The following is a 134,407-nucleotide window of genomic DNA, read 5'->3' on the forward strand; positions in this document are numbered from 1 at the left end:
TGATCTTCAGGAAGGCCCTGAGTCTCACCTTCTTCATCTATAACATGAAGTAGTTGGGCAAGATAGTCTCAGTCTCTTCTCAACCCTAATATTGTACTATATATTCCTCTCCCCTCTTCCTCCTCCTAAAAGCCTCCTCAGTTCTAATATCACCTCTTGTAAGGTCTTTCTCAGAGCCAAAATACAATGTCTTAAAATTTTTTCCTTTCCTATAGGTGCTGTGGTCTTTACTATCCCATTCATAGATTATGAAGATAATTATTTTGGTAGAAAACAACCATGAAATGCCTTGTATGGATGGCTTTTTTCTTGGTCTTTGCATCCTTCATACCTGGCATACAGAAAAAAAGGAAGGAAAAAAAAAACCTAGCAAGTCCTATATCAACTGATGGAAAGAAAAATGAGAAGAACTGGAGATCATTGTATACAGTGACAGTAACATTGTAATATGTTGTAATTATGATCAAATTATGATCAACTGTTAAAGACTTGGCTTCTCTGCTTCTCTGAGCAATACAGTAATCTAAGATAATTCCAAAGGACTCATGATAAAACTAAAGCTATCCACAGAACTGATGAACTCTGAGTGCAAATTGAAGTATAATTTTCTTACTTTCTTTGTTTTCTTGCTTTTTTTGAAATATGGTTAATATGGAAATAAGTTTTGCACAATTTTACATGTATAACTTATTTTATATTATTTTCATTCTCAATGGGTGGAGGTGGGGTAAAAGAGAAAGAGAATCTGGAACTCAAAATATAAAAAGAAAAGAATATTAAAAATACATAATAAAATTCTTTAAAATTGTGAAAATATAATTGGAAAATGTTAACAAAATAAATAAAAATGCAACAAAACAAATGAATGTAACTCAAAAGAAAGAAGTAGTTATTCTCAAAAGGACCTTCAGAAATCACCTGCCTGAAAGCTGAGGAAGGGGGGCTGCTTTGATTTAGTCATCTCTATATTACCCATAAGAACTAGCACAGAGGTCTGCAAAGCAGGTGATCCACGTTAAGATCTGTGAGAACTGAAGTTGTTTCATTCTTGACAAGTGGCCTGACATATAGAAAACCCTTGATAAATGCTTGTTGAATGAATGATTTATCAATGTTTGTTGGAATCCTTTTATTGAGGCTGTTTTCTTCTAAATAATCAATTTTCCTCGGGATGAAAATGCATTGTTGCCAAATAATAGAACAGGTAGAACTGAAAAATCATGTCAAGATGGTGAGCAATTACAGGAGGATAATATAAGTGAAACACTAATCCCTATGAATATTGCAATTATTATTATTATTTATAGAGAAAGGTCTCCAGTGCTTTAGGTGAATATTCCAGGAAGAATTTATCAAAAGACCTATATAAGAATCTAGAAAAATGAAGCAAAGTGATTAGAGTATGCTTGGCAATGATAGAAAGAGCAGAACCACCCCCAAACTCCAGCTTCTGGAATAAGAACTTACTATTTGACAAAAATTGCTGAGAAATTGGGAAAATAATATGTCAGAAGCTTGACATAGATCTACATCTCACATCCCAAACCAAAATAAAGTCAAAATGGGTGCATGATTTAGGGATAAAAGATATCAAACAAATTGGGAGAGCAAGAGATAATTTACTATCAGAGCTTTGGAGAAGGGAGGAATTTATGACCAAAAAGAACTAGAGAACCTTATGAAAAGCAAAATGGCCAACTTTGATTACATTAAATTTAAAAATTTTTGCACAAGCAAAGCCAACAGAAACAAGATTAAAAGGGAAGTATAAAACTGGAGGAAAATCATTACAGCCAGTGTTTCTGATAAAAGTCTCATTTCTAAAATATATAAAGAACTTTGTCAAATTTATAAGAATACAAGTAATTCTCCAGTTGGTAAATGTTCAAAAGATATGAAGACAGTTTTCAGATGATGAAATTAAAACCATCTATAGTCAAATGAAAAAAAGTTCTAAATCACTGTCTATAAGATTAATGCAAATTAAAACAACTCGGTGGTACCACTCTATTCCTCTCAGATTGGCTAAGATGACAGGAAAAGATATTGATGAATTTTGGAGAGAATGTGGGAAAATTGGGACAATAATGCATTGTTGATGGAGCTCCAACCATTCTGGAGAGCAAATTGGAACTACGCCCAAAGGGCTATAACATTGTATGTACCCTTTAGCTCAGGAGTGTCACTACTGACTCTGCATCCCAAAGAAATCATAAAGAAGGTAAAAGGACTCACATGTGAGAAAGTGTTTGAAGTGGCTCTTTTTGTGTTAGTGCAGAATTTAAAAATGAGTAGATACCCATCAGTTGAGGAATGGTTTAATAAGGTATGGTATATGAATATAATGGGATATTATTGTTCCATAAAAAATGATGACCAAGCTGATTTTAGAAAGGCCTGGAAAGAGTTACAAGAATGATGCTGAGTGAAACAAACAGAATCAGGTATCACTGTTCACAATAACAGCAAGAATGTGCAATGATCGACTGTGAAAGGCTTGGCTCTTCTCAGTGGTTCAGTGATCCAAGGCAGTCCCAATAGACTTTGGACAGAAAATGTCATCTGCAATCAGAAAAAGAACTATGGAGATTGAATATAAATCAACACATATAATATAACATATTAATTTATAATAATAATAATATATAATATATATAATAATATATAATATATTATATTATATTCTTTTTCTGTTTTTTTTTCTCTCCCATGGTTTTTCCCTTTTGCTCTGATTTTTCCCTCCCAATATAATTCATAAAGAAATTTTAAAATAAATTTTTAAAAAGAACAAACCACAGAGATGGAGTCAAAACTACATGGAAACAGAATTTAGCCAATGAACTTCAGAATTGGAAGGGATAGACATCATTAAATCCAGTCCCTCCTATTTCATAGCTCAGAGAGAGACAAGGAAGCTCATAAGTAGCTGAGTTGAAGCTAGAAGCTGCTTTTCTGATTTTATAGCCAAGTTCTTTCTACTTTGACCATTTTGAGGAATTACTGGAATGGAAATACCAGTAGGATCTGAAAGCTTCTCTACTTGTCACTTTCATGTGAAATAATTTGCATGTTCTTTTCCCCAATGGAAGGTGAGCTTCTTGAGTCAGACAGATAGTTGCTTGAATTTTTTGCATCATCAGAAAGTAACAGAGTGCTTGGTGCACAGAACTTAAGTGTTTTTTTTCATTAATTCATTGCTTGGAACATTTTGTAATACTGGTTGATTGACTGATTGAAGATAGGCCCACCACACTTCCCTTCCCCTAGGTTGTTGATCTCTAAGTCACTCACAATTGTGAATCTCCAAGATTTGGTAACAGACTGAAACATGTTGTTGCTTTTCAATAAACTCTAATTCTAGGCAAATTCCTGGGATTCACCAGAAATCTAATTTGCTTTAAGCTGAACCAGATGTTAGGAATGATATTCTTATCTGATTTCTGTCAGCCTTCTTTAAGACACATTATTTGATTTGTGGATCACACACTTCTCAGGAAAACTGGCTATCAAATGAACCGTTGTTTTTTTTTTTTTTTTTTTTTTTTTTTTTTTTTTTTTTATCAGCTCTTCTTATAATAGTGGAGATGGTCTTCCACTGGACAGGGTAGTAGAGGAGAGAATTTCCCAATGTGATTTGGAATCCATCACAAAGAAAGTCTTAAGAGGAAATCTGAGGGCTGGGAATACAGTTTTGAGATCATTCTGATATAGTAGAGTGCATTGGAAAGTGAGCATCAGGAACAAGTCACTCTTTCTAAGGGAAAAAGCATGGAGAAGGGAAATAAGAGTATAATGGACAGAGCATTAATGTGTACCAAAGTAAATGGAGGATGACATCCTTATCTATTTGCATCCAGTTAGAAATTCTTATCTCCCCCATAGTAAGTCCCAGGAGGACAGAGACAAAGGCTCTGGGTATTGGTATCTCCTCACTCTCTAATCTCGTTATCCAAGATGACTGCTGTCAATGAAGTGCACACAGTAGGTTTTTAATTAATGAAGGGGAAAAGAAAACATTGATAAAGCACTGCTGTGTGCTGGGAACTCTACTAAGTGTTTTATAAATATTATTTCATTCTACATAGGCTGAAAGTGGAATTTCATAGATAAGCTTTTACCTCTTAAAAATCCTATAATATTGACAAGATATTTGAGGTTTTCAGATATACTCACACACCTCAGAATCATAGAAGTATTATTTCTTACCTCTGTGATCTTTTGCCCTTTCTGGACCTTACTTAGTTCCTATTAGAAAAATTCAAGGGTGGAAGCCAATGGTCCTTCCGGTCCCACTGAAATGTATGATCAAGGGTCCAAAGAACCCCAGTCATTTAGGAGACTTATTTCCCTCTCACTCAGTTTCAGGTCTTGTCTTCCCCCACAATGAGTTTTAATTGCCAAAGAAACGTATAGAAAAAAGGATTTCCATGGGAAGAATGGGTTTGAAAGAAGTCTGGAAAAAATCTTTCAGGGCTTGTCTTTGACAATAAACTCCTCGACTTCAACAACAAGAATAATAGTTCATGGTACTTCTCATCATGTTCATCTCTCAAAATATATGCCTCCCTTCAGCCTTAGTTTTGTTTCTTCCACCAAGTCTTCCCTCATATTTCTCCCCTTCCTGGCAAAAGGGATCACCCCTTCCTGAAATCCCTTCAGAACACTTCTGTCTCTTCCTTCTTTACCCCATTGCTTACTGTTCTGCATAAAGATCCCAACCTCCTTGTTAACCTCTTTAAGTGTCTGGAGAGCAGGGACCTGGATTTTTTCCAATTCTCGATCCTGGGCACTTAATAATAGGTTACTGAACATATTTGGCTCTTAATAATTGATTGTTGACTGAGTGATTGGATGAGGGGAGATGAAAAGAGTAATGCTAAAACAGGAAAAAAGTAGATGTGGAAAGTTCCTAAGAATAATTTTGTTTTTCATTATTGACTTTTCTCCAGTCATCTCTGGACAACCAAAATTTCAACACTCCCCACTGGTATCACTCAAAGAAAGAGAAGTCTTAGCGAAGGCAAAAAAAAATGCAAATATATGACAAGTCTTCATCATGTGTTCAATCCAACCAATGTTTCTCAAGCACCTACCCCATGCAAGGTCCTAGGCCATAACGTTGGGAATCAATAGATCTTTTGCACTTGGGAGATGAAGTATGACCTCATGGAGGAGGAAACCCTTCCCCTGTGCTAGAGAGATAATCAGGGATCCCAGGAGGCAGAGGAGAAGAGATGGGGCATTTTATAATGGGATACCACTCATAACCAAGGCACAGAGCGAGGGAATAGAAAATCATGGAGTAAAACCTAGAAAGGGGGAAAGAGAAGGGAACAAACATATATTAAATACCTACTATGTTCCCAAAACTGTGCTAAGCAATTTGAAAACACTTCATTTGATCTCATTTGAAAGGAAATAATATTGAATAAGACTACACTAGAAAAGAGGTGGAAGTAAACAGTGGAGTGTTAGGCTAAGGATTTTAATCTAGAGGTGATAGGGAGCCACTGCAGATTTTTGAGAAGAAGTATAACATGGTTTAATATCTGTGCAGTCTGCATAGGGCAGAAACATTGAAAAGGAGTCACAGGAAGGCAGTCAGCCAAATGTAAGGAATAAATCCTTAACAAACAGAGCTGCTGGTGTGGACATGGACTGTCCCATGAAGAAGTGAGTTCCTTTTCATTGAAAGTGTTCAGTTGGTGGTTGGTTGGCCACTGACCATGTATACTACAATGCAGACACCTCCTCAGGGAAGAAGTTGAACTAGATAGTCTGAAGGTTTTTCTCTATAACTCTGAGCTCTATCTAGGTTTTTATATTCTAAATAGTGAAGCCATCTTATAATAGAGACCTTCCAAATAAAAAAGAGTTGACCCCTGCCTAATTTGCTTAAATGTTTAATAATTTGGCAGGCATATGTACATCTGTATATTACCTTCATCTGTATATGATTATCTTCAATTACTAGTGAGTATTTAACATAATGTCATTTTATTAGCCCTTCCCCAAATTCTGATCCTCAGCTTCTGTATTAAGTAGCTGTCTTTTCAAGCAAGAAGTTGGATGACTTAAGGTGAAAATCAGTCACCCTGATAATGACTAAAAGGATAAGAATAAACCACTCTGCATAGTGACTTCTCCTATTCTAGGCTTATGGTCCCATTTTAGCCATAATGAATGCAGAGTAAATGTACCACGGTAATTTCCAAGTCATAAACTCCTTGAAAATGCCAGGCGGAGATCCGTTAATATGCCAGGTGATGGATCTACTATTTACCATCGATTGAGGAATTCAGAACCAATTCATTCTCAAGTAGCTCACATTTTTCATCAGCGACAGAATTGTTTTGTACATTTTGACTCAAAAGAGATGAACAATGTCCCAGGGCTCTTCAAGGGAGAATGATGCTTCCAATGTGGAGTGTTCTTTCCTGGAATGATGGTACATCTGGGCTGGCGGAAATCTTGGTTTCTATCGAGGCTGACCCCCTCCCTTTACACAGGTGGATATCAAGGGAGGGGGACTTGTTCAAGGTCATCCATAAAATAAGCAGTCAAAGTGAGATGAAAAACATGATGTAAGAGACAGAGCCCTGGGTCTGCTGGTGGGGATCTAGCATGAAACCCACAGTTTTCTCCTTTACTGCCTAAATGATCTTTGACATGTTCTTTCTCCACTCTGGGCTCCTGATTCCTCAGCTATAAATAGAGATCTCTTCCAGAGTTGTAAATTGTGAATCATTTTTTAAAGTTTATTTTATTATTAATTTATGGAATAAAACAAGCATTTCTATAACTTGATATAATACAAAATGATTGTACATGAAACTATACATCTATTATGTATAACTTGTCATTCTTTTGAAATATATAATAAAATTAACATGTATATTTCTTTTTTTTTTCTTTTTTTCCCTTCCCTAGCCCCCTGACCTAGAGATTATGTGTATATGTGTGTGTATAAATAAGCATTCTGTACATAGATTTATTTCTGCATTATGAATAGCCCTATGAATATGTTAGTTCCATTATAAAACACCTTAATACTCATCTACTTTCCAGTATTATGTTTATTATGATAAGTGAATGCTTTTTTTATAAAAAGAAGAAAAATGGATGCTAGTAAGCAAAATTGACTCAACTTGGGTTTAGATTTAGAAGATTAATTTATAAAGGTAACACAAGTGACTGACTTTTTTTCAAAAACATAATCCAAAGTAAAATCTTAAGAATGGATCAATTCAAACCATTTAGGAAAAAAGACATTCATTGTATGAACACTGCAGAGCACCTTCAGCTCAGGTCAAAATTGTAATGGAAAGCATAAGCCCTGAGGTTAATGATGTGGCGATAAAAGGATCAATGAGTCACAGAATAGTATTCAGATTTTATGACCTATGTTCAGGAAGCCCTCAGACTACAGCCTTTCCCATCAGATATCTCAAGATCCGCTGAAATGATACACTGCCACAATAAGGGAATGTGACTAATGTTTATTTTTATCAAAAGGTGACATAGTATGATGGAAAAGACATGAGGCTTAATGTCAGAAAGACCTGTGTTCAAATTCTGCTCTGACACTAGCTGTGTGACATGAGTAAATCCCTTAACTTCTCTGGGGCTCAATATTTCCATATGTGAAATGGGACTTTTGAATGTGGGTTCTTGAAAGTCCTTTTCAAATCTAAATATATGATATCATAGCTGACCCCCCAAGTTAGACTGTGAATTTCATAAGAAGAGACCCCATTTTATTTAAACGATCTCAACTCAACTAGACCCTACATGTGGAAGATGGTTAGTAAATTTTGGTTCATTTAGAGAACCATCAGCTCAGAATTGGATTTTGTTTCTACTGGATTGTTTAGGTGCTCAAATCTAGAAATACCCACTGGAATCTGAAAAAGGCAGCAAAGGGCAGCGAATCACAGAAGAAAAATAGTAGGCATTAATCACTCAATCAACAAACACTTATCAGATACCTTCTATTTTGCCTTTAGTCTATGCTAGACAATGGAAACAGAAATACAAAGAACGATTTGAACAGTAGTTTTGTAACCTTGAGCAATTTAAGTCTTTAAATTTTAGTTTCCTTATTTGCAAATATGATAACAATAGTGCTTCCTCAGAATGTAATTGTGAGGTAACATGAAATTATGGAAAAGAAGGGAAAAAAGAGGGGAAGAAAAGATAGAATGTGTGTGTGTGTGTGTGTGTGTGTATGTGTGTATGTGTGAGAGAGACAGAGAGACAGAGAGAGACAGAGACAGGGACAGAGACAGAGAAATCAAGAGAGAAATTAAGAACGAAAAGGGAAAGACAGAGGGACCGAAAGAAAAGAGATAGACAGACAGAGACAGAGAAAGACAGAGACAGGCAGACAGATAGACAGAGACAAAGAGAGAGACAGAGAGAACAAACATTAAGTATTTACTATGTGCCAGGAATTGTCTAAACATTGGGGATATTATTGCTGCTGCTACTAATATTTGCATAGTATCCTAAGGTTTGCAAACTGCTTTCAAAACATTTTCGTGAGTATTTTCACAATCTCGGGAGGTATGTATTGTTATTATCTCTATTTGCAGGTGAGGAAACTGAGGCAGGAAGGTGATGTGATTTTATGTGACTTACCAGGATTATACATCTAATAAGTATCTGAGATTAGACTTGAACTTATCTTCCTGAATCCATGTACTATCAAGAGCTATTTCTGCTTTACTACTTCACTACAGGAAAACATGACAGCTTCCTCCCCTCCTACTCTAACCAGTGAAGGCCATGCATAAAGGGGAGCCAGAAAGTGAAAAGGGAGAAGAAGCAATGATGATGAGACTTCCAGAAAGGGGGAGAGAACCCAAAGCTCAGCAAGATAAGGGAAAACTTCATCTCCTAGAGCTGGGCACTGGCCCTGGAACATGAATTCTTGTATCTTCTGTTCCTCAGTGTTTAAGACTCAGGGACTTATTGCAGAATGTTGCTCTCTGGGCACAAGATGATAAATGGGCTTTGGGGAGATCCTTGTAATCCTCTTCCACCTTAGCCATGAGGTGGGAAAATCTTCATCGGCACTCATGGAGGTAGCACTTAAAATAAAAGGGGAGAAAAATGTCCTACTGCTGGGGTGACTATTCCAAAATTGAAAATCTGTGGGTCCTGATAAAAAGTTGCCTAATGAACCCATCTCTCCCCTGCCTGAGGCACACTGATCTCACAATCAATTTCACTGAGCCTAAGTTTTACCCTTTCTGCTTTTCATAATACAATTTAATTTTTATGTACAGACTTTCCTGAAGGGCATAAATGTATTTTCACTTTAAGCCCGGGTAATTCAGTTTTAAATCAAGCATAAAGACTCAATAAACAGTGCCGAGCTAACGGGTTTGGCCCGGCCAGTGACCTTTCACTGTTATTTTTGAATAAATAAGAAAATGGTTAAAAATCCCAGATGAAGTGGGCCAAAGATTCTCCATTGTCTGTTCAGAGAGCAGCCTGAATTGACAATAATTTGATAGTTCATGCTTGAGAAAACTCCCAATTGGGAATGTGAGGGCCTGGAAATTGTCTCGCTGGGTAATCATGTGGAGATTGGGCAGTGGTGACTCTCTTTGACCTTGAAACACTTTCCCAAATCCAACAAAGATGAAGAGAAAAAGAACACCTTCTGTCTCGGTCTCTCGCTCCTTTGTTGAGTGACAAATACCTGACAAAGCAGCAGTTTCAGAGACAGACTGTGAAGGAGACCTTTCCTTCTCCAGTAAGAGGATTTGGGACCTGGAGGGTCAGAAGGGCAGAAAAATCATACATTGATTTTCTTGGAGAGAGCTCATAAGTCATTATACCCATCATTTAACAAATGAGGAAATTGAGATACAGATAAATTAATTGATTTGCTTCAGGTCACACAGCTGATAAATGCCTGATATGGATTTGAAACCATATCTTCTTGATTCCAATGCTTTATCAATTCCTAATTCTACACTAGAAACCGTCTAGTGCAAAATTCCCTTTTACAGGAGAGAATGCCAAGACCTAAAAAGGGTTATTGTTGAGAAGGGTTAGAGCTGGAATGAACTTTCAAGGGAAAAATGAGGCTCTCTGACAGAACATAACTAAACCAGTGGGCTGAGCAAAGCCCTTCTTGGGAGATTCTACTTTTCTAAGAAAGAATGGAATTGATAAGCAATGATAGTCAGAGGATATGAACAGATGATTTTCAGATGAAGAAATTGACCATTTCCAGTCATATGAAAAGATACTCTAAATCACTATTGATCAGAGAAATGGAAATTAAGACAACTCTTAGATACCAATACAAACCTCTCAGATTGGCTAAGATGACAGGAAAAGATAATGATGAATGTTGGAGGGGTTGTGGGAAAACTGGGACACTGATACATTGTTGGTGGAACTGTGAATGGATCCAACCATTCTGGAGAACAATTTGGGAACTATGGTCAAAAGGTTATAAAACTGTATTCCCTTGCATCCAGCAGTGTTTCTATTGGGCCTATATCTCAAAGAGATCTGAAAGGAGGGAAAGAGACCCACATGTACAAAAATGTTAATGGCAAGAAACTGGAAACTGAGTAGATGCCCAACAATTGGAGAATGGCTGAACAAGTTATGGTATATGAATATTATGGAATATTATTGTTCTATAAGAAACAAAACAGTATGATTTCAGAAAGGCCTGGAAAGACTTACATGAACTGATGCTGAGTGAACTGAGGAGAACTAGGAGATCATTATACATGGCAAAAGACTATATGATGATCACTTCTGATGGACATGGCTCTCCTCAATGAGATGATTCAAACCAGTTCCAATGATCTTGTGATGATGAGAGCCATCTGCACTCAGACAGAAGTCTGTGGGAACTGAGGGTGAAGCACAACATAGCATTTTCACTCTTCTTGTGGTTCTCTTGAATTTTATTTTCTTTCTAATTTTTGTTCCTTTGCAAGATAATTGTATAAATGTGTATACCTATATTGGAGCGAACATATATATTTTACCACATTTAACATACTTGCCCTCTAGGGAAGGGGGTAGGAGCAAGGGGCGGGGTGGGAATTGTAACACAATTCCCAAGATTTTGCAAGGGTCAATGTGAAAAATTATCCTTGCATTCATTCTGAAAATTAAAAAAAACAAAAACAAAAACAAAAAAAAAATAATAGACTTGATAATGGATGATCAGGAGAAGGAAAAAAATCATACACCTTTAAAATGTGTGCATTGTTCATTGGGGGCTTAGTCTGGAACTGCATTATTCTTGTTTGGCTTTTTAAATAGGTTTTATATACATATATGTGTGTATACACTTATACACATTTGCTTGTGTGTATGCTGTACATATACAATTTACATAGATATATGTTTATGTGTAGACATAACATCCACATATATGAATTGTAATCTAATTTTTCATCATGCTTCACCCCCTTTCCTTTGCAAAGGGTCTTCAAAAAGATGGATGATTTAAAATTGAATTTCCTTAAGGAAATGCCTAGATGTGACATTACTGATGACCATACATAACTTTCCACACAATGCTAGAATTAATTATCCAACTTCCTAGATCTGACATAAACCCGTTGTGTAACCATTTGGAAATCAATTAACTTAAGACTCAGTTTCCGTGTATTTAAAGTGAAGTTTAATCATTCTTTCCATAACAAACAATTATTTGTGGCACATATTTAATTGCCATTAAATTATTTGCTTCCTCATATTTAAAGTGAAATTTATTCATTCCTGCCACATTAAATATTTATTTATCCAAAAACAAAACAAAAGCAAAAAAAAATCTTCTAAACATTTAAATGCCATTAAACTTATTATTATACAGCTGGAAGAGACCTCAGATGTCATGTGGTCTAATTTTTTCATTTTGTAAGTAAGGAAACTGATGCTCAGAGACTGGAAATGATTTTCTCAGGGCCATGATCAGTAGGTAGTAGACCCAAAATTCAAATTCATCTCATGGCAAGGTTTTTGTTTTTCCCTTTATTCCCTGATACTTTACAATGTCATCAAAAATCATCATCACTACAAGGTTACCAACCTGGATAGAACAGTTCTAATGGTGGCAAGTTCACTCATTAGTGAGAATCTTACCCCATTTTTGGACAACTCGGATTATATGATTTTTCTTAGTTTAAATCTACCTTCCTGTAAGTGTTTGCCTATTCTCTGCTCTTCCCTATGGGAAATAACAGGAAATAAATCCACTCCTTCCAATAGCTTTCCAAATATCAGAAAACATCCATCCTCTTTCAGTCACTCTATCCAGTCTTTACTTTTTCAGTCTAACCACAGCCATGCTTTCTTCAATTAATCCCTATTTGGCAAAATACAGTCTACCATTTTGGTTCAGCTACTTTGGATATGCACAAACTTACTCAAATGTGATATATTGAACTGAAGACAACAATTTTTTTTTCTTTTTCTTTCTTTTTTTTTGAGAAAATTAGCTGTTAAATATTTTTTTATTTTATATTTTTTCTTTTTAAATTAATTTTATAATTATAACATTTTTTGACAGTACATATGTATAGGTAATTTTTTTACAACATTATCCCTTGTACTTCTTCTGTTCGGAATTTTTCCCCTCCTTCCCTCCATCCCCTCCCTTAGACGGCACACATTCCCATACATATTAAATATGTTATAGTATATCCTAAGTACAATATATATGTGCAGAACCAAATTTTGTTGTTGTTGTTGTTGTTGTTGTTGTTGTTGTTGTTGTTGCAAAGGAAGAATTGGATTCGGAAGGTAAAAAATAATCTGGGGAAAAAAGCAAAAAAAAAAAAAAATGTTAACAGTTTACACTCATTTCCCAGTGTTCCTTCTCTGGGTGTAGCTGATTCTATTCATCATTGATCAATTGGAATTGGATTAGCTCTTCTCTATGTTGAAGATATCCACTTCTATGAGAATATATTCTCATAAAGTATTGTTGTTGAAGTGTATAATAATCTCCTAGTTCTGCTCATTTCACTCAGCATCAGTTCATGTAAGTCCAAGCCTCTCTGTATTCCTCCTGTTGGTCATTTCTTACTGAATAATAATATTCCACAACATTCATATTCAATAATTTACCCAACCATTCTCCCAATTGATGGACATCCATTCATTTTCCAGTTTCTAGCCACTACAAAAAAGGCTGCCACAAAACATTTTGGCACATACAGGTCCCTTTCCCTTCTTTAGTATTTCCTTGGGATATAAGCCCAGTAGTAGCACTGCTGGATCAAAGGGTATACACATTTTGATAACTTTTTGGGCATAATTCCAGATTGCTCTCCAGAATGGTTGGATTCTTTCACAACTCCACCAACAATGCATCAGTGTCCCAGTTTTCCCACATCCCCTCCAACATTCATCATTATTTGTTCCTGTCAATCTGACAGGTGTGTAGGGGTATCTCAGAGTTGTCTTAATTTGTATTTCTCTGATCAATAGTAATTTGGAACACTCTTTCATATGAATGGAAATAATTTCAATTTCATCATCTGAAAATTGTCTGTTCATATCCTTTGATAACTTATCAATTGGAGAATGACTTGATTTCTTATAATTTAAAGTCAATTCTCTGCATATTTTGGAGATGAGGCCTTTATCAGAACCTTTAACTGTAAAAATGTTTTCCCAATTTGTTACTTCCCTTCTAATCTTGTTTGCATTAGTTTTGTTTGTGCAGAAACTTTTTAATTTGGTGTAATCAAAATTTTCTATTTTGTGATCAATAATGGTCTCTAGTTCTCCTTTGGACACAAATTCGTTCCTCCTCCACAAGTCTGAGAGGTAAACTATCCTATGTTCCTCTAATTTATTTATGATCTTGTTCTTTATGCCTAAATCATGGACCCATTTTGATCTTATCTAAGTATGTGGTATTAAGTGTGGGTCCATGCCTAGTTTCTGCCATACTAACTCCCAGTTTTCCCAGCAGTTTTTGTCAAATAATGAATTCTTATCCCAAAAGTTGTGATCTTTGGGTTTGTCAAACACTAGATTGCTATTTTTATTCACTATCTTATCCTGTGAACCTAACCTATTCCTCTGATCAACTAGTCTATTTCTTAGCCTATACCAAATGGTTTTGGTGACTGATGCTTTATAATATAGTTCTAGATCAGGTACAGCTAGGCCACCTTCATTTAATTTTTTTTTCATTACTTCCCTTGAAATTCTCGACCTTTTGTTCTTCCATATGAATTTTGTTGTTATTTTTACTAGGTCATTAAAATAGTTTCTTCAGAGTCTGATTGGTATAGCACTAAATAAATAGATTAGTTTAGGGAGTATTGTCATCTTGATTATATTCACTGGGCCTATCCAAGAGCACTTAATGTTTTTCCAATTATTTAAATCTGACTTTATTTTTGTGACAAGTGTTTTGTAATTTTGCTCAAATAATTCCTGATTTTCCTTTGGTAGATATGTTCCCAAATATTTTATACTATCGACAGTTATTTTCAATGGAATTTCTCTTTGTATCTCTTGCTGTTGGATTGTGTTGGTAATGTATAAAAATGCTGAGGATTTATGTGGATTTATTTTGTATCCTGCAACTTTGCTAAAGTTCTGAATTATTTCTAATAGCTTTTTAGCAGAGTCTTTGGGGTTCTCTAAGTATACCATCATGTCATCTGCAAAGAGTGATAGTTTAATTTCCTCATTACCTACTCTAATTCTTTGAATCTCTTTCTCAGCTCTTATTGCCAAGGCTAGTGTTTCTAGTATAATATTGAATAGTAATGGTGATAGTGGGCAACCTTGTTTCACTTCTGATCTTACTGGGAAAGGTTCCAGTTTATCACCATTATATATGCTGTTTACTGAAGGTTTTAAATATATGCTCCTTATTATTTTAAGGAATAGGCCATTTATTCCTATACTCTCAAGCGTTTTTAGTAGGAATGGATGTTGGATTTTATCAAATGCCTTTTCTGCATCTATTGAGATGATCATATGGTTTTTGTTAATTTGGTTATTGATATGGTCAATTATGCATTAATAATTTTCCTAATATTGAACCAGCCCTGCATTCCTGGTATAAATCCCACTTGGTCATTGTATATTATCCTGGAGATTATTTTCTGTAGTCTTTTAGCTAATATTTTATTTAAGTTTTTAGCATCAATATTCATTGGGGAGATTGGTCTATAGTTTTCTTTCTCTGTTTTCAGCCTACCTGGTTTAGGTATCAGTACCAAAGGTCTATCATATCAAACTTTTCTAGTATTCTATTTATCTCTTTGACTTCTTTCTTATTTATTTTGTGGTTTGATTTATCTAATTCTGAGAATGCAAGGTTGAGATCTCTAATAGTTTTGTTGTCTATTTCTTCTTGTAGCTCTCTTAATTTCTCTTTTAAGAATTTAGATGCTATACCACTTGATGCATATATGTTTTAATATTGATACTGCTTCATTATCTATGCCACCCTTTAGCAGGATATAATGCCCTTCCTTATCTCTTTTAAATAGATCAATTTTTGTTTTTGCTTGATCTGAGATGAGGATGGCTACCCCTGCTTTTTTGGCTTTGCCTGAAGCATAGTAGATTCTGCTCCACCCTTTTACTTTTAGTTTGAATGTATCATGCTGTTTTAGGTGTGTTTCCTGTAAACAACATATAGTAGGATTCTGACTTTTAATCCAGTCTGCTAACTGCTTCCTCTTTATGAGGGAGTTTACCCCATTCACATTTATGGTTAGAATGACTAATTCTATATTGTTGCCATCCTGTTAACCCCAGCTTATGCTTTTCTCCTTTCCTTCCCTCTTACCCCCCTCCCCAGTATTAAACTTGTGAGCACCACTTGCTTTTCACAGCCCTCCCTTTTTAGTATCCTTCCCCTACCTTAAAGTTCCTCCCCCTATTTTACCCCTTTTCCTCACAATTTCTGTATTCTCTTCCCCTTAGATTACTCCTTCCCACCTACTTTTCAATGAAGTGGAAGAAGTTTCACCATAAATCGAATGTGTCAATTGATATAATTATGTTCATCCCCCTCCTTTCTTTCTCTCTATAATAGGTTACCTTTGCCTCTTCATGAGATGTAGTACTACCACTTTACCCCTTTTTATGATATAATTTCCTTTCCACCTCTGGTTTCTAGGACAAATTACACATGTGTTCTCTACATATCTTTATGGCAGAAATATAGTTCTCAAAAATTTTTTTTACCTTTTTTGAAATCTCTTGAGTTCTGTATTTGAAAATCAAACATTTTGTGTAGATCTGGTTTTTTTTATCAAGAATAGATGGAATTAATTTATTTCATTAAATGCCCATCTTCTTCCCTGGAAAAGGATGGTCATTTTTGCTGGGTAAGTTATTTTTGGCTGCATACCAAGTTCCTTAGCCTTTTGGAATATCATATTCAAGGCCCTTCGTTCCTTTAATGTGGACACTGCTAGATCCTGGGTTATCCTTATTGTGGCTCCTCCATATCTGAATTGCTTTTTTCTAGCAGGTTCCAACATTTTTTTCCTTCGTCTGATGGCACTTGAACTTGGCCACTATATTTCTTGGCGTTTTGATTTTAGGGTCCCTTTCAGTAGGTGATGGATGAATTTTTTCAATGTGTATTTTACCCTCTGTTTCTAAAACATCTGGGCAGTTCTCTTTGATAATTTCCTGGAAAATAGTGTCCAGGCTCTTTTTTTCCTCACATTTTTCAGGGAGTCCGATTATTCTCAAATTGTCTCTCCTGGATCTGTTTTCCAGGTCTGTTGTCTTTCTAATAAGATACTTGACATTCTTTTCAATTGTTTTGTTTTTCTGGTTTTGCCTGACTACTACTTGGTTTCTCCTTGAGATTCTCCTTGAGTCATTCGTTTCTACTTGTTCGAGTCTAATTTTCAATGATGTATTTTCTTCATTCATTTTTTTATATCTTTTTGTAATTGTCCAATTGAGTTTTTAAGTGAGTTTTTTTTCTTTTATGGATTTTTTTTCCATTTCATCCATTTTATTTTTTAGAGAGCTGTTTTCTTTTTCCAACTTACCAATTTTATTTCTCAATGATTTGATCTCTTTATCCACTCTGGATGACTTCTCCAGACTCTCTTGCCAAACTTCCCTTTCCTTTTCCAATTTCTCTTCTAGCTCTCTTGTGAGAGCCTTTTTGATTTCCTCTATGAGAGTCTTATATATTGAGGAACAGATCATATCCCCATTAGGGGATTCCTCTGGAGACAGTCTGCTTTTAGTCTCCTCAGGGTTTGAAGTCTGCTCTCTCTCCATATAGAAGCTATCAATGGTAAGAGCCCTTTTAAATTTTTTTTTTCATTTTGTCAGAGCAGGAATCAAAGAAAACAAATTGACAAGAGAAACAATTGGTCTGTTTCTGGGCGGGGGGGGGGGGGAGGAGCAGGATGGGGCTGGATGGTGTTACCGGGCTTCCTCTACAATTTCAATGTGTCTAACCAACACAAAGGAGAGCCAAATAAGCACTTCTTTTCATTTAGACATTTTATTGTTCAGTCAGCATTTCTCAGTTTGAGTGAGAGATTCTAGTGGTCATGCCATACTCATACATCAAGGAAATTCATAATGCTTTTTTTCACATGAATTGTTTTCACATCAACTGCTCCCCACCCTCAATCTCTGCAACTGATTTGTTTGAAATAATATGCAGGACTTTATAATAACTCTTATTGATGTCATTGTGTTATTGCCTGTCTATCATTCAAGCCAATTTTGAATTCTGATTCAATCATATAACATAATAACAAACCTTCCTAGCTTTGCATCACATACACGTTTGATAAACTTGTTTTCATCTGAATCACTGATAAGAATGTTGAATGGAACAGGTACAAGGAAAGAGTCCTATGGCCATAGCTAGAGAATTCCCTTTTGCTTGACAAGAGTCCATTAACCTTTGGTTACAGCTTTTCATCCCATAAATTATCTGATTGTATCTTATGTAGCCCATATTTATATATCACAGATAATATCCACAAGGATATTTTGAGGGGGATTGTGGTTAGAATTCCCCTTATCAACCAGCTCAGTAACCTTGTCACAAAAGAAAGCCAACTCATTTGACCATGTTTTGAGCAGATCCACGTTTATAGCTAGGGATTCCTAAATTTTTAGATCCTTGGGAGCCATCAATATGTAATCTGTGATATGCTTTTATAGAAAGTGAATGTCAAGCTAGCTAGTATAAAATGAAATGATCTACTCCCTTCCTTACTTTAAGAACAGTAATTATGCGTAGATTTGATTCTGACATTATTTGAGCATCAGCACCTCCCTTAATAATCAAAAGTGCTATTTAGAGAGTTTTTGCAAATTATAATTCTCTCTAATCTTTACAAGAATCCTGTGAGGTGAGTGTCACTAATGTAAGAGAGCTATAGGTCCAAGAGATTAAAGGCTGGACCACACACATAATACATATCAGAAGAGGATCTTTTTAGAGTCTTGTGTACCATCTACAAAGATATAGGTCTGGATCTGGTGAAGGAACTGGCCAACTTCATTAAATAATGTCTAAATTGATTATTCATACTAAAAAGGTTTACAAAATCCTTTACTCAAGGTACCCCAGGGATATTATTTCATCCATTTTACAGATGAGAAAACTAAAAATCAAATCTAGTAATTAGCTTGTTCAAGTACACACAACTATGAAGTATTACAATTATGATGTATTATCTAACATGCATAAGACTGCCTGCCATCTAGGGGAGGGGGTGGAGAGAAGGAAGGGAAAAATCAGAACAGAAGTAAGTGCAAGGGATAATGTTGTAAAAAAAAAATTACCCATGCATATGTAATGTCAAAAAAGTTATAAAATAAAAAATATTTTTAAAAATTATGATGTATAGCTAGGGCTGCTGAGCTCATCCCACATTTTTTGAATTAGAAAACTCATCCAAGTTTGTCTGACTCCTCCTATCTGTCTATGGGCTCATGTGAAGAACTTGTATTCTGACCTTAGAGATTCATTTCATCAAAGTTTAAAACCCACCCAATCACTAAGACACTTTAAAAAAGACATAATTTGTAATGACAGCCCCAGACCAAAATCCCTGGCTTCTGTCAAGCAAATTAAACAGAACAATGAGCTCATTAAAAGTTACTCTGAGATATTTACTCTGCCAAATGTTATGAGGGAGATAAAACAACACAGTCATCCAGCATTGGAGAAGGATTTTGTTATTTATTCTCCTTAGATGCAGCCAGATTGAATAGTTCTACTATCTGTCAACATCTGTGTCCCTTCTTCTGTACTTGGGAAGGACACATAGGCCTATTTGGAGATATGCCATCTATTTTGGGGCTTCTGAAGAAATTGAAGTGACCAGAGGGAGAAGGGAGAGAAAAAAAAAGGAGAGAGAGAGAGAGACAGAGACAGAGACAGAGACACAGAGAGACAGATTATCAAACAGACGGAAAAAGACAGAGATAAAGAGACAAAGAGAGACAGAGACAGAAACAGCAAGAGACAGGGAGAGATAGAATAATAGAGACAGAGACACAGAGACAAAGACATCAGATAGAGACTGAGACAAAGAGAGATAGACACAGACAGACAGAGACAGACAGACAGACAGAGAGAGGCAGAAAGAGATAAGGAGAGATAAATAGTCAGACAGAGACAGAGAAGCAGAGAGACAAGAGGAGGAGAGAGAAAGAAGGGATGGAGGGCTCTATAAATAAAGATACAGCTACAGAGTAAGATAGTTATTACCAGTACTTATGGTTTTGCCAAAAGTTGTGCATATGGTAGAATCTGATCTGGTACTTTTCTCCTTGGGATGAAGATATATTACTTGATACTGAAAAGCATAAATAATCCTCCAAATGTTTCTCTCAACTATTAGAGTTTGGTGGTCATTTCATTTGTCTTTTGGATTGCAGTGCCATGATTTTTTTCCCCAACAACCTGTTCTATTTGCTCACTCATAGAGGGGCTGTTTCTCTATCATATCAAGAAGATATATCAATATTACTTTTCTATAAGTAAATCTTGATCTATTTTTTTCTGATATTCAGAAAAAAAAATCTCTCCTGGAAGAGTCATAGTTAATCCATGCTACTTTGTTCCTGGAGAATTTCAATTTTAGTTAGTCATTGGGCAGGCTCTGGATTCTACCATCACCAAAGTCCATTGATCTGCTAGCATTTTCCTGATATGGAGCCATGGTCCAGAGCCTTCTCAGGAGCATTGCTATTCAAGAGAGAATTACTTCCCTTGAAAAGCCCCATGTGATTTCCCAACCTATTATGACCCAGACTTGGCTGTCAGCATTTCTAATGAATCCTTTCTACTAGTCCTGCCATTTTCTCTGATTCTTGAAGAATGCAGTGACTCAATCAATAAGCGTTTATTACACACCCATTATATGCCAGGTACTGTGCCAAGCACTGGGCTCACCATCATATCTGTCACCATAACTGTGGCCTTGGCTTTTTACAACTACAAGTTTCAAGAGAAAGTGGCTTAGAGGCTGAATCAATCTCGTTTTTGAAACAGATGCTGTTTGAGTAGATTTTCTTTTTTTTCCCCATTCTTTGTCAGAGTTGTAAGTCTTCCACGCTGGTTCCTGTTTCTATGTAGTTTTATAGTTTCTAAAGCACAGTCCTCACTCCATCCCTGGCGATGTTAGTGATTCAGTGCAGCAGTGTCAGACACAAATAGAAATTGGGGCCATTAAACCATATAGAAAAGCCATTGATTGACTTAGAAAACCACATAATGATATTTCTATGACCTGTTGTATTTTCATTTATTTTGTGAAATATTTCTCAAATTCATTTTAATTTGGTTCCTGTTTCCCTCAGGAGTACTTTGTGTGCTTGACTCCTCTGATGGAGAAGATTATTGTCTCCATTTTACAGTTCATATGGAGCCAAGACAGAACTTCAAGGATGAGAAAAGAACCCAGATTTAAGGCTCAGAAGCCCCTTACTCCAACCTTCTCAATTTGCAGGAGAGGAAACAACCAAGACACAAAATTCATGCCATTTGTGCACATTTAAACCATGACCTCCAGGCTCCAGAGCCTGGGTTCATTCCATTGCATTGAACTGCCTCCCTAAATAACTCAGTCCATTTCACAGAGAAGGAAACAGAGGCATGGGGAGTTCAGAATGTTCTACCTCCTCATTTTCTTGACTTTCAATCCCCAGCTACGTAATCCCCAGTAAGTAAGCATTACTGTTGACTTTTGTGTCCCCGGCATCTATCTAGCACAGAGTGTAGCACTTTGAGTGGAGCTTTGACTCAATCGATCAAGTATATGTTAACCACGATTCCCTTCCTCCTCTCCCCTAACAGAATGTAAACTCCTTAGGGAAAGACTTTCATTGTTTTATATTGTTAGTGATTAACACAGTGCCTGGCACTCAGATGGGGCAGGATGAACTGGGCTGGTGATGTTGGAGAGAGATAATAATGAGGAAAGTCCCTCCACTGAAGCACTTCTTGGCCCTTTCTAGTTTGGAGGAGTTGTTGTCTGTCCTTTGTTCTCAAAGACCACTATGACATCAGGGAGGTGATGCTGGGACATGCAAGTGAATTGGATTTAAATGAGAGAGGGCTGTGCAAAGTCACCTGCCTCATAGTCCCCTCCAGAACCATCTGGGTCAGTGACCAGATACAGATCAGGATGACTGGACACGGCTCTGGGGGCAATGGGAGACCTTTTAAGCTCAGGTCTTCACCAGGCCTCAGGTTCACTAAGCCCACACTAGTGGGGCTTATGGCTAGAGAATTTCCTGTTGAATAGAGAGATTAAGGAACTTATCAGTGTTAGCAGCAGAATCTGAATCCAAGTTTTCCTGACTGCAATCAGCTACCTATACACAGCTTGCACAGCAGGCACTTGTAAACATTTGTTGAATTAAATTGACTTTTTCCCCTTATATTGGAGGTAAAAAGGAGAGTTAAGGTCTCCTGTGGCCAAATTGAAAGCCCTTTCCCCTGCATCACACGCTTCTGCCCTAAAGTTGCTCCTTACTAGTACCAAAGGAAAATCTTTCAGGAATGTTTTCTTCCCCAAATGGAGGAGCTTCTATTCAGTTAAACTAACTGAAAACATTCTTCCTCTGAATTTGGAAATGAAGAAGAGAGCCTTGGTCTCTCTTCTGAGGCTGGGGAAGATGCCCAGCTAATGGAATCATCATCCTCAATGGATCAGAAATCTGTTCTCCTTGAGCTCATTTCAGAACATCCCATTTTAATATAAACAATTCTCCAGACTGGGTAATTCATGAAGTCATTTCAATTTTGGAAGCAACACGCGCAGAACTGCACCCCCAGAGTTCATGACATAAGAGAATGGAGCTAGTGAATTGAATTTTGAAGGCAGACCCAGCCCTTCAAAATGTGTGGGGTCATTTTTCATTCGACTTGCTGTTTTGCCACTTCAATGACAGACAGCAGGATAAGCATGAGTTGCAGGTTTAGACTGCAGATGCTTCCCCAGAGGCGATCCCCCTGTCTCATTTGTCCCTAAAGGAAAATTATCCCCTGTTCTGGCAGAGAGGCAGTGTTGAAAATGGACCAAACAATGGGGATTTCACTATGGAGGTGACAGACATTTAACTGGGTACAGCTGAATCTGGCCAGTGAGAGTAACAGGAACTAAAGTTTCAACTCAACATAAAGAATCATTTTCTAATAATCGAAAGAATCCAATGTTGCAGCAAGCTTCCTGCATGGATAATGAGTCTTGTAGTTATCGAGCCTGGACCTCAAAGTCAAGAAGACCCAAAGTCAAATGCTAGTTTATGTAGCACCTGGGATATCATTTCAGCTTTGTTTGCCTCAATTTCCTCATCTTAAAAGCGTGGATTATGGGAGGTTCTGTTGAACATAAGTTGCTGTGGGGATCAAATTACATAGCATATGTAAAGTGCTTTCTTAATCACAGAGTTCTGTGTAAATATTCACTATTATTTTTATGAAAAACATTTGCAAAATAGTTTAATAGAGGAAGAAAATATCCACAAATAAATATAAACAAATAAGTAAGAAAAGGAATGCAGAACATTTTTTTGGTAGAGGAAATGGGGCAATAACGAGTGAGAGGCCACAAAAAGGCTTGAGTAAAATGTGGAAGAAAAAGAGGAATTGTAAAAGACAGAGATGAAGGAGAGATGTTCCAAACCTACCAGACAGCCAGGGATGTAAATGCAAATGGACACTGTGTATGAGGAATGGTAAGTTGCAATAGAATGGTAAATGTTGCAATAGAAAAAGAGGGAAAGTGAATGATAGATGAGACTGAAAGGGAAGGACTTTACATGCCCAATAGGTGTGAATGGAGTTGAGTCTGAAGTGAAAGAAGCATTAAGATTCTCTAATTAGTCCCCTTCATGAAGCCCTCAAGGAGACCCTTAGGCAGACTCCCATTGGCGTTCTACCACTCAGTCTTGGTGTTGAAGGGACTCAGTCAGCCTAGCCTCTTTGTTTGGTCAACGGAGCTTCCAACATCCCCAACAAGAGTTTAAAGGAAAGAAACTTGTTCCAACATTGAAATCTTTCAGTTATTAGAAAATAATGATTTATATTGAATTGAAACTAGCCTTCTTGTAATTCTCACTGGCCAGATCCAGCTGGATCCTGTACCATGAATAGTTGGGAATAACCAGGGACTACTGCAAGGGAGACTAAAATGAGATGTGGAATTAGGACTAGTATTAGAACCCAGTTCTTCCAATGAAAATGTTAAAATGTGATATTGGGGAAGTCTTCCCTCACCCAGTCTGAATCCTGAGTTTCCGTTTCCCATTGACAAAACAGACAGAATTATCCCTGCTTTCCTCTCCCAGCTCTCATGGAAAGCAATTCCTTTTCTGTCTCTGGATCTCAGTTTCCTCATCTGTAAAGTGAAAAGTTTAGATGACATGCCCTGCAAGATTGCTTCCAGCACTAAATCTGTAAGCTTGTGAGCAAAGTGAGATAATTGACACTGTCACTTTTTGGTCACAAATCCCAATGGAAAAATCAGTCACTATGTTCATATATCCACTGTGCATTACCCAAGTTCTTCCCCCTCCTTCTTCCTGCACAAAGCTCTCTGAGCTTAGCATTGAGGGCAGAGATACATTTATAGAACTGTGCAAAAACACAGTCCTTGTCTGTGAGAGGGAGAAGAGACAATCCTAGATAACTATAGTATGCAATATTGCACGAATGGAAATAACTCTAAGCATGTAAGGCACTGTGATGATGGGGAACATTGAGCAAGAGGAGGAGGAGAGGAAATAAACCTTAGCTTTGGGTGTTCGGATATATCACTGCCTCCAGGTAGGAGGGAAAATTAATTCTGATGCTTTGTCCCTCTGACACTATCTGTATTCCCTACCTAACTATCCTGAAGATGGTTGGGGGTGGAAATACAGGAACTGTCTATTTTGCATTTGTTTAAAGGGGTGGGAAGGGATGCACTCATCCCATTAATCAAGGTTATGACAGGAGGCATGGAGGTATTGGGCAAGACTCTCCTGATATCGACAGAAAACTGGGGGTGTTGGGAAGAAAAATGCCTAATGATACTAGCATGAGGAAAATAGGATTTTCCCATGATGATGAATCCACAAATAGTACAATATTGTTTTCTACAACACTGCCTTGTCCATCAAGACAGGCCATCCCCTCCCTTTCTCATGACCATTTCATTAAAGCTGTCTTTCTGCTTCAGCTCAGATTATTTTCTTTCCCTGTTCACTTCTTCATATCCTACCCATCCTCCCAAACACAGCTCACCTGTTGCCTTATCCAGGGAGTTTCCAAGGCCACTCTAAGGGTTCTTGGACTCTCCAGCCTCGGAAGTCTTCCAGTTGGTACTTCATGGCTTGGGGGTGAATGTGGGTTTGGCTCATATGGCTCATTCTTGTTTCATGTGTAGTACTCTGCACAAATCTTGACAATTCTACGGATGCACTCTCTTACAATATCTTTGGAATTAATAGCTCTACTTTCCAATCAGAGGGGCAGAGACTGGTGATAAGGGGGAGCCTCCAGGCTGATGGGATCTCGCAGGCTGACAATGTACATAGTTTGGACTCTGTGGATAATGTAGGGTTTGTGGGGATATTCTCATTCATGCAACATCACCCTCAGCTTTCTGTAATAGTCTCCCAGCTTTCAGACTTACCTTTCTATTCTTGTTTTCTTTGCAGCTGGACAGTTTCTGAATGGTAAGGAAATCACAGACCATGTTATTCAGCCTGTACCTTAGGAAGAATTCTAGCTACCCTATCTCAAAGTTGGACTAATTCATGAGGTCTCTGCCACAGAGAATAGTGAAGAAACTGAAGCCAATAAATCAGTACTCTTTAATTAAATAAGAACAATGGCTTATTCTCTTTGAAAGAGAGGATGATTCAATGGTATTAGCATCCTGGATGCCAGAAATCTCGGCTGGCATCCTGGTACACAACACACTTGATGCTGTGTAACCATTCATTCCCCTCAGCCTCAGCTTTCCAAGCTCTACAATTTACCTGACTTACTGAAGGTGTAAACACTTCCTCTCTTCTTTCTCTCTGTCTCTCTCTCTGTATCTCTGTCTCTATCTGTCTCTGTCTCTATCTGTCTCTGTGTCTCTCTCTGTCTCACTATCTTTGTCTCTGTCTCTGCTTCTCTCTCTGTCTCTGTTTCTGTCTCTTTTTTTCTCTTTCTCTTTTGGCTTTTAAAAAAATATATTATTATTACTTTACATATGTAAAGCTTTCCCTTCCTCCTGCTTTTATTTGCTGTTCTCTTGTTTTAGCTGTCTTTTTTTTTGCATTACTTCCTATAAGTCAGTCCAGATTTCTTTATATCCCTAAGATGCATCCTTTTTAATGGTACAGTCATTTCATTACACTGATATACCACAAGTTTTTCAGTGCTGGGCACACAATTTGTTTCTAGGTTTTCATTATTATAAATATTTGGTCACATGTAAGCTGGAGATGGTAGAGCTATGAATTTGGGCTTCACTTTGGGGGGATTTGGAATGCTGGCTTCTCTGCCTACAAGGTATGGAATGCTTGAAATAGACTTCACCTCTCTGAGCCTCAGTTTCCACATTTGTAAAATTTGGATCAATCAAAATAAACCAACAAGTAATTATTAAGTGCACACTTTTGGGCCAAGTAATATCTGAACACAACATAAAACAATCCCTGCTCTCAAGAAGTTTTTGTTTGGTGGGGGTAAAGAAGTACAACATAGACACACATGTATAAATAGAAAATACAAAGTAAATACCAGCTAATAGGGTGGTGGGAGAGATAAAAGACCCTGGTGGGGAAAAAGGAGAAGCAAAAGGGACCTCATATTTGTGTCCCTCTTCTTCCTTCTCCCCCTTGTACCATTCCCACAAACCTAGATCTCTTTCAGCTCCACAGTACTTCTGAAATTTTTCCCGTACAGAAGTACTTTTAAAAATTCTTTTAAAAATTTCCCATCATAAAATTAAAATTAAATAAAAATTTAAAAATTACCCCATTTGCTATAGCTACTTTCCCAATAATGAGCAAAAGTAAAACTATAAGTTCAATGATATTGACTCTTAGACATTAAAGATCTAAGAAGTCATATGGACCAACCCTCTCTTTTTACAGAGTAGGAAACTGGGGCATCAAGAGGGGAGTAATTTGATGAAAATCCCACATTAAGATATAGGAAATCACAGGCTAAAATTAGGGTATTTCCTAGGGCAGGGATCTGGTCTCTACCAGCCTGCCTTTATATATAAATAGAGGAAAAATTTCAGTATTTGTTCTTCCTGTTTTCAAAACTTGCTTTATAACAAGAAGTGACAAAGACTAGTTGACTATGGGGAAAGATGCTAGATGGAGAAATTAATCTGAGTTCAAATTTCTGGGTCACTAATGTCTTTGCTGTTTCATCTCAGAGAAGTCCCTTCATCTCTCTGACTCTATTTTGCTATATGTAAAATGGGTATAGACCTTACTTTCCCTGCCAAAGACAAGACAAAGTATTGAGCTTTGTGTTGTTGTTGATCTTTAGTTCTTGAAGAAAACCAAAGAAACCAGGAGGGATGTCTCAACTAACAGGCGATTTGGATTTATGTGAGGCAGAGCTGTGCAAAGTCATCAGCCCCACTTTCTCCTCTAGAGTCATTAGAATCCTGACATAGGTCAGAACAACTGTTAATGGCAGTGAGAGATTTTGACATTTTAAAACTGAGGTCTTTCCCAGGTCTCAATTTGTTTGAGGCAATCCCATTCAGCAGTCAAAGGCTTCAACAGTAGAGGCAAAAAAAAAAAGGCCTAATTTGCCTTCACTGAAGAATTACTTTGGAGGAGATCTTTAAGGTTTCTCAATGAACGGCAAATGAGGCTTGGGCTGAGATCTGTTATTGTCCAGTCAATGAAAAGCAGAGTGATTTGAGTGTAAAGACATAGTCAAGTAGCTCCATTTGAATCCCAATTGGTTTAATCAAAGTCAGTTTTGTTGGAGCTATTTTTTAAGACATCATATATGAAAACTGCATGAGATATAACAGTTAATTGTTCCATTTAAAAAAGAGAAAGATTAATAAATAGGGAAGAAAAAATCTAGCCCTAAACCCAAAAGAAAAAGAAAAAAAGAAGGAAGAAGAGATCCCCAAAAAGGCAAATTAGACTATTGAGGATTTTTATAGTACTTTATTTTTTTATTATTTTATTATTTTATTTTTCCCCAATTACATGTCAAGAAAAAATTTAGTATTCATTTTACAAGATTTTGAAGTCTAATTTTTCCTTCCTTGCCTCCTCTCCTCTCTTCTGAAGATAGTAGGAAGTTTGATATAGTTTATACATATGCTATCATATAAAACATATTTCCATATTAGTCATAATTATAAAAGATAAACAGATCAAAAGAGGAAAAAACCCCACAAGAACAAAGCAAGTGAAGAAAAATATGTTTTGATTTGCTATCAGATTCCATCAGTTCTCTCCTTGGCTATAGATAGCATTTTTCTTCATGAATCCTTTTTACTTATCTTGGATCAATGTGTTGTATTGAAGAGTTGAATCAATCATAGCTGATCATTATACAGTATCACTGATATCGTGTACAATGTTTTACTGGTTCTGTTCATTTTATTTTGCATCAGTTCATATAAGTCATTCACCATTTTTTTCTGAAATATGCTGGTTCATCACTTCTTATTGCACAAATATATTCCATTACTGCATTGTTGGTGGAGTTGTCAATGGATCCAACCATGCTGGAGAGCAATTTGGAACCATGCTCAAAAAGTTATCAAACTGTGCATACCCTTTGATCCAGCAGTGTTACTACTGGGCTTATATCCCAAAGAGATCTTAAAGAAGGGAAAGGGATCTGTGTATGCAAGAATGTTTGTTGCCAGAAACTGGAAATTGAATGGATGTCCATCAATGGGAAAATGGATGAATAAATTGTAGTATATGAATGTTATGGAATTTTATTGTTCTGTAAGAAATGACCAACAGGATGACTACAAGAAGGCCTGGAGAAACTTACCAGAACTGATGCTAAGTGAAATGAGCAACCAGGAGATCATTATACACTTCAATAACAATAGTAGAGGAGGATCAATTCTGATTAAAGTGGCTGTCTTTGGCAATGAAAAGATCCAATGCAGTTCCAATTAATCAGTGATGAACAGAACTAGCTATACCAAAATAAAGAACACTGGGAATTGAATGTGGACTGCTTGCATTTTTGTTTTTCTTCCCAAGTTATTTTTACTTTTCTAAATCTGATTTTTCTTGTGCAACAAGAGAACTGTATAAATATGTACACATATATTGTATTTAAAACATACTTTAACATGTTTAACATATACGAAACTGCCTGCCATCTAGGGGAGGGGATGGAGAGAAGGAAGGAAAAGTTGGAACAGAAGTGATTGCAAGGGACAGTGTTGAAAAATTACCCATGCATGTGTTCTGGCAATAAAAAGCTATAATTTTAAAATAAAGAGAAAAAATGCTCCATTACATGCATATATTATAGCTTATATAGTCATTCTCTAATTAATGGACATCTTACCAATTTGTAATTCTTTGCCACCATGAAAAGGATTACTATGAATATTTTTTTATTATTTGTATGATACAAACCTAGTAGTAGCATTGGTAGATTAAAGGGTATGCAAACTTTGGTTGCACTGGGCATAGAGTTCCAAATTGTTTTCCAGAATGATTGATCAGTTTACATCTTACAACAAAACATTAGTGTCCCAATTTTTCCACATCCTTTTCAACATTTATCACTTTTCTTTTCTGTTGTATTAGATGTAAAGTAGCATATCAAAGTTGTTTTAATTTACATTTTTCTAATCAAAAGTGATTTAGAGAACCTCTTCATATGCCTATAAATAGCTTTAATTTCTTCTTCTGAAAACTGTTCATTTTCCTTGACTGTTTATCAATTGGAGAATGTCTTGTATTTTTATAAATTTAATTTAATTCTGTATATATTTAAGAAATGAGATTTTTATAAGATACTTGCTGTAAAGATTGTTTCTAAGCTTCCTGCTTTCCTTCTAATCTTGGTTTTATACAAATCTTTCAATTTTATATGATCAAAATTATTCATTTTGCATTTCATCATGTTCTCTATCTCTTGTTTGCTAGTGAATTCTTCTCCTTCTTATATATCTGACAGATAGACTATCTCTTGCTCTTCTAATTTGATGATGGTTTCACCTTTTATGTTTAAATCATGAACTCACTTAACTTCTGTATTAAGAATTTGGATGCTCCAGAGAGAGAAAGATGGAGACTGTAGAAATGTTTAAAAGGATTGTACATGTTTAATCTATATCAGCTCTCATAGGGAAGAGGGAGGTTAGGGAAGAAGGGAGAAAAATTTGGAATACAAAGGCTTTCAAAAATGACTGTTAAAAACCATCTTTACATGTATCTGTAAAAAATAAATTTACTATTGAAAGTTGAAAAAATAAAATAAAAAAATTTGGACTTGGTGTATATATATATATATACATATATTTATATATATATATATATATATATATGTTTTGCATTGATATTGCTTCATTGTCTATGATACCTTTAAGCAAGATATAGTTTCCTTTCTTATCTCTTTTAATTTATTCAATTTTTGCTTTTACTTTGTCTGAGATCAGGATAGCTATCACTTCTTTTTTTCTTCTTTTTCTGCAACTGAACCATAATAGATTCTGCTCTAACTTCTTATCCAAAGGTAAGAAGACTTGGGGTGTGCCTTTTTGCTTCAAAGGTGTAAACAACATATCACAGGATTCTGGTTTTTGATCCACTCTACTACCCACTTCCATTTTATGGGAGAGCTCATTCCATTCACATTCAATTATGATTACTACCTGTGTATTTCCTTTCATCCTATTCTTTCTCCTGTTTGTCCTCTCTATCCCTTCATCCTTTTTCTCCTCACCGGTGTTTTGCTTCCGAATACCACTTCCCCTGGTTTGTACTCCCTTCTGTTAATCCCTACCCTATCCCTTTTACTTTATCTCTTTCCATCCTACTTCCTTGTTGGGCATGGTATATTTCTATATTCAATTAACTGTGTGTATTATTCTCTTTTTGAGTCAATACTGATGGATGGGTGGTACAATTCTGTCCATAGCAATCTAAGAGTACAAAATGACTACTTTTATTAAGTTCCTAATAAGTAATAATTAGGAAGTGATAATAGTAAATATGTCAAATCAACACACCTTTATTAAGTGCATATTATGTGTCAGACAGTATCTTAAACTGTGGGCATACAAAGAAAGGTAAAAATACTCATTGTCTTTAGCTCATAGACTAGTAGGAAGGACAACATGGAAATAACTAGCTGCACACAGGATATTAAAAAAAAAAAGACAGCTACAGGAAAATGGAATCATTAAAGATTATTGAGTTTCATATTCTCTTCACTGTTCAGTTCAACCCATGATTTTTTTTGTTTGTTTTTTTCCAGTCTCCTCTTAGAGAACTTGAATGAATCCTGCTACATCAAATCTATCTCTTCCCCTCCCTCTATGGCTAAGAGCTGGTGCTTTCATTTTTTCCAATTCTCCAGGCTTTGTTTTTGTTATTGGTTGCTTTGTTTTGTTTAATTTTTAGTTTATGTTACTTTTCTCAGTCTCTCTTTTTCTTCTTATTCCTCTTCCTTGGTTTTAACTGCCCTATTGAATTCTATTGTATTAATAAGGAATGATTTATGTAAGCATTTCTTTTCTTGAGATATTAGGCTATGTCCAGACTAATCTCATTTCGTTTCCAATTATAAACAAGACTAAAGTGAAAATATTTGAAATTTTCACTGGCTTTTGTTTATTTGGGGTAAACCTCCTAAAGCGTTCTCCCAACAATGGACTTACTGAATCAGAGAATATGATTGCTTTCTTAATTTTTATTGTAGAATAAAATGACTGACAGATTTTTCTACAAAAAGATTATACAATCTTGCAATTTCACTAACATGGAATCAGTGTCCCTGTTTTCCCACCACCCTGCCAACAATGACTTTTGTTGCTTTTAATCATTTTTCCCAGTTTGATTGCTGTGATGTGGTACATCAAAGCTGTTTAAAGTCCTATCTCTTTGATTAAGAGAGCACTGAACATTTCTTTAATTATTAGCATTTTGTGTTTCCTCTTTCAAATTTTTTTCTGTTCGAATCCTTTGACTATTATGAGCTGAGAATAGCCTTTTTGAATTTGTTGATGGTTCTTTATGTATGTTACCAACAGAATATAAAATACATGAGCAGTTTATTTTTGTCTTTGTAACTTCAGTTTCTGTTACCTAGTAGATAATTTGTGACTGGTTTTTGAATAAATGGATAGTTGAATGAGTGAATGAATAAATAGATGAAAAGATATTGAATAAATTTTACTATATACCAGCCACTATTAAATGATGAATACATCAATATCAAAATGAGATAGTCTTACCTTCAAAAAGATTACTTTCTCATAAGAGAGACAATACAACAATACATTGCTTACAGGAAATCCATTGTAGAGCATACCATTTTCTCAGTAATAGAAGCCTTACATTCTAGTCAAATCAGATGAAATATTATAATACCCATCTCAATGACAAAATCAAACTTAAAGAAAGTTATTTTATATTATCTTTGACAAAGGATGCCCAGATCCTTAACAATATTGTTTTTCCACTTTTTCTTCTTTATTTGTTTCCCCATCCTAAATTTTAATCATGAAGTGGTCCTGCCCTTGGTAAACAGAGAGGCTTTTGCAAATGCTAACTACAATGCATGTAACATCTGGAAGGCCACACTATTCATTCTCTTTCTGGGAAACATCTCACTGATCAGCTGTCCTAGGAGGATTTGCAGGGCACCATATATTAATGATGAAATGCTCCTATTCACTGATGCTAAAGGATCTTGGCAGAGGAAATGCATCAACTATTCTTTGGATAACTCTCTACAGACTCTTTTAAAAACAACAGATACTTTAAAGACCCTATTATTGACAAACCTTACTTGTGAGGAAAGAGTGTTTTTCACTAGCTGAGCTTGTTTGGACAGTCAACATCAAGATATTTTTAAAAAGACAAGGAAGGTGATTAGAAACTTATCACAGAAAAACAAAGTTAGCTCCAAAAACCAAATATCTGTCCTAAAATCTTCCATTTTCAAGATGGAGTACGGTGTGTGTTTAACATTAGTTCTAACTCAGGCCTTTAATTTCCTTGGTGTAGGGAGTTCCCATTAAAGAATCTTTCTCTATTAATGAAAATTCACAACTGCTATGGGTCTTCTAGTTTTAGGGAGATTCCTTGGGCACTTAGTGGTTAATTGCTCAGATGCACCCAGCCAGTGCAGCAGTTGTTCTGACTTTTTAACTACCTTAGAAGTTGGCTCTCTATGTCATCTAGGACATACTATGTCATCAAATACCTGCCTCTCTCTTTCCTGGTCCCTGTTCTTTTCCCTCAAATGCATTTCTCCATTTCTCCATCTCTCTCTTTTCTCCTTATCTGTCTTTTATCTAGGAACTAGCTAATTTCAGAGAAGCTCATGAGTTGGGTTAGCTGATAAGTTATTAATTTCATGGCTTAGAAAATCATTCAAGAGTATGGGAAATCATCCAAGTGTGTCAAGTGAGTGATGTATTTTTATGATTTGTAAGAATGAAGTGTCTACAATGAGGCAATGTGATATCATGAAAAGCCCTTAGTGGTCCATTTGTGTTCCAAGTATAAGTTGATTTCTCTTCTCATGGAAGAGATAAAAGATGCAATGAATCTCTCATCCTTCAGATTGTTAAGGAGAAGGAAATGGTCCTAAAGAAACTAGAAGTAAAGCTACAAGGGAAAAAAAAACAGAACAGTGGAACTGAGGTGGAAGAGAGGCTAGTGCCATGTGAAGAAAGGAAAGAAAAGGAAAGCTGCTGAATTAGAACTTAAACAAAATTGCACCTTTCTTTGTCATCAGTCATCATGAACTCTTTGCTCACAACCAACTATTGTAATGCTTCAGTTTCTCTGAATTATTATGCCCTGAGTGGAATTGTTGTGGCTACCCCACTTCCTTGTACCACTGGGATTGAGAGAATTGGGCCTCAAAACTCTGGCCACTCTCATACTCTAGGGAGTCATAAAACTCCAGGTGGCTTATCTCAAGTGCCTACTGGAATTTGACCCTCAGACTCTTGTCTCTTATCCTCCACCTCCTTTTTAAATTTTATTTGAAGTTCTGAAATAATTAAGAAATGAGCAAAACTGAAGACCCTGGGAGCAGAAATTGTGTTTCCCTCTTCTTTCCAAAATTGCATTTTTAATTCTAATATTAAACAGACTTAAACTACAACTTCCAAATATACTATAGAACTGAAAAAAGAAGATTCCACAATAAATTATGAATATCTGTTATATATAAATTGCTTTTCTTTTTAACTATATGATAATTTCAACATCTAACTTTTAAAGCATTTTTGATTTTCTGGGTTTCGAATGACTTTCTAAAAAATTGTATTTTCCTCACTACGGGCCATCAAGGGCAAAGGATGCAGAAGAGAAGAATTAATTTGTAAAATTAACAACTGGATATAAAGTACTATCTGAGAATAGGTTTGGACATTCAAATCATCCTTTAAACTGTCAGGATGAGAGATGCTTAGCTACAGATGGCATTCACTTAACAATAGAGGTAAAAAAAATAATAATTTGCATGGTTTCTTATGACTAATCACACCAATACCAATAATAAGAGAAAGAGAAATGTATACCTACCTAAATTTGCATGTTATTTTTCTCTTTTTCTTTTTTCTTCCTTCCTTTGTTTTCTGTCTTTTTTCTTTCTTTTTCTTCCTTCCATCTTTTCTTTCTTTCTTTTTCTTTCTTTTCTTTCTTTCTTTCTTTCTTTCCTTTTTTCTTTCTTTCTTTCTTTTTTTGCTCTCTTCATTTCTTCATATCTCTCTCTCTCTCTCTCTCTCTCTCTCTCTCTCTCTCTCTCTCTCTCTCTCTCTCTGTCTGTCTGTCTTCCCCTCTCTAATATCTTCATATCCCAAGAATTCAGCTACCATTTTAATTCAATTGACTCAAATTTAGCTATAAACTCACTTCTGATCTCTTTCTTGGCATTTCTACTGTATATCTTGAAGGCATCTCAAATACATATTGTAAAAAAGAAATCACTGTCATGCTTCCTGTACCAGCCCTTCTTCACTTCTACATTTTTTGTAGAAGATGCCATTCTTTTTCTAATTGTCTAAATTTGAAAGCCAAGTCCTCTCTTTGACTCTTCTCTCTTATTTGCTACTCTTGAATACAATGAATTTCCAAGTTGTGTTATTTCTATTTCATCAGATGTATAGTATGGATCTCTTTGTATTAATACAGCAACTACCTTAGTTAAGACTCTAAGTAGCTCTTGTTGAACTATTGCAAGAACCCTCTATTTCCTCTTTCTCTCTCAAGTCAATTCTCCAACCAGCCCAAACTCACACACAGCCAAATGGATACTTCTAATGTGAAGATCTGATATGTAAGCCCTTGCTCTGAAAGATACAGGATTTCCTATCTCCAGGGTAACCTATAACCCCTTTTAATTGCCATTTAAAAGCTCAAACTAGTTGTTACCCTTGCTTTCTAGACTGAGTCTACATTAATGTACACTTTTCTCATGTACTCTGTTCCAACTAAATGTGCTTACTTTATTTTCCTTATATATAACAGTTTATCTCCCTCCTCAGGGTATTTGCACAGCAGAAGGAAGGAGCTGGGTTGTAATCCATTCTGTAAACAAATTCTAGGAAATTCAAAGTCGGGGATTCCTATATCTCAGAGCCAAAAAACAACAGGACTGAAGTCATGAAGGAAGTATTCTAGGGTAGAAATAAAAAGAATAGGTGTGCTAAAGGTAATTTTTCTTTCATTTTATGAATTTAGGATTTTGGATCCTATACCCAGAGAGGATAAAGTAAAAGGTTAAAAAGATAATGAATTGGAAAAGAAGAGTAAAAGAGATCCAAAGGAAGCTGGATTACCAGAAAGAAAAAAAAAAAACAGTGAAAAAGTGAAATAAGATCCCATGCCCAATGGATGCAGAACTAGAAGAAAATCATATATTACAGTTCCAAAAGAAGTAGGATTTGAAGTGAGAGAACTGGATTGGGATCTTGACTGTCACTTATTATACGTGTAACCTTAAAAAAAATCACCTTTCCTTCTTTGAGTCTTACTTTACATTTATTTTGTTAATTAGTGTTTTTACATAACATTAAGGTTTATAATGTAATTTATTTCATTTGATTATCACAACAATTTTTTGAAGTGGAAACCATTATAAGCATATTTTATAGGTGAGATAAAGGAAGCTCAAGAAGGTTTAATAAATCAATGAAGGTTCCAAATTCCCTTTTTACTCCAATCCTAAAATGGTAATAATTATCAAGATGAAAATTAAGAAGAAAGAGAACAAAATGAAGAGAACAATGATTCAGTGATAGTAACAAAGATGGTAATGTTGATAATGATGGTGATGGATATAACTGCATTCCCAATGGAGGGTTATCTTGATGAAGATAATGATGTTGATGGTCATAATTGTGCTGGAGATGCTTTGAGGCTCCATTCATGGAAAGAACAGTGGACTTTGGGTGAAAAGAGCAGATTTCAAATCTTGTCTCTTATACTTACTATCTTTGTTACTTTGGCCTTAGTCTCCCCATTTGTAAAATAAGGGAGTTGGTCTAAATGGCCTTTCACATTTTTTATATGCAAATTGATAGCCATAATAATGCCCATGATGATAATTAGCAGCAATGAAAAAGGAAATAATTGTTTATTGCTTGGTATCATTTCCCCCAGGGGATTCTATGGAATGAGTGGGGAGAATTCAGAGAAAAAATTATTATAATCAGGCCTAAATCACCTGTGCATTATATTTTTTTAAAAATAGGTTCTCTGCCCCCTTTCCTCCATCTCCTCCATTCTATTCTTTAAATAACAAGATGTTGACTCATCAAAGAACAGGCCACTAAAGTATAGAGAACTGCGAGTCATTAGTATCCTTTGTAATCATAAAACTGAGCCATGGAATGTATATCATGGAATATATTTCAACACTTCTTTTGGCAGGTCTACATTAAATACTCCTTATATTAATGTCATTTTTTTAAAGAATAACTGATTCTATCACTCAAGGGATTCTTTCCCTTTTTTTTTTTTTTTTTTTTTTTTTTTTGTGCAGTCCTGAGAATGCTCTGTATTTCTAAGTCATGGTTTAGGCTTTTCTGCCTGAGATTTTTTTCTGACCTTTCAAAAAATAGCCTCAGGGGCTCCTGCAGAGCTTTAGCCTGGGAATTTCCAAGAAGCACTGATTTCCCTGTGGATGTATTTAGCATGTACCCCCCTCAGACCTTGGCAGTGGATTTTAATTACCTGGTACTAACATTGATGTCAGAGGGGGGAAAAAAACCAAGCAGATGCTCTTTCTCTCTCTCTCTATGTTGACCTTTTAACTAACAGTTAACCTCAACTGAAGCCTGGACTTTTAAGCAAGAGAAGTGAATAGATTGCAATTGTGCTGGAAATCACAAGGAGATTGTTTGTGACTGGAGCCTATTGGATTTAAAATACACTTTTGCTGCCTGTCAAACCATCTACACAGGAGTGAGGGAGAGCCCCGGGTCCACATTGAGCTGGCTGTCCATCCCAAGTTCCAGGCCATTGAGTTTGTCAGTTGGCAATATGCAACGAAACCAAGAAATGCCATGGGGCTTGCCCTGCCCGTCTTCCTTATCCCTGTACGTGTGTAACAAGAGACTTACAAACTACCAGTTAGGGAGCCTGCTTCCCAATTATTTTTCCCACTATGTCTCTGAAATTTGCTTTCAGAGTTAGCTGCTTATTTAACTCTTTTACCAGTTCCAAGATCTAGGTACAGGATTAAATCTGGATTCATTCATATATTCAAAAAGTATTTGTTAGTGAACTGTATCCTATGTGTCAGGTACTATGTATAGTATTTGTAGGGACAATTGTTTGTAACTCTGAAGAGTTAGTCCATGTTAGACCAAGTCCCTGTACTGTTCTAGAATGGTTGATGTTTATACTGATAGTACAACATATTACCATGCCTGAAAAGCATTCCTTAAGAGCCTCATTTCCCTTCATATTTTAGTTAGACTATATCCCTTTATATGAAATCTTTCTGAGGCTCCTGGCTGCTGTTGTCTCTCTCCCCAAAATGCCTTCTTTCATGTTTCTCCAAATAGAATATAAGCTCCCTGTTGGACATTCCAATTTCACTTTTGGCTTTGAACCCATGGAATCCAGTCCAGTGCCTGGCACAAGGAAGACACTTAATAATTACTTGTTAAATTATTTGATTTATACTCTAATTATCCCTTTTTGTTTCTCTATTTCCCCTCAAAGGGAAGTATCGAGTCCTATCTAAAATTTCTAGTTCCCTCAGACCTGTCACAATTCTTTACACACAGTAGGTGCTTAGAGTGAATGAACACTAACACATGGCCAATTTATTGGCCCCATGGATTCTGTGTGGGATCCTGACTTGATCCCCTCTGAGTGCCAGTGAGATCAGAGTGGGCTAGAACTGACCAAAATGTTGCAGACTTGATTACATTCCAGTGGTACCTGAGTTGGCTTCCAGATGGTTGAATTATGATGATGATGGGATAAACCATCATGCATTTTTAATTTGAATGCTAATTAGCTCACAAATCACTGTCTGTTACCAGGCTTTAAATTCTGGAGTTGCATGCCTTGTTCAAGCTGATTTTTTAAGACCAACAATAGTAAATCTGCTCATTTGGATGTCCTCAGATTAGTGCTGGGTAGGAAATGGTGGTGATTTATAGTATATTCCTTCACCAGAAACTTCTATTTTCAAGCCTAGGCAGTCTAGTTCAAATCAACAAACAGATAGATAGATGATATTTAGATAGACAGACAGATAGACAGATAGGTAGATAGAGAGATAGATAGAATGTAAATAGATATGATAATGGAAATAACTATAAATATCTATCAATCAAATTTAATATCTCCTTTGTATAAGAGAGAAACACAATAGTATAAATAGGAGTGAGTTTTGGAATCAGGAAGGCATGAATGCAAATCCACCTTTCCTTATACTAGTTCTTTATTATTATTATAGCTTTTTATTTACAATATATATGCATTGATAATTTTTCATCATTGACCCTTGAACTTTCTGTTCCAAATTTTCCTCTCCTTCCTCCACTCCCTTCCCCTAGATGGCAGGTAATCCAATACATGTCAAATATGTTAAATACATATGTTAAATCCAATAAATGTGTACATATTTATAGTTATCTTGCTGCACAAGAAAAATCAGATCAAGAAGGAAATAAACCTGAGAAAGAAAATAATATGCAAGCAAAAATCAACAAAAAGAGGGAGAATGCTATCTTGTGGTCCACACTCAGGTCCCATAGACCTCTCTCTGTATGTAGATGGCTCTCTTCATTAATAAACAATTGGACTGGTTTGAATCATCTCATTGTTGAAGAAGGCCACGCCCATCAGAATTGAACATCATATAGTCTTATTGTTGTTGTGTACAATGATCTCCTGGTTCTGCTCATTCTACTTAGCATAATTTCATGTACATCTTTCCAGGCCTCCTTTCCTTTGGTTGTTTCTTACAGAAAAACAATATTCCATAGCATTCATATACCATAATTTATTCAGCCATTCTCCAATTGGTAGACATCCATTCAGTTTCTATTTTCTTGCCACTACAAAAAGGGCTGCTACAAACTTTTTGCACATATGGGGCCCTTTCCCTCCTTTATGATCTCTTTGGGAAATAAGCCCAGTAAAAACACTGCTGGGTCAAAGGGTATGCACAATTTGATAACTTTTTGAGCATAGTTCCAACTGCTCTCCAGAGCAGTTCCACCAACAAAACAGTGTCCCAGTTTTCGCACATCCCCTCTAGTCATTATGTTTTCCTGTTATCTTAGTCAATCTGAGAAGTTTGTAGTGGTATCTCAGAGTTGTCTTAATTTGCATTTCTCTGATGAATAGTGATTTGGAGCACCTTTTCATATGACTAGAAATAGTTTCAATTTCATCATCTGAAAATTGCTCATATCCTTTGACCATTTATGAATTGGAGAATGGCTTGAATTTTTTTGTTCATTGCATTCTTTTTCCATTTCACAAATTTTGTTTTTCAGTGAATTGGTGTCTTTTTGTCTTTTTCATATCTCTTTTGTAGGGCATTATATGCTTTTTCCATTTCTTCTTGCAATGATCTCACTTCATTTCCCCATTTTTCTTCTCTCTTTTAAGATCCTTTATGCAATCTTCAAAGAAAATCTTGTGAAATGGGGACTAGCTTATGTCTCCCTTTGGAGCTTCAAATGGAGTTACTTTGCTCTTAGGAACTCAGAATTTGAGGGTCTGTTCTTTCTCTAAAAGCTGTCTATGGAGGAGTTCTTTTTGTTTTTTAATTCATTTTTTTAAAGGCTTGAGATCTGTTCAATGCAAAATAGCAATAGCTGCTTTAATTTGCCCTGGGGCAGTTCTGCTGATTGATTTCCGGTGCTGTGTAAAGGAGGTTAGGAGGCTTCCGGGGCTCAGTGGTTTACAATTTGTCTTTTCTAGCAAATCTACCAAGCCACCTGCTTGAAATTAGAACAGAGTAGCCTAAGGAGGTTCATAGAAGTGACTTCCTGCTCTACTCCAGTCTCCCTGTGCTGAGTTCTGGGCTCAGAAGACTGTCCTCCCGCCTGTTTGAAACAGAGCTGTTCTGAAGTTCTTTGAAGGTATCTTTTTCTGGGAATGTGTTGTACTCCAAATATTTGTGGGTTCTTTCACTCCAAAATTAGAGGCTTAATCTGCTGTTGGTTTGAGAGAAGGTCAGAAGTGGTTTCCACCTCTTGGCTTTGCCCTTAAATCTCTTATACTAGTTCTTTGATGCTGGAACATTACTAAACTTTTAAGATTTTTCAGTTTCCCTTTCTAATTGTCTTCAGTTTCTCTTTGTTCCAAGGATCTAGAGAAGATGATCTCCAAGGGTCTTTTCTGCTCTGTTGAGATTTAGACTAGGTTTATTTCTACAAACTGCCTTTTTTCTGAATAGATTATGGAATATAAATTATAGGATTTATAGGATCTAAAGACTGTGTTCTAATAGTTCTTATTTCACAGATAAGGACAGGGAGAACTCAGCTAAAGTCAAACAGTAGTAAATATCAGGAGGAGATTCAAGCTCAGATTTTCTGAGTAGGCATTGAATGCTTTTTGTTCTTGTTTTGTCTTTTAAAAATGCTATTTTCAAGCAAAAAAGGGACAGAAAACTACCAAAGAGGAAGCCATATTACACCAGAGCCATATTGATGGTTGTATATTGTAGGAGTGAGTTGGGAAGGGAATCCCTTTCCTTCACAATTTTCAATCTCAACTCCATACTTTGTGCCATGGTAATAGGGCTGCCTTGAATATTGATTCCCATGATTCTTTTATGGAAACAACATAGGACGGGGGTTGGAGTGAGGTTCTACTTACTTGTCTTTCATAAACTGTCTTCAAAAATCACTGCCCTACTCCCTTTTCCTGGGTCTCACAGCTAATGATTTCTCCTACTGCCTTGAGGTCCAGGGAGAGAGTAGAGTGGACTTACCAGATATCTGGAAAACATTAACTGGTATAAACAAATTCCTCCATATAGCAAACTTGGAGGAAGTACTAGTTACCAGTGCCATAAAATTATGGGGTGGGTTTGCTCTGTAAACCCCATAAAGTTAGTAGAAGGAGTCCTTAATCAGGCAAATTTGGAATGAATGTTGGCTCTTACTCAAGCCCAGTGGCACTAGGCAACTGGCTTCTCTCACAGATTCCTCATCACTAAGATGGGTATAATGGAAAATTTGACAAGCTCTCCTCCATGAGAGAGAAAAAAGACCTTTTCAAATCTGAAATCTTTCTCTTGAGGCTTGGGAATTAGCAGTAAAATCCACATTCCATCTACTGCCCTTTACCTTCCAGCCATAGATCAATACTCATCAGTGAGAGGGAAGATGATTAAGTGTTGACTTAGCTCCATTTGTATAGAATTCAGAAAAGCACTGGGAAGCCCGTTGTTTTTTTAATTAGTCCTATGCCCTCCAAAAATGTTTGGAATGAAAAAGCAATAGTAGAATGAGGAGTTTATTAAAAGATGTTGATTAGTAACAGTTAGAGGGGAAAGTAGAGGAAAGTACTAATGGATGGAAGATAAAGATATTATTTTAATGTTGCATCATATGGAAGAAGTAGCATTTTATAGCTGGAAGGATGCTTTATTGGCATTTAAAGAACTCAGGTTCATATCTCAGACGTGGTTAAAATCCCAAGCCTGCTTCTTGTTACCAATGTAAGTTGGGCTAAGTCATTTCCTCTCTTTATTCTTTCTGCAAAATGACGAGATTTTACTTGACAGCTTCATGAGACTCTTTTAGTTTTAAATCTATGATCTTAGGAGAGATATAATCCTTTGCAAGGAGGAACCTGGTCTAGTAGAGAGAGCCAGTTTTGGAGGCAAAAAGATGGTGAGGGGAGGATAGGGAAAAGATATTGGTTCGATACCTACTGTAAGCCAGGTTCTGCTAAATGATTTACACGTTATCTTATTTGATTCTCATAATCCCCAAAGGCAGTTACTGTTGTTATTCCCATTTTACAGCTGAAGCAATTTGCAATCCAAGCATTTCCCTTAGATAGCTCTAAAATGAGGTCAAGGTGTGCTCACTCACACTGAATGGGGTGAAGTTTGGGGTGGAGGAGTTTTAATAATTACATGACTTTCCAGAGGGAAATGCTTTGTTAAATGAGTGATGGCATTGCTAGGCAGGGGAGGCTTATGGCAAGGAATGCTTTTGGGAAGTCTTTTTAGCTTTGTGAGATCTAAACTCCTTTCTCTGCCAAAAAAGGGACTTTTACATTGGTTTGGGATGAAACCTAGATGGAACATCAATGTTTATCTAATCCTGCAGTTCTCACTCTGGATTTCTTTGGATCTATTTCTATAATAATAAATACTAAAACATTTAATTTCTAGGATGGCAAATCCTGATTGAGAAAGCTATGTAAACAAAAGGTTTTGGGGTGGATCTTTAACATTTTAAAGAGTGTAAAGGAATTCCAAGATCAAAAACTTTGTGAAAGCTTTGCCTAGCACAACCTTTTCTTTGATAGATAATAGGCCTTCATTAGTCTTAGGCTGTGTAAGCAGAAAAGGTGACAATTGGTGGTAAATGCCTTGTAATACTTCTTTATAGACTTAAAAAAATTGCTACAGACTATTTTATACTCATCCAACACCAGCCTAAGTATCCATGATTCCTCATGACTTACTCAATGCTTCACATAAAACATCCTGTATCTAACATTTAAATTCCCACCTCCATGCTTTTGTAGAGATTGGGATGTTCTCCTTCCTCCCCTCATTTCTCCTTAAAATTTTGACTTCCTTTTAGGACGGGCTCAATAGCTATGTCCTTGAAGACATCTTTCCTGTTTTCCCCATTTCTGTGTGTGATCAATGAATTTCCCCAATAGAATATCAATTCTTTATGGGTATTTAGTGATTTTTGCCTTTGTAACCCAAGAACACCCTAGAGTACCTAGTATACAATAACTGATTAATAAATGCTTGATTTGATGTGCAGCTTTCAGGAGTTGAGTTCATGAGACTTCCTTGTTATTCCTGTCCCCAACTCTGTTATCTAGGAAGGGAACAGAGAACCATGAGTTCCCTGCCCATGTTCAATCCTGAAGGGCTCAGTGCTAATCCTTTAGGGGCTAGAAATGGCAGTTCCTGACAGCCACGAGGCAGCTTCTCTTGTTCATTGACCTCTCTGCAGAAGCCTGGCCCTCTACAAGCTAGGTGAGATTAAAGGTAAATTGGAAGAGTATCGCACTGTGATACATGCCATTCTCAATCCCAGGAGGCTCAGAGGTTGCTTGAGCTAAGAGCAACATAGCTGGCTCTTAAGTGGAGTCTGTATTATAGATAGGGCTCTGCTCTGGGTCTTTGATTTCTTGGCCACATGGCAAATACTGAGAATACCAGGCTGTTGAAACTCCCAATGGTGCTGACACTTAGTGGAATGAGCTTCACTGCAGCAAAAATCCCCCTTCCCATTCAGAAATGGAGATTGTGCACAGGGTGTGAGGATCTCCTTCAAAGACCCTTGTATAAAGGTCATTCAGCATGCATTTACTTGTAGTGGTTTCTAAAGCCAAATTCCAGCCTGTACTCTGGGACGCCTGAATCATCTTAAGACAGAAAAGGAGCTGGAGAGGGAACAAGCAGGCTCAGAAAGGCTAATACATTCTCCAGAGGTCACACAGCAAATGAGAAGCAGAATGTGGGATTGGAATTGAGGCTACTATCCTAAGTGTGTCTCTTTGGCTATTTCCGAAGCTATAAATGCATTTAGAGAGAACATAGTGGAAGTAGGAAATGTGAACACTGAGAGAGGCATTAAAAGAGAAGATCAAAGCTGGGGGTGGGGGTGAACAGCAGGTGGATAAAAAAGATCAGAGATAGAAGGGGACTTAGGACAGGGAATGTCAGAGCAGGGAGGGGGCTTAAGAAAGGGAGTGTCAGGGCTGAGAGGGGGGCTTAGAACAGGGAGTGTCAGAAGTGGGGAAGGAGTCTGAGAACAGGGTCTTAGAAAACAAAATATAAAATGCCACAGCTTGCAAGGGTCTTTTAATGACCCTTGCTCCCCTCTGGAGAACTTGATCCCTCAGAGGAATAATGTGATTTGGCCCAGATTCCTCAGTGAGTTGCAGACAAAGCAGAATCTATTGCTGTTCTTTTGTTCTTTATGGAAGTATATCTCTCTGTAGATACTATCTAGCCTATGTTATAGGAATTGTGAACATAATAAATTAGACAGGAACACCCCCAGCAGGATGCTAATATTTTCCATACTTTTGATTCTAACTTGGAAGGGCAAAGGCCTATCATGTATGACAAATTTCTACAAATCATCAGCAGTATTTTTTGTTAATTGGATGGATTCATTTTGCTTGACTTGGCTTATTAGTTACAAAAATTTTCTCCCCCTCTTTGTTTTTTCAAGAGTAAAAAATAGGTTATAGAAAGTGAATGGGGGAAGTAACAGTATTTTTGGAAACACAAATAGGAGGACTATTGTAATATCTTTGTTAATGCATAAAAAATATAGTTATTCTTCTACATTACAGAATAGGGCAGTGCTCTGGAAAACTTCTGTAAATTTTTTGGTCCTCCCTTTGTATCAGAGGAGTTTGATTCTTTTCTTTTTCTTTATATTATATTTGTTATTCGGAAAATTTGGAGTATATATAGACTCTGTCATCTGCTGGCCTTTATATGTTATCTGTAATTTCCATAAAACTCTGCTAAAATTCCCATTTACTTTCTTATGGTCACCCACAATATATCTAAACAATGATAGGGGAAGTCAAAATGTAGAAGGGATAAATGTAGAAAAGAGTTTGGAAGGAAGTACAGAGAAGCAGAATAGTTTTGTAAGGCAATTATGGAAATTATTATAGAATTAAAATATGCGATATGCTAGGTGGTGCAGTGGATAGAGTATAAATGCTGGAGTCAGGAAGACTCATCTTCCTAAATTTAAATCCAGTTTACTGGCTGTGTGTTCCTGGGCAGGTCATTTTACCATTTGCCTCAGTTTCTTCATCTGTATGATAAACTAGAGAAGGTTAAAACCACGCCAGTGTTTCTGCAAAGAAAACCCTAAATGGCATAATGAAGAATTGAACATGACTGAAGTAATTGAACAAAAATGAAATTAAAATTCATAGTAATCCTCTTTTTGCTTTCTCTTAAGTATATAAGAATGTTCTTTTTTCAGTGTAAAAGTTAAAGTTTTAAAAATCCTATCCAAATATTAATATGTACTCATGAAAGCAAGGAAGCATCTAAGAACCAAAAACAAAAGAAAATATAAGAAGGATTCTGCTTTACTCTTCTAATTTGCTTCTTCTAAGTTAATATGGGCTCAGAAGTGAAATTCTCAAGCTTGGCGATACTCTGTATAAAACCATAATAAACTTAGGCTCAATAGTAGGAAGAGGATGGTTGAAACTTAGTCATTGGATTTTGGGGCAACCAATTGGACTGTTTAGTGGCTACTTGGATTTCCTACTTAAAGTTCTATTGGAGTACACTGCTAAATTGAGCCAGTTAATAAGGAAATCCTGGAATAAGATAAATTATGAGCTACTGAATGAATCTCACACCTCCTCACTAGCTGCTATACAATTGATATCTTTGGGTAGGAGATGGGGTGATTCTTCCTATACCTGTTTTCCATATTGCAATCCTGGTAGATTTCAGAATATTCAAAACAAAAGAAATTATTATAGAATTAAAAATATGTGATATGCTAGGTGGTGCAGTGGATAGAGTATAGATACTGGAGACTTTAGTGCTAAGTGCTCAGAATAACATTTGCTTTGTTTCCCATGCTTCTCTTCCCTTTTTTTCCCCTTGGGACAAATCACTGATTGATTTTTTTTTTTTCTGAATCACCAGTTAGGATGCCCTCAGAAAGAAATCTTGAGAAGAGGGTAGCATTTTCAACTTTCTGGCAAGATTTATAATCCCCAGAATATTGTCTCAAAACTCCTAGAGATCTTGGGATATGTGCATCAACATCAATGTGTATTTAAATTGTCTATTAATTAATGTAAGAAAATCTTCCATGAAAGTCCAAAGCCCCTGCATAGATGTTCATTGCTATCACCATTTGACACTTGCCTGAAGGAGAGATGAAAAGTCAGATCTAATCAATTGGAAAAATATCAAATGCTCATGAGTAGGATGAGCAAATATAATAAAAATGACAATAGTTAAATTAATTTACTTATTCAATTGCCATACCCAAATTAAAAAGCTTCAATAAAAAAAATTTTAAAACAAACAAAATTTTTCCAATTGATTAGATCTGACTTTATTTGTATAGCAAGTGTTTTTTTGTCTTTGTGTTCATATAGTTCCTGACTTTGGGTTGACAGACAGACTCCCAAATATTGTATATTATTAAGTTATTTTAAATGGAATTTCTCTTTTATTTCTTGCTGTTGGACTTTTTTGGTAACAAATAAAAAATGCTGATATATATGGATTTATTTTGTATCCTGCAACTTTGCTAAAGATGTGAATTGTTTCTAGTAAAATTTTAGTTGATAGTCTAGGATTTTCTAAGTATACCATCATATCATCTGCAAAGAGTGATAATTTGATTTCCTCATGACCTACTCAAATTCCCTTAATCTTTTTCTTCTCTTATTGCCAGAGCTAACATTTCTAATACAATGCTGAATAGTAATAGTGATAATGGGCAACCTTGTTTCACTCCTGATCTTATAAGCTCCAATTTATCCCATTACATATGATGCTTGCTGATGGTTTTAGTTAGATGTTACTGATTATTTTAAGAAAGTCCATTTATTCCTATACTCTCTAGTGTTTTTAATAGGAGTGGGTGTTGGATTCTATCAAATGCTTTTTTGCATCTATTGAGATAATCATGATTTTTTTTTAGGTTGGTGATTAATATAGTTGATTATGCTAATAGTTTTTTTGAATATTTAACTAGCTCTGAATTCATGGTATAAATCCGTGGTATTGGTCATAGTGTATTATCTTGGGGATGACTTTTTGTAATCTCATTGCTAATATTTTATTTAAGATTTTTGCACCAATATTCTTTTAAAAAATTGATCTATAATTTTCTTTCTATTTTCACCCTACTTAGTTTGCTCCATATCTGTGTCATAAAAGAAACTTGATAGTACTGCTTTCCCTATTTTTTCAAATACATTATATAATATTGTAATCAATTATTCATTGAATATGTAAATCCATCTGACATGGAGATTTTTTCCTTAGGGAGTTGATTAATAGAACAATATATTTTTATAATTAATAATTATATATAATTCATATAATTATATATATTTATATTATATATTTTATAATATATAATATAATTGATAATTTTATAATTAATAGAACAAGCTTGTTATATTTATTTTTCTAAAATGGGACTATTTAAATACTTTTATTTTTTCTCTTGTTAACCTGGGCAATCTATATTTTTATAGATATTTTTCCATTCCATTTAGATTATCAAATTGGTTGGCATATAGTTGGGCAAAATAACTCATAATTATTGCTCTAATTTTTTCTTTATTGCTGGAAAGTTCTCCCTTTTCATTTTTGAGACTAACAATTTGATTTTCTTATTTCCTTTTTCTAATCAAATTAACTTAAGGTTTAGCTATTGTTCTTTTCATAAAACCAACTTTTAGTTTTATATATTAATTCAATAGTTTTCTTATTTAAAATTTTATTAATCTCTTTTATTATCAAAATTTCTAATTTGATATTTAATTGAGATTTTTTAAAATTGTTCTTTTTTAAGCTTTTTTAGTTGCAAGCTCAATTCATTGATCTTTTCTTTCTCTATTTTATGCAAGCATATCTAGAGATATAAAATTTCCCCTAATAACAGTTTTGGCTGCGTCCCACAAATTTGGTATGTTGTCTCTGTTGTCTTTTGGATGAAATTATTGATTGTGTCTATGATTTGTTGTTTCACCTACTCATTCTTTGAGGATTATGATATTTAATTGCAATTAATTTTTGGTCTATTTTCCCCTGGCTTTTATTGCATGTAATTTTTTTTTTTTTGCACAATGATTTAAGAAAAATGTGTTCCTATTTCTGCCTTTTCTGCATTTGATTTTTGAAGTTCTTATGCCCTAATATATGGTTAATTTTTGTATAGGTTCCATGTACTGCTGAGAAAAAGATATATTTCTTTCTCTCTCCATTCAATTTTCTCCAAACATCTATCATCCCTAACTTTTTTAGGATTCTATTTACTTGATTAACTTCTTTGTTATTTATTTTGTATTTTGATTTATCTAATTCTGAGGAATCAAGGTTGAGATCCCCTAATAGTATAGTTTTGTTGTCTAATTCTTCTTGCAGCTCTCTTAAGTTCTCCTTGCATCCCTAAGCATATCCATAACAAAAATACTGATCTCAGGCTTTAAACATATCATCTTCTCATATAGGGATATAAGCTTTTTAACTTCTTTAAAAAGTTATTTTTATTTTCCTTTTTGTCTTTTATGATTGTCTTAAGTTCTATATTTGAAAATCAATTTTTATATTCAGCTCTGGTCTTTTTATCAGAAATAGATGATATTCACTTGTTTGAATGTCCATCTTTTTCTTCCCTGAAAGATGATATCCAATTTCATTCGATAATTGATTCTTGGCTGCTATCCAACTTATTTTGCCTTTCAGAATATCAGATTTCAAGCCCTTCAATGTTTTAGAGTGGAAACTGCTAGGTCCTGAGGAATCCTAATTGTAGCTTCTTGATATTTGAATTGTTTCCTTCTTATTGTTTGCAATATTCTCTCCTTGATTTGTTAATTCTGAAATTTAGCTACATGTTCCTTGGAGTTCTCATTTTGGAGCCTCTTTCAGGAGGTGATCAGTGAATTCTTTCAATGGCTATTTTGCCCTCTGGTCCTAGAACCAGACAATTTTCCTTGATGATGTCTAAGCTCTGTCTTCAGGAAAGCCAATAATCTTTAGATTGTCTCCATTAGATTGTTTCTCCTAGATCTATTTTTCAGGTAAGTTGTTTTTCTAGTGACATAGTTTTTCTTCTATTTTTTTTTTTTCATTTTTTGTTTGGTTTTCTTTGATTCTTGAAGTCTCATAGAATCATTCACTTCCATCTATTCAATTCTAATTTTTAGCAAATTAATTTATTCAGTTAGCTTTTTTATCTCCTTTTGCAGTTGGCCAATTGAGATGTTTTGGTCATTGTTTTTTTTTTTTTTTTTTTTTTTTTTTTTTTTTTTTGTTTTTGTTTTGTTTTGTTTTTTTTCATTTAACAGATTCTTTTTTTTTTTCAACAAATTGATTTTTTTTCATAATCTATTTTATAAGAAGTTATATGCTTTTTCCATTTCATCACATTTATTTTTAAGGAGTTTTCTTCAGCTAATTTATGGTTTTCCTTTTCCATACCCTCTTACAAAGATTTCATTTCCTTCCCCATTTTACTTTTAATTCTCCAAGATTATTTTTGAATTTTTCCAAGAGATCCTTGTGAAATGGTGACCAACTCATATCACCCTTTGGGGCTTTATCTAGAGTTGATTAGCTTTTAAGATCCTCAGTATGTGAGGTCTGATCTAATCTTTCTCCATAAAAGCTGTCTATGGTCAATTCTTTTTAATTTTTTTGCTCATTTTTAAAAAAAATTGAAGTCTTCTTTTAAGGCAAAGGGGCAACAGCCACTTCAGTTTGCCCTAAGGCTAGTACTGCTGACTTCTGGTGCTAGCTAAGTGTGGTTAAGTCTAGTGTTTTGGGGTTCAAGGGCTCACAATTTGCCTTTTGTTTTTATTTTTTGTGTCTTACAGTTAATTTGCTGAACCACTGGCTTGCAACCAGGAAAGAGTAGCCTAAGAACCTCCCAGTAGATTCCCTGGTTCATAGACACCTCAATGCCCTGACTTCCTACCCCAGCTCCTGGTTCTGGGTTTGGTAGCTTCTCCCTCTGCCAATTGAAATAGACCTTTTCTGAAGTTCTTCCCAATTATTTTCTTCTGGAAATTATTTGTACTCCAAATATTTGTGGGTTCCATCACTCCAAAACCAGTTCAGAGGATTAATCTGCTGTTAATTTGAGAGAAGCTCTGAGGAGGTCACATAGAGACATGGCTACTCTCTACCATCTTGGCTCTGCCCCCACAACTAGCAAATTTTAAAGTTAGTAGCCAAACTCAGCATTCTTCTCACATTGCTTCATGGAATTTTTATTATCAGAAACTATTTCATAAAATTGTCACTCAACTCTTCTTTCTGGAAGGTAGGGGTAGGATTAACTAATAATTAATGAAATAATTGATGATTAATGTGAAAATAATAGAGGTTATAGAAAGGACGACTTAATTTTAATAATGGACTTTCTGACATGTAGGATTTTCTTAACTTGTCTAAAATGATGTAATCCACTTTGGCAATAAATCCTCCATTCTAGTCAATAGCCAATCAAATCCTGGGCAATGTAGAGAAGATGTTATATAGGTACTTGTCACCTTACTGGAACTCGGCAATCTTTTCCAATTCTGATATCACCATTCTATTCTAGGATGAAGCAGGCCAACATACTGATACAATCAATAGCATAAGCACATATCAATAAAACAATTTCTTCCTATCAATTTTTAGATGGTTAAGTCTATATTTACCCCTTGGGGTCAAGGTTAAATGATTTGTGATACCAAAAGATCAAGAGAAACAGAAGACAGTATTGAAAAAGACAGAAACTGTCATTTATCTTGCTTTCCTGTCATGATTATCCCATAGCTTGAAAAAGACTTTCCAAACAGAGGCATAGAAATACAAATTCAGAGAAAGCCACCCATGTAATCAGATTATGTACAACCTTCCTGCTCTAATATAAAAAGGTATGTTTCAGTCTTCTTCTCCTTATCAATATACTCAATTTAATTGTAAAGATTTGATTTGCAAATTTCTATGCCCAGAAAAAGCCTAGTCTCTTTTTATATAAATAGTCTTCTAGAGGCTACCTAGATTAAAGTTGAAATTGACACCTTCATTATGTCCAAAAATTTGATATTTGCCTGCCCCCAAATGCAAAGTTTTGCCTTCCCTGATGCTAGACCATAATGAGATGTCTAGCTTTATGGGATCAAAAGTATGAGATTAGATACTTTTCCCAGATGACATTAGTGCATTATTTCCAGCATTCCGAGGATTAGATTCTAAGAGATTATATTGGATTCAACTTGACCTTGACCAAATATATGCCGATGAATTTATAGCAGATCACACTTCCTGATATTACTGGGTACCTTTCCTGCACAATTGGCCACGTCCAATAATGATGAATATATTAACCTTTGAGCTTGTTCTTGGGTCAATGTTAGGATTTCCTCTTGATGCCAAGGTTCCCATTTAAATTCTCCTTCACCCCCAAATCATACACAGTGATTTTTCTTAGTCTCATAAGAAAGAAAGAGATGAAACTAAAGGTACTTTTTGCACTTGAGATGTCCAGCATAGATGAGGGACCTCCAAGACTTTGATCACAAAACCTCTCTGGCTAATGTATTGGATCCTAATTCCAGTTTAGACAGGGAATGAAGGAAAAGGAATTGGAGTGAGCAAAAGCACCCTTGACTGTGCTGATCCTAAAAGAAGAGGGGATGAAAATAATCTGAGACTAGTTCCCATTATTTACCCACAAAGCAAGAGCTAAGTAGTACTGTAAGTAGAACACCTTTAGAAAAGACTGAGTTCAAATTTGATCTTAGACATTTACTATGTCCCTGGATATGTGCTTGCCTCTTTTCTTAGCTGTAAAATGGGACTAACTGTAGTATCTATTTTGCAGGGCTGTAGCACAGTTAGAATGAGTTGGAGAAGAGAGATGAAGAGGTGAGATGTCCTTCCTAAGTTCACAGATGAACAATGATGAAATGGTTCCTCTTTATTTCTCAGCAATAAGGAGAAGGGGTGTCCAAGAATGGGAAGATGGTTGGAAAAAAAGTAATTAAATTTGAAGACCTAAAAGGAAGGTCTCAATCCAGTAAGGAGTGAAGTGAAAAGTAATAGTATTCTCATGGTGGGTGAAAATCTTTGCTAATAAGGATTTTTCAATGAACCTAATGGATAGAGGGAAATTAAATCTATGAGATTTTGTTCATTGGGAGACCACTTTCGTTGAGAGTGTTGTTCCACTATGGAAAATCCACAGTAAGAGAGAAATGTGAATTCTTAGGGGCAGATAGATTGCAGAAACATTGAGAACACATGAACTTTGAGTAAATTTGGTTTGGTCATTGGGAAGGAAAATAATAATAGGGAGGGAAGTTGGTTGAATTGGGACACATAATATGAGGCAAATGGACTGCTACCATGTTGTATAACTTCTATGTAAGTTTACTTCTCTTATAAATTGATGCTTCAAAGAGCAAGATAGAGAAGGGGGGAAAAAGATGATGGGACAATTGCTATAAATGCAATAACAGAGAAATTAATTAGAAAAGGGATGTCAAACCTCATGCTTCAAGAACTTTAACCCCATGAGAAATACAGAGATTAAAGAATGATTAAATAAGGGCATAGACCATGAATCAGATAATGTAGTGCAGAATACACTCGAATAGAAAAGAATTAATGAAGAGAATAAAGCAAAAATAAACTATTTAGAAAGATCTGAAGAAAAAAAGTCTGAAGACATAAGAAATCAGTGGGGAGGAGTAGAGAGAAATTTTGAACTAAGCACTTTATCAGCATCAGAAAAAAAGGGAAGAGGAAGAAAATAACAAATGAAAGAAAATAAATCAATGATTTATGTAAAATTCCCAAGTTTGGGAAAACATTAACAAATGGAAATTCAACATATGGGAGATAGGAAAAGGAAAGGAACCTATTAGAATAAATTTGTTATTAAGAAAAAGATGTAGAAATGAATTAAGAACTTTAAAAAGAAAGGGGAAACTTAAGCTAAGGAAATAAATTGATATACACACAACTCTTAAAACTTCAAATGTGAATGGACTAACAGTTCCTATAAAACAAGAGTTGTAGAATGGGATGACAAAATAAAAGCCTTCCATTTGTTGTTAAAAATAAATGCCTTTGAAAGTCAATGACAAACATTATTGTGTCATATAATCAAAATGAGAGCATAAAACAAGATATAATATGCATTAGGTAAATAAAAAGATAGGAGTTGCAATCATAATATTTGATAAAGTGAAAATAAAAATATCAACATCAATGTAGATAAATTTTTTTATTATATTAAAATGAACCAGACAGTGAAAAAGTATCAATATTAACAATGTGTATATTACATGGCATAGAAATTTATAAGACCAAAATTAACTGAATTGAAAAATTAAAGAAATTATAACATAATAAGAAAAGGAGATTTCATCATTCCTCTCTTTGATCTGGACTAACATAATAGAAAAATAAATTTAAAAAAAGGAAAATATGAAACAAAATAAATTGTGGGAGAATCTAAAGTGAAAAGATTAATTATTAAATATGAATGAGAATATTAAAGAATATGCATATCACTCAGCACCACATGGAACATTTACATAAACAGGCCATACATTAGGACAGAGAAGAATTGCAAATAAATGAATTAAAAACCCATAAATGTGTAAATATCTCCTTAAGAGAGCATAGCCCCAAACAATATTAATAATATACATATAAACAATAACAAATACGAAAATATATAGATCTAAATGAAGAGTTAATAACAGTAAATTTGAAACAATGAGTAGTCCAAAGTGTTCAATAAAAACAATTAATAACCATATGAAATATGGTGATAATAATGAGAAGGCACCAAAATTTTTTGAATGAACCTTCAGCAGTCATTAGAAAAGATTTAAATAAATAGCTTTCCAAAATAGAAAAGATAATTAATTAACTGAATTCAAAAGTATAAAAATTAGAATAGGAACAAATGAAAAACCTCAAAATTAACACACAAGGGGAAATCTTAATAAGAATAGGAATAGATAAATCAAACAGAATAGACTACAGAACCATAAATAAAACTTAATGATGTCTCTTTGAAAAGACTAAGGAAATCCATAAGCCATTAGTCAATTTGATTTTTGAAACAATTACAGATTGGTATTGATGAAAATTTAATTGGAATAAAAATAATTCCCAATCTACAAAATTTATTCTCAAAAAATAAGGAATATTTCTTAGAAGCCCAATTTCCTGAGACAATTTTGAGACTGTTATCTAAATCAGGGTATAAGAGAAAAAGCATGATCAAAATTTAGGCCTGCATTATTAATAGGTAATGGTATAATTTTAATATATAAAATACCAACAGAATATTATAGCAACTTATTTTTAAAATAATTCATATAATTAAGTTGAATTTATTCCAGTGACAGAAAACATTATTCAATATTAGGAAAACAATTACCATGATTTCTTCTACAAAGAACAAAATGATCTAAAACAAAAGATCACATTTATAGATGCAGAAAGAAGCCTCTAATAAATCTTTTTTTATTATGACTTTTTTTTTTACAGTACATATGCATGGGCAAATTTTTTACCACATTATCCCTTGCACTCACTTGGGTTCCGACTTTTCCCCTACTTCCCTCCACCCCCTCCCCTAGATGGCAGGTGGTCTTATACATGTTAAATATATTATAATATATCCTAGATACAATAGATGTGTACAGAACCATACAGTTCTCTGTTGGACAGAAAGATATGTATTAAGAAGGTAAAAATAACCTGGGAAGAAAAACAAAAATGTAAGTAGTCCACATTAATTTCCCAGTGTTCCTTCTCTGGGTGTAGCTAATTCTGTCCATCATTGATCAATTGGAACTGAATTAGATCTTTGTCAAAAATATTCACTTCCATCAGAATACATCCTCATACAGTATTGTTGTTGAAGTGTATAATGATCTCCTGTTTCTGCTCATTTCACTCAGAATCAGTTCTTGTAAGTCTCTCCCAGCTTTTCTGTATTCATCCTGCTGGTCATTTCTTTCAGAACAATAATATTCCATAACATTCCTATACCATAATTTACCCAACCATTCTCCAATTGATGGACATCCATTCATTTTCCAGTTTCTAGCCACTACAAAAAGGGCTGCCACAAACATTTTGGTGAATACAGGTCCCTTTCCCTTCCTTAGTATCTCTTTGGGATATAAGCCCAGTAATAACGTTGCTGGATCAAAGAGTATGCACATTAAGAATGTTTGTGGCATGGGGCAGCTAGGTGGCACAGTGGATAGAGCACCAGCCCTGAATTCAGGAGGACCCAAGTTCAAATCTGGTCTCAGACACTTAACACTTCCTAGCTGTATGACCCTGGGCAAGTCACTTAACCCCAGCCTCAGAAAAGAAAAAAAAAAAAAAAAAAAAAAAGAAGAATGTTTGTGGCAGTCCTCTTTGTAGTGGCCAGAAACTGGAAACTGAATGGATGCCTATCAATTGGAGAATAAATTGTTATATATTATGGAATATTATTGTTATGTAAGAAATGACCAGCAGGCTGATTTCAGAAAGGCCTGGAGAGACATACAGGAACTGATACTGAGTGAAATGAGCAGGATCAGGAGATCGTTATATATTTCAACAACAATACTATATGATGATCAATTCTGATGGACAAGCCCCTCTTCAATAATGAGATGAACCAATTTGGTTCCAACAGAGCAGTAATGAACTGAACCACCTACATTCAGGGAAAGAACTTTGGGAGATGACTATGAACCAGTACATAGAATTCCCAATCCCTCTATTTTTGTCCATCTGCATTTTTTATTTCTTTAACAAGCTAATTGTACACTATTTCAAAGTCTGATTCTTTTTGTACAGCAAAATAACTGTTTGGACATTGTGTGTGTGTGTGTGTGTGTGTGTGTGTGTGTGTGTGTGTGTGTGTATATATATGCATATATATATATATATATATATATATATATATACACATATATATATGTATATATATATACATATATATATGTATATATATATATATGTGTGTGTGTGTGTGTGTGTGTGTGTATGTGTATGTGTATGTGTGTGTGTATGTGTGTATGTGTATGTGTATATATATATATATACATATATACATATATATATATATATACATATATATATATATATATATATATATATATATATATATATATATATATATATATATATATATATATATATATATATATATATATATATATATATATATATATATATACTGTATTTAACTTATACTTTAACTTTTTTAACATGTATTGGTCAACCTGCCATCTGGGGGAAGGGGTGGGGGGGAAGGAGGGGAAAAGTTGGAACAAAAGGTGTTGCAATTGTCAAACTAAAAAATTACCTACGCATATATCTTGTAAATAAAGCTATAATAAAAAAGAAAGAAAAAGGGTATGCACATTTCGAAAACTTTTTGAGCATAATTCCAGACTGCTCTCCAGAATGGTTGGATTAATTCACAACTCCACCAACAATGCATCTATGTCCCAATTTTCCCACATCTCCTCCAACATTCATCATCATCTTTTCCTGTCATTCTAGCCAATCTGAGAAGTGCGTAATGGTATTTAAGAGTTGTCTTAATTTATATTTCTCTGATCAATAGTGATTTGGAGCATCTTTTCATATGAGTAAAAATAGTTTCAATTTCATCATCTGAAAATTGTCTGTTCATATACTTTGACCATTTATCAGTTGGGGAATGGCTTGATTTCTTATAGAGTCAATTCTCTATATATTTGGGAATGAGGCCTTTATCAGAACCTTTAACTGTAAAAATGTTTTCCCAGTTTGTTGCTTCCCTTCTAATCTTGTTTACATGTTTTGTTTTGGTTTTTTTTTGTACAAAGGTTTTTTAATTTGATATAATCAAAATTTTATATTTTGTGATGAATAATGATCTCTAGTTCTTTTTTTGGTCACAAATTCCTTCCTTCTCCATAAATCTGAGAGGTAAACTATCCTGTGTTTCTCTAATTTATTTATAATCTCATTCTTAATGACAAAATCATGGACCCATTTTGATCTTACCTTGGTGTACAGTGATAAGTGTGGGTCTATGCCTAATTTCTACCATACTAATTTCCAGTTTTTCCCACAGTTTTTTTTCCCCCAAATAGTGAATTCTTATCCCAAAAGTTGGGATCTTTGGGTTTGTCACACACTAGATTGCTATAGTTATTGACTATTTTGCCCTGTGAATCTAACCTATTTCACTGATCAACTAATCTATTTCTTAGCCAATAACAAATAGTTTTGGTGACTGCTGTTTTATAATATAGTTTTAGATCAGGTACAGCTAGGCTACCTTCATTTGATTTTTTTTTCATTAATTCCCTTTAAATTCTTGACCTTTTGTTCTTCCATATGAATTTTATTATTTTTCTAGGTTATTAAAATAGATTTTGGGAATCTGGTATAGCACTAAATAAATAGATTAGTTTAGGGAGTGTTGTCATTTTTATTAATTCCCTTTAAATTCTTGACCTTTTGTTCTTCCATATGAATTTTATTATTTTTCTAGGTTATTAAAATAGATTTTGGGAATCTGGTATAGCACTAAATAAATAGATTAGTTTAGGGAGTGTTGTCATTTTTATTATATTTGCTCGGCCTATGCAAGAGCACTTAATATTTTCAATGAATTATTTTCTTTACTCACTTTTTTAATATCCTTTTCTCATTGTCCAGTTGAGTTTGTAAGTGAGTTGTTTTGTTCTATGGATTTTTTTTCCATTTCACCAATTTTATTTTTTAGAGAAGTATTTTCTTTTTCTAATGCACTAATTCTGTTTTCCTTGGAATTGTTTACCTTTTTCAATTCACTAATTCTGTTTTTCAAGGATTTGATTTCTTTATCCACTCTATCTTTAAATGAGTGGGATGACTTATACAGACTCTGTTGCCAAGCTTCCCTTCCCTTTCCCCATTTTTCTTCTAGCTTTCTTGTGAGACCTTTTTAAATTTATTCTATGAGAGTCTTGTGTGTTGAGGACCAGATCATATCCCACTTTGGGATTCATCTGGAGACAGTCTGTTTTTAGTCTCCCCAGGGTTTAAATTCTCCTCTCTATCCATATAGAAGCTATCAATAGAGTCCATTTTAATTTTTTGCTCATTTTGTCAAAGAATCATCAAAGAAAACAAACTAACAAAAAAACCAAATGTAGTCTGCTTTTTGGGGGGGGGCAGAGGGGGGGCTGGATGGTATCACTAAGCTTCCTTTACAGACTTCAGGGGGCAGCAGTGAGGTGCTTGCAGGACAGCAGTGCCTTCTGAGACTCTGAGAACATGATGAGACACTCTGGGTGGGTATGGCCTGGTCCAAAGAGACCCTAGCTTATCTGAGTTATAGTCTTTGCCTCCTGTGTTTACAGCTTCTGTGCTGATCCACTGGCTTGCTGCCAGGGCAAAGTAGCCACACTGCATTCTCCCTGCAGAAATGGATGAAATCACACCCCACCTCCCTCAAGTCTGCTCAGTGTGAGCTGCCTGCTGTGCTCTCGCTGCCTGCCTTCAGTCTGCCTGATCTAACCATCCCTGCCCACAAACAAAAACAGACTTTTTTTTGGGTGAATTTTGAGGATATCTTCTGTTGGTAATTATTTGTGGGTTTTTTCAATCAAGCCCTAATTCCAAGGCCTTGTCATGAAATAAAGTATTCTGAGAGGAAAGACAGAGCTTAAGTAGATGTGTGTCTCCTTTCCACCATCTTGGCTGGTAGTCCGTTATTAAATCTTAAATACCCTACAAAATATAGACATAAGGATATATATTCTTAATATGAAAAAAATATGTCTAAGCTTAAAAGTTGTTATTATATGTTATGGGACACTAGAACTTTTCTCAATATACACGGGGTAAAACAAGGATGTCTCTTGTCCCCATCGGTATTTGACAGAATTCTAGATAGGATAGCATTAGCAATGATACAATAGAGCAAAATGAAATCCACAATGATGGGCATATAAGAGACAAAATTATCCCTGTTTCTTGATATTATTATGATAGTTAATAATATAACATTTAAATAGCATTTACTATGCTTCGGGTACTATGCTAAGTGGTTCATAATTGTCTTATTTGGTCCTCAAAACAATTTTGCATGGCATTTATTTTTCTTATTTTACAGATGAAGAAATTGAGGCTCACAGATGTGAAATAACTTGTCCAGAGTTAGAATTTAGTCAGAAGTGAGGTTGGATTTAAATTCAAGTCTTCCTCTAGTCCTTTGAACATTATCTGTCCCAGCTGCTTACTTAGGTAATATTTGGGAACCAGCAAATAACTGATTGAGAAAATAAATTTAGTAAATCTGATCACAACAAAATAAGGTCACAAAAATCTACAGTATTTTTGTTGTCATAGGTGGGCCATGTCAATATAATGAAAATGATAATAAAGTAAAAAATACTTTAATTCCATAAATTCCCAATCAAACGTTAAACTGGAAATCCTGAAAATCAAAGAAGTAATTAATTGAAAATAAAAGAAAAATACTACTGAAATAACTAAAATTAGAAGCAGCTTTTATTAAAAATAAACCCAACAAAATAAACTATTAATTAACCTGATTTTAAAAAGGAAAGAACATATATAGGAAAGAAAACCTTGCTTGATAGTTTATAAAAAATTGAAAAAAGATCTGACAAAATTAAATGAAGATTTCAATCTTAAAATTTATATGATAGGGGCAGCTACTTGGTGCAATGGATAGAACCAGCACTGAAGTCGGGAGGATTTAGTTCAAATCAGACCTCAGACACTTAACACTTCCTAGCTACCTGACCCTGGGCAAGTTACTTAACCCTAATTGCCTCAGGGGAAAAATTTATATAATAATGTCAAAAAATGTATGACCTGATCATTAAAGATGATATAAAAATTAGAAAAGAAGTGGCACATCATTAATCTTTCAGAGCCATGACTCTGGGGATGATGAATTGACCAAACAAGAAATAGTAGTGATTGAAGTTTAAAATATAAACTTTGATTACATGACATTGATTAACTCTTTAATGAATAGTATTACTGTATCTAGTGGGAAAAGAGAAGCAGCCAACAAGGGAAAAATATAGCCTATATACAAAATGTCTTTTACAATCCTATAATGTGTTATTTGCAAGAAAATAAAACACATTTGAAACAGACACACACAAAGTAAATTTAAGAGACCACAGCAGAATCTATTATTCTTCAGCTAAAATTTAAAAGGAAAGAGTAGCAAATATGATCTCAAACAAAGCAAAAGTAAAAATAGTTATAATTTACAGAGATAAAGAAGGAAATTATTTCTTAATGAAAATTACTATGCATATCATATTCAAGTAATAGCAATACTAAACACACATAAGTAATATCAATACTAGATGCACAGACCAAATGGTAGAACATCTAAATTTTTAAACAAATTAAATGAGTCACAGGAGGTAATAGATAATAAAAGTATAAATCAAAATTGCATAAATCAATGAAAACATAAATAAGAAAGAAGTTAAGAAGGTGATTAGAAAATTTATTTATGGTAGATATCTAGAGAGAACTGGGAATAGAAAGAAAGAAAGACATTTAAACAAAAACTGATCATATAGGGTATAAAAAAGTCATACCTAAGTGAAGAAAAGAAAAAATAGATTTTAATATTATAATACAATAACAGTAAATTCAATAAATGACAATGGAAAGATAGATTTAAAAATAATTTGAAATTTAATAATCCTTCCCCCCTAATTTTCCTCTATTGAAATAGGTCTTTTGTGCCTCTTTATGTAAACGAATTTATCCCATTTTGCCTCCCTTTTCTTCTTCCAGAACAATTCTTTTTTTTCCACCCATTAATGTCTTTTCCTTTGATATCATCACATCAGAGCCAATTCATATCCACATCTTCTGTCTATGTATGTCCCCTTTAACTGTCTCAATAAAAGACACAGTTCTCAAGAATTAAGCATATCATTTTACCATCTAGAAATGTAAAGTTTTAAATAAACTTTAAAACTTTTAAATAATGTTTTTTCTTGTTTATCTTTCTATGCTTCTCTTGAGTGCTGCTTGAAGATGACATTTTCTGTATAATTCTGTTTTTTTTGTTTGTTTTTATTTTTGTTTTAGAAATGATGAAAGTCACTTACTTCACTGAAGATCCTTCTCTTCCCTTGAAAGATGATGCTCAGTCTTGTTGTAATCCCAGGTCCTTTACCTTCCCGAATATGGTACTCTAGGCCCTATAACTTTTTATTTTAGAAGCAGCCAAGTCCTGGATAATCTTGATTGTTGCTCCTTGATACTTGAATTGAATTGAAATTATTTCCCCTTCCTTGAAAGCTTGCAGTATTTTCTCTTTGAGAGTATAGTTCTGGAGTTTGCAACAATGTTTCTTGGGATTTATCTTTGAGATTTCTTTCTGGAGATGACTGATGGATTTTTTCAATGGTTAATTTGCCCCCTGGTTCTATTATATCTGGGCAGTTTTCCTTGATCTCTTAAAGAATGCTATGCTGGCTCTTTTAAATTTTTTTTGGTCTTGACCTTCAGGGAGACCAATAATTTTTAAAAATCACCTCTCCTGGACCTATTTCCCAAATTTGCTATTTTTCCAATGACGTATTTTACATTTTCTTCCGTTTTTCCATTATTTTTACATTGATTGATTGTTGATGTTTCATAGAGTTATTAGCTTTCATTTTCCTGGTTCTAGTTTTTTAATTCATGATTTTTTTTCAGATAGCTCTTGTTTATCTTTTTCCATTTGATTGACTCTACTTTTTAAGGCATTGCTATCTTCTGTGGATTTTTTTTCTTTTTCTTTTTTTTCTTTTTCTTTTTTTTTTTTTTTTTTTTTTTTTTTTTGAGGCTGGGGTTAAGTGACTTGCCCAGGGTCACACAAATAAGAAGTGTTAAGTGTCTGAGACCAGATTTGAATTCAGGTCCTTCTGAATTCAAGGCTGGTACTCTACCCCCTAAGCCACCTAGCTGCCCCCTAAGCCACCTAGCTGGCCCCAGATTTTTTTTTTTTTTGCATTTGACCAATTTTGTTTTTTAAGAAATTAGTTGATTTTTTTTCCCATTTGACCAATTGTATTTGTTAAGGAATTGTTTTCCTTTTCCAAACTGTTGACTCTCTTGCATATCTCTCATTTCTTTTCTCAATTTTTCTTCTACCACTGTTATTTGCTTTTAAAATTATTTTATGAGCATTTCCAACAAAACTCTTTGACATTGAGACCAATTCATATCACCCTTTGAGATTTCCCCATATGGGCATTTTTATCCTTGTCTGAGTTGGTGCTTTGGTCTTCCTTGTTACCATAATAACTTTCCATGACTAAGGTTTTCTTTTTCTTGTTCATTTTTTTTCTTTTATAACTTTTAAGGTTGAGCTCTACTCTTGGAGTTCAGGGGGCACTGTCCCAAGCTTCTTGTGCTGCTCTGAGTCTTGACTTTGAGCACAGAGGTCCCTTATGTTTTGTGTCTTGCTCACAGTGAAAGGTACACCTAGCTGCTCTCTTCAGGCAATAAATCTGTTTTCTTAGGCTCACAATTTGCTTTCTGTACTGAGCCTGAAGTTACTCCATTGGTCTGGCTCTTGAACCAGGATCAGCGGTATCAGTTGCTGATCTGCTGTGATGAAGACACTCTTGTTGAATTTTCCAGAAATTATCTGAGCTGGGTTGAACACCTTTTTCATTCCAGTAAGACTAACCTTTTTTGAAGTCTTAAATTGTCTTGAGTTGGAGAGAGGTTTCATTCTATCAGACTCTGTTCAGAGGTTTAGTTTCATGTGGTATTCCAGAAACTAATCTAATACCAATAAATAAATGGATCAAAGAACAAAATGTAAAAATCATAATTTCATGAAAAAGAATGACAACAGTGAAACAATATAGCAAAATTTATGGGATGAAGCAAAAGCAGTACTTGAGGGGAAAATGTGTATGTCTAAATGTTTATTTCAATCAATTGGGCATGCAACAACAGCAAACATTCCAGAAAAAGAACAAATTAAAAATCCTCAATCAAACATCAAATTGGAAATCTAAAACTCAAAAGAGAGATAAATAAAATTGAAAGTAAGAAAACCATTGATATAGTAAAACTAGAAACTGGTTCTATCAAATCAACAAAAAATAATATAAATAAGCCATTGGCTGAATTCACTTTGAAGGCAGAGGAAATTCAAACAATCATTAGGAGCTATTTTGTCAGTCTGAAATTATAAGTGAAATCAACAGATAATCACAAAAACATAAATTGCCCAGATTAATAGAAAATAAAATACTTAAAAATCCCATTTTAGAAAAAAAAATAAAAAGAATAATAACAAAATGCATCCAGAAGAACAAAAGTTTGAGAATATCAAGGGAATCAATGAGGGAAAAGTGGAGGAAGATGACTTGGCTATACCAGATCTCAAACCATATTATATAATGATAATTATCAAAACACTCTGGCACTAGCTAAGAAAGAGAATAGTGGATCAGTAGAGTAGATTAGGCATCCAATATGTTTAAGACCATAATAATTTAGTGTTTGATAAACCTAAATATGCAAGCTTTTGGGACAAAAAGTCACTATTTGGGGAAAAAATTATTAGGAAAACTCACAGTATGGCAAAAACTAGGCATAGACCAACATCCCATGATTTAGACATAAAGGGTGATGCCATAAGCAAATTAGGAGAATTTAGACTAGTTTACCTAGTAGACCTATATTGACAATGGAAGACTTTAGGACTAAACAAAATATAGAAAGCAGCATGAATTGCAAAATAAATAGTTTTGATAAAAATAAAAATTTTAAAAGTTTTTGCATAAACATAATGAAGACAAACAAAATTGGAAGGAAAGCAGAAAACTGAATAGGGGGGTAGATTAAATAGCTCTGTTAAAATCCTAATTTCTCAAATATATTGAGAACTGGGTCAAATTTATAAAAAATAAGCCATCTAATTGACAAATGGTCAAAGGATATAAACAGGCAGTTTTTAGGTGAAGAAATTAGATATCAATAGTCATATAAAATACTCTAGATTAAAGAAATGCAAATTAAAACAATTCTGAGGTACCACCTCATATCCATCAGGTTGACTAATATGACAAAAAAGGAAAATAATAAGTTTTTCAAAGCATGTGGGAAGACTGGGACACAATATACTATTGTTAGAACTGTCAACTTATCTAACCATTCTGGAGCAATTTTTAAAATTGTGCATACCTTCTGATTCTGAAGTACATCTATTAGGTGTATATTCCAAAGAGATTTAAAAAAGGGAAAAGAACCTATTGGTGCAAAAATATTTATAGCAGATCTTTTTTTGTGGTGGGTAATAACTGGAAATTGAGGGGATGCCCATCAGTTGGGAAATGGCTAAACAAATTGTGGTATATGTAATGGAACATTATTGGGATACAATAAATGAGGAGCAAAATGATTTCAGATAAAAAGGAAAAGACTTACTTGAATTGATACAGAATAAAATGAGCAGAAGTAGAACACTGTACAAAGTTACAGCAATATTGTATGGTGAATTGTAAATTATTTAGCCACTCTCAGCAGTACAATGATTCAAGATAATTCTAAAGAATTCATAATCAAAAATGCTATTTGCATTCAGAGAAAGAACTTGCTTCATCTGAATACAAAATGCACTCTATTGTTCCTTTCCCCTCCCTCTCTACCTTCCTTCCTTCCTACCTTTGTTTCTTTCTTAGTTTGTTTAAAGGTTGTGGGAAAACAAATACACTAGTATGTAACTGGTAGTATTGTTAACTGATCAAACTATTTTGGAACACAAAATGAAATTTTCAAATAAAGTCACTGAAATGTTTATCTAGATATCCTACTACTAGGAATATATAGCTTAAAGGGGAAGATGATTAAAATATAGGTTTCACATGAACCAATAAGCAATTAAATAGAAATAAAATTAATACTCATTGATTGGGGAAATGGTTGAAATATAAATTTAAGCAAGTTACTCTGGTGTAATGAAGGATGAATATAATAAATACAGAAAAGCATTGAAAGACATCTTTCCTTAAACTTATGGAAAATGATGTGAGCAGAAGCAGCAATATCATAAATGGAAAGGCCAGTATTGAAACAATGAAAACTGAAAGCTGTAAAATTATAGTGACCAAGCTGGATCTTGGAAAGAGAGATATGAAAAGTGAGAAGGCATCCCTGCCCCACCAATTTCTTTGTCACTGTGAGGGACTAAAGACATGATGATGATCATGGATATGACAACAGCTATAACAGCACTATATCATTCTTTAGGCTTTGTGAAGCACTTTCCAAATATTATCTCATTTCATCTTCGCAACAATCCCAGGAGCTAGATTATATTCTTATCCTCATTTTGCAAAGGAAAAAAACAAGACTAAGAAATGTTAAATGATTTGCTTAGGTTACTACCAATCAGCTTTGAACTCAGATCTTCCTGACTCAATATTGTATATATACACTGTGCCAATTAGCTGCCTATAAAGAACACTGTACACAATGCATAAAATATCAGCTTTTTTTTTTCAAAATGTTTATTAGGCTTTATTTTATTTTTTTCATTTTTCTTATTCCTTTGCAAGAAGGATGGATTTCTGTTGAGAGGAGAGAGAAGACAGAGTTAGAAATATAGTCAATATAAAAACAAAAAATGTGATGACTTTCCAGTCATTTTCAGGAATTCTATCTGTTGTCTTCAGCCAAGGCAAATTCACCATTGGTTTCACCCTCATTGCCTCCCTCCTACAACTCCCATGTTGTTTTCCCTTCTAAAGTGACTCCCGCTGAATCAGGAGGGAAATAAAGTCAGCTATACATGAGCATTTTTGTATCTTTTGGATTTCATTTAATTCTGATGTCATCTCTTTAGCTATCTTCCCCCAATCCTGATCTTTCTTGACCTTTTCCTGATTTGTGGATTCTTGGACAAATTGATTATCCCTTAAATGTTATAATAATGGTTGGATTAGGAAAATCATGATAATGATGAACTGTTTAATGTAAACAATATTTTCAAGCTTTTGTAGTATCTTTAGATCCATGATTTTACCTCATAACCAGAAAAGATATTTTTACTTTTTAAATTTTTTTCTTGTGCTTTTTTTCTTTCTGTGATTTTTCCCTTTTGTAATGATTATTTTTTTTTACAACATGACCAGCATGGAAATATATTTAATATATTTGTACCTGTGTAGCCCATATCAGATTGCTTGCTGCTTGGGGAGATGGGGAGGAAAAAATTGGAACACAAAATCTTATAAAAATGAATGCTGAAACTATTCTTACATGCAATTGACAAAAATACTTTTAAGGGGGAAAAGTAGAGTGTTTCAAGGAGACTAAATAATTGAGCTATAAGAATAGAAAGACAGAATTTTCCATCTATAATACTAAAGAGAGTACCATTTTCACTAAGAGCCTGGAACTCTGGGCTTAAATTCTTTAAACTGCCTTTTCTATTCTGTTGACAGTAGAAAGAAAACCAGATCTATGAGAACCTACTCTTCTAGCAAGTTGTGCTTATCTATGGGGCTTTTCCTATGTGTTTTTATTGATCTTTGGAGTCCTTTCCTTTACTCTTATGTATGCTTTTTTCAGAATCTAGGAGACTCTAAAGGAGAGTGGGACAAACATTTTAATCCTTGTTTCACAACAAAGAAAATGGATCTTGTTCCTTCTCATCCTATTTAATGGTATTTTGTATTAATATTTTTTATCTAAAAATAGAGCATAATATGGTATATTATTGGTCTAGAGAAATGCATAGTACATTAAATTATAAGTAAATTTTAAGTAGTTAAATTGCCATTTGAGCGCACTTCAACTCAATGGCATATAGTAAGAATTTGCTGCAGGAATATAATGCAATAAACATCCTTTCAGCACCATCTACAAACAGGGTCCTGCTCTGGTGAAGATGTGTTAGTATACCCAGTACTATCCCTGCCTTCATGGAGCTCAAACTATGGGAAGCTGTACCTATAGTTAGAATGTACAGTGTTACACGATAATCACATTATCACAAAAATAGCGCTCAAAGACCTGTGAAGGAACACATCAGTACTGGAGTATTTTGAGATGACTTCCTGGAGGTGATGGCATTTGAGGTAAACTGTAAGAGATGGGAAGAAAACAGCTTTATAAGCAGTATGCCTTGTACCTCTACTTTGTCATTTAGGGCACCGATTAAAAGGAAGATGCTGTTCTCCCTCCCTCCCCTCCTTTTTTTTTTTTTTTTTTTAAACATTCTTCATACAGATTTCACTTCATTGTTGTTTTTGGGTTTTTTTCTGCTATTTTCTTATATGTGTAAAGCAGCATCTCAATCCTTAAGAAGGGAAAACTGAGCATGATTGTGTGCACACACAAACACACACACACACACACACACACACACACACACACATATATACATACACACATGCATATATATGCACCCTTGATTGCAGCAAACAATGAACAGGTCACCCAGTGCCCTGGAATTGTTTGTAAGCACACCTGCCTCCTTTGATTTGACAAGGCTTTTGAGAGCCACTAAAGAGATAAGGTGAGGTTTCCAGGAATGAGAAACTGCCCAGCTGTCTTGAGGAAAACATGGGCCCCCTTCAAGACAGTCTGATAAAAGATGTTATGTTGTTTCCTTCCTTCTTGTCTTTCCTTTGTGATTTGCTCAATGAATCACTTCATCAGGTGAAGAAAGGATGTTTCCTGCCGTGAACAAAGCATCTCGGACATGAAGGACAAAAGAATCAAAAAGAGTCCAGTTTTAGAACTGAAGACTAAAGACTCCCTATGAGTCAGCAAAGTGACATGACAGCCACAGATTCTAATGTGGTCTTGAGCTGCATTAGGGGGGGAAGAGAGTAGCCAGGATAAGTGAAGTGATAATCCTGCTCCACCCTGAGGAGGAGCATTGTTCACATTTCTGGGTGCCACCATTTTGAAAGGACATTGATGATCCAGAGAGCATTTAGAGAAAGGCAATGAAGAAATTCACTTATGGATGTCACTGCTTCAGTAGGAGAATAAGATACTTGGAATTATTCATATGAGGACAAACAGAATTGTGAGGAGATAAAATATGGATAAAGTTGAAAGAGTTGAGGATGTTTAGTGAGGAGAAAGGAAATCTCAAGAGGAAATAGCAACTAATAGCTAATGCTTGGGGGGTTGTTGCATGGAAGAGGGATTAGTCTTATTCTACCCTATACCAGGAGCAGTGGAGAGAGGATATCTAAATAGATGGGTATAGGAGGAATTACAGAGACAAGATAAAATTAAGTTGAGGACCAACTCCCAAATTGGTAGAATCATACAAAAGTTAAGAGGTATGACTATGGAGATAAGATTAAAGGAAGTTTAGATTTTTTTTTAATTTAAGCTTTTTATTTACAAATATGAAAGGTATAATTTTTCAACACTGGCCCTTGTAAAACTTTTTGTTCCTCCCACTCCCCTAGATGGCAGGTAGTCCAATACATGTTAAATACGTTAAAATATATGTTAAATCCAATATATGTATACATATTTAGACAGCTTACTGCACAAGAAAAATCGGATCAAAAAGGAAAAAAAATCAGAAAAAAAATGAAAGCAAACATCAATAGAAAGAGTGAAAATGCTATGTTGTGGTCCACATTCAATTCCCATGAGCCTCTCTCTGAGGCTACATGGCTCTCTTCATCACTGAACAATTGGAACTGGTCTGAATCTTCTCATTGTTGGAGAGAGCCATATCCATCACAGTTGAACATTGTATAACCTTGTTGTTGTTATGTATAATGATTCTGCTCATTTACCTTAGTGTCAGTTCATACAAGTCTCTCCAGACCTTTCTGAAATCCTGCTGGTCATTTCTTATAGAACAATAATATTCCATAATATTCATATACCACGATTTATTCAGCCATTCTCCAATTGATGGGCACCCACTCAGTTTTCAGTTTCTTGCCACTACAAAAAGGGCTACCACAAACATTTTTGCACAAGTGGGTCTTTTTCCCTTCTTTAAGATCTCTTTGGGATTTAAGCCCAGTAGAAACACTGCTGGATCCAAGGATATGCACAGTTTGATAGGAAGTTTAGATCTTGTGTGTCAGAGGTATCATAGAAGAGACTGCAGCCAAGACATAGCCAAATCCAGAAATTTCTTTGGTTTTTACTATGCATTTTTTTAAATAACAGGGATTTTATTTCTCAGTAGGGAAAGGAAGATAAAGAAACTGATTATAATTTTTAAAGATATAACTAAAATAAGGGAAAAAAGTTCCCCAAAGTTTCCAAAACATACTTATGAAGCCTGAGCATTTTCCAAGGAAAGAAAGGGAAAAGGAAAAGAAAATAGGACTATTTGAAAGTCAGTGCAGCAAAGACAGCCTCTCGATAAATTCCTGACGTGATAAATGGTCTCCAACTGATGCATGGTAATTATCTTAATGAGAATGTTTGAAACCATAAAACAAGGATTCTGGCAAGAATGCAAATAGTATGTAAAATGACAAAATAAATAAAAAGTATATTAGAGTAAAACGCCATTTGCTGTAGGGTGTAACTGAACAGTGTCTAAGGCTGCAACATTATCTTCTGTCCGGCTATATTTGTAGCCTCACATCTCCAGGTCTGTGGTGGCCATGGCAGCTTTATCTGGCTGGACGTGAAGGACCACCTTTTATGTTTTGAATGTCATTAAGGCCCATTTAAGAGGCCAAACAAAGGATAGGTAATTTCTCTTCAGTTTGTGAAGAGTAAAGAAGAATCCTTCCATCTAGACTTTAGGAAATACTGTTCTGGGTATACACTACTCCTTTCCATCCATGGAAATACATAGAACAGGAGGACCTTGACCCAAGTCTCTAGGTATCCTAAAGATGAGACATGTTTCCTTGAATCAGTGCCCAACATGCTGAGAAAACATACAGACTGAATCCTGAGGAAGGGAAGGGCTGGGCTGACCTCTATTTGGAGGACATAGATTTCTTCCCTGAATATTATGGAAAATAAAACTTAGACTTAGGGGACCTATGAGCCTTAATGCATTTTTCTCTTAATCTGATTCTTTGATATCTGATCTCTTTTCCTCTACCTACCTAAATGAAGACACCATCTTCTACTTGCTTTGTTTCTTTATTGAGCCTTTGCTCCGATAGCTACCTCCAGTTTGTACTGAATGTGAGTAAGGATAGTAGTTTTGTGATAGGAACCAGGTAAGCTTTTTCTAGCCAGGGTAATCTTGACTTTGTCCACCTTGATATGCTTTGTGTCTTCTTTTCTTCTTTTCTATTTACTAGTAAACAAGTCCCCATATTCCCTAGGTGAAGGACTCATGTCAGTAAGAGATTTATATTTTGTTTATTTCCACAAATTGCTTATTTGAGTTGACCTTTTTGGTTAGGTTGTTTGGAAGTTCCTATTAACATTGAGTCTAAAGCTGCCTCTGTAACTATCCTTTTCTCCCCCCATTTCTAGTTCTTCTTGGGAAGGCATACAGGGGGAAATTGTCTGCTCTTTCTTCTAGTAGATATGTGAAGTCAGTTATTACTCCCACAGAAATATATGACCCTTCATGAGTCTTTCCATCCCTATTAGAAAACTATAAGGTACTAGAGGTAGAAAAAGGAAAATTGAGCTACATGAAAAGATTTTCAGCCACTACAGATTATTTATTGTGAACAACCCGATAGAATTGTCCACTATCTTTTCCAGGGGAATTTAAACTCCCTTTAGGACAAGCCTATAGGGAAAACTAGCTGGAAGGCAGAACAATAGATTAATGATTTTTTAAAATTGATTGATGTTACTAAGTACCCAGTGAGTCTACAAAGCACTGGTCACCATTTTTCTGTCAGACTTATCACTGCATTAAAATTAGTTTTATATGGAACAAAATAAATTATTATGGAATATAATGATTACAACTTATCCAGCTTTAATTTGTTTTATGGAAGTCAAGATGGGTAGATGAAATATTCTTCCGTACTGACATCTACCATTTATTTAATGGTTTGTAGCAAAAGAGAAAGCTAGACAGACAGAAAACAGACAGACAGGTAGATTATAGATTGATAAATGGTTTATATACATTTCTTCATGAGTTGAGACGATCCCATCTGTTTCACAAGGTTCAAGATTACTTGAGATGTGAATAATTATCTATCAAGAATCCATCAGAAAGGGACTTCTTTCAGTAGACCAAAAGATCAATTTCAACTTGTTCATTTTCATCTCTAAGGATGCTCCCAATGATCCAGATGCCAGGCATTTTGTGCCTGAGTTAATCATGTGTATGAATTACTGTAGCTGCAAAACTTCACCACCTGATGGTTATGTGATTGTCAGATAACAGACCCATGAGCCATTCTATCACCAAGCCACATGTGAAGCCCATACACTTTGGCAATATCTGTTAAAAAAAAAAAAAAAAAAAAAAAGCACATGCTAAACTATATTAGCCTTAGAGAGCCCAGGGTACTTCTATTGCACCAAAAAGCAAGAAAAAAATTTCAAGAGTCTATTCATTTATTCAATGTGTATGAAGGGCCTGCTATTTACAAGGCATTCTGCTAGGGGCAAAGCCTTTAACATCCTAGAGTATTAGAAAATGTTTTCCTGGCAAACATTATTCTGTCCAGGGAGCATGGGGGGAGGGAAGATTATCTTGTTTCTCTTCTTATCTGACCAGTGAAGTGAGGTTTCCCACAGGGATTGGATTGATCTTCCCACAGCCGCCAACAGTGCTACTGACCCATGATAAGCCAAAGGCCCAGGCTTTATTTTAAATAATACAATTAAAACTTCCACCTCAGGACCCCAGTCACTGTAATCGTGCTCATCTCTGAGGGTAATTATATTAAACTCCAATTTTCCTACAAATATGCATTCTAATTCAATTTTGCTTCTTTCTCTTCTTAACTAAATCTATTATCATTCTCACAGTTAAATTATGCTTATTTAATCTTTGATGAGAACCTTCGCTAGCAATCAGTTGTTTTAAATTAATCCTCCTAAGCTTTGGAGAGGACTTGCCTCACCCCCAGCAACTCTTGGGAGCCAGAGAGGAAGAATTAAAGAATATTTCATATTGGAGGTGTGAGATCTGAAGAGGTCATGGCTGTTCTCAACTGCCCTTATTATAAGTTTAATTCTCAAAGATCACACCTTTTCCTATGGGTGTGACTGGGGTGGTCCCAGGAGTGTCTTTTGGATCAGTGAAAACAAATTTGCATCCCTCTGCCCCGCCTCCCTAGCATGCAGAATTCAATTCATCCTTTCTAATCAAACAAGTCCCTCATAGGCAAGCTTTCTGTTCCAATGAGGCAGATGTCTTTTCTAAGACTAATTTGAAAGCTCATTTTCTACAGGAAGACTTCTGAGATTGAACTATAATATGATGGTTTTCCATACCCCTGAATCAGTATTACTTGCCCACAGTCCTACAACTTGAGCACCATGACTGGTTACATAAATGAGGTGTAAGGAACATTATGCTTGGATGGAAGTTTGGGATTATGGGGGATAGCAGCAATCCCTTATTTCCCTCCTAATACTAAGAAAATGATGCAGGATTCATTTTTAATATGCACAGTATGCATAAGAAACTTTCTTCACAGAATAATTGCATTTCAGAGTTAGGAGGGATCTAGAGGTCAGTCAGTCCAACTTGTACCCAAGAAAGAATCCCCATATTGACAGGGCACATAATGGGAGGTCATGCAGCCTTTGCTTGAAGGGGTCCTATGAGAACCTCTCCTCTTCAAGCAGCCAGTTCTGATTAGAGACACTCTCAAGGATAAGGGGGTACTTCCTGACATCAAGCCTAAAGTGGTATCTCTGAAAATCCTTTCCCTTTCTTCTACTTCTCTTCTTTTTTGGGGGGAGGGGGGCAAATCAACAAAGCTAATCTTTCTTCCATATCACAACCCCTTTAATTAACAAAACATAATAATGATTTTCTCCTTAAGTCTTTTCCATTTTTTCCTACTTTCTGTATCTCTATTTCCATCAGCTGACTTCCATGTAATCTGGGCTGAAGGTTTTCTTTATCTTGGCCATTCTCTCCTAGATTTTTCCCAACTTATTAATTTCCTCATTCCTACAATGTGATGTTCATGTCATGGGTCATGATCACTCAACATGTGGCTGGCCCAGGGCAGAGGGCAGTCAGACTATTTCCTCGCCATTCCTCTTAACTTTTCCTTTCAGCTCACAATTATATTGGAATGTTGGATCTCATATTATACCATTTACTTTTGTAAAGTTTACAGGCGACTAACATTTGCAGATCCTTTTCGAAACTACTATTGAGCCATCTCTCCTACCATGTGTCATTTTATGCTCGAATGTAAGACCTTTGTATTTATCTTTATTAAAGTTCATCTTATTAAACTAATCCCAGTTTCATAGTCTGCCAAAAACCAGGTGGTTTTGAGGAAAGTAGCTGTTTAAAGGCAGCGATAGAATTTATCTCCAGTGGCTAACTCCTCCATTTCCCCATGTCCAACTGTCCTTGTCCAACTGTTCTCTAGTGATACAATAAAAAGTCACTTGACTCAGAATCTGAGGGCTTAGTTTCAAATCCCAGCTTTATTACTTTGTGAAACTTTGGCTAGAACCCTTTTCTTTGAGCTTCATTTTCCTAATCTCAGAAATAAAGCAGTTTAGTTAAATGATCTCCTGGAATCCTTCCAGCAAAATCATTTGTTTTTAAGTCCATATTTTTCACATCGGCAAAGAAAACAAATGATAAATTCTTCATGAGAAAAATAGAATTGGAAAGGGCTAATCTTTCTGTGGAATGTGAATCTTTGCAAAAAAATTTCCCCTCAACAATGCTGTAAAGAAAATCAAGACAAGGAGTATTGCTCCTTTGTCATATTACAGATGTGGAAATTAAGGCTCTGAATGAAGTAGCTTGCCTAAAGGAATATAATTAGGAATTATAGGGACCAGAATTGGATTCCAAAAACTTTAACTTGCTCTACTTTTGTAAGCTCCCTCTAGGGCTGTGATCTTGGAGATTATCTAGTTTAGGCGATAACTAATGCAGGAATCCTCCTTGGATGTCCTGCCTTTTCTTTAGACACCATACTGCCAAGGAACTCATGCTTCACCTTTTAAAGAAGCAAAGATACATGTCCCAGTTTAAGATGCCTCTGAGTTTTAGGAAGCTTTTCTTGGTTCAGAGCTGGAATCATTCTCCTTATTTTATTGCTGGGGAGGGAAGGAAGGAAGAAAGAGAGGGAGGAAAGGAGAGAGGAAAGAAAGTAAGGAAAAAGGAAGGAGGAAAGGAGGGAAGAAAGAAGGAGAAAGGAAGGAAAGGGGAGGAAAAGATGGAATGAGGGAGGAAGGAAGGAGGGAAGATTAAAAAAAGAGGAAGGAAAGGATGGAAGGAGGAGGGGAGGGAAGTAGGTAGAGGAAGGAGGAAAGAAGGAAGGGAGGGAGGGATAAAGGAAGGAAGGAAAGAAAAGAAGGGAGGAAGGAATTTAAGAAGGAAGAAAAGACAAGAAAGAAAATAGAAAGACAAAAAGAAAAAAGGGGGGTGGTTGCAAATCAGAGACTTTGTTTCTGCTTCAGGTTACTGCTGATTACTTAGGTTCTGAGCTGTTCCTAAGCCAGTACTGATATGTACCATTAAGGCTAATGAAGGGCTATGTAAATCACCAAAGACCCTTCCTTAATGAAGCCTAGCAGAGTTTATGCTCAGTTTAAGGGCTGGTGTCTGGAGGTGAATTTGTACATATATTATTTACTGACAATTTAAAGTCTGCTGGGATCTTCCTTCTTTATTTGATTGAAAAAATCAAATCACATAGCAACACGTTTGATAAAATGGCTCATATTTCTGGGTCTAAGATGGAGAGAGATACTGCTCGATGGCACAATGAGGGCAGAACTGGTTGGATGAGTTGACTCAAAGAGCAGCCTTTCATCCTTCAAGGTCAAGGAGAAAGAAGGTCTCCGTGAGAGTGCCGTAGGGATCTGTACTTACATAACATTTTTCTCCCAGACTTGGATAAAGGCATAGACATTATCCTTCTCCCCATTTACAGAGGACACAAAGCAAGGGATGACAGTATGATAAATCCCTGGGTCAGGATTCACAGAGGTTTTGGCAGGATAGATCACTGGACTGAATCTAAGAAGATAAAATTAATTGGGAATAAATGTCAAATCTTACTCTGGTGTTCAAGAAATTGTCCACAAGTGCAAAATGGGTGAGTCACAGTTAGAAGATTGTACAAAAAATATTAGGAGTTAACTTTTAGCCTCATTAATAGTCAACAGGCTTTTCTGGAAGGCCAGAATAATATGGCCATGGACTGAATTAAGAGAGGCATTTCTTCTAGGAATAAGGAGGCCGGAGTCCTGTTGTCAGATAGACAAGAGAGGCCTCGTCTGCAGGATTGCAGGCACCCAGTCTAGGACAGAGATTGATAATATCAAGACGATCCAGAGGAGGATGACTGGAGTGGTTCAAGACTTTGAATCTATACCTTGTTAGGATTTACCAGGCAAATGTAGTCCAGAAAAGAAGGGCTTGGGAAATTGCATGAGAGAGGGGAACCTAATAGTTTTCCTTAAATATCTGTTACCTGGAAAGGGGATCATACTTATTTTTCTTGCTCCCAAAGAGAAGAGCTAGAATCAAGGTCCACAAACTACAAAGCAAGAAATCTAAGTTTGATATAAGGGATGGGTGGTGTGTGCATGGGGGAACATTAACAAAGAAAAATAAAAATTTATAACAAGTCACCTCAAAGTGGACTTGAACTTTGCAAGTAGTAGGTTCTCCCCCACTAGTGGCATTTGAACAAAGGCTGGACAATCAGTTCCAGGGGATTGGGGTGCCCACTTGTTATTTAGAATAATCTACTCAAGATGTCTCTTCCAACCATGAAATTCTGGGATCCTTGCTATTTGCACCCATGATTTATCCTAGATTCAGCTTCAAATTTTCATGATTCTATGGATTTTATCCCTGTCATTAACTCTCAGCATGATTTACAGCAGTCACTTCCCATGTGTTGTTCTGAGTCTCTGTCTTTGTGAAATGATAGCATTTGTTCTCCAGCTCAAGGCTTCTGGGATTCTTTGACACATAAGTACACCAGCTGGAGTCATGGCGACCTGGGGTGCCTGCATTTACTTTTAAGCTCAGGAAGGGTGTACGAGAAAAAGAAAAGGCAAGAGAAGTACGTGCCAGAGAATGGTGATGGCAATCACAAAGAGTCCAGGAGAGCTCCCCTTCTTTGACTTTATACTGAACACAATTCTTGGGTACATGTCTATGAAATAGACTTCTTCTTTTGCACGAGATGAGTGGCTGACAGTTTCCTATCAATAATCTTTTATTGAGAAACCTTGAAAAGGGAAGAATGGTTTCAGTTATACGATGAATTTCAACTGTTTCTAAAATGCCTCTTTCTCCCCTCCTCAACTTTTGACTCCATTTGAAGTGTTCAGGAAAGCAGAGTGGGAGGTTGATTCTCAGGAGATGGCCTGATTTCCCTAGACTGGATCTAGGTAGGTCCATGAGGAGTAAAGAAGAGAATCCTGGACTTTAGGGTCAGTCCCATGATCCTGACTTTTTAATTTATCTCTGGAGCTTTTACCTTACCCTTTAGTGAAAGGTACTAGTAAGATATGTACTAAGGTGAATAGATATGTAAGTTTATTATATTTAGCAAGACTTACAAGGGAGAGTGCCATATCCTTGGCTAGAGGTCACAGAAATGAAACCCTTCACCAGGATGACCAGATTGAATGTCACATCATTCAGGGTTAGGTTTAAAATTTCTCTGACAAGCTGAATTCACCTCACCTGTTTGAACAATGAGAACATGGTAGTTGCTTTTTTTTTTTTTTAATTAAAGGCAATTAAAAAGCCTGTAAACCAAAGCTGTTTCTATCCTGTCATTTAAAGGAGACCATGTGAACAGTGAAAATCAACTGGATCAGTGGATCTTAGAAACCAGAAGAACTTGAGGCAATGTCCAGTCATCTGTATTTGCATCTCTAAAAGGCTATCACATGGAAGATAGTTTGGTTTTGTTACATGGAGCTCTAGAGTATAATATGGGGACATTTCAGGGAGGAGGGAAAGTTAGTGTTCAGGCCAGAGAAAATTTCAGATCGGTTGGAGTGCCCAAGTGGACGTGGCTGTTTTTCCATCGTGGAGGTAATAGGCTTCCTCTTATTGAAGGTGTTCAGGCAATGAATACATGACTATTGCTTGTGGAGGATCTTGGATCAGGGACTCCTTTTAAGGCACATATTGGACTTGTATCTCTAAAGTCTCATGTCTATCTGGGATTCCAAGACTCTATGGGCCTGTCCATATTACCTAAGGTGTGAAACTTTTGCAAGTCATGGGGGAAAATATATTCTAATAAAAATGAAAGGCATAATGATATGTTTGTGTGCATACCTGCCCATGCACATGTGCACACATGCTTAATAAAGTGTTGTAGAAACTAGTTTGCAGTGCACATATATGTATGCATGTTATACATGAAAAGCTGGGTCAAGGGGGATAACAGAAAAGAAGAAAAGATATTTTTATAATCTATTGGTGAAAACCAAATGATTAAAGCATTCTGGGTAAATCTGATAAAACATAATTGCTCAGCTCAATTCAGGGTTGAATTGTCTTTATGACTGATGGGGCTTGGGCCATCAGAGTAAGGGAGCAACATTAGCAAGGGCCCATTCATTAGATTTCTTTCCTCAACCACCAAGAAAGGCAAAGTAAGGTTTGCATGCTCATTCTGTGCCTGCCAGACCTTGGAGACCATGGAGATGCTCATTCAGAAGTGCCAGTGGAGTGTACCATTGGGCCCTGCTCTCCAGCACTTCATTAGCAAGTCATCCATCCACTATTGTGTCCACAAACAAGAGCTGGCAGGTGAGGAGCTGAGCGAGCCATCAGGGCAGGACCAATTACCTTTCTTAAAGTCAAAAAAAACAAAAACAAAACAGTTCTTTCCTCACTGGTGGAAATAACAATTAGGACCTGGCTGGGATGTAATTAATCTGTAGGAAAATATTAGAATCCAAGAGACGCGTCAGCAAAGAAAATTGTCTCTTTTGAAGCCCAGGCGTGAGCCATATCTTGAAATTTTTGGCTAAATGGTTCAATGGCAAAGGGCCGGAATGGAGAGGTCAAAGGCCTGGAATATTGTCTACACCTTGCCACTGAGTCATGGAATTAATGCTGGGATAAACCTCAGGCCATAAATTATATACCCTCTGTTTTGGGAAATGCATCTTTTCCTTAGTTTCTCCATCTACATAATGAGTGGGTTGGCTTATATAATTTCTAATTTCTTTCCTAGTCTTATATTGAAATTTCCCTGTCCTGACATCTGCTGTTCTAAGGCCCCTCTCCCTTTTCTGTCATTTTATATCTAAGCCCCTTCCCCATTTTTATATTTTCTATTTCAAGACCCTTCCCAACTCTGCTGTTCTCTATTTAATTTCCCATCTAGTTCTGACACTCCATGTTCCAAAGTTCTTTCCCTCTCTGATATTCAGTGGTTCTAAATTCTCAGACTATTTTAACAGTAGGTACAAACATTTTAGTTAAATTTTAATATCAATGAGATTACAAAATTATACATGGGCATTATTTTTAATTGCAAAAATGCATTAAGTGGCATGCGATTTTTCCCCAAATAATTAAAAGTGCTTTGTAAAATGTGACATTCTAATACTGCACAGCTAAAACTGATTATTTAAATATGGAGTCTAATTGGACTGTAATTCACATTCAATAGAAGGCTAGACATTTTTCAAATGAATGAAAATGTTCTATAAAAATCAATTCATTATGGAAGAGTTACAGATTACTAAGTTGCCGTTAAAATGTAATCATTTATATGTGCGAAACAGCAAGCACACAGTAATAACACCATTAACACACCCTGATTGCGCATTTTAAAAATCCACAAACCTTCCACTGGGATGCAGGGAGAATTCAGGATTTTTTTTTTCATTTAAAAGATGAAGATATATGATGATTACAAGTATTTTATTTTCTCATGAGAAGCTCAGAATTTGAAAGAAGACAGAAAATATGGGAATCCAATTTTCTTATAAATGGTAACTGTGGCTCCCTGCCACACACTTCCTTCCATATTCCTGAACCCATATGCAGAATATAGAACATTCTGTTGGCACATAGAAGGTAATGGATTTGGTTTATGGTTGGTTTCATCATTAATGGACAAGGCAGAAAAGAAGAAGGAAGAAGGGAGGAAGAAGAAGGAAGAGGAAGAGATTAACAAGGAAAGGGAGTTGGAGGAAGAGGAAGAAGAGGAGAAAGAATAGTGATAGTTAATTAGAATGTATATAGTGATTTAAGGTTTGCAAAGCCCTGACATTTATTATCTCCTTTAGTTTCTCACACTAATCCTCTGATGGGTAGATTCTATTACTTTCTATATTTTACAGCTAAAAAAGCTGAAGATCACTGAACTCAGGTGAATTGCCAAGAATTGAACAGCTTTTAAGTGTACGAGACAGAATTCAACCTCAGGTCTTGCTAACGCTTAAATCCAGCATTCTCTCTATGGCACCGTCCATTACCAGCACTGACTCCCTGCTCTGAATGTCTACAGTGTATACCAGTTTATCTAAGACATATGGCACTGAGTCGTATTTCCATATCATTTTTTGATTTAGGAAACTAATTTTTTTAGTTTTAATTATCCAGATCACATTCCCAGCCCTGTGAAATAGATAGACAACACAGTGCTAGACCTGGAATCAGGAAATCTTGAATTCAAATCCAGCCTCAAACACTTCCTAATTGTGTAATCCTGAAGAAGTAACTTAACCTTTCCTTATCTTAGTTTCCTCATCTGTAAAATGGAAATAGTAGAAATTTCTTCTCCAAGATTGTAGAGAGGATCAAATGAGGTAATAGTTATAATGTGTCTTACAAACATTAATAGGTAATTTAAATGTAGTTTAAGTTTAATGTAACTTAAATTTAGATATTATCATTGTCATCCTCATTGTTACCACCATCATCATTATTCTAGGAACGGTTTTGTGCTGACAGAGATATATTAACATGAAATGCTGGTTCCTAGGGTGTTTATAGACTAATAGACACAGTTGCTCATTCATTTTTAAATTGTGTCTGACTTCAAAACCTCATTGAGGGTTTTCTTGGCAAAGACACTGGAGTGATTTGCCCTTTTCTTCTCTAGTTCATTTTACAGCTGAGAAAACTGAGGCAAATTGGATTCTGTGACTTTCCCAGGATCATACAGGATCAACTCTTGAGACCAGATTTGAACTCAGGAAGATGTTTTCCTGTCTCCAAGTCAGTATTGTACCTATTGCACAACCCAAATGCTTCAATATGAGATAAGACAGAAAGGCAAGATTGAGCCAGGATTGTGAAGGACCATGAATGCTAACCCAGAAAGAGCAACTCTTTAGGAAGTCATAGCAGTGATCCAGAGAGATGAAGCAAGGGGATTATTCTTGGGTGGTAGCAGCAAGACGAGAAAGGAGAGAAACATATGAGAAAACTATTAAAGAGAGAGAATCCACAAGCCCTGGGTAGCTGAGAGGATGTAGAGAAGGTAAGGTTCAAATTATGGTTTGAACATGGAAATTGTAAATCATAAGGATGATTATTATTAGTAATAGCTCACATTTATCTAGCACTTTAATCTCATTTGATCCCACAACAAACTCGTGGGGTACTCTCTGTCATACTTTCCTTTTGCAGATGAGGAAACTGAGGCAAAGTGCAGTTAAGTGACTTGCTCAGACTATAGTAAATTAGTGTCTGGAATAGGAGCATAGTGGAGATACTAATCAAAATTAAGAAATTGGAATGAGGATGTTTTGAGCAAGAGATAAGGAATTTGGGTTTAGATACATTGACTTTGAGAGGCTCTCTGCGTTTGACACATTTTGCTGAATTTGAAGGATTTTCAGGTTGCTGAGACGGATTTGAGCTCCCTTGGCTTCCATGAAGTCCTGGTACAAATCTTACCTTCTACAAGAAGCCTTTCCCTATCCAGCTTACTATCAGTGTCTTCACGCTATAGATTATATCTCCAATTTATCATGTCTACAACATATTTATACATAGCCATTTTCACAGTATCCTGCATGAGACTGAACTCGAGAGCAGGAATTCTTTTGCCTTTCATTGGAAGCACTGTGCTAATGCACTCGATTAAAAATATACCTGTCCGCTGATTAGAATTAGTGGTCTATCTTATTGCCCAGCTGATGTACTTAGAGATGGGAGACTAGAATTCAGGGTAGAGGCCAGTGTTGGACATACTAATTAGGGAGTTCTCACAGTGGAAACCATAGAAATAGAGATGATCACAGTTAACTGATAGATAAACTCATCAACACCATTTTAGCAGCTTCTCAGTCTATAGTTAATTAAATATTGATTGATTGACCATCAAATGGTCATCTGCTTCTGGAACATCCCAATCTTTACTAATTGATTTGAACTAAAGCCTCTCAGAATAGTTTCTGATTGTCAATCTCTGAGCATGATCTCAATTTCCTGAGTATAATCTGGACATCATGCCCCTTGAGGACTTTTAAATGATACCCCATCACTGCATCTTCTCTTCTTGGATGTTTTTTAATTTTTTAAAGGGTAATAGCCCAACCACCATGCCTGAGAGCAACCTTTCATCCCTTGTTCATTTAGTGTCCTGATTCAGACTTGGGCTGGTTTCAAGGGGAAAAATCTCCTTATATATGTCATGAGCCACAGAGGTCACTACTTTTCAATTACCATTCTTTATCACCCTTTCCTCTTTTTATAATTAAAGCTGGTCCTGCTTTTAAAAAAAGAACCCACATACTTTTATGTAATGCTTTTCGTCCACTTACTTTCCAGGGATCTTAGGAGAATTAATAGACACATTTCAAGTTGGGAGAGTGTCAGAGTGAGGCTTTTAATAGACTCATAGATGAATCTCTGTACTAAGAAGAGATCTGACACTTCAGTGAGGAAATGTGGAGCATTGATGAAGTCAAGGTTCTATCTCCTCTGGGCCTCTTAGTACTCGGGAAGTCAATGCCCTAAAACATGAATTGGGTTAATTTCCTGAAATGTTCAGATAGAGCTGGAAAATAAAAAGGGAATCCCAAAGATGAGGATCCTTCCTTCACCAGCAAGAGGTAACACTGGTGGACTTGTGGTCATAGAGTGGGATTTTTTCTCATTGGATACAGGGTACAAGTTGGCCACTTGCAGAGTAGTGCCTGTTTTAACAAAGTCTGGTTCATATCTGTTTTTCTTTTGGATTTCTTAATAACAGGCAGAATTAATACAATGATATAAGGTTACAAAGCACTTTATATGGACTATTTCACTTGATTCTCTGGACAGTTCTATGCAGTGTCTTTTTTTCTTTTAAAACTGTTTTATTTTTTTCTGGTTTTATAGGTATTTTAACTTTTTAAATACACATTTCTTTATGAATGACATTGGGAGAGAAAAATCAGAATAAAAGGGAAAAACCATGAAAGAGAAAAAAGAATAGAAAAAAGAAGTGAATATACCATGTGTTGAATTGCATTCAATGTCCATAGTTCTGTTTCTGGATGCAGATGGTGTTTTTTATCCAAAGTTTAGTGGGATTGTCTTGATCACTGAACCATTGAAGAACCATAAAGAACCAAGTCTTTATGAAGTGTCTTTTAATCATTGTTCAGTTAGGAAACTGAGGCTTAGGGAATTGAAGTGAAAGTGAAATCTAAGGCCACCCAAGTAGAACCAGAAGCAGAATTCAAATTTGAGTCTTTCTGACCCCAAATTCTGCTCTCGATGCACTTCATTCTTGTTCCTTTAACTAAGGGCTATTCTGTCTTAGTTGAGACATGTACAACAATAATGCCTATTTTCCTGTGAGTCAGTCCAAGTATGAAATGAATTAGAAACAACTTTTGATCTCTAGATAGAAAACAGATTAGAGGAGGAATATATGTGTGGCAACCACTTTGTCTTCTGTTTATATGTTCTCTCACCTAGTGTATTCCCTTTCTCTCTTCTTACTTGGCCAAGTCCTTATTTTGGTTCCTCTATTACATCATTCCTATACTACTGCTTATCCCCCCAACTGAGTTCCCTGACTCCAGATGCTCCTTCTGAATTCAGCCTCCATGCAGATGCCAAAATGATTTCCCTTACACTGGGAATTGAATGTAAACTGTTAGCACTACTGTCTATCTAGCCAGGTTACTTATATCCTCGGAATCCAATACTTAACGTGCAACAAGAAAATGGTATTTACACACATATATTGTACCTAGGTTATACTGTAACACATGTAAAATGTATGGGATTGCCTGTCATCTAGGGGAGGGAGTAGAGGGAGGGAGGGGAAAATTTGGAAAAATGAATACAAGGGATAATGTTATAAAAAAATTACTCATGCATATATACTGTCAAATTTTATAATTATAAAATTAATAAACAAAAGTAAGAAAAAAAAGATTTCCCTTAAGTACAATTCTCTGCATTGCTATTGTATTCTTATTCCCTATGACTATCATAGTAAGTAGACTCCAGTGAGTCCCTATTACCTCTAGGATTTAAAAGCATAAACAAAGACTTGTTCTGTTCATCTTCCTATTGGTTATTTCTCATATAGAAAACTCAGTCTCCCATCTCTTTGCACTGACTGTCCCTCATGCCTAATATATTCTCCTTTCTTACCTCCATTTCTTAGAATCTCTGCCTTCCATCCAGACTTGGTTGTGACCTTCTGTAGGATGTTTCTCCCCTAAGTCACATCTGTAATAGTGTAAGGTTATCTTTTATTTCCTCTGCATGGATTTGAATATACTTGCACATGCATCATATATGTATATGTATATATATATATATATATATATATATATATATATATATGTATGTATTTATATATATATATATATATATGTATGTATTTATATGTGTGTATGAAGTTCCATATAAGCTTATAATTTGCAACCAAGGTTGTTAGAGGTAGGAAGATCAGCTCTCTTTATGGCACAATACTAAAAATCGCCTCAGATCAATTAATGATCAAGAAATCCAAAGGGAAACGAAGCATGGCATCTTTCACTGAATGAAGGCACAAGTTGGCAACTAGAGACCCAGAACTAGAGAACAGAGGGCTGCCTGCCCAAGCAGCACTAGCACTGACAAAGAAGCCTTCAAGTACCACCAGAGACCTACTAGAAAGACCAATAGCCCAAGGCATGCTGCAGCCTTGAAAAAGCCCCAGAGTGTGGTGGAAGCCACTAGGAAAGGTGTGATGAGAACAGACACAGCAAAGATCAACTGGGGACACCTCAGGGCTCTGATGTCCCTACAATTCTGCCTGAAATTGCATGCAGCTCCTGAAGATCTATTATTCTAACTCTTAAAGATAGTCAGGAGAACAAGGTTAAAACCAGAAAATATAGATCAGCATAGGAACTAATGTGAGATGCAGAGCAAGACTAAGGTTGACTACCTCATCCAAAAGTGCAGCAAGAGGAAGAAACCTGGCCTTGGGGACAGCAAAAAAAAATTGTTGAAACTTTAAGGTGAGAAAGAATAACCAATTACAGAAATTCACTTGACAAAAAAGAATTACTGTAGAAATAGATTCTTAAAAATTCAAACTTGAAAAAAAACACCAAAATCAGGAAAAGCAGAAACTAAAGAAAAAATGTATTTTTTCCACAGAAATAACTTCTATACTTAGAAAATAGGAAACAAGAGAAAAATATTGAAATAAAAATTCTGGATAGAAGAAATGAAAGGAAAATAGACAAACTTACAACAGAAATTAGTAAACTTTATCCAAATAAAGGATTCCCTGAAAAATGAGAATATACTAAACAGAAAGCAATGACTCCCTGAGATAAGACAAACCATCAGAATAAAAGAGTTTAAAAAATGTTCCTGATTGGGAATCAAGATGGTGATGGTAGATTAAAGGCAATTATCTAGCTGAACTTCCTTAATATTCCCTTTCAAACAACTTTAAAATAGTACTTCAAATCAAATTTTAGAGGAACAAAGCCAACAAAAAAGCAGGGTGAGATTTTTTTTCTCAGCCTTAGAAACTAAAGAGGTTTGTGGAAGAAGTGTATAACTTACCAAGGTGAACTCTGACTAGAACCTACATATGTGGCAATGGCAACCACAGCACTTTTGAAAGTTTTCAGCTCATAGATGATAAGAAGCTTAGGAAGATGTGTCAGACTTCAGTTCAAGGAACTCTTTGCTGGATCTGGCTACAGTTTTGCTTACTGGCAACTCTATTGTCCATACACAGTTGTGTGTCCCAGTTCCTTGGTAAAAAAAGAGCATTGGTTAGAGCAGTAATGAACTAAACCAGCTACACCCAGCAAAAGAACTCTGGGAGATGAATATGAACCACTACATAGAATTCCCAATCCCTCTATTTTTGTCTGCCTACATTTTGACTTCCTTCACAGGTTAATTGTAACTATTTCAATGTCCGATTCTTTTTGAAAAGCAAAATAACTATCTGGACGTGTATACATATATTGTATACACATAATATGTGTACATAATATACATAATATGTAACATATGTTACATATATGTAACTTATACGTGAACATATTTAACATGTATTGGTCAACATGCCGTCTGGGGAAAGGGGTGGGTGGTATGCATAAATTTTTTTGTAAGAAATAATTTAATTAATTAATTGATTTTTTAAAAGAGCATTGGTAATGGGCCACAAAGGAACAAGAGCCCTGGTCACAGTAACAAAAGCACTAGAACATGCAGCTATGGGGGACCAGGATGCAGGGGCTTTTCATTGGTAAAATAAATGCAGAAAGCAGTGGCCATACCTCTCCTAGATCATCATCTTGGAAGTGCAAAAAAAAAAAAAACGTAGACTCTAAATGCAGTTCTGAAAACAGTAGGAAGAAAAAGTCTGAAGTTTTTCAGACTTTTCATCCCTAGGTAAATAAGTGTCCAATTTTAATATAAAATTCAAAGTCAAGAAATAGGCCGGGGAAAATGAGAAAATAAGCAAAAGTAAAAAGAAATTGGCCATAAAAACCTACATACTAGCTGGAAAGCCCATGATATAAACTCAGAGAAGGGTCACTATGTAAAAATAATTACCAAAAAAGTCTCAAAGAAAAATGGCAATTGTAGCCCAGTTCAACAAGAATTCCTGGAAAATTTGAAGAAAGAAATAAGAATAGTAGAGATAAATAATAATAATAATAAAGATATGAACAATGTAAGAAAATTATGAAAACAATTAGTAACTTGATAAAAATAATAAAAAATATTGAAGAAAAGCATACCTTAAAAATAGAATTGGCCTAATGGCAAAAGAGGCACAGAAATTCACTGAATAGGAGAACTTCTAAAAAAAAAAAAACTTTCTGATCTTGAAGTAGGAATTAAAAGGATAAAGGCATACATAAAGCAAAGATTTAGAATCTAAGAAAATTCCAATCATTTGGGAAATGGCTGAACAAATTATAACATTATTATAAGATGGCCATAATGGAATGTTATTTAGCCAAAAGAAATGCTGAAAAATACCATTTCATAGATTCCTGGGAAGGTCGAACTGATTCAGAATGCAGTCAGAGAGTCTAGAGAACAATTTATATGACAACAACATTTTAAAGAAAATCCTGAAAGACTTGAGAACTATAATCAAAGCAATAACTAACCACATCTCCAGAAGACCTACAATAAAACATAATACCCACCTTTTGATAGAGAATTGATGTTTTCATAACCTGAATAGGAAAACCCATTACAGTCTTCTTCACTTAACCAAAGGCTATGAAAAGATTTGTAGTCCTCAGATGAGAAAAATGGAGATGGTAGAGAAACACCCTTCCCCCAATGTTTTCTACCAAGCTGAGACATCAAATGTTTTATTAGTGTTTTCCATCATCCTTACAAGTTAAACCAGCCATGGAAAAATGGGAGAAAATGTAGTCATTTAGAGGAGATACACTCCAGTTCTCTTTGGGTAACTGTATTAGAAATTCCCAAAGTGAGCTGCAATACCCCTCCCAACACAGCCATCCCTGATACAAATAATGAAATATTTAGTTAATGTCATTGAGTGGATGTGTTATACAGAGTCACAGAGCATAAACAGCTGCAGGAGCTGCTAAAGCGATTCTTCCCTGTTTCCCATTTTGTATTGGGAAAAGAAATTGAAAAACAGGATTTTTAACTGCTTTAGTATGAGATACATACTGAAGTTGTGGGGAGGTAAAAAATAAGCAGGTCCTGACTAAACTCTGACACTAGCTAGCTGTATTTTCATGGATAACTTGCTTCCCATTTTGGGGGTACCTTGGTATTGTGGGGGAAAAGGGAAAGAGGGAAAAAGAGGGGAAGAGAGGGAGAAACACAGACGGATAGAGAAAGAGACAGAGAAACAGAGGCAGAAAAAAGACAGACAGATAGCCAAAAGACTAAGAGACAGAGACAGGCCATAGTGTGGACTCTCTTAGAACACAAATGAGTAGGACTGGAAATTTTGTGGCTTGCCTACCATTGCCACTGAAAAAAGATTTCAGTCACATAAAAAGAGTTGAGGAAGTTGTATCTTAGTGGAAAGCTCTTTTGGCTGAGAGTTAGAATTTAGTACTTTCTCAAATTTATTGTTTTTCTTTTTGGGGAAAATGCGTTTTTGTGTTGCTCTCCATCTTCCTATTTGTAAAGAATTTATTAATGAGTATTATTGTATTTAATAATTATAATCGTGGATTGTAAGACAGAATACTGTGCATGGTCTCTGCTATCATGTGACATTTAATGAAGAGGTTCTAACCTTCACCAGTTCAGGTATTACAGGTTGATTGGACTGTAGGGGTGTATATACATCCCTAATATCTAAAGATGGTCCAAGAAGTTGGTCTTTGAAAGCTGTATTGGGGAGTAACTGAAGACAATATCTGACAATACACTTACTTTCTTTGCAACCAATCTGGAGAATTCTGTCTTCTTAATAGCTGCCTTTCTGCTCAAGACACACATACACACACACACACACACACACACACAAACACACACACACACACACCTATAAGCTAATAATGTGCCATTAAAAATAAAACAACAACAACAACAAAAACATACACTCTGCTTCTTGCCATCCCCAGGCTGGCATTACTGAGCTATGGTCTATTAGATTCCAAAGCTGCCCATCTCTCAAAAATAAAAGAATATCGCAGCTCGTTTGCACTGCAACATCTCCCTGATTAGAATGCTCAAGAAACTGATGAATATGCAGTTTCATATCTGCTTTCCATAGCAGTCAATAATACTGCCTGTGGGACATTGGGCCCAACTGGGGAAGCTGTACAATACCCTGAATTTATTAATAGGCTGATGCTGAACAGCACTGGGGAGGGAATATGACACGGCTCCTCTTTTCATGAAGTTCATTTTGAGAAATTAAGATCATTGAAGGATGGAAGATATCTTCACTAATGGATGGGAGAGACAAAAAAACAAGAGCCTATGATTGTTTCCATGCACATCCTTTATGTTTAGGTTTACAGTTTTAAAAAATGGGGAAAATGGCTGAGGGTTTTAGTATCCTGAAAGGGTAAGACCGACTCTTCCTTGCATGCGATGGCAACTAGATGCTGCTCGGACTAGATGTTCTCTTGGGTCCTGTCAAACTGGGAGGGTCTTTTCCTTGTATTGTCCATTCTATGAATGCCATGATTTTCTAACACTGGGTAGAACCCTGGTCTTGGACTCATGAAGACCCAAGTGTAAGTCCTCCGTGTGGCACAATCAGATGTGTGTGACAATGGGCAAGTTCTTCAACCTCTCAGTGTCCAAGTCAAGCTGCCAAGGCAACAAGTTGCAGACAGCATGCTGACTTGGAGTGGCAGGGTCCTTTAGAAGCTCCCTCCGGATCATAGATACTAAATCATTGTAATGCAAAGTAGAAAAATAGCATCCTACAATGCAAAGAATGATGGGATTGGAATCTTGAAGACCAAGGTTCAACTCCTATATCTGTATCTTATTAGGTGTATGACTATGGGCAGTTATTTTACTTCACTCAGTTTCCTCATTTGTGAAATATAGAGGACTGCATTAGATGGCCTATCAGATATTTTCCAGTTGTATTTCTATGACCTTTTAAATTGAAATGAATACAACTATTCTCACCTCTAACCTCCTGAATTTTTTCAGAATAGTAAGTGAAGGAATCTTTCTAATAGCCATTTTTCTATCACCAGAGGAAAGAGAACAGGAATCCTGGGGGATGGTGAAGGTTGGTGGGGTATGGGGGACAATAGAGTGAAGAAGGAATGGGGGGGTACAACTCTGCAAGTAACCTGAAATCCGCCACTGCTTCTAGGACTATGTGTTCTGACTTGATTTGACTATTAAGGAGAAAATCACATTGGGCTAGACATGGCAAGGCTGGACTATTCCTTTGAATCTTTCCTCTTTCCCAATCCTGCTGATTGCCAAAGGCTCCTAACTGTTTTCCTGCTGTTAATTTGTCTTTCAGTTGAAAGAGACAAACCAGAAACCTCATTTTCATTGATCTTACGGAAAAGCTATATTGGAACTTGGCTTAGCAGCCTTCAGAAAAGTGTCTTCACATCTCATCTGTTGACACAGGCAGTCTCTAGGGCAAACGAGTCTGGTGTCTGGCAGCTACGAATCCAGAAAATATCTTTACATCCGTGTAGTTGTTCATGGGATTTACTGGGACTTTAGCGGTAGATTCTGAGACTCGCAGGTTTTCAGAGCAGGAAGAGATCTCCTATGTCTCCAAATCGTCCCTTATCTGAACAGGGATCTCCGACTGGGCACCCAGGTTTTTGTGAGGGAGAAGATCTGGGCTAAATGGGAGCCTTTCTTTATCTCTTGGACGTTCTCTTTCTCCCTGACAAAGTGTTCCAGTCAGATCAGACCCGTCCACATCACCTGAACATTCTAGACTCATTCCTGTCTCTACCATTTTGCTTAAATTGCAACCTGTTTTTACCTGGATTAGAATTGTACTCCTCCACTCCATCTATCTGCCTATTCCCTAAGTAAATATTTTTTTAACCTACCCATGAAATTCTGTTGGCTTTGCATCTTACAATCCCCAAAATCAAAGGGGTTGGGTAAAAATCTCCTCCATAAGCATACCTGAGGAATGGCCATGTCACCTTTCCCCTAAAGACCTTCACTAAAAGGAAGCTGCTACAACAACCCAATGTCATCCCTGGGATGTTTTACAACTGCTGTTATAGACATCTCTATCCTGGGTAGATTACAATTGCAAATGGCTCAAAGGAAGATGCAATATAGCCTTGAACAGAACCAAGGAAGTATGTGCTGAAAGTATTAACTCCGACGTAAGGGGTGAGGCAAAGGAAGAGTTGAGGGCAGCTCCACAGATTATCTGGGAAGGGGCAGGAAAGACATCCACTAAGATATACCACTACTACCATCACCACTATTATTATTATTAATGATAATAATAAGAATAATAATAATATTTATATACAGTTTTCAGGTTTGAAAATTGATTTACATATATGATATATTTACATAAACATGTACAATATAATACATTTACATGTTTTCATGCAATATATTTACATATATTACAAGTCAATATGAAGGGGGAAATTGGGAGTTCAAGTGAAAATTCAAAGCTGAAAATATAGAATTGGAAAGAAGTAACAACTGCAAGCATAATAGTGAATGAGAGGAGTGAGACAAAAGAAAAAAGTTTAGGATTGGATTTCAGGGCATAACTACATTCAGGGGCAAGGGTAGGTAAGATGAATCAGAAAGAGATAAAAAAAAATTGGCCAATGAAGTAAAAGGAAAACCAGAACAGTGTCGAATAAAAGGTGAAAAGAAAGGAAATAGTTCCAACAATAAAGAACTATCAGCAGTGTTTGTAAAGCCATATGGGTCAAGGCTAGTGAAGATTGAGGCAACATGATTAGATCTTGGGTTTAAAAAAAATGCTATAGCAACTATGAAGTGAATGGTTGGGAAAAGGCATATAGGTAGACAACAGATTGCCAGAAGTTAAAGAGTTAACTGGGGCCTCTATTTCCCCATAGTTGACATATTTCTTTGACCAAAAGGTTTGGGCAACATCACAATGGGACTGTTAAATCAGTGCTCGTGCTCTATATTTCATTATCATCATCACCATCACCATCATCTCTCTCCTCCTTTCCCTCCTCCTCCTCTTTCTTCTCATGTTTTAGCCCTCAGATATAATAGTTTACTTCATAATTCCCTGGAAAATCCTGTTATAAGGAGTATCATTCACTAAAATGTTGAAAGGCACAGAAGGAACGTCCAAAGCAAAAATGAAGCTAATGTTTAGCAGTTCATCACTATAGATAATAACACTAATGATTTCATGGATTTTTTTTCATTCAAATCATCCAGTATACTTAATTAATTATTGGATAATTATTGCTTATAAACCAAATAAGTGGTTCTACCCCTTATTTTTGCACATGAAAACAAAGGTATGGTCACCGTGTGACTGATATTTAATTCTCACATTTCTGACCAAAAAGTGGCTATCTATTATCTCTAGGAGAAAATAAACTCTTAAGATTGATACTCCATCCTATTCCATGAGTATTTCTGTGTGCAGTATAACATGTTTGTATCAGAATAAAAAAGAGGTGATCCTGGCCCTCAGGAGTGCGCCAGGGGAAGAGAAACAGAGAGAAACAAATACATGATAGTAGGAGATGGTAGAGGGCAATGTCTAGAGGGGTCGGGAAGTTGGAGTCAGATTTAAGCTTTAAAATCATGTACAGTTGGGTCTTCAACCACATCTCTTGACCTGTTTCATACTAATATACTCTCATATACTTTATATATTAGTTAAACTGGATTACTAGATGTTTGTTGAACTAAATATAGTCCATGTGGGTACATTCCATTTTGATCACAATAACTGCTTAATGAATGTTGGTTGAATTCATTGCATAAAAACCAGCTATGGGAGCTTTTTTATTCCTCTCACAGGTTTCTCTACTATCGCTAAGAAGATTTTGGGTTTCCCTGATATTCACTTTAACCCCTAAAATGATGTCCCCCATCAAGTATAGAGGGTGGTGCCTTCCAGCTGAATTCTATTAGCCACCAATAGCCAGAGTGGCTTTTATAAAGGAATATTTACTTCAGAAGGTAAAATGGCAAACACATAATATTACTTCCCTCTTCTCAATACATAGGAGGGATAATCACCTTTCCTTTTTGTACCACCATAGCCTCAGAGGAAAGGGAAGGAATTAGGTTCATAGTTTCACGCAGCCCTGTTTCCAAATCTTAAACCCATCTTGGGTTCCGATCTGGGACACACTGGCTTTTCAGGGCTTCCCTGGCATTTGCTATCCTGGCTCCAACTCCCAGGAATCACCTTCAGAATTTGGAACTAAGAAAGACAAATATTGCAGAATAGAAATAAAAACTCCTAGGTCCATTTCTTGGAACTGGGGTCTAAGGGGAGCAGAGGAAGGAAAGTCCTCTTTCACTGGTTCAGTTCATAGTGTCCTCTCTCGATGCAAAGAGAGCAGAAAAAGTGGAGAATAAATGATTCAGTCTCACCGGTTTTAAAGATGCAGGCAGTCAATCAAAAGAGACTACCTCTTCCCTTATGGTAAGGGATGCAGTGGGCTCCATGTTAATTAAGCAAACTGGGCAACTCAAAAGACCCTTCAAAGATTTCTCAATGTTAGGAGAATTGGACATGCCCTGAGAAAATATGGCTACATATTTCCCAATTTAAAATTTGCCTTCTTGGGGCAGCTAGATGGTACAGTGAATAGAGCACCAGATCTAGTCAGGAGGACCTAAGTTCAAATTCAGCCTCATACACTTAACACTTACTAGCAGTGTGACTTAACCCCAATTGCCTTAGTCAAACAAAACAAACAAAAAATATATCATCCCCAGCGAATAGGCAAGAGTACATTTTTAAATACATTTTTTGTCCTTAATCAAGAACAGTTTTCTCTAGTTTTTGAGTAAGCAAAGGTAATGTCCTTCACCTTCTTCCCCAGCTTTACACAGTTAAATCTCGAATATCATATGCTATCCCAAATGTACAGATCAAAATTACAAGTACTTCCAAATAAAGTTTTGCAGCTTTAAAGAACAAGGAACATTTTGCAGAGTTCCTCAAATAAGCCATCAAAACAAGAAACCATCCAATAAGCTATCAAAATAAGCTATCTTTATCAGCTATCTTTGTTTGGTTAGTCTTTGTTAATCCACAAACACAGGGAAGAACAAAGACAAAGAAAATTTTATTCTATCTTGACCAGGAACCTGGATCAAAATGAATTTTTCAAGCTATATTGAATTGTTCTTATAGGGATTTGTGGTCTGGGCCTAAATTGGAATTGTTCCTTTCTCAAATGTGAAAAGTGTCCTGGATGGAATTATTTCCATGATTTCTTCAGTGCATAAAATCTTTTAAATGGGGTTTGTACAAAAAGTTGTCCCTTTCTATGAAAGGCTCAATAAAATTCTTCAGGTGTCCTTCTAGCATAGATGATATCTACAAAGATCCAGGCAATTTCTTTTGCATCCTTTATCCTAAAGGAAGCCTGCACTTCCCCCATGGATCCTTACTACTCCTGGGGTAAACCAAAGGGTAATGCAAATTCACATCCATAGGGACAAGAAGGTAAGTGGGCTCAGAAAAGTAACAAAGAACAGGAACTATCTGTGAATTTTAGTCAAAGGCTTTCTCACCCTAAGAAAGGACTAGACATTCTTCTTTCTATGACAGTATGTCTCCATAGTTGCAAAAAAAGAATAATAGAAACATTTTTATTAGAGAGGAACAAGCTAATGATTTCAGATATCTCAGATTAAACTTAATATTTGTGCTTACCCAGGATTCAGTAAAACAGAGCACATCAATATATCAAATCTTATATGGAATTCAATAAAATAAAATTATCACTATTTAATAGTCAACCAGTCAACAACTGAAAAGTTTGCCAAATTATACCAATAAAACTGACTTATGAAGGAACACTCACTAGAAAATAATTGTTATTTATATGTATAGATTTCTAAAAGTTGCAGAATTTCTCTAGGATTTCGCAGTCCAGAATATCTAAAAAATAAAACAAATCCTAGCAATGAGTCTCTCCAGAAGTTGTCAAAAAAGCAGAGGACTCAATTTTAACCCAGACAGGACCCTACATTTAACAGATCACATTGGCCATCACTGCCAGAAAGTTAATTAGGTTAGATTTACCATTTCATATCCTCTCCTTCCCTCCAGGGTTTTACTCAAGGAAGTTTTGGTTCTTTTTGTTCTGTGAACACAGACAAGTAGAAAATTATAGAGGCAAATTAAGGAAAATTTAGTAAGGATTAGCATTTGACTGCAGTGCAATGGGATATCTTGAGAGGCAGGGTTTAAAGGACTTAGATTTTTGCATTTTTTAACTTCAAATAAAATCGGGATGACTGCTAGAAAACTGTTCTGTAGAGGGGCTCTTATTCAGGTGATAGCCCCTCCCAAGTCCAAGTTTCTGGGAATTCTGGAGATTTATTCCCTAGTGGGACAAGTGCTGCTACATTTCTATAGATACTGGAGTGGTTCATGCTGGAAATTTATGGCAATTAAATTAAAATTAAATTAAAGGAGGTCAGGGAAGGAGCTTTTTAGAGGAAAGAACCAATAGACTTTCCAAAGACGATTTAGTATTTGTGGGTTAAATGCATCTTGGGAAGTCCCTCCAAAGCAAGAAAAGCAACAAGTACAGGGCTTTCAGGAACAGGAGTCCTACCTGAGACTCCTAAATTACCTAATTCTCAGAAAGACAATCAACGTAGATGGATAAGCAATCTCTTCTCCTGTACCCAACTTCTCTATAGCAGAGATAATACTTCTTTGTTATAAGGGGATGATGACCAATCCCCTCCGCAATCAACTGTTGCACTGCCATGACTAATGGGCCCAGTTACTTCTATATTACCGAACATCTACAGAATTAGTCAGACACTCAAGGCCTTATAGGTCTTGGGAAAAAAAAAAAGAAGTTTTTCCATAGGATATAAACTCCCTGGTGATGAGGATAAGTTTTCCCTCCCTTTATGCTTGAATCCCCAGAGGAGTCATTTAAAGGAAACTTGTGTGTGTGTGTGTTGATTTCCCCATGAAACTCTAATAAAGGGTTGATTGGGGTTGGTATGGCATGGACAAGGGCTAAGATAAAATCCAGGAATATTATCCAAACTTCATCAGATGGTGTTTGTTCCTCGAGTTTACTGGACAGCCTGGGGGGGAGAATCCTTTTTATCCAGGCCCTCCCCAGAGAGAGGAGTTTCTTTTCCTGCTTTGTTTCACCGCATTCTCTTATTTAGCACTGCAGAGATTTGTAAAGGAATACTCTGGCCATGTCTCTGTGACCTTTCACAACCTTAATAAAGACGTTAAATAGTCTCGATGTTCTGTATTCTGTTTTAAGGACATGATGTAGAGATCCAAGGCGAAACTGGTAACAGTCCCATCAATTCAAATAAGAGTCCCTCCACTTGAGTGCATGCAGAAAATTGTATTGTTGGAAACAGAACTCAGAGGATGATATTTTGTACTGTAACTGAGACTAATATCCTCTAAACATTGTTAAAGGGGGTGGGGGGAACAGCAGTGTGCAGGGCTCTCTGAATTTAATGGCTTGAAAAAACAGCGTAACCTTATTATTTCAGGAAACACGCAAGGAATAAGTCCTGTTGGAGAGCAAGCATTGTAGCAATGAATTGGATAATTAAATAAGAGGTGATTTTATTTGTGAGGCTGTTCCCCTAAGGAAACTTGCAGTTTTGACCCCTTCCTATAGGAGAGTTTTATATGTTTTTCGAACATGATGCCTTGAAATTACAAAGAACTGGCCTAGAACTAGTGTGAGAACTCATATCGTTGCTGTTGTTCCAATATTAACACATATTAACAAACTAAACTGGGCAAGAGTTTGTGTTCAGGCATTATTCTGCTATAAAACTGTAAAGTTCTTGAAGGCAAGATTCTTATCATAATAGGCTTGGTTACTGCCTCGAAGAACATGCTACATGAAGTAGGTGGCCATCCACATCAGCCAGAGTAAAATAAAGCTGTAGAGTTGAAAACAGCTGCTCTCACTCCTGTATAAGGAATGGAACCGGAAAAGCAGCCAGGAACGTGTATTAAAATCCATTATTAAGTATGGCAAATCCTTATTCTTAGGGCTGGGGATGCAAAAGGGTTGGGGAATTTATAGCTAGCTGTTCTCAAGATTCTTTATTCTCTTGGAGCTTACTTAAGCAAGGAATAACAGGATTGAGAGTAGCTTTGGAACAGGGGATGTGCAAGCTGAGAGGGAGCTTAGAACGGGGGTGGGGTGGAAGGTCAGAGCTAGGAGGGAGCTTAGAACAGGGAATGTCAGAGCTAGGAGGGAGCTTAGAACAGGGGGTCAGAGCTGGGAGGGGGCTTAGAACAGGGGATGTTAGAGCTGGAAGGGGGAGCTTAGAACAGAGAATAATAGAAGTGGAAGGAATCTAAGAATTGGGGAATACCAGAATCTTAAAAGCCACAGCATTTATCACAGCACAGTGACTGTGGTACTGAGAGGCTTCAGTAGTAAAGGGGAGAGTACTCAGACTTAAGCCTGGAAAATGAAGTTTTAGCCCAATGGTGGAGACTTCTGCTCCTCAGACTAAGGAGTCCTGGCTCTCAGGGGTCTACAGTGTAAAGAAATAAGTGTTTTTGAGCAGATGAGATGACAGGGTATCACCTGTTCAGGAGAAATATTAATCTGACAGGATATGGAGAAGGAATTGGCAACAGGAGAAAGTAGACTCAGAGGACCCAATTAAGAGCCTGTTTAGCATACTTCTGGGGAGAGGGGATGGGGCTCTGAAATGGGCTGGTAGCCATGGGAGCAGGACAGTCTCTGACAGATATTTTGGAGGTAGAAATGGCAGGACTTGTTAACTGAGTGGACATAGGGGAAGTTAAATGCCAGCATCAAATGTCTCTTGTTAGTGAGATGACCCTGGGAATGAAGGTGGGGAGAAGAAACAGATGCTTTACAGTGTACAAATCTTTGTGAGCAGTTTTGTGATGGAGCCCAAACTAGTCTCTGCCTCGTCCAGTTCTAACGAATTCCTATTTCTTCGGAACCCTTGTAATCTATAACCTTTCTTAGCAGACTCTTTTTGCGTTCTTTATGGTTTCCCCTGCATTTTGCAGGCAAGCTTCCAGGTAAGGATAAACTTATTCACCTGCCATTTCTTACCTAATCTGTTCTTTGCCAAGCCACATGAAGACCCAAGATCTAAGGGAATGACAGGAATTTAAAATTGGGAAGTCAGGATCAGATCAGGAAGCCAGAATGAAAGGAATACCTCCTGATCATCCAGACTTATCATCCAAAACTGTCACAGTCCCCACTCATGGTCCCCACTTCTGCGTTGCTGTTCAGGTGGGGTTAAAGTTCCATATGGTTCCCTCTTGACATTCTCCTCCCATCTGGCTCTGAGCCCATGCACCTGTAATGTGGAATGAATGAGGGCTTCACTACTAGTCTCCTCTTGGCAATATGCCTGTGGCCCCTTTCATGCTGTCACAGATCAATTCCTCAGATAATTACCATGATTTGGAATGTCCAACATCCCAACCTAGCCACCAACCATCAGCCAAGATTGAGCTCTTCTGATTTCATAACACAGAGGAAAGTGCCAAAGATGGCATGGAAGCTTCAAGCCTGAGAGAGAGTGGGCAAAGAGGGACCGTTGCCATTCCAGACAGAGAATTGAAGAGCAGGTTTTGATTTAGGAACATACACATGATGGATTAGACAACTTACAGGCTAGGTGTATGATTCTAGTCAGACTTCTACAGGTAGTTGGGAAAATATGGGACTGGAGCTTTGGGGAAAGGACAAAGTCCCTCAGAGAGATGAGGTCTGATATTGTGGACATCCAGGAGGCTGGGCTATTTCTTGATTAATAAGCAGGATGCTCCGACTTCCCATGTTTCCTTCCACAATTCATAGCTTCGCGAGCCTTCCTTTCAGAGAGGCCGATGTCCTTCACAGAAGTCGAAACCCTTCTCCAGAGACTCAGATAAATGATTTTCCAATTTCTGCTGGTGGCAATTTAAATCCAACTTCTGACACTTGAAACTTACACAATCTTGGCCAAGTCATTTAATCTCAGTGGGCTTAAGTTTCTTTCTCTGTAAAATGACAGGATACTATTAGTTGGTTTCTTGGGTTTCTCCCAGTTCTAGATATGTGACATATTATCTTGTTCTGTCTGAGATGGAGGGCAGATCATGTAAGCTTAATGGGTTTTAGCGTCTTTGTAAAGTGGTTTGTAAAGAACTTGCAAACTTCTCAAATCCCTTCCAGATCTATACTTAGGATTTTATAAATAGTTTCCAGTAGAGGAAGTTTACAACCAATGTACCCCAAGACACTGGGCTAGCCAGCTAGTTCTCTGTTTCCTTGGCATATACCTATTTGGACTCTATAGTGTCTGATGATCTATCGGTGTGCTCAGAATTCATGGGGGAGGAATCTGCTTTCAATAGGCTAGATCCATTCTGATATTCAAAAAATGTTGGTGACTTCTCTGGGGACATTTTTCTTATGCTCAGTTTCCCTACTTTTGCTTAGGAGCTGTCTGAGACACTGATTAGAGGGATTCTAGCCTAAGCCATGCTAGAAAATAAGGAAAAGCAGCAGGAGTGGAAGGATGATGAATGCCTCTCATTTTGTTGCTGAAAATTCCCCCAGATCAGAAGGCAGTGAACCTCTATTGCTTCTAAACAGCTGCATATGCAAACAAGCATGGATCAATTAAAGAATGAAGCCATTTCTCTCCAGCTGTGAGCTGCTCATTGGGAAGGGGAAAGGGATCGAAAGTTGGAATGGATTTCAGAAAGCTCACTAAACCAAGTGAGCAAGGTTGTGGGAACACCAAGGAAGTGGCTGATTATTGCTATTCATTGAAGAAAGGTTATAGTCATCTTTCTAATTACTTTTCTTAAAGATGACTGCAGACTTTGTCCATGGATTGCTTGTCACAGAAGCTGGTCTACCGTTGTATAAATCAATAGATATTTGCATTTGGTCATACTCATTAGGGTGAAAGATGGTACCTTGCTATCAGAATAAAGCTTGTCTCATCAAACAATGGCAATAGAAACACTGGGATGACAGATTTCTGCTTCCCCTCTTCCCATGCCTTCATTCTTCTTGACCTCTCCCAATGTCAGGCAGAGATAATACTCTCTCATTCTGTCAAAAATCACAAGAAAACCTAAGTGTCATCTCTGGCCAACAACCATGAGATCAAGAGAATAAAAGGAAACACCTTCTTTATTTGAGACAAGGGATAGGTGGTTCTGGGTAAGACTGTGCATCTTTATGAATTGACAAGATGAGTCCTTTGTTTAAAATTTAAATTATATCCCTTTTCAAGTTATAAGAGATTTTATGCCTCTTAGTGGACTCTTCCTGTGGATTATTGAAGTAGCAGAATTGTGTAATGGTTCTAATAATTCTGGTTGTTGTGTCATATTTTCAACCAGGGTCTAGTGAAAGAATTTAGTTTGTCCCCAAGGATCAAAAACCAGAAATTCCAGCCTAGGAGTTTAAAATGGACCCAAGATATGGTATGGAATCATGGCCTGGCAGAATCCCAGAGGGGGACCTCAAAGACTCAAAGACAGGAATACCTTCTGGAGTGCATGAGAAGCAAAGACATCTGATGGTGACAAATTCACTGTCCTTCAAGTTCATTCTAGCATTGGAACATTTTATAAGCCTGTATTATCAGGCTTATAAAAATCTCTTTTACACAGCAATCTTTCAAAAATTGGAGGGCAGGTATTGTGATCCACTTCTACTCCTCCACCTCAGTCTTTTCTTATATATCTTCAATATCACCAGATACTTTAATACTTACGACACGTTCTCCATTCTTTTCATCATCCTGCTTGTTTTATCCTAATCAATGTCCTTCCTAAAAAGCATTGGCCCACTCTCTGATACATTCCTCCTTATGTGAGATGACCCTGGGCAGAGGACAATGGGCGTGATAATCCTACTGATAATCAATTAATCAATCAATCAGCAATCACTCACAAATAAGTTCATTCTGTGTCAGCATCTCCTTCATCCCATATTTTAGTCTCTCTTAATGTAGAGAGATTTTTTTTAGAGAGCTAAATAGCTCTCTCTCTCAAGATATACTATTTACTCATGCTTGCAGGTCCTGATGTCTCTTGAGGGAAGAGGTACATTATAAAAGCACTAAATGAGGAATAGTAACCTAGGATATGCAAACAAAGGGGAAGAAATGGAAAGCAAGGGACCCAGGTTGAGAATGTATTAATGTATTCCTGGAAAGATGTTGATAAGTGTGTGGAACAGAAATCTGATTTCATGATTGGAGAGGAAAGTAGTAATGGGGTAACTAAGTAAAATTAGGCTAGACAGGTACAACAAAATCTGACAAAACACTGTAATACTAATTCAGTCATTAACAGAGATTATCTGCCCACAATAATACCTTAAAGAAAGGAATGGATATGGATATTGAAGTGGGAAGATGATACGTAAATTACTTGGAGAAAAATGATTCCGGTAGGAAAAAAAATAAGGAGGAAAGAGATTTTGGGGAAAACAAATGTGTTGCCCTTCACATAGATAGGGTTTATTGCAGTGAGAAAATAGAAAGATGGAGATGTCCAGCAGTAGGATGAAAAGGATAGGATCATAAATTGGGAGGGGACCTCAGAAGCCATGAAGTATATTCTTTCATTTTGTGTATGATCAAACCAAGGCATAGATAGATTGGGTGACTTGGCTAGGGTCTGAGGCAAGATTTGAACTCTAGAATTCCAAAATTTAGACCTGACACTCAATGCATTATGCCACGCTATCTCAGAAGTGTTCTTAGCTCACGAGACAGTGCTTTTGGTATTATTGACACAGAGGTAATTACTGAAACTGTGAGTCAAGGAAAGGTCATTCTTGCCATTCTCTTTTCTCCATCCTCACACAGTAGCAGCACTGTGAAGTGGATTAATGGGCTTGGCAACAGGAGAGAGTCTTGGATGAGAATTCTGGCTCAAATTCTTCCCCTCTGTGTCACCTTGACATTGTTTCTCCTCTTAGCTCACTCCTTTGTGAAACAAGAGTAGTAACTTCAGTATCTCCTATCATTGGTTGGTGTAAGGGATGACCACTGTATGGCTTGAAGTGCCGCAGAAATAAATAAATAAATAAATAAATAAATATATATATATATATATATATATATATCACTGATTTCATTATTATCAGTTTGACATTGACTCCAAATCTACTTGATTGGTCATAGACTTAAGATTTTGGCACTTGGTGAGATTGTGAACTGCTTAGCCATCTTGCAAAAGCATTTGGAATTAGGCTAAAAACATGATAACATTATCCAGATCCTTTTAATTAACTTCTGTTCTATATCAAAGATGGCTATCAGCAGCAGGAAATGGCCCATGATAAGGTACAAAAACATGCAAAAAAAAGCATTATGTGATTGTTATTGGGTTTTTTTTAATAATCTTGAAATAAAAAATACGAGGAAATAAGGAAATACTTGGGGGTGGCTAAACGAATTGTGATACAAGAATGGAAAAGAATGCTGTGTTTATGTCTAGAATGATTTCTCTGAAGAAAATGCTGAGATATAGAAGGGAGGAATTGTATAAACAGATTCTGAAAATAAGCAAGAAAACAACACACAAAACGATTGCATCAGGGTAAGAAAAATCAATAGGAAGAGTCAAGAAGCCTCTTGCTGAATGGTCCTTGGCAGTTCTCTACTGTCATTAAAGGGCATTAACCCTCTTCCCCATGAACAATTAACACAACCTGTTCCCTTTAGGATTGTTCTTTGCATTGAGAGAGTAGGGAGGTAGGAATTTAAGCCTCAGCTGGGAAGTGCCAGTAAGATCAAGAGAAATGGTGTTAACATTACTTTTAAGCCAATAAATATTTCTTGATTCCCAAATACCAACCAAACTAATTCTCCGAACTGAATGAAGAGAAAAAAAAAAAACCTAGAGTGTGCTGTGGAATTGAGACTGGAATTTCCTGTCTAGGAAAGGAGCTGGCATCTACAGTAATAATTAAAATGTTTGGTAGAGTACTTAGAGGCACAGGAGGAGTTCAGAATCATTGCTTTAAGGTTTCTGTGAAGAAAGATCACTTCATGGGCTGAGGGAGATGAGGGAAGTCTCAGCCTAGTAGGTGAGATTTGCACTAAGAAAGATATTAGGATCTGGATAGGCTAAGATTAAAGGAAGAACATGAGAAAAGAACATAAATGAGCATCACAGAATTACTAAGTTAGGACCAGGGAGAGGAAGAACAGAGCAAGCGTGGTCTGGCCAACATTTGGGAAAGCCTCAAATACCTGGTTAGGTAGCTCTCATCTTGGTCAATAAGTTATCTGGAGCTATGAAATGTTTTTGATGAACGGTGCCAGACTTCATGAAGGGTGTGTATGGGGGTAGATTTCCTTTCAGTTTACATAAGAATTTGTACCAATGAAAACTTCCCTGTGATAAGGATTGCTTTGTGAGCTTTCTATTAGAGTAGGACTTTAAATAGAGAATTAATGACAAACACTTAGAAATGCTGGTTTTTCAGTCTCCAAAGACCCACTACTTTATATGAGATGGAATAGGATATATCGGGAGTCTGAGTTGGCCACCTTGAACTCAGTGGGGGCACATTCACACTTTTCACTGTTTGTTCCTCCAATTCTAGAAGAATGTTACATCTGAAGTCAAAAATCTCCTTGGAGCTCCCCACTCTGGGCTGCACAGCCTATCTGGTCTGTCTCTATGTGCTCAACAGACGTAAAGTGGTTGGATGCTTGAAGTCTGTACTTGTCATCTGAGCTGGTGACTCTAGATTTCCAAACTTTACTCTTAGCTATTTCTCAAGATCCTGTAGGGTACTTGAGGGTGGTTGTTTTATGTTTATCTAGATTTCCAATGCCATGTGCCATAATGGACTTTAAAGGTCATTTTAATTTATAACAAAACCAACTCTAATTTCTCTACTCGATGAATATTTCCAAAGTATTTCCCTTTTAACTAAATATCATCTCTATTTTATAAAGGAAGAAACTGAGACTTTGAGAGGTGCTTGGCATATAGTAGATATTGAGATAAAATGTATTGATTAATTGAAATTACTTTCTTACAACTAAACAATGTTGGTGCTTGGATTCAAACCTAGATTTCTAGTATTTAGGTCCCTTTTTATCTCTCAGGTCTTCCTTGACATGTCTTTGTAAAAAGAAAAAAAGCAAAACACTAAATTATTCATGTATTTTGGTCCAAATATTTCACTATTGGGACTATATCGCTAAAGGGAATAGAGCTTTCTGTTTGCCAAATCTTCATTCCTTCACCCCTTTTTAGTAAATAACACAAAGGAGGAACAAAAAAATTCTGGGAGAGAAAAAACAGACTATTGCCTACCAAACTGAAGGTCTACAGAGAAGCTGTGCAAATTTCATTGGTATAAGCCTCTGAAATGTGGACAGTCTATCAGAGCCATGCCAGGAATCTGAATCGCTTTCATTTGGATTATTTTAGGAAGATTCTGAAATTCACTCAGCAAGATAAGGTAGAGAGTACACTGAGGTGCTCTCTCAAGCTGAAGTGTCAAACATTCTCATTACTGCAGAGTGCAATGTTGTTTAAATGCCAAATGTCCATTTGCCTAAAAGACTATTTTATGGAAAACTTACACAAGGCAGGAACCCATGTGGAAGTAGAAGTGATACAAGGATGTTCTCAAGGTCTCTCTGAAAAAGTCAGAAATTTGTTATAAGACATGGGAGACACTGGCATAGGACCATTTAACATGGCAAGAGTGCATCAAAGTATATGAACAGAGCACAGTTGCAATACCTCAAAAGAAATTTGAGATGTACAAATTTAGAGACACCCCCTTCAAATCTTCATACAGACTATTTATTCTCAACTTCCCTTAGTATGACCAGCCTCAAATGGACACTTTGTACATTAATCTGAAATTATGACTTCATTTTAGTTCTCTGAACATCAAGGGCAAATAACAACAACAGATACTACAGAGAATATGATTCTCACTTTACAGAAGAGAATATTGAGACTTGGAGAAGTGAGATGAAATGTCCATTTTCACATCATTGTTAAATATTATAACTGGACCTTGAACCCACATCTCTTGACTCTAAGCCCAGACCTGTTATCACAAACAGCTAAAATGACTTCACAGGAATTTAGAATCAGGATGATATCATGGATAGACTGCTGGCTCAGATTCAAAAAGTCTGCCTGCACACCTCCCTCCTTTTCTCTCTCTCTCTCTCTGTCTCTCTGTCTCTCTGTCTCTCTCTCTCTGTCTCTCTCTCTCTCTCTCTCTCTCTCTCTCTCTCTCTCTCTCTCTCTCTCTCTCTCTCTCTCTCCCCCCCCCATATATATGTCTCTCTCTATGTGTCTGTCTCTGTGCATCTGTCTATCTCTCTTTGTGTCTGTCTCTGTAGCTGTATGTATCTCTGTCTCTGTGTGTGTGTGTGTATATATATATATACGTATCTGTCTGTCTCTCTGCGTATCTGTCTGTCTCTCTACGTAGCTGTCTGTCTGTCTCTCTACGTATCTGTCTGTCTCTCTACGTAGCTGTCTGTCTCTCTACGTAGCTGTCTGTCTCTCTACGTAGCTGTCTGTCTCTCTACGTAGCTGTCTGTCTGTCTCTCTACGTAGCTGTCTGTCTGTCTCTCTACGTAGCTGTCTGTCTGTCTCTCTACGTAGCTGTCTCTCTCTCTCTCTACGTAGCTGTCTCTCTCTCTCTCTACGTAGCTGTCTCTCTCTCTCTCTACGTAGCTGTCTCTCTCTCTCTCTCTACGTAGCTGTCTCTCTCTCTCTCTCTACGTAGCTGTCTCTCTCTACGTAGCTGTCTCTCTCTACGTAGCTGTCTGTCTCTCTACGTAGCTGTCTGTCTCTCTACGTAGCTGTCTGTCTCTCTACGTAGCTGTCTGTCTCTCTACGTAGCTGTCTGTCTCTCTACGTAGCTGTCTGTCTCTCTATGTAGCTGTCTGTCTTTCTATGTAGCTGTCTGTCTCTCTCTCTCTATGTATCTCTCTCTATGTATCTGTCTCTCTCTATGTATCTGTCTCTCTCTATGTATCTCTGGCTGTCTCTATGTGTGTGTCTCTCTCTATGTATGTCTGTCTCTCTGTCTCTGTCTCTCTTTCTCTCGGTGGAAATTACTTGTTGTGCATATTGAAAGATTATTGAATCTTTTATCACAATCTGGAATTATTCTCACTTTTGGTGGAGGATATGATTTTAGTCTTTCCAGTGATGTATTCTATTCTGCTTCTTTTTAGGTTGAGAGAATGGTAACCACAGGATGGCAGAAAGGGCATCTTAATTACTCATGCAATATTCTGATGTGGTGGTGATGAAAGAAAGGGATGAAGTCTTTTCCCTCAGTATCATTTCAAAGAACTTTCCTGTTCCCCAAAAGTTATTCCCCTGGGGTAGTGGCAGCTTTTGATGTATAGCTTTATAATAAAAATATAATTTAGAATGTATCTTTACATCAATCCTTACCAGCATTAAGTACAAAGAAGATGCAGATTTTTCCACATAAACACACTTAAGAAGGGAAAACCATTCTTTCCATTAGGGATGGAATTGAGGGCTTGGTTTCCTCCATTAGGCAGCCTCTGGAAATCAAGGAGGCATAGAATTTCTCTTACCTCTTGGGAATAAGCATCTCTTTTTAAATTTTTTTTATTTTTATTGATTTATTTACCTTTTATTAAAGCTTTTTATTTACAAAACATATGCCTGGGTAATTTTTCAACATTAACCCTTCCAAAGCTTTGTGTTCCAAATTATCCCCTCCTCTCACCCCTTCCCCTAGATGACAGATAATCCGATACATGATAAAGATGTTAGAATATATGTTAAATCATATATATATATATATATATATATATATATATATATATATATATATATATATATATATTATATATATATATAAAATACATATTTATACAATTATCATGCTACAAAAGAAAACTCATATCAAGAAGGAAAAAAAACTGAGAAAGAAAACAAAATACAAGCAAACAACAGCAGAAAGATTGAGAATTCTATTTTGTGGTTCATATTCAGTTTCCACAGTTCTGTCTCTGGGGATAGATGGATGGCTCTCTTCACTGAACAGTTGGAACTGGTTTGATTCACCTCATTGTTGAAGAGAGCCACCTAACCTCTTCCACTCATTAACTAGTCTGTTTTTTAGCCAGTACCAAATGGTTTTGATGACCGCTATTTTATAATATAGTTTTAGATCTGGTACAGCTAGACCACCTTCATTTGCTCTTTTTTTTTCACTAATACCCTTGAAATTCTTGACCTTTTGTTCTTCTTGATTAATTTTATTATTTTTTTTAGGTCAGTAAAATAGTTTCTTCGGAGTTTGATTAGTATAGCACTAAATAAATAGATTAGTTTAGGTAGCATTGTCATCTTTATTATATTTGTTGAACCTATCCAAGAACATGTGATATTTATCCAATTGATTAGATCTGACTTTATTTGTGTGGAAAGTGTTTTGTAGTTTTTCTCGTATAGTTCCTGACTTTCCCTTGGCATATAGATTCCCAAATATTATACTATCAACAGTGGCTTTAAATAGAATTTCTCTTTGTATCTCTTGCTGTTGGATTTCATTAGTGATGTCTAAAAATCCTGATGATTTATGTGGCTTTATTTTGTATCCTTCAACTTTGCTAAAGTTGTAGATTATTTCTAAGAGTTTTTTAGTTGATTCTCTAGGGTTCTCTAAGTAGACTATCATATCAACTGCAAAGAGTGATAATTTGGTTTCCTCATTACCTATACTAATTCCTTTAATATCCTTTTCTTCTCTTATTGCCAAAGCTAGCATTTCTAATAGAATATTGAATAGAAATGATGATAGTGGGCAACCTTGTTTCACTCCTTATCTTATTGGGAATGGTTCCAGTTTATCCCCATTATATATGATGCTTGCTGATGGTTTTAAATAGGTACTACTGACTATTTTAAAGAAAAGTCCATTTAGGGAATAAGCATTTCTTGACTGGAGAGATAATTGTGTTCTCCCACATATTTAATTATCATTGAATTATACTTATTTTCCCTTTCTTCTCCATTCTTTCTCCATGATGTGGAGATGATTTGAAAATCTCCAAGGATGAGCACAAAATCTATGAAATGGTCTCCAAAGTAGTCTTCCTTCTTCCAATCCATTCTTATCTTGCTGCCAGAGAAATTTTCCTAATACTCATGTAAGATATAGCAGAGAAATGGAAACCATTTCTGCAAGCAGAAATAAAATCCTGAAAAGCCTATCTCTGTGAGATTTTAGGTGATGGAGAAACTGAATGAACCTTAAAGAAAACTCATTTTGGAAGACTCTTCCAAGAGATGATACCAAACAGGGCCACAGAGGAGAGGAAAGAGCCTATGCTCATGATTCAAGAGAGAACAAGCAGGAGGGAAGACAGCTACGATGGAGACTGGAAAAATAAAATGGAATCAGTGAGAGTTAGACTGGCATATAACTTGCATTGAGTATGAACTGGAAAAATGAGTTGTCATCAAATCTACCCCCAAGGAAAAGTATGTCTGGGGTGGACCAATGATTTCTGAATTGTCCATTTTATATAAATGAGAGAGATGGCTATTTTTACTGGTCCCTGCTGCACCTCTTTTCTCCTAGAAAACTTCTATTATTAAGCTTATAGTGTTTCTATTGTTCAGATTTAGTTTCTGTTTAATTAGTAAAGAATGCTTGCTTAAGATAAAGTTTTGATTGATCATAGAAGCTCCTGATTTGCCAGCTTCATTATTGTGAATGGGAAACCAGACAGAAAAGGTCAATGGCCAGGAAGGTGTGAAATCAATAGAGAGAAGAGGACAAAGATGATAAATCCTTTCCATTGGAATTGACAGGCTTTAGACCAAAATGAGAGTAAATTTTAATTTCTGCCATATCTTCCTTCAAATTCAAAAAAATCCAAAGTCATGAGGATCTATACATGTGGATCCCTCTGGGCACAATTGATTTGAAACAGTTGTGTTAGGGCCAGAGTCTGGGTAAACTGGATGGTTCCCTGGAGGCAATTTGCCTCAGGCACTTCAACTTTTTTTGTATTCTTTGCCATCCCATTAAAAGGAACTCTCTAGGATCTTGAGCTCAGAGCCAGTGTGTGTTGAATTGAGCACAAGGTGGGGAAAGTGGCTCCACCCACCAGAAGGAATCAGCTAGTGTTATTTTTTTTTAAATCAAATACCTTCAACTCCAGTTCCTGCTATAATATGCACATCACTTTTTCTTGTGCAGAGTTCTACAGCTCCCTACTAAGTACTAAATACAGCCAGTAGTCTTGCCTCTCATTCAAAGTCTTCCAACATTTTTCTTCAGCCATCCCCCCATTTCTGTTCTAAAACTCTAATCTTAATTCTGTTGTGTATCCCAGTCCAATGAGGTGGTTCTCTTTTCTGGTCCTTTGTCCTAGATTCTCGTTTGTCAGAGTTCTCCCTTCTCCATCCCTGCTCACTAAAAGTCCTTTCTTCATTCAAGAACTAGCTTGGAAGCCCAATTCTCTATGAAGCTTTCGGAAAGTGGATGTAATTTTTCCCCTTTCACATTTCACAGAGTATCTTGTTTGGGTTTCTTATTCATATGAGGAATAAATATTTAAATAGAGCCCATGATGCCGCTGGCACTGTGTTAAGTGTTTTTACAAATATTGTCTCATTTGATCCTTAAAAAAAAAAACCTCTGGGAAGTAAATGGCACTTACCCATATTTTACAGTTGAGAAAACTGAGGTAAATAAAAGTTGTGACTTGCCCAGAGTCGCTCACCTAGTAAGTGTCTAGGACTGATTTTGAACTTGGGTCTTCCTGACTCCATTGCATCACCAATTTTCTATCATAGTGATTTGTGTGAGCTATTTGTGTAAGAGGAAGCTTCTACCTACCTCTAGATTGTAAGCAATTAGAGAGCAGAAAGTATGTATCATTCATCTTTGCATATCTTTCTCCTACTGCAAGAAAACTAGGTGTTTAATTAATATTTGTTGAATTGAATTGAATTGCATTAAATTGAAGATACAAAGTATTCCTAATTAAAATGCAAATCCATTGAAAAAAAAAATGGAGTATGTGTGATCCCCAAGCATCTCAAAACTGTATCTATTGAATGAATTATGTTCTCTTGATAGCTCTAGCATTTGCCTTATATACTTTCTCCATCATTTTTGGATGCAACAACCACCTCTAGTTTCCAAGAATTTAAAGATGCCCAGGTGCTGAAAACCACGGTGTCCCTGGGAAACTCCTGGGTCCAGCTTTTGGCATTTTAAAGGCTCTATGAACATCATAGATAAATCTTAAATTCCAGCTCCAATTCCAGAAGTAACCCATAGGTTCATAAGTATGAAGTCTCTTCAGGGGTTCCTGGGGTTACTACTAAACTCCATCCCCCTCCATTTGTATCTTATTTTAAATTTGGTTTTAATTCTAACCCGACTTTACTATAAATAGCCCAACTTGTCTGCTTTGTTTGACAGAAATGATGAATCTCTGCAGAGATATACAGCCAACATGAAATGTGCATTCAATTAAAGCAGAAAGGGCTTCTCTGGGGAGGGTGGTTTCTGTCTTGTCTCCTACTTTGAATATTCTAAAGCAGCAGAGCCAATCCATGCTGATTTCCTTCTTTGCTGCCACAGCTAAAGGGTAATCCTAATTGAAATAGTTCAGCTCCTTAGAAATAAAAGCATCCCGACTTCCAGGGGAGCTCCCTGAGTCCCAGGATTTCATTAAGTGACAGATCTGTGAGTCACTTCTATGTGGGAAACTCACCCCGTTTTCTCCTGATTTAGATGTAGAAGAACCCCATTAATGAGACACCTTGGGACAGTCTTACAGTCTAAGGGAAAGAGCCCAGGCTGAGGGACAAAGGCAGTGGCTTTGAATAGGACTTTGCAATCTTTTAGCTCTGACTTTGAATAAGTCACATTCGATCATTGGGTCTCTGTTTTCTCATTTGTAACAGCAATAATGTTATCTGTCTTACCTACTACCTAGGACTTTGGGGATGAGTAGGGTAGCTAGGCAGCAGAGTGGAGAGAATGCTGACCTTGGAGTCAGGTCTTAGATACTACCCTGTGACCCTGGCCTCCCATCTCTTTGTCAGGAAAGCTCCAAAGTGGGGTCACCCATGAAACCACTCAACAACAATAACATCATGAGGACTAAATAGTCACGGATAGGATTTGAAACCTGCATGTGTTCTTTAGAAAAAGAAAAAGAAAAAAAGAACACAACTCAAAACTGAGTCTGATCAAAGTTCCCAAATTGGAAGACTAGATTAAATTATTTTTTATATTATTACAATGCTGGTCATGTAGCCAGGAAGAACTAAATTAAATCAGCTCTTCCTAGTACCTGGACAGGCATTTATATTTTGACTGCCTCAGTTTTCTCACATGTAAATGAGGATAATAGTACAATCCTCTCAGGGCTGTTGTGGGGATTACATAAGATTATATAAGGTACTTAATAAACCCTTTTTCTCTTCCCTATATTATGATCTCCTCTGATGGTCTGCTGAAGCCTATGGATCTCTTCCTATAATGAGAGAAAGAGAAGAGGAAAAGGAGGAGGAGGAATAGGTAGAATAGGGAAGGAGGAGGTGGAGATAAAAAAATATTTTTAATGTAACAAATACTGGGGTTCAATTAGAAATTAGTAAGAATAAGGATGTAATTTTTTCTCCATCATAGTCATGCACCTGAAATCCATCCATAGTTTCTGCACTCCAGGTTAAAAACTATCACTTTAGAGAAAAAAGACAGTGAAACTGATTTTTAAGTCCCTCAATTTATTCATTTGGAGACATAAGAGGGAGGAAAATTCTCCAACTTTCTCCTTTCTTTCCCTTTAAAGGAAACAAATGCAATAAGGGATGGAAGCTTAAAGCCAAAAGGAGGGTTACTTTTCTATGTGCCAAAGATGTTCCCCATCCCATTTGGGACATGGGGGAGACATCAGGAAGTGGAAGGTGTCTTGTGCTCCCACAGATCAAAGCCATTGCTTTGAATAGATGTAAGATGTCTGGCTCAAGTCCTGCATCCTTCCCTCAGAGGATATGCTCAATCAAACATGGTGGCGACTAGCTTCTGTTCCCTTTAAATGTGCTACCATTGGCCACAATTTCTGTCAAGCTAACCAAGTCACAGTTCTGCCGGCAGTATTATAGAATCTCTGCTCTGCCAAATTCATTGGATTATAAATTCCTTGAGGGCAAGGATTGCCCATTGCTTCTTTTTGCTTCCCCAGTTTAACACAGTGTCTGGCAACGTGAAGGTGCTTTATACATGTTTATTGATTGACAAACTGCATTCATTTAAATTATTTCAGGTCCAGTCAAGTAAACAAGCATTGATTCAGCACTTACTATGTGTCAAACGCTGTGCTAAATGCTGGAGATCCAGTGAAAAGAAAATGAACAAACAAATGCACTTGCTCGCCATCCTAGTCCAGGGAAGTAAAATGTGTGAAGAACTGAGGAGTGAGTGAACAGCAGGAACTGTCCCAAGTGTCTTTGGAAATTTAGGAAATTCAATTAAATCCCATGAAATATTTTTATTTAGATTTACAGATCTATCTTTGTTTCCTTCCTTCCTTCCTTCCTTCCTTCCTTCCTTCCTTCCTTCCTTCCTTCCTTCCTTCCTTCCTTCCTTCCTTCCTTCCTTCCTTCCTTCCTTCCTTCCTTCCTTCCTTCCTTCCTTCCTTCCTTCCTTCCTTCCTTCCTTCCTTCCTTCCTTCCTTCCTTCCTTCCTTCCTTCCTTCCTTCCTTCCTTCCTTCCTTCCTTCCTTCCTTCCTTCCTTCCTTCCTTCCTTCCTTCCTTCCTTCCTTCCTTCCTTCCTTCCTTCCTTCCTTCCTTCCTTCCTTCCTTCCTTCCTTCCTTCCTTCCTTCCTTCCTTCCTTCCTTCCTTCCTTCCTTCCTCTTTTTAGATTATAGAGGTTTAACACTGGGAGGGTCTTTAGAGAACATGAAATTTAGTCTCTCATAGAACAGGAAACTGAGGTACAGAAAAATTAAGTGAGTTGCCAGGATTATGCAGATAGTAAATGCCAAGTGGTATAGTGGATACAGCTCTTAGCGGGGAGTCAGGAAGGCCTGAATTCAAACCCAGCTTCAGGCACTTGGGCAACTCACTTAATTATGCTTGCCTTAGTGTTCTCATTTGTAAAATGAGCTGAAGAAAGAAACAACTCCAGTATCTTTGTCAACAAAAACCCAAAGAGTGTCATAAAGATTCCAATATGAGTAAAATGACTAAAAGTGATATAGTGGAGGCAAAATGGGATCGTAGGTTTCCCTTTAATGGGCTCTGTACTATATATTCACATTAGAAAAATGCTAAATGAGACAGTACTTAATTTTGAGAAAATCACTTTATGAGAGTTGATGGGGGGGGGGAAGCAGGATGTTTATTGTAGTACTTCTGAATAGGGGAAGGAGAAATTCTATGACCCAAGTTGTTAATTCAAACTTGGAAATCCAGGAGACTAAAAGAATAAAGTACATAATTCTCAGAGTAACATTCAAAGACTTCCTGATGCTAGCTTATCTTTCCAGACTTTATTTGTTGTTATGCTTTGTTAAGGTATTTCTTTTTTTGTTTATTTTTGAGTATCACTATCCCTTCCAACTCCCAAACTCGCCCTTCTAATAAATAATCATAATTAGAGAAAATCAGAAAATGCATTAGTCAATATAGACATTGTATAATGTTCTGCCCTCCTCATTCTACCTTTCAGCTAGACTGAGCAAGTGTTCTTCCATGATTTTCCATTCCCTGGCTTACCTTGCTCAGGCTGGCTTCCATACCTGGAACACTTTTTCTTCACCTCTGTCTCCTGAAATCTTGATTTTCATTCAGACTTCTCCTGATCAACAAAAATGTGTTGTTTTGGTGGTTGTTGTTGTTGTTGAGGAGGAGGCAATTGGGATTAAGTGACTTGCCTAGGGTCACACAGCTAGAAAATGTTAAGTGTTTGAGACTACATTTAACTCAGATCCTCCTGACTTTAGGGCTGGTGCTCTATGCATTGTACCACCTAGCTGCCTTCATCAGCAAAATTGTTTGAAAACTGTTAGCAAACAAATAAAAATGAATGAGATAAAACAAACAAAAACAAATATTTTAATATAGTTTGTATTTATGCAGATATATACTTTTCACTTCCCCCACAAATTCACAAGCTCCTTTAGATTAAAGCTTGTTTTTTGTCTTTTTCTTTCCTTAGTCCTGTGCCTGGGGGAATACCTGCTGAACTGAATTAAAATTGAACCCACCAGTGGGGATGTACATAGTGTTCCAACAAGTGGCAACTTCTCCTGTCCAGCCTGAGAGACGGAGCCCTTCTGATTGCACCCAGGAGCCCCACAAGAACATGCTCAGCATATCTCCAAGGCCTCTGCTGGGTTGAGTAAGTTCACAGACATAACTTTCCTTAAAGTTTTGTTGATTGAGTGAAAATTGGTTTCTGCTCAGATTGATTATCTAATATGATAGAAAAATACACAGTCTGCCAACAAATTCAGATGTCTACGAAAATGAAACTGCCTTTGCTTGTTGTCCAGTGAGGCATTTAGGATCTTCTCTAGATAATGATATCTGCAGATGACAACAGAGATGAGGCTGCCCATCAACTCCCGCCCCACTCTCCCCTCCCCTCTGCAAATTCTGAGGGCAGCACGTACAGAAAGAACTCAAGAGTCCTTTGAAAGCTTAGCAACAGATTTAGAGAAACTAATTGATTTCAACAGGGTTTTTCCCCCCATTAAAATGGAACTTTACTTTAGATTTGAAGAAACAAAAAGCATACAAGCTTTGTCTCTAGGGGAAGGAACAGAAAACAAAGAAAAACAGGTTCATATGACATTTAAAAGTGATAAAATTTAAGTCTAACTACTAATAACAACAACAAAGTTGTTTAGACTGCAAAGTGCCTATATAAATTCCCCTGAATTCCTGTTATTCTTTCTATGGCACTCTCACTTACTTCTAGCCCTTTGACCAATAGGAAGAACTCTCATCTATTTCTTACATCCTATGGTACCATTATCATGATCACCATATACCCATCATCAACATCTCCTCCTCATCACCCTATTTGATAAAATTTGGAAAGATCAATAGCTATTCACATATTTTCCCATTGATTACTTGGTTTACTCGTAGAATAATATTGCACTCTGTGCGAGAGTTACCAATAAGGAGAGACTTAAACTTGGGCAAAACCATAATGGTCATCATGCTCAAATGCCCCATGATAAGAATGGGAAAAGTTAGGAAAGGGGACTCATTAAAGGAAATATAGATTGTAAGTAGTAGAAGCAGACTCATTCCTCTTTCTACTTTGTCTCTTCTCTACTTATCTTAATTATTCCAACATAACTATATTAAGTGCCATTTCTGGTGACTCAGTAAAAAAAAAAAAAAAAAAGTGTTGAACTCTGAGTCAATTAATCTGATCCAATTTCAGATACTTACTAGAAAAACACTTAACCCCCTTTCACCTCAGTTTTCCCATCTCTAAAATAGGGATTATAATTACATTTCTAGAGTTGGGAGGATCAATTAATGAACATTTATTAAGTACCTACTATATCCTAACAGCATATAGGCATTGCATTAAATGCAAAAGATACAAAGAAAGGCAAAAGATTATTTCTTCTCTCACAAAGCTCTCAGTCTAATGGAGAGCTAATAAATATATACAAACTATAAAAAAGATAAATTGAAAAGAACAGATGGTTGGCACTAGAAATGAGGAGAATATGGAAAGGTACAGAAGGTGAGATTTGAGCTTTAACTTGAAGGAAGCCATGGAATTACATCATTGGGCAAAGATAGTAAAAAACAAACAAACAAAAAAATAAAAACAAAAAACAAACACACAAAGTGGGGAAGGTTAAAAGGATGTTATTTGTAAAAGCATTTTGTAAACATTTAAATAATTTCTAATTTTTTTGTCATTTCAGCTATTTCTGGCTATTTGCGACCCCATTTGGGAGTTTTTTGGTGAAAATAATAGATAGTTTGCCATTTTTTTCTTCAGATCATTTTACTGATGAGGAAATTTAGGCATACAGAATTAAATGACTTACCCAAGCTCACACAGCTAATGCTTGAAACAGGATTTAACTCAAGTTTTCCTGATTATAGGCCCAATGTTCTATCCACTGAGCCACCTATTTACTCAACTATTTAAATTGTTGTTAGTTTTATTCCTATTATTATCTTTAGCAATTACTAAACTCTTCTTTACACCAACCCTACAGAGTGGGATTTTCAAGGATTATGAATCCACTTTTACAATATAGTAAACCAAAGGAAAATCACTGGCCCAGTTACTCACTTAATGTCAGCTACTATGCTTAAACTAAGAGCTGTGGTTATGACTATGAAAGGGAAGCTATGCTTCCCAACAGTCAACATCCCTTCATCAAGAACTAATCTCACTTCTTCTTTGGGCAGGATGGCTAAGCTGATGTAGGAGAACTATTCCCTTAATTTATTCCAATAATATTGCTGAGGAAAAGCTGGAAATATATAGTTAGTTAATTGGATAACTGAATGAACTGGAAAGTCATTGACTGGCCAAGCCCACAGAATAATCCTGAACAAATTCTGAGGGAATCCAGGGATGTGCAAGGGATTCTCTTAATATGTGTAGCACCTTTGTAGAAAGAAAAAAAGTACAGGCGGGAAGCTTATTAGATTTGGAGATGAGGTAATACAAAAGGGGATAGGTAACATGCTCTTAAGATCCAAAAGATTAGGCAAGGTGAAAAGCTGGAGTAAATCTAATAATATGACATTTAATAGTGATAAAATTTAAGTCTACTAACAGCAACAACAAAGTTGTTTAGACTCAAACTTATAAAGGTTATCGCATTTAATCTTCACAACCATCTCAGGAGATAGGTGCTATCATTATCCCTATTTTATAGATGAGGATACTGAGGCAGTATCTCACAGTTACATAGCTAAAAACTATTTGAGAGTAGATTTGAATTCTGGTCTCCCAGACTCCAGCCATTCCCAGCAGTGACCACTATATCACCTGGCAGCCTAATGACATGAAACCCAATGCAGTGTGATAAGAGTTGTCAAGAGCTTGGGCAGTTGGAGGTTACCACAAGAGCAGTTAGTGTCACATTAAGGAGCTGTGATTTTTCTCTCTGTCCTGTATCTTGGATGCAGCTTGGACTCCGCAGAACATCAATAAGCATCCAAAGGAGGACAGTCAGAATGACCAAGAGCTCCAAGCCATGGGATGGGTGCATAAATGGGCATACTTGACCTGAAAATAATGAGATTCTAGGATGAGAAAAATATGAGAGCTCTTTTTAGTACATTTGTGACTTTCATACAAAATAGCAATTAGATGTGTTGTATTTGGAACCGGAGGGCAGAGCTGGAAGCAATGGCTGCCGAGGGTGGGGAGATTGCAAGGAGGCGTATTTTAACATATTATATATAATAGTTGTAATTAGTAAAGCCAAGCTTTTCAAAATTTGGGCTACTCAAAAAATAGGCCCTCCCTGTAGTCTTCACGCAAGGCTTAGACAACCATATCAGGTATATTGTTATGATGGAGACATGGGGGCTCTCACTACTGTGTCCCCAACTTTGAAATTCTATATTTTATGATTGAATTCAATCCAATGAAAATCAAAAATAGGAATGTGAAAATTGAGAAGGGCCCATGGATAATGCTTAGGGATCAGACCCAGCTTAGAATCCTGGCTCTGCTCTCAGTAGTGATTGTAAAAGGAGGAAGGGGAATGTCTGCTTTGTGTCCTTCCTTGCAATGGGATCTGCCTGTCATTGCACCTCATTAAGGAACTCCACAATGGGAAGAATTAGGGATGATGAAAAGACCTGAAGTCCCTTCCATCATCTGGAAGCAGGGACTATTCAGCCTAACTGACTCACTGCTCTTTTAGAAGCTGGGACACAAGACATTTTAATTCCCCTGAAAACATTGTTTTTCATCTGCCGGCTAAATGGTTGTAACCTCCTGGAAGAGAGACGCTTTTCTTTGAAGATACAATAGTGCCAGGGCTTTGAATTCTCTTCAAAAGGTTAGAGGCAATTAAACCATATTGAAGGGGGGCCATTTAATTTTAGATCTTTTATTAATTCTCCATCATTGTTTGCTAGACAAATGACTCTGATGGAGGGTCACAGAGAGTTCAGAATTGCCAACCAATTCTGAGGATAGCCTGGATTCTGGCAGAACTTTTCACCACTAAACTCATGGGTTTGCAAAAATCCCAAGTTAACTTCAGTTGCCTGTTTAACTTGGGGAGAAAACTCTTAAATCACAAGCCAAAGAGATCAGTGCCTCTCCCAGAATGCCCTGCTATGACAAGTGGCTCCATTCACTCAAGTATATCCTTACTTTCAGAATGTTGTGGAAATGAGGCAGGAAGGTGACACAGTGGATAGAGCACTAAATCTGAAGACAGGAGGATACGAGTTCAAATCTGGTCTCAAACATTTATCTGTGTGATCTTGGGCAAGCCATTTAGCCCCAATTGGAGGGAGTCAAGAGGAAAACTGTTCAAATCTGAAGTCACACTTATTCTCTGTGTAGCCCAGAAAAGCTGCTAAACCCCAAATGAAGAGAAATGGGAAGAGAGAAAATGAAACTGTTTTGTAAGGAGCTAAGACAGGTTCTAGTATCAATTTTGACCAGAATTTGCCATCTGACCTTGACCAAAGTCTTTTTCTCTCTGGTGATCATTCTTCCCTATGAAACAAAGAGTAGATATTAATGATAATATCTATCATTAACATAACACTTTACTACTTGTAAAGACACTTTACAGGTAATGGTAATATTTCACTGGATTCTCACAATGACCCTTTGAGGTAGGTGCTATTATTGCCATCCAGCTGAAAACTAAGGCTAAGACACAGGGTCACATAAAATTCAAAACTCACTTCTCAGGTCCAGTCTACTATTCTTAAGGCAACCAGTTGAACTTTCTCAAAGTTTTGCCAAATTAAGTCTTAGGAATCTGGGCTCTGATAAGGCATCACTGAGTTTCCAGGATCAAAGAGTGGTAACAAATAAATGTCTCCCTGGAGAGTGGTCTTTAGCAGAGTACCTGACTTAGCTATCATGGGCCCCCACCACTCAAAATTTTTATCATGACTGGAATGGAGACTTAGACAAAGCTAGTCACATTTGCAGACGAAGCAAAATTGGCAGAGTTAACAATTCTGACTAAAGAATGAGGATTTCATTGAGGGACTTGAAGGCTGAGCAGAGTGAGTGGTGAAATGGGCTTTAAATGGCTTGAGGGAAAAGTCCTACAATGGGCTTCAAAGAATGTCCATTCAATTTCATCAATGCTAATTGCTCTTCTCTAAAATTTATTAAGGATAGAGAACAATCCTCTAGATGCCCTTCACATTTCCAAATATCCTTTGTATCATCTGTGGAGATGGCCTCCTGAGGGGTATAGTCGAGCAAAAGGACATCAATTATATATAGGTATAGACATATAGACCCATTTACAGATAGAAACAGACAGAACTCCACTCTAGTGAACAATCTTCTAGGGAGGGTCGTTTCCAAACTAGTCCTCTCAGCCTGCGTGATCCTTGGGTAGAGATATCCAGTTCATATCTACATTTGTACTTGGAGCCTGGTAGAGCTTGCCAGAGGCTATTCTCTATTAGTATGGATTTTGACTGCCATTTCTTTAGGAAAATAAGTCACTAAAGGAAGGTTTTACTGCAGAAAAATAGTTAATAATAATTAGCAGAAATTCTTGGAACTACAAGTTAAATAATTGTGAAGATCTGAACATAGTGGGTATTTAACAATGTAGGAAACAGAACTAGTGGCACAGTTAAGAGTGACAAGTCTGGAGTCAGGAAGATTCATCTTCCTGAATTCAAATCCAGCTTCAGAAACTTATTGAGTGTTATTCCAGACAAGCCACTTAAACCTATTTGCCTCAGTTTCTTCATCTATAAAATGAGCTGGAGAAGGAAATTGCAAATCACTTTAGTATCTTTACCAAGAAAACCCTAAAGGGCATCAAAAAAGTTGGACAAGATTTTTTTAAAAAGCCTTAACAATAAAAAACTATGGTAGAAGAAAGGAAGGGAGGGAAGGAAGAAAAAATGAGAGCTGACTATTTGTACACAGTTTTAAGGTTTGCTAACTATTCTAGATGCATGATCCAACTCAATTTTCACATTGATTTTATGGTGATATGTCAACTGATATTATTCTTATCTTACAGGTGAAAAAGCTGTGGCCACATGGTCCGTAAGTAACTAAGACAGTACTTTTTTACTCCTATTGCAATATGTTGCTTCTGCAAGTAATAAAAGGATGGGGGGAAGGCAGAGTAAAGAAAGGAAAAAAGGGGAAAGAGGAGGAGACAGAGTGAGAGAAGAAAGAACAAAGAGATAATTGGAAATAGGGAGGGAAGAATCCTTTCTCCTTTAAGTCTCTTTTCTAGGTCAAGAGAAATTGTGAGTTTTATTTGTCATACTCCTAGTACAGAGGCCTTGTATACCACAGCATGCACTTAATAAAGAAGCTGAGGCAAGATAGAGATTAGAGAGTTTTTAATATTTTATTAATTGGAGAATATAATTGACTGGACAAGACTCTCGTCTCAAAGTATCCAGTGACGAATGTGAGAATCCCAAGTCTTTTTATATCTTTTTTTGAACAAAGAAAGAAAAGAGCAGGAAAGTTTTTTTATTTTGTTTTTGTTTTTGTTTTTTTTAATACAGAACCATTTGGTTCTGTCATGATGGGGGGAAGCTATAAATCCTTACTAAAAGACAGAGTCAGGATATTTGAATAAACAGAAGGAAAGATATCAATGAGGTATCCGGGGTAGCCTTACCTTTTGGAATATTTTAGAGGGGGCAGTGTCATAAGTTCTTGAGGCATAAGGAGCCAGGAGCCAGGAAGTCTGATCTCCCCTTATCTTAAGCCTCACATTGACAATTTATAACCTTAGAGCAAATGGTCCTCAGTCTTAATGAACCAGAGCGGGGTGGTTTACAACTAAGGGGATTGAGGCAGAACAGTTAAGGAAACTGAGTCAGGACAATAAGGGAAACTAGTGCAGGGAAACTGAGCTAGAACAGTTCAAAGAGACTGTGGCATAGCATGATGTGCTGAGTCAGATGGTCAGAAAAAGTCCCCAACTTTTTTGTGCCCAACTGGATCTTCACTATCAGATATATGCCCAGAGAACACTAAGGGTTTTTATGTGGCCTCCATTCCTGTTTTGCTCCTAGGAAGAGCCTCTATTTTGATCTGTGTAATACTTTGTTTTCTTGGTTTCAGGCAAAGAAGAAGCTCAGGAAATAGAAAGATGCTGTCAGCACCTCTGGGAGGCTCACCAGTACCCCAGAGAGAAAATGGATTCTGAGTTCAGCAGTCCGCAGTCTCCCTGTCCCCCTGAGCCTCTTTTCCATTCACTGAGTCTCAGTTTGGAGCCCTTCTCCCATTTAGTATCTAATGGGCCCTGGGTCTGGGGATGCTTCATGCATCTATTGTCAGAGGCAGATTACATTATGTCATTTATAACACAAGTTTCAAAGGCTTAGACTTTTTTAAGACTCTTAGAGAGGCAGGTGGGAAGAAAGTCCTCAGCTCCTTTGTTCTTTCAGCAAATTCTACAATATACAAGTGATCACTAATCTTTTGGGGAGTTGGGTGAGACTTCACCGTTGGCAAAACTCTGTCCTTATCAGAGCAAGATGTAGCTGCTGCCGATGGCTCCAAGGATCAGCTGTATTTTCCTTGTATTCGCTTAGCACAGGGTTTTGAACACATCACAGATTTCGAGTTGCATGGAACCTGAAAGTTCATCCAATTTAGCCTCCTCATTTTACAGGATGCTTAATTCATTTTGAATGAATTGTCTCAATTTTCAGGTGAAAAAACTGATCTATAGAAGGGGAAACTTCACCAAAATTGCATAGCTTGGACATGGCAGAACCTGGTATCAAACCTAGGAGAAAAGAAATTACCTACAGGATGGAGAGACAGTGGGGATTGAAAATGGATGGTTTCCCCAACTCTTTGATCTCATAATGCCAAATTATGAATGATGTTAATGATTTGACTCAATAATAACAATTATCTCCCTTAAGACAATACAGCAAAAGAAAAGACCCCAGTTATTAGCTAGAATCCCATGTCCATCTGTGTTTCCAAAATGTTTGTTTCCAACAAAAATAGATATCAAAATATCAGCAAACTGAAGGAGTTCTCAAAGGACTCCCTATATCTAGCCAACACCTAGGTAGTTTTAGTTTTTTTTTTTTTTAATTTTTTTATTATAGCTTTTTATTTACAAGAGATACGGAATTTTTCAACATTGACCCTTGTAAAACTTTCTGTTCCAACTTTTCCCCTCCTTCCCTCCAACTCCTCTCCCTATATGGTAGACTAATACATGTTAAATGCAATATATGTATACATATATTGTATACGTATTTATACAGTTACCTTGTTGCACAAGAAAAATCGGCTTTAGAATTAAAGTAGAAATAACCTGGAAGGAAAAGAAAAATGCAAGTGGACGGTAACACAAGGAGTGGAAAAACTATTTCCCAGTATTCTTTCAGTGGGTGTAGCTGGTTCTCTTCATCACTGAACAACTGGAACTGATTTAGTTCATCTTATTGTTGAAGAGAACCATGATCATCATATAGTATTGTCGTTGCCATGTATAATGACCTCTTGGTCCTACTTATTTCATTCAGCATCAGTTCATGTAAGTCTCTCCAGACCTCTCTGAAATCATCCTGCTAATCATTTTTTACAGAACAATAATATTTCATAATATTCATATACCACAATTTATTCAGCCATTCTCCAATTAATGGGCATCCATTCAATTTCCAATTTCTAGACATTACACAAAGGGCTGCCACAAACATTTTTGCATATGTGGGTCCCTTTCCCTCCTTTAAGATCTCTTTGGGATACCAGCTCAGTAGTAACACTGCTGGATCAAAGGGTATGCACAGTTTGATAATTTTTTGAGCATAGTTCCAAATTGCTCTTCAGAATGGTTGGATCCATTCACAGTTCCACCAACAATGTATCGGTGTCCCAGTTTTCCCACATCCCCTCCAACATTCATCATCATCTTTTCCTGTCATTCTAGCCAATCTGAGAGGTGTGTAGTGGTATTTCAGAGTTGTCTTAATTTGTATTTCTCTGATCAATAATGATTTGGAGCAGCTTCTCATATGGCTAGAAATAATTTCAATTTCTTCATCTAAAAATTGTTCATATCTTTTGACCATCTATTGATTGGAGAATGGCTTGATTTCTTAAAAATTAGAGTCAATTCTCTAAGTATTTTGGAAATGAGGCCTTTATCAGAACCTTTGGCTGTAAAAATATTTTCCCAGTTTATTACTTCTCTTCTAATCTTGTTTGCATTAGTTTTGTTTGTACAAAAACTTTTTAGCTAGTCCTAGTGTCAACATCATCTTATCTCATTCTTTTTTATTATTGTTTTTATTTATTAAATATTATATATTTATTATTTTTTATTGACAAAACATAGCATGAGTAATTTTTCAACACTGACCCTTGTAAGTTGTTCCAACTTTTCCCATCCTTCTCTCCACCCCCTTCCCTAGATGGCAGGTAGTCCCATATATGTTACATGTGTTAAAGTATATGTTAAATACAATATATGTGTACATATTTATACAGTTGTCTTGCTACAAAAGAAAAATGAGATTTAGTAATAAGGTAAAAGTAACCTGGGAAGAAAAACAAAAATGCAAGCAAACAATAACAGAGTTTAAATGCTATATTGTGGTCCACACTCATTTCCCAGTGTTTTCACTAGGTGCAGCTGCTTCTGTTCATCACTGATCAATTGGAACTGATTTGGTTCATCTCATTGTTGAAGAGGGCCACTCCATCAGAATTGATCCTCATATAGTATCGTTGTTGAAGTATATAATGATCTCCTAGTCCTACTCATTTCATTCAGCATCAGTTCATGTAAGTCTCTCCAGACCTCTCTGAAATAATCCTGCTGGTCATTTTTTATAGAACTATAATATTACATAGCATTTATATATCACAATTCATTCAGCCATTCTCCAATTGAGGGGTATCCACTCAATTTCCAGTTTTTAGCCACTAGGAAAAGGGCTGCCACAAACATTTTGGCACCCATGGGTCCCTTTCCCTTCTTTAAAATCTCTTTGGCATATAAGACCAGTAGTAACACTGCTGGATCTAAGGATACGCACAGTTTGACAACTTTTTGAGCATAGTTCCAAATTGCTCTCCAGAATGGTTGGATTTCTTCATAACTCCAGCAACAATGCATCAGTGTCTCAGTTTCCTCAGTATACTTGGAGAAGTATACTTGAAACAAGGTGTTAACTCAGTGGAATTGATGAGATAATGGTTCTCTAGTTCATACATAGTTAGTACTTAGTATGGAGATGTAATGGTTCTCTAGTTCATACATTTTCAGTAGGCTGTAATGATGTAATTATACTAAGGTATATAAAGGCTAAGAGACTGGAAATGAGACATTCCATTTTTGACCATCCTCCTGGTGGCTCTCCTGCCTCCTTTATTCCTACACTAAGACCAAGGACGAGGGCTGATCTCAAGGTCCTCCAGAGAGCTAATCCAGACTTTACAGTAAATAGGTAGAGCTAAAATGATTTCCTGTATTCCAAGACAATATTTCTTAGATTTTGCATGTTTTGTTTATTTTGTTTATTTTTTAAAATTTTGATATAGTGTCCCACTCTCAATTAAACAACATAGTTGGACTATGAAAGGGTATTGAAGTTGGAATCACTAAGATCTAGATTTAAGTCTGCCTCAAACCCTTTCCAGGTGGGCCTGTGTTTCCTAACTGTCAAAGAAGGGAGTTGTATTTAAAGCTCTCATAAATCCCTTCCCTTCTAAATAAATATATGATCCAATGGCAGACGGCATACAAAAATGATCTGAACTTTCTCCTAAGCTGAGCATATTTAAGTCTAAGATCCTAGGATCTTAAGTGTTATTGAGCTGGCCCCTAGATCTGTTGGAGGTGTTCAGAATACAGAAGTGTGGGAGTGCATATGTGTCCACACTAGCATGTGCAAATGGTTCTAGGAAGTAAAGCATCTCTAAGGGGACAACTAAAAGAAAGACATAAGTGTGTGTGTGTGTGTGTGTGTATGTGTGAGTGAGTGAGAGAGAGAGAGAGAGAGAGAGAGAGAGAGAGAGAGAGAGTCCTAAAAAGACAGAGGAAAAAAAGATAGAGGCAAAGAGACAAAAAACAATGAAATAAACAGCTTTTATAAGAACAGCCCATGCATGAACTACAGGGGAATTCTTAGTGCAATAATAAAAATACAAATGTAGGATAAGTCGAAACATACCAAGCACATGGACTATCTGGGGACATTCCTAGCTTAGGACTGACATGCAGATCTATCTCAAATAACTCCTACATAATAAAAAATAGAGTTCTTAGAAATAATCCTAAAAATATAAGGCACATAATTATTTCTGAAAGGAGCATGACATAGATTACCTCTCCTGGGTATTATTGTAGCTGCTCTATACAGGGCAATGAATCTGAGGCAGGGTTTGCCTTAATGCAAAGTCATGCTGACTCCCAAATCCCAGCAGAGAGACAAAGAAAGAAGACTTTGACTATTATGAGTAGGTTTTTATGTACTTCTGCCATCAGTATTACATGAGTATCAGTAGCAAGTTTATGTGTGTGTATGAGAGATAGATAGAGACAGATAAGAGAGACATACAGATGGAAAAAAAGATTTCATAAACTGGAGAGAGATAAGACAGGCTGACAGTAAAAACATCCCTTTTCCCACAGGGCTAAGTTTGAACTGAGTATTCTTGACTAATACACAGAAAGTCATCTCTCCAATTAAGGTCACATAACTCACTGAGGATTACTGTATGGATATGTGTGCTACCCAATCTGTAACAGAACTGATCCAATCTATTAGATCTGATATTTTGCATCTGAAGGTCCATTCTAGGTTTGTATCATAAGGGCCTCTCAGATATTCCAGAACTTGTTGAATGGGTGAATCAACAAATGAATAAATGTATGCCCCATGCAGGAACTGATTTAGGATAGAATTCTAAACTTGGAATTAGGATGATGTCAATCCAAATCATACATAAGATACTTAATTATCTGTGTGATCTTGAACAAGACATTAAGCATTTTGCCTGAGTTTATTTGTAAAATGAGTGTGATTATAGTACCTAATTCATAGGGTTGTTGTGAGCATCAAATGAGATCTATAAAATGCTTTGCAAATTTTAAAGTTAAAATCAATGATAACCTAAACTTATTGCTAGTATTTTTCTTTTTTTTCTTTCAGTGACTTCACTGAGTCTAGCTATTTTTCTTTTTTAAACAAAATAAGTTACTGATTTTCTGAGCTTTCATTTTCCAAACAATTCCCCATTATATTGTTTATCCTATTCTTTCTCTCTCCTTTCATCCTGTCCTTCCTTAAACATCCCTACTCCAATCTGACATTTCTACTATCATTTCCCTTCCTCTCTTACTTTTCTAAAAGGTAAGATATATTTCCATATCCAATTGAATGTGTATCTTATTCTGTTTTTAAACCACTTCTCATGGGAGTAAGTTTTACTCATTCCTCCTTAATTTCCCCCTCTTCCTCTCCATTGTAAAAAGTTTTTTTGCCTCTTTTATGTATGTTAACTAAATCAATCTTCATGCTCTATTTCCCTCACCCCTTAATTTTATTTTTTAGATATCATTCCTTCGTGTTCAACTCATACCTGAGCACTGTATAGATAGACAGATAAAAGATAGATCTATATCCAGAAGATATATAGATTTCTCTGTGTGTATATATACATACCCCTGCAGGATTATACTCAGTTTTGTTGGGTAGGTGATTGTTCACTGTAATCCTAACTCCTTTGCCTTTTGGAATATCATAATCTAAACATTCTAATCCTTCAATGTAGAAGCAACTAAATCTTGAGTCAGTCTGATTACTTGCAATATTTTCTCCTTGACTAAAGAGCTTTAGAATTTGGCTACAATATTCCTGAAAGTTTTTATTTTGGGATATTTTTCAAGAAGTGATTCCTTCACTTTCTGTTTTATCCACTGGTTTTAGAGTATCAGGACAATTTTCCTTTATAATTTCCTGAAAGGTGATTTCTAAGCTTTTTTTGGATAATGCCTTTCAAGTAGTCCAAAAATTTTGAAATTGTCCTGGATCTATTTTCCAGGTCAGTCTTTCTTCTAGTGATATATTTCACATTGTCTTCTATCGTTTAACTCTTTTTGTTTTATTTTTTTTTCTTGATTTCTCATAAAGTCATTACATTTCCATTTGCTCAATACTAGTGTTTAAGGAATTATTTTCTTCAATGAGTTTTTGTCCCTTCTTTTCTATTTGTCCAATTTATTTTTAAGCTTTTATTTTTCAGTGAATTTTTGTGCCTTTCTTTCCATTTGAGCAATTCTGTTTTTTAAAGTATACTTCTCCTTATCGTTTTCTATCTCTACTATCTTATTTAATCTGGTTTTAAAGTATTATTTTTTCAGTATTTTCTGTTTCTCCTTTACAAAACTCTTGGTTCATTTTTCAGGATTTTCTTGTATCACTCTCATTTTCCTTCCCAATGTGTTCTCTACCTCTTTTGTTGGAGACCGGTTGTAGGAGCTTTGACTTTATATTTTTCTGAATGTGTGTTTTGAATTTTCTTGTCACCATACTAACTTTCTATGGTCAGAATTTTTTTTCTGAACTTTAGTCATATTTTTCAGCCTATTGACTTTTAACTATTTGTTAAAGTAGGGCTCTGCTTCCATGGTGGAGGGTACATTGTCCCAAACTTCAAGGTTTTATGAAGCTATTTTCAGAGATCCTTCTAGGGACCTGTGACTTTTTAAAGTTCTTCCAGGTGGTATGTTCTAAGGAAGAGTCTTTGCTCTGGTCTGTGAGTGACCACAAACCCTTCCCTGGAACTGTGAAAAGGGTCCCTGCTCCACTAAAGCTGCAAGTTCTGGTGTGACAGTGCTCCTCCTTACCCTGGACCTGCCATCCAGGATTGTGAGCTTGGTCTGTGCATGGACAAAGCAACAGAATTGTGCCTAGGTGCTAATGAACAGCTCCCAGTAATCTCCTGGCCAGTTGTTTAACTGCCTTACTGTCTCTGAGTTTAGAACTCCCTAAATAACCACTGCTGCTGTTGATTCAGTAGCTTTGAAGGCCTGCTCATATTCTGTGCTGGGGCCTGGTGTGTGCCTCACTCTTACCCTGTTCCAACAGACCTTTCCTGCCAACTTTTAAGTTTTGGGGGGGGCTGAAAATTATTTCACTTTTTTTGTGGGTTCTGCTTTTCTAAAAGCTATCAAGAATCACTATTTAAAGCTATTTGTAAGGTTTTGGAGGAGAACTCAGGGGAGTCCCTGTCTTTATTCTTCCATCGTGGCTCTGCCTGTCCTCCCACACACATGAGAATGGAATCCTTAATGGCCTTCATTGGCTGTATCTTTAATCTACAGGGGCCAAGATAAAAGGGTCCTGCTGTGGTAAATTAAAAAAAATGACATGGAAGAGAAATGCAAAAATCTTACTATGTCTCTGATATAAAGCTGGTAGCAAATATTTTTAAATAAACTTGCAAAAAGCAAACTCTAAGTGCAAGTGCAAACTACATCCAAGTGCAAGGTAGCAAACTACATCCAAGAGTTGGCTGGCTGGGAATGTCCTTTTTTCCCTTAAAATCACAATAAAGTTTTAATTATTAATGCTAACCCATATAATACAAATTAAACAGGGACATCTGTTCCCTGTTCTATGTGAAAGACAAGCAGAGGCACGATACCCTGGAGCCCTTCTGGATTCCAGGTTGACACTGAAGATAGAACTCGGTCCAACCCCTAGAGTCTTGTTTTAGTTGAGTGGCAACTTTATGCCTTGCACCCATCTGTATACCATTTGAGAGGCAGGAGGCCTGGGAGCTTTGAGACATCTGACATCTGTCATAGCTGACAATCCCTCCATAAAGAGGACATTGTAAGAATTTTTTTTTAAATTACCCATTCTTCTAACTGCTTGTGGACCAGGCCACCAGGTAACTCAGTGCCCTTGAACACAGCTTTATCTGATGGATTCTTTGCTCAACTGAATCAGTCTAGTCTCTGGTAGTTTGACCATGTTCCTCTGGGCCATCCCCTTCCTTTTGCTTGTTAGGATTTTTAACATGGATGTAACAGGGATTTTTCACAGGCTGCTATACTCTGAGGAGCATCCCTCCTCTTCTGTAGTTCCCATGCTCCAGGACACTCAGCCTTCTTACTCTTAGTTCATAATTCTTACTCGAGACATACACACAAGCAATATATCCTATACTCTGGTTTCTCTTCTGATTGCATAAATGTTTTGCCAACTAATATCTACTTCTAGGGTTGAGGTGTACTAGTCCTGGGGCCTCATGATACAGGATAACTGCAAGTGAAGGATTGACCAAATTGGGATCCTTATGCCTTTCCCAACCTTTGCCCTCCCCGGTGGTAGCCTCTCCTGAAGAGTTTGTTTTCTTAGATCTCTACCATCCTTATCCGAGGTGCCAAAAGCCCATATGAAGTTTGTCCGATTGAGATTCTGTAGTTTATTCTGCCATGAGACTCGATAGCTGGACATCCCCAAAGTCTGAGTGAGGAAGAGTAACAAATGAGCCTTTCTTAGAAGAGAAGGCTACTTACAGCTTGAAGGCAAAACATTTCCTAGAAGTATCGGCTCCTGTGTAGCAGATTGGGTACCAGACAGGAGACAGAAAACCTGGATGTACTTTACATCTTGGCCTAAATACCCACTATTCGTGTGACATGGCTAATGGAGCCTCAGTTTCCTTCTTTAAGGGCTTGGACAAGATGATGTCTTAGAAGCTTATAAGCTCTAAATAATCAATACTTCACCAACATTTCACTTCAGAGACTTAATTTCCCCTGTGATAAGACAGATTCCCATTTATACCATGGCTCTCACAAGGTTTTGTGAAGGAAGCTTGCATGCCCTTCCCTTCAAGTTCTAGAGAAGTGGATATTATATATTCATTTATGTTAGCGAGGCTAGGTGGTACGGGTGGATGGAGCACTGGCTGTGGAGTCAGAAGACCTGAGTTCAAATGCAACCTCAGTTGCATACTGTGTGACCTGGACAAATCTCTTAACCCTGATTGCTTCACAAAAGCACTGTCTCCTGTGCAAGGTCCTGTGGCAGATATGGAAGGATGGAGCATAGGCATCTCTGATTAAGCATATCAAATCCATTAGCTCACATTAGATCATTTTTCTATATCACGTTAAATTTTATGGAATATCAACCTAACACTATGCATACCCTTTGACCAAAAGTGTTACTACTGGGCATATATCCCAAAGAGATACTAAAGGAGGGAAAGGGACCCACATGGGCCAAAATGTGTGTGGCAGCCCTTTTTGTAGTGGCAAAAAATGGACATTGAATGGATGTCCATCATCAGAAGAACGGTTGAATAAGTTATGGTATATGAATGTTATGGAATTTTATTGTTCTGTAAGAAATGACCAGCAAGATGAATACAGAGAGGCTTGGAGAGACTTACATGAACTGCTGCTGAGTGAAATGAGCAGAACCAGGAGATCATTATGCACGGCAACAGCAATACTACATGATGATCAATGCTGATGAAGTGGATATCTTCAACAGTGAGAGGATCCAATTCAGTTCCAATTGATCAGTGATGAACACAACCAGCTACACCCAGAGAAAGAACACTGGGAAATGAGTGTGGTCCACAACATAACATTTGCACTCTCTCTTGTTTGCTTGCATTATTTGTTCTTCCCAGGTTATTTTTACCTTCTTTCTAAATCCGATTTTTCCTATGTAGCAAGACAACTGTGTAACTATGTATACATATTTAACATACATGGGACTACCTTACATCTAGGGGAGGGGGGAGCGGAAAAGTTGGGACAGAAGTTTTGCAAGGGACAGTGTCAAAAAAATTACCCATGCATATGCTATGTCAATAAAAAGCTATAATAATAAAAAAAAAACTTTAATTAAAAAAAGGAATATCAACTTACAGGCAAACACACCCTTGTTAAATTTCCCCCAGAAAGATCCTTAAAGAGGCAGGTGGAAGAGCAGTTCTGGGGTGGGGGGGGCCCCCGGGGAGGAGGGGAGAATGGTGAAGCATTGGGCTCTTGTCTCCATTTTAAAGGTCCTAAAGTCATAAGAGTTAGTTAGAGGAAAACTCAAATATTCTAGTCCATCCTTGTCCTTTTATAAACAAGGATAATGAAGCTTAAAGAGAGGATGGGATTTTCCAAGATCACAAATCTCATAAATGTCAGAGCTGAGATTTGAACCTAAGATTCAACTCCAAGTCAGGTGCTCTTTCTCAAACACCGTTGTGCCCTCTTTTCTTACGTAGGTCTCTATTTTCAAATGTCTCGGTAGGTTTTCCCTCTCCCTACAGGGACAGAACATCATTCGTTGTTTCTTTATGAGTCTATTGGTGGGTTAGGGGGAGCCATAACTGATCAAATGTCTAATCCAAAAGCATTAAGAAGTACCTATTATATGGCAAGAATTATTTGGGGTCCTTAGGATAAAGCCAAACAAATGGACTAGTGTCTACCCTCAATGAGAGAGAGAGAGAGAGGATATAAAACACACACAAAATACAAGCATCATAGATGGAAAGAGAGAGCTCTAACAGGGGCTCTTCATCTTTTCTGTCATGATGTTTTGGGCTGTCTGGTAAAAATTCTAGATCTCTTCTTAAAATGCCATTTTCCAAGAAACTAAAATATGTAGAATTCCAAAGAAAAGCAATTATATTAGGGGAAAGATTTTCATCATTTGTTTATGGACTACCTAAAATCTAGCTGTGTTTGGGGGTTCTTTGACCCCAAGTTAAAAACACCTCTTCTAGGAACTAAGGGGTTAAAAAGGGCCTCCTATAGAAAGTAGAATTGTCATGTTCTGTCAATAAAAAGCTATGATAATAATAATAATAACAACAATAACAATAATTAAAAGAAATGACCAGCAGGAGGATTTCAGAAAGGCCTGGAGAGAGTTACAGGAACTGATGCTGAGTGAAATGAGCAGGACCAGGAGATCGTTGTACAGAGCAACAACTAAACTGTACAATGATCAATTCTGGTGGACGTGGCTCTTCTCAGCACTTTGATGATTCAGACCAGTTCCATTTGTTCAATAATGAATAGAACCAGCTACACCCAGAGAGAGCTGGGGAAACTGAGTGTGGATCACAACACAGCATCCTTACTGTCTGTTATTCGCTTTCATTTTGTTTTATTTCCCAGTTTTTCTCTCTTGTTGATCCATTTTTTCTTGTGCAGCAAGATAACTGTAAATATGTATAGGCATATTGGATTTAACATGTATTTCAACATATATTGGACTTCCAGCTAAAGGAGGGGGGGAGAAAAGTGGAAAATTTGGGACAAAAGGTTATGCAGGTGTCAACGTAGGAAAAATGAGCCATGCATGTGCTTTGTAAATAAGAAAGGTTTAATAAAAAATAAATAAATAAATGGAGAAATGATAGCTAGAAAGAAAGAAGCTAACAGAAAGGAAAGAGAACAATTGAGTTACAGGTGGGGAGCCAATCCAAAGGAAAGGAAAATAGAGATGGAGCATATTTTGTGAAGAAACATGGATGCAATGATTCAGCTGGATTGCTGTGTGTTTGAGGGAGGGCAAGTCATATTGAGAAAGTCATACATGGAATAGGGATTTTACCACAGTGATGAATATTTCAGAATTCACTTCAAACACCATTGATGTTCTCTTTGTATTTAGCAGACTCCATTATCCTTCCCATCCCTCAATAAAAAAATAAAAAATAAATGGGAGGGAGGGTAGAAAGAAGAAGAGAGGGGTAAGGTGGGGGGGAACAAGGGCGGAGTGGGGAGAGGGAAAAGGGGGCTAAGGGAGGAGGGAGGTAGGGTGTACAGGAAAGGGTAGAGCAGAGGGGAGATGGGGTATAGAGGGAAGGGCAAAATAGAGTAGAGGGGAGATGGGATGTAGAAGGAAGGGTAGAGTAGAGGGGAGATGGGATGTAGAAGGAAGGGTAGAGTAGAGGGGAGATGGGGTAGAGAGAAGATGGGTGGGAAAGGTAAAATGGAGTAGAGGGGAGATGGGGTGTAGAGGGAAGGATAGAATAGAGGGGAGTTGAGGTGTAGAGGGAAAGATAAAGTAGAGGAGAGATGGGGTATAGAGAGAAGATGGGTGTAGAGGGAAGAGTAGAATAGAGTAGAGGGGAGATGGGGTATAGAGAGGAGGCGGGTGTAGAGGGAAGGGTAGAGTAGAGGGGAGATGGGGTGTAGAGGGAAAGATAAAGTAGAGGAGAGATGGGGTATAGAGAGAAGATGGGTGTAGAGGGAAGAGTAGAATAGAGTAGAGGGGAGATGGGTATAGAGAGGAGGCAGGTGTAGAGGGAAGGGTAGAGTAGAGGGGAGATGGGGTGTAGAGAGAAAGATAGGAGACATGGGGTGTAGAGGAAATTGTAGAATAGAGAGAAGATGGGTGTAGAGGGAAAGATAGGGGAGATGGGGTGTAGAGGAAATTGTAGAATAGAGTAGAGAGAAGATGGGTGTAGAGGGAAACAGGGGACTTGGGGAGTAGAGGGGAGATGGGCATAGAGGGAAAGATAGGGGACATGGGGTGTGGAGGGAAGGGTAGAATAGAGAGAAGATGGGTGTAGAGGGAAAGATAGGGGAGATGGGCTGTAGAGGAAATTGTAGAATAGAGTAGAGAGAAGATGGGTGTAGAGGGAAGGGTAGAATAGAGCAGAGGGGAGATGGGCGTAGAGGGAAACGGGGGACTTCGGGAGTAGAGGGAAGGGTAGAATAGAGTAGAGGGGAGATGGGGAGTAGAGGGGATATGGGCGGAGAGGGAAAGATAGGGGACTTGGGGAGTAGAGGGGAGATGGGCGTAGAGGGAAAGATAGGGGACATGGGGTGTGGAGGGAAGGGTAGAATAGAGTACAGGGGAGATGGGTGTAGAGGGAAATGGGACTTGGGGAGTAGAGGGAAGGGTAGAATAGAGTAGAGGGGAGATGGGCGGAGAGGAAATTGTAGAATAGAGTAGAGAGAAGATGGGTTTAGAGGGAAGGGTAGAATAGAGTAGAGGGGAGATGGGGAGTAGAGGGGATATGGGCGGAGAGGGAAAGATAGGGGACTTGGGGAGTAGAGGGGAGATGGGCGTAGAGGGAAAGATAGGGGACATGGGGTGTGGAGGGAAGGGTAGAATAGAGAGAAGATGGGTGTAGAGGGAAAGATAGGGGAGATGGGCTGTAGAGGAAATTGTAGAATAGAGTAGAGAGAAGATGGGTTTAGAGGGAAGGGTAGAATAGAGCAGAGGGGAGATGGGAGTAGAGGAGAGATGGGCGTAGAGGGAAACAGGGGACTTCAGGAGTAGAGGGAAGGGTAGAATAGAGGGGAGATGGGCGTAGAGGGAAAGATAGGGGACATGGGGTATGGAGGGAAGGGTAGAATAGAGTAGAGGTGGAGGGTGGAGGGTGGGAGAGGGTGGAGGGTGGGAGAGGGTGGAGGGTGGGAGAGGGTGGAGGGTGGAGAGGGTGGGAGAGGGTGGAGGGTGGGAGAGGGTGGAGGGTGGGAGAGGGTGGAGGGTGGGAGAGGGTGGAGGGTGGGAGAGGGTGGAGGGTGGGAGAGGGTGGAGGGTGGGAGAGGGTGGAGGGTGGGAGAGGGTGGAGGGTGGGAGAGGGTGGGAGAGGGTGGAGGGTGGGAGAGGGTGGGAGAGGGTGGAGGGTGGGAGAGGGTGGGAGAGGGTGGAGGGTGGGGGGTGGGGTGGAGGGTGGGAGAGGGTGGAGGGTGGGGGGTGGGTGGAGGGTGGGAGAGGGTGGGAGAGGGTGGAGGGTGGGAGAGGGTGGGAGAGGGTGGAGGGTGGGAGAGGGTGGGGGGTGGGTGGAGGGTGGGGGGGTGGGTGGAGGGTGGAGGGTGGGGGAGGGT

At 36.8% G+C, this 134,407-nt stretch overlaps 1 long non-coding RNA gene across 1 annotated transcript; it reads left to right on the plus strand.

Annotated features, from left to right (window-relative positions):
• Positions 1–40,184: 40,184 nt before the first annotated feature.
• Positions 40,185–121,636, plus strand: LOC141543202 (uncharacterized). Its single transcript, XR_012482375.1, has 4 exons — positions 40,185–40,274; positions 113,581–113,763; positions 119,612–119,637; positions 120,679–121,636. It is a non-coding gene; the product is annotated as an uncharacterized LOC141543202 (long non-coding RNA).
• The last annotated feature ends 12,771 nt before the right edge of the window (positions 121,637–134,407 follow it).

Source organism: Sminthopsis crassicaudata, chromosome 5 (genome assembly GCF_048593235.1).
Source record: "Sminthopsis crassicaudata isolate SCR6 chromosome 5, ASM4859323v1, whole genome shotgun sequence".
In the NCBI taxonomy this organism is placed as follows: domain Eukaryota; kingdom Metazoa; phylum Chordata; class Mammalia; order Dasyuromorphia; family Dasyuridae; genus Sminthopsis; species Sminthopsis crassicaudata.